General features: G+C 32.8%; 9 protein-coding genes and 1 long non-coding RNA gene across 12 annotated transcripts; 7 read left to right on the top strand and 3 right to left on the bottom strand.

Annotated features, from left to right (window-relative positions):
• Window positions 1-12,543: 12,543 nt before the first annotated feature.
• Window positions 12,544-14,154, bottom strand: LOC148205763 (uncharacterized). The gene has a single exon (XM_088103777.1). It carries the CDS (start codon window positions 14,099-14,101, stop codon window positions 12,683-12,685), a length of 1,419 nt encoding a protein of 472 aa, XP_087959903.1. The 5' UTR covers window positions 14,102-14,154; the 3' UTR covers window positions 12,544-12,682.
• Window positions 14,155-21,119: 6,965 nt separating this feature from the next.
• LOC148205762 (protein trichome birefringence-like 12) lies at window positions 21,120-25,363 on the top strand. Its single transcript, XM_088103776.1, has 4 exons — window positions 21,120-21,697; window positions 23,385-23,522; window positions 23,858-24,107; window positions 24,647-25,363. The coding sequence occupies exons 1-4, from the start codon at window positions 21,165-21,167 to the stop codon at window positions 24,926-24,928; spliced, it is 1,203 nt and encodes a 400-aa protein (XP_087959902.1). The 5' UTR covers window positions 21,120-21,164; the 3' UTR covers window positions 24,929-25,363.
• A 7,683-nt stretch (window positions 25,364-33,046) lies between these two features.
• Window positions 33,047-35,479, bottom strand: LOC124828682 (glutamyl-tRNA reductase 2, chloroplastic-like). Its single transcript, XM_047302037.2, has 3 exons — window positions 35,147-35,479; window positions 34,790-35,031; window positions 33,047-34,451 (listed from the first exon to the last, which is right to left on the bottom strand). The coding sequence occupies exons 1-3, from the start codon at window positions 35,370-35,372 to the stop codon at window positions 33,327-33,329; spliced, it is 1,593 nt and encodes a 530-aa protein (XP_047157993.1). The 5' UTR covers window positions 35,373-35,479; the 3' UTR covers window positions 33,047-33,326.
• A 14,241-nt stretch (window positions 35,480-49,720) lies between these two features.
• On the top strand, window positions 49,721-76,279 carry LOC124828681 (K(+) efflux antiporter 3, chloroplastic). Of its 3 annotated transcripts, none has more exons than XM_088103774.1 (19): window positions 49,729-50,325; window positions 50,799-51,167; window positions 54,231-54,332; window positions 54,841-54,921; window positions 57,113-57,214; window positions 57,940-58,017; window positions 58,872-58,940; window positions 59,093-59,143; window positions 66,499-66,612; window positions 66,711-66,812; window positions 66,911-67,045; window positions 67,449-67,630; window positions 67,726-67,861; window positions 68,228-68,305; window positions 68,385-68,483; window positions 68,714-68,875; window positions 69,263-69,352; window positions 69,427-69,588; window positions 75,743-75,883. In XM_088103774.1, the coding sequence occupies exons 1-19, from the start codon at window positions 50,290-50,292 to the stop codon at window positions 75,758-75,760; spliced, it is 2,166 nt and encodes a 721-aa protein (XP_087959900.1). In that variant the 5' UTR covers window positions 49,729-50,289; the 3' UTR covers window positions 75,761-75,883. The 3 variants fall into 3 exon arrangements, 2 of the variants coding, with proteins under 2 accessions (XP_087959900.1, XP_047157990.2); XM_047302034.2 differs by having other exon boundaries at window positions 49,751-50,325; window positions 75,767-76,279; XR_015783353.1 differs by lacking the exon at window positions 75,743-75,883 and having other exon boundaries at window positions 49,721-50,325; window positions 69,247-69,352; window positions 69,427-69,451.
• LOC148205761 (uncharacterized) lies at window positions 59,174-60,766 on the top strand. Its single transcript, XM_088103775.1, has one exon. It carries the CDS (start codon window positions 59,792-59,794, stop codon window positions 60,764-60,766), a length of 975 nt encoding a protein of 324 aa, XP_087959901.1. The 5' UTR covers window positions 59,174-59,791.
• A 2,708-nt stretch (window positions 76,280-78,987) lies between the features above and the next one.
• Window positions 78,988-88,348, top strand: LOC148205760 (putative sphingolipid transporter spinster homolog 2). Its single transcript, XM_088103773.1, has 16 exons — window positions 78,988-79,488; window positions 79,847-79,975; window positions 80,212-80,313; window positions 81,346-81,450; window positions 81,561-81,636; window positions 82,154-82,228; window positions 82,640-82,742; window positions 82,819-82,881; window positions 84,892-84,973; window positions 85,233-85,330; window positions 85,538-85,614; window positions 85,814-85,927; window positions 86,558-86,677; window positions 86,968-87,096; window positions 87,337-87,415; window positions 87,921-88,348. The coding sequence occupies exons 1-16, from the start codon at window positions 79,358-79,360 to the stop codon at window positions 88,058-88,060; spliced, it is 1,623 nt and encodes a 540-aa protein (XP_087959899.1). The 5' UTR covers window positions 78,988-79,357; the 3' UTR covers window positions 88,061-88,348.
• Window positions 88,349-99,316: 10,968 nt separating this feature from the next.
• On the top strand, window positions 99,317-100,448 carry LOC148205759 (uncharacterized). The gene is made up of 2 exons (XR_015785715.1): window positions 99,317-99,763; window positions 100,112-100,448. It is a non-coding gene; the product is annotated as an uncharacterized LOC148205759 (long non-coding RNA).
• Window positions 100,449-104,703: 4,255 nt separating this feature from the next.
• Window positions 104,704-116,395, top strand: LOC148205758 (putative protein S-acyltransferase 23). The gene is made up of 13 exons (XM_088103772.1): window positions 104,704-105,077; window positions 105,282-105,422; window positions 106,111-106,223; window positions 106,626-106,705; window positions 107,356-107,519; window positions 110,683-110,821; window positions 110,932-111,031; window positions 113,621-113,678; window positions 114,134-114,211; window positions 114,358-114,456; window positions 114,715-114,793; window positions 114,893-115,041; window positions 115,737-116,395. Exons 1-13 carry the CDS (start codon window positions 104,844-104,846, stop codon window positions 115,923-115,925), a joined length of 1,623 nt encoding a protein of 540 aa, XP_087959898.1. The 5' UTR covers window positions 104,704-104,843; the 3' UTR covers window positions 115,926-116,395.
• Window positions 116,396-128,447: 12,052 nt separating this feature from the next.
• On the bottom strand, window positions 128,448-131,107 carry LOC124824695 (L-galactose dehydrogenase). Its single transcript, XM_047297173.2, has 5 exons — window positions 130,878-131,107; window positions 130,572-130,800; window positions 130,175-130,474; window positions 129,412-129,540; window positions 128,448-128,855 (listed from the first exon to the last, which is right to left on the bottom strand). The coding sequence occupies exons 1-5, from the start codon at window positions 131,036-131,038 to the stop codon at window positions 128,724-128,726; spliced, it is 951 nt and encodes a 316-aa protein (XP_047153129.1). The 5' UTR covers window positions 131,039-131,107; the 3' UTR covers window positions 128,448-128,723.
• Window positions 131,108-141,713: 10,606 nt separating this feature from the next.
• LOC124824693 (transcription factor bHLH19-like) lies at window positions 141,714-143,580 on the top strand. The gene is made up of 3 exons (XM_088112019.1): window positions 141,714-142,301; window positions 142,632-143,000; window positions 143,180-143,580. The coding sequence occupies exons 1-3, from the start codon at window positions 141,759-141,761 to the stop codon at window positions 143,252-143,254; spliced, it is 987 nt and encodes a 328-aa protein (XP_087968145.1). The 5' UTR covers window positions 141,714-141,758; the 3' UTR covers window positions 143,255-143,580.
• The last annotated feature ends 599 nt before the right edge of the window (window positions 143,581-144,179 follow it).

The raw sequence follows: 144,179 nt of genomic DNA, 5'->3' as shown, positions 1-144,179 counted from the left end.
AATTTAAATACTCATGACCTAATTATTGTTCAATCGATAATAATCAAACTTTATCTTAAGTTAATCAATATTAATATTAATCTTTTTATTAATTGACAGTTTGATTTTATCTCTTAGCGGTGTGGTCATGAAGGAAACTCATTTCAAGAAGTAAACCCTTATCTATGCCATGGATCAAATAATCATATTGGTCATAAACTAATTTTAACTTATAAAAAGTTAACTTTTATTTTATTCTTCTTCAAAAAGCTTTATAAAAAAAGCTTAAATGATTTCCTTTTATGTGTGAAAGTACTTTTGATGCTTTGTGAGTGCGTAGAAATTTTGGATGATATGGACCATCCCAGCATCAAATTATTGATTTCCTGTTTACACATGTATTTATTTGCTTAGTTTCTTGCTTTTCTTATAAGCTACTTTTGTCTCATTTCACTTGTGTCAATGTTTATCTAAAACAAAGAAAGAGTTAAAGGACTTTGTGATTTATTCGTTTTCACAATTTCAACAGAGAAAGAGACCTTTATAATCACTAACCTATTTCAAAAATTGCATATTTCAAACTTTGAGAAACCAATTTTGAAAGCTCTAAACTTAAAATTTCAATAATATTATAAGATGTTATGAAACATTGAGGATTCTCAAGATATTTGAAAAGTTAAGGGAAGAATCAAAATGATATTTTTGAAGATCACAGAAGAAGGATCATGAATGAACTAACCTAAAGGGGTACTTTTTGACAAAGGCAATACAAAATTCTTCCTAAAGAACTTGATACTTGGATGTTTCTCAATACTCAAGATTATTGTAGATGAAACGCAATATATATATATATATATATATATATATATATATATATATATATATATATAAATGTTTTAGAATTTATTTTGGCATTATAGATGAAAGTATTAATAGTAGAATAAGTGTCGAATTTTATTTTCTGAAAGAATTTCTATAACACATCACAAATCTTAGTGATGTGGGTCAACATGTTTTGAATTTAGTTTGTCAAAAATGAATTGAGATATTAACCCACATAAAAATTATGTCTTAATAGGTTGGACATAATTAGATATTTGTATGTATGTGGATTGACCTACATAAATTCAATTTTTTTTAAATACCAAATTCAAATAGATAATAAAAATAAAATATAATATAAAAACTTAACAATTATTCATTTATTATAAATAAATAAGAAAACATATTAAAAGTATATTATAATAAACTATGAAATAAAATTTAAATTTTTAGTTATAAATATATGAATGAATTAAATAATAAATAAAAATATTTTGTCATATTTAAAACATAAACAGTATTAAATAATAATAAAATATTAAAAAATAGTATGAGTTACATGATAAGGTAAATTAATCTATATTTGATTAATATGAATGCGAGTTATGCATGATGAGTTTATAAGTTAAATATTTTTAACCAATCCTTCACTTTTTCATCATAATATATTATTGATTGATCCATATGACCTGATGTATATTATTATCCCTAATTATATGAAACTTGAGTAAATGTTTTTGGTTTAAATTTATTTTATTTTTCCATTCGTATATTATTTAGCTTTATTCTATTCTCTCTAATTATATAAATAATTATTTATAATATATAATTTGTTTATTCAACATCTATAGTCTCTTATTCGTTTAACTTTGGTTAAACTCTATAAAGTAACCTCGAAAAGAAATCCGATTTGATTTGAAGTTACAGAAATTCATTGATTTTGTATAGTTGTTGTCAGAAAATTATTCACCACTGACAGCCGCACATATTCTAATAAAAAATGTATTGCAAAAGCACCACTCATTTTGTTCCATAACCAAAACAACCTCTTATTCTGTTTACGTATTCTGTGATGAGAGCTGAGATTTTAGAATACCATTTCTTCAATCATTTTTCGTTTCACTGTTTTTATTTGCTGGTTAAATATGTTTTTATTTTAGAAATATACACTTTTTTCTATCCATTTCAAGATTTTAATTGCCAAAAATTCATAAAACGTATTATCCTAAACTCTTCATAAACTAAGCTTAATAGAAATATGACAGATATAATATAAGAAAATAGAAAGCAATCGATGAATCCTTCCTTTTATTTATAAGTCGTTAAACAACACAGAGCGTGAGATTAGACATTTTTAATGGATGGTCCGATAGGAGTCCAATGGCGGGTGAAACAATATGCCCAGCAAACAATAAATTATCGCTAGGATAGGCTCTAACCATAGCTCTGATACCATGTTAGAAGTAAACTTTAAGCTTAATTTAACCCCGCAAAATCGGCTTGTAGGGTGAGGTTTGCACCCACTTATAAACTTTGAATTGACTTTATCTCTAGTCAATGTGAAACTTCCAACAAAAATGTCTACAATCAACTAATATATCAACACAATAATGTTAATGTTCTGAAACATGAAGAATAAAGAAAAAGAAACCTAAAGTAAGAAACAATATGAGACTCAATTTTCTAATCATAGACCTTCAATTGACGATCTCAATGGTCAAAATAAAGAATGATATGTAAAATAGCATCTATAAAAAAATTTCAACTTGATCCAACGATGAACAAAGTAGGAATCATAATTTTTTTGAGATGATTTAGTCAATATGCCAACAAATGTTTTCTCTCTTTTGTCTCTTCCAAAGACTACAACATTTACACACACTATTAACCTAGAATATCCTTCTTCACTTAGGTTAATTGAGACAAAACAAGCTGGAAAAGTTTTAACTTTTTAAACACATATTTGAAACCCAATCCAACTTATCTCCTCCTCACAATTATGTGCAAAAGACTACCATTTTTATATATAAAGTATTTAACCATTAATATGACGTTATTACCTTATAGATGTAGAATTAGCCTTCTGTTTCACCCAAAAAAAATCCACTTATTCTTTAAAGCCATTTTTCGCTTAGACAATTTTACCAAGTCATAAGTGTCATTATCATGCAAAGATTTAATCTTATCTTTCATTAAATCATGCTACTATTGTTTTTCTTCATTTTTCGAAACATCTTTAAAACACTTTGGTTCTCCACCACCAGTCAAGGTTACATATTCATCATAAGGATACTTGGAAGATGGTTTTATTAATTTATTAGACCTTATGGTAGGGACTTCTGATAATTCAGGTGTATCACTAAGAGCATCATCATCCAACATATCATGTTCATCTTAAGCACCATCAATTGAAAGCTCTACTTTATCTCTAACTTGTTGATCATCAATATCATCGTGTTGTTCATTATATTAAGCATCATTCTCAACATTATCCAGATTATGAATAGGAAAAGCATTGAATTACCATAAAAGAGATTACTATCTTTCTAGGGTTTAGTCTTCTCTTCCTTTTCAATGCCTTCAATGGTTTAGTCTTTCATGAATTACATTTCATGGCTTTTGACTAGCTTCTTCTCAACAGGATCATACAACCTATAGCCATATTCATCATAGCCATAACAAATAAAGATACATTGCCTTGTCTTTGCATCTATCTTGGATCTTTCATCTTATGGAACATAAACAAATGCCCTACAACCAAAGACACACAAATAACCACGACTAAAATTCCTGCCAAACCAAACTTTATCTGACATCTTAGTATCCAAATTAACTACAAGACAAAGATTAATAACATGTACAATTGCAAGACATGTCTCTCTCAAAAAATGCCTAGACAACTTTGCTTAAAGAAAGCATATATTTAACTCTTTTAACCAAAGTCATGTTCATCCTCATTTCTAAACCATTCAACCTGGAGTTTTATGAGTAGTATTTTCATCTTTGATACCATGTTACTTGCAATAAAAATCTAATGGTCCATGGTACTCACCATCATTATCAGTAGAAATGCATTTCAACTTATTTCTTGACTCAATCAAAACATGTGAAATTTTCAAGTACTTGATCCTTTCTCTAAAGTGTACCTATAGTTTTCTAGAACAATCCTAAATAAAAGTAACAAAGTAAAGTACATCATTAAACAACTTTACCTCCAATGGGCCACAAACATTTTAATACACCAATTGAAGCAACTCCAACTTCCTTAAAGGAGGATGATTTTTAAAAGATACTTTGGTTTGTTTATTGGCCATACAATAAGAACATTTCTCTAACTCTACATCCTTTATTCCTAAAAGCACATCCTTTTTGGCTAAGCTATTAAGCCCTTTCAAAATTTATATGACCAAGCCTTCAGTGCCACAAAGATGGGCCTCCATATGCATAACATTCACACTGTATTTAACAACCAAAGCTTTAGTCCAATAGAATTTAAAAATTTTCTCCACCTTTGGCCACTACCAAGTTACCTTTAGTGTGGTTCCATTTATAAGAACAAAAGTGATTGTCATAATCATTATCAATAAGAAAATGAACAAAGATAAAATTAAAGCAAACATGTTTGACTTGTCTAAGTAATAATTGCACTTCCGTGTTGGTTAGAAAGAAAACATCACCAATACCAATAACCTTTTACACATCATTATTACCATCTTCAACACTCCAAAATCAACATAAATGTAAGATGTGAATAACTCCTTCCTCGGTGTAACATGCAATATATGTAGTACCACTATCACTTATTCATATGCTTTCATCATATATAATATTAACAAATTTCAAGTCATGAAGAAGAACAAGATCCCTACATATAGTAATAGTTACAAAATTATCATGATCATTATTTTCTGCTTGTTCTTTTGTGTTTGTTCTCTTTTTCTGCTTAATTTGTTTTAATGTGTTCTCTTTTTTTTACAATAATGACACTCTACATTTTTGTACATTGACTTAGACTTGTTCATGCTCTTCTCTCACTAGTGCACATGTTTTCTTTTCATTCCCATGATATGCTTCGATTTTGAAGAAAATGAAGCATATCAAGACTCGATGACAGTTTTGGAATTTTCACGAATTTATAGGCTCCGGTTGCATATGAATCAAAATCATATACCCTTTTGTCTTCAGTTATTTTAGAATCGAAGCTGAAAGCTACACAAAATTTTCAAAATTTTTGCTATTTTTTTAAGTATTTAATTTAAGAGAGGAGATTTGGCTTTGGTTTTCAAATCACCATATATATATATATACATATATATATATATATATATGTACATATATATATATATATATATATGTATGTATATATGTACATATATACATATATATATGTACATATATACATATATATATGTATATATATACATATGTATATATATATACATATATATATAAACTCATCATCACATTGAGAATCTACCAAAACATGTTCTGGGAGATTGTTTAATCCATATAATACTTTTTCCAGTTTGCAGATAGTTCCTAAGGCAATCATTTCCTCATAACTGTTGAGTACAAACAAAGTCTCACATCGAATAAACTAAGAAATGGACATGGGTTTATATACACATAAGATACCTCCACTGGTAAGAGGCCTTTTGGAGTGGTACCAAAAACAAATCCGTGAGGGCTTGACCCAAAGCGGACAATATCTTATCAGTGTGGTATCAGATCTTTATGCTCTGAGTACTGAGAGAGAGGAGAGAGTCAAACATCGTGAGAGAAAAAGTGAGTGCTTGATTTTTTTGTGAGAGAGATGACAAAGGTAGTCAATGGGATGAGTGTGCCACAATTGTCCCCACACTAATATCTTATCAGTGTGGAGATCTGTGTGTATGTTGAACCTCCCTACAAACGATAGACCCAACAGTGTTATTAGAGCCGATGGTTTGTCTTGGTGACCGGCTCAGACGAGTATAATGATTCCTATACCGAAAGTCTTCCTGACAAAGGGTATTCAGGTAAGCAAGTTCCATTAAGATACGACGGTTGGAAAGGGCTACTCGTGGTTGTGGTTAGTTGGGAATGCTTCCGCTGGAGAGAGAGTGTATGTGGAAGGGACTCACCCTTGAGGGTGAGATGTTGGGAATCCAAGTGTGAGTCCAAGTCCCACATTGGATAGAAATGAGAAAGTAGAGCAGTATATAAAGATGAAAGACCCATTAACCCATTGCCTTAAGGTTTTTGGTAAAGAGTGGTGTCGATACCTTATATAGTTGGCTCCAATGTTATTGGTGTTTATGTAACCCATAGGTAACCTCCTCCTCGATGGACCTAATAATAACCTCTAAGGTAACTCCATATAAATTTTCTCTTCAAGATTTTCATGTAGGAATGCATTTTTCACATCAAATTGTTGTAGGTCCCAATCATTATTTGTTGCTAATGATAATATGACTTTAATTGTATTCATTTTTGCAACTGATGCAAAAGTCTCCAAGTAATCAACTCCATAAGTTTGAGTAAATTCTTTAACCACCAACCTGTCTTGTACTATTCAACTATCCCATCTACTTTATACGTCATAGTAAATACTCATTTGCACCCTAATGCCCTTTTTCCTCTAGATAAAAAAACAAGTTTCCAAGTCTTATTTTTGTGTAGCGCCTTCATTTCTACATCCATGACTTGTTTCCATTTTTTTTTTCAGATAATGCTTCAGATAAAAGATGGTGTAAATATGTTGTTCAAATTTGTAAGAAAAATAATTTATGGATAGGAGATAATTGTTTAAAGGATAGAAAATTTAATAAAAGGGTAAATAGGCTTTTTAGTGCATATTGTGGTTTCCTTTCTTAAAGAAATGGGTAGATTAAGATCAATAAATAACTTAAGATTTTATTGATGTACTTCTGAAATTTCTGATATTGCATTCAGTAAACTTATTTACAAGGTTAGGAGATGTTACCTCATGTGTGGTATTGGATTGGATTCTTGAAAATGAATAGAAGCTAGAATAACCCTTTTTTTCTCCTTGAATATACACCAAAGTTTTCTCATATTTGCTACCATAATCAATCAATCTCGGTCTCAGGTTGGGTTCTACTCCTAGGTTGGGTTTCAAAGTAGTTGAATTAATTTTAGGTTTTGTCTTTGTTCATAGTATTGTTGTTGGTACAGTAACAATAACATTTGTTAGAGTCTATCCTAACGAGATTTGTTTGTTGAGCATATTGTTTCACCTACTATTGGACCACCCATTAATGTCTAGTCTTGTACCTCGACGGGAGGGAGGTATGTTGGAAGTCCTACATCGATTAGAGATAATTTAAAGTATATAAGAGTACAAATCTCACTTTATAAATCGATTTTGTAGGGTTGAATTAGGTTTAAATCCAATTTTTAATAATTATGTATACGGTAAAATTAAATATTTATTTCATTACTTTTACTATTTCTTAGTTTGTAAAAAACCAATTATAATCAAATATTTTGTTTACATTTTTTTTTCATATTTATATAGTTAGAAATTAAGTTGATCTTAATTACATCAGCTCACAAGGATTTGGTTTAAATTGTACATTTTTTTAAAAAGTTACATTAATATAAATTAATAAAATTACTTTATTTAAATTTTATTTACTTTGTGATTTAATTCTGCCATCACAAGTTCTTATTGATTAACTTTTATTTTAGGTTTTGTTTTTTTCTTTGTTTCAATTTCTTTGTGGTTACGGTCATTTGTTAGTATTTCTAAAGTTAGATACTATTTCGTTACTTCTCAGTCTCGATCTTTTTTTTACTGTTGTTTCTATTATTTTATGGTGAATTTTTCATATGTGAACCTTGTATACACCCAAATTTCTGCTGGCCCAATCTTTAAGTAGTTTATTAATGCTGAAAAATTTAATAAGTGATTTAATTTTGTAGAGAGTTACTTATTATTTTTTTTATAGTATAATTAATAATAAGTTAAATATATTTTCGTTATTAAATTATGATTTGTTCCTAGACTATATATATATATATATATATATATATATATATATATATATATATATATAAAGTAAGTTTTGATATTAAACTTGAGAGGCATTTAAGGTGAAATAGATATATTTTAATTATTTCTAGATCTATAAATATCTCTCTGTACCATTACTATAAACAAGACACATTAAATAATTATAAATTAACCTTTCTCAACATTTAGAAGAGTGTATATATATATAATATATAAAATGAAACTAGAGTGGATGGAAGTTGCAATGGAAGAGTGGTCGAGTAACTGAATAGAGTAGAAAAGCATATGTAAGTGGTCCACTAGTATATTGCTTTCGTAAAAAGTGTTAAATATGAGAAGTGCAGTTTTCCAAAATAGATTTCGTCCCACGCTACAGCTTTTATTCCGTACATTGGGTGTTAGTGGTCACTCATGAACCATTCACTCCATTTATTATTATTATTAGCGGAAACATGTAATCTTAAATATTTGTTTTATAACATAAAGTTGGCCATGTTTGGTTATCATTATAAACTCATATCTTTTGTAAATTGTACGTAGAATTTTTTTTATTATTATTTTATTGGAAGTCTTAGTTATTTGGACTTTATCATGGTATTTTGTTATGAAAAACATTTGCTTTATGTTTAATGGTTCATTTTTACATAACAATCCTCAAAAGCTTGTATTAGTGAACTTGATAATGGATTTGCAAGTCCTTTTTAGAAAAAAAGTGAGCTTTCTTAGTATTGGATAATAGGGTGTGATGATATTTTACTATCTTTCTTATAAATCACATTTTTACCAAACACAATATGCATATTTCTATTTATTTATTTCCATTATCGAAAACATAACAAAATTCATTACCAATTTATTCTCGTTATAATAAGTACATCAAAATATATGCTTCAACAAGGTTATTACTATTTATTCAATATTTTATACCATTATACACTTATGTCACATGTAAATTACAATATTAAATATTTATTTGTAGTGGTTTAGAATCTAACAACCTATGAACATGAGTTCTAAAAAGAAGTAAGGATATTTTAAAAGATAAATTATATTATTTTTATTTATTACATCTATTTAAACTCAATTGTTACATATTATTTTTATTTGCATATGTTAACCAAAATATTTACTTCTTATATGTTAGGAAAGTTGAAGTATAACCATGGAAACTGAAGTACGACATGAAGATCAATTTTGATTTAATCTTTCGATTTAAGAAAACTTTAACTAAGTAACAAACATGCACGTCCCCATCTACCACACACATGCACATAGTCACACATTCACACATATATTCATAAATACATGCATATATGCATCCATACCTACGTTATCAATTTATAAATATTAATAAGTTATACAAATATTTACAAAAAAGCGGACACATAAGTGTGATACACCTATGTTTTCGTTAGTATGCTATTGTACATTTAGTCATTTAATAAGTATAGAAATACTAGGTTTTGCCCGCTCAACGCCTATATTCGCTCATCTAGATATATTTCTACTCACTCAACGTCTATATTCTCTTAATTAGATTGCAGAGTTATACATAATAAAAATTTTGCAGAATTTAAACCTATCAACCTTAAATTTTCTAACTCTGACACCTCTACATGTACCTACACCTCTCATTTGCTATTTCAGACCTTAATTGAAGTCATTAAAGTGTTTATGACTCAACTTAAACTCCACATGTCTTGTCCTTCCATGAATTTCTAACTCATTCAAACTAAAACACCCCTTTCAAAACTCCTTTCAAAATCGTAAATCAATTATGCTCATTCCTCGTCACAATTTGGTAAACTCAACCTTTAAACAAGTCATAAATAGCCTAAAAACAGACTTTAAATCTCATAATTCTCAATCCAATCCTTATCTCAAAATCTCATCTATCAAAATCACTTATTTAACCTAAAACAAACCTATAATTGAACTCAATGACTACTTATTTATTCAACATCGTCTTTTTTATTAACCTAAAAGAGTTAGTTCTAATTGTCATCAAGCAATACCACATTGACTAAGGATATAAATTTCTCATAATGGAATCCAAGCCTGACAAGTACATTGGTCGGTGCATTCATTATAACCAAGGTTGTCAATGGTGCATCTGAGCATCGTTTAACAAAATTCCTCACACTTGCTTGTCCACCACTCTTAGTACTAACCACATAAATTTCTTCAATTGTGGTCAACTTAGTGGTTGTAAATCCAACTATCCTATTTAAAAGTTTAATAGCTAAAACTAAAAATCAGCACGACTATTCAATCAGCTATAGAAAAACCTGGATAGCTAAACATAAGAATTAGCTTTGAAATTTAGAGATTGGGAAGAATCATATAATGATCTTCCATAGTGGTTTATAGCAGTGCAACAAACTAATTTGGGCATAATTTTGGAATATGCCAGTCACCCTTATGTTGAAGACTATTCTCAACATATATTACAACGTGTGTTCTGGTCTTTCAAGCCTTGCATAAAGGGGTTCAATTCCTACAAGCCTATAACACAAGTTAACGAGACTTTTCTAACTGGAAAAGATTATGGCACTCTACTGACTACCATTGCTCAAGATGGAAATAGAAACATATTTCCATTAGCATTTGCCATTGTTGAAGGAGAAGTCAAGGATGTTATGATATGGCTCTTCCAGCTTTTATAAGCATATGTCACATTAATCAAATTTATGTCTTATAATCAAAAGAGGTATCACCGTATTTCAGCTTTGCAGTCACCAAAAGTTCATTGGAAAGAAGATGGTTGTACCTTAGTGTATTGCATAAGACTTATCGCCTCAAATCTCAATAAGAGATTCAAAAATACTAAGCTTACGCGACAACTAGTAAACATGGTTATGTTAAATCATTTTCTCCATTTATTTTACAAATGACTAAATATGAAAATTCCTAATGGTTTCACAGGGTATGAGATGAAACAACCCACTCTATATGCAAAGTTGATGGTTATGAGATCAAAATTCTTCCAAGCAATGTCTTGAATTAATCAAATACCACTAGAAAAATGGACTCAAGCATATGACGACAGTAAAAAGTATGACCAGACAACAAATCTAGTGGAATGCATGAATTCAGTATTAAAATCTACCTGATCTTTACCAATTTGTGATCTAGTAAAGAAGAAATTTGAAAGAACAATATCCCGATTTGTTGAACGAGAATAATGATTGAGTGCATTCTACGAGAAAGACATCAATATCTTAAAGATATTACTGTTATTTTGTAAAAAAAATGAAATGCAATATGCAATGTGTTATGTGCAAATATTCGATGGTCAAAATTCAGAATTTAATGTGATTACCAATTTTCAGCTAGGCATCATCCTATGTCATACACAGTTAAATTAAAGGAATGATGGTGTGATTATGGTGAGTTCCAAGCTCTTCAGTTGCCTTCTCCTCGTGTGTTTGTGGTTTGTTATTTTTGTCATATACAAATATCAATACTTGTTGTCCTTGTGTACAACCTCTACAATATCTTCAAGGCTTATGAGATTCAATTTTATTTAATTCAAAATAAAGATTATTGGTCTACCTATAACAACGTTTCATATATGATCCTCTTATGAAACGTTATCAATTAAGAAGATTGCCAATTAATCGTATCCCAAATAAAATGGATAACAAACTCCTAACAAACCTAAAAAATGCTTTTATTGTCAAAATAAAAGATACAATAGAAGCAACTATCCAATAGACAATCGTGACGATATATGTTTCCTTTGTAATTTCAATGATGTTAATACATATCTTATTTTTCAATTCAACTTTTCTCTAAATTTTATATAAATATTATCTTCTAACATTCACAATTAACAAACCTAAAATTATTCAAAAGCAAACATAAAAAATTAACAAACTTAATATTACCCAAAAACATGCAGCACTTGTGTCAAAATAACTTATAAAATAAAAAAAATTAAAATAACCTAAACTGAAGTCATCAACCCTCAACACCATCTCAGTTCAAAAATTTATTTATATTACAGTAGTTGTACTAAACTTCATTGTTAAAACTGGGTACAACTTTAATATTGTTAAAAAGTCATCTATACAATCCACTGACTTTTTCATGATGAAGTCGTGGGCACCATATACAATTTAATCCTTGCAATAATAAATTTAAAATATGACCCACGTACGTAAATTAAAAAAAAAACTAAATACGTATAGAAAGCAACCCTAGTGAAAAACAACATTGTACACAATATGCTAAAGCTAATTGAATAGAGTAATTCATTTTAAGATGAAATTATTTACGCGAATTATTTATGTATTTATTTAATAAATATAAAATTCTGTATAGTAATACAAATTATACGATGAAAAGGTTAAAAAAATTAAAAGTTTTTTAAAAAAATATTTCAAATAACTGAAATAACGAAATTTGATATTGACTCAAAATACAAGAAAATTGAAATTTTACAACTGACTACATTTTTTATAATAAATTATATTTAAATTTGATAATAATATTTTTGTAAACTTTAATTTTACATATTTTATGTACCAAAATAAATATTTTTAAGTTTAATAGCTTGTTTGGTTCTTTTATTTGTGTTAGTTTATTCACTTTTAATTTAACATGGTCTTTACTATATTTTTTAAAAAAGATTTGATATGATCAAAATTCAAGTTAAGGGTATATTATAATGAGAAGAAGGGGAGATGCCAAAACACCAAGTTATAAAATTACGAGACGGATTGAAAGAAATTTAAACCTCATCAATTAATTATTAGCTAACAATATTCGTATTATATAAATATATATAAACATAAGAAGGAAAAATGTAAAAAACATATTTAGTGTATTACTTCAAAATTAACATAATCACAATCTTAATCACACAGAACCTTGGTTAACCTTGTTAACAACCTTACCATCCTGGCCCACCGAAACCCCAACAGGCCTAACATCCGACCCCACCGGAACGCCTTGGTACTGCGTCGGCGCGTGCACCACCCCTCCCTGCGCAGTATAGTAAACCTGCCTCCCACTCGCACTATCATACGCCACCTGCGTGTACGCAGCATTATCCGGCACCCCAGCAGGCCTCACAACGCCGTAGCCTTCAGCATACCCGGAAGCCTTAACCGGCTGAGCCGGCCCTGCCGACGAAAACGCAGTCTTCGTCTGAGCAACGCCGCCGAACACAGCCTGCTCACGGAAACCCTCAGACCCCATTCTCTGCACTGCGTAGTAGCCCTGCGCCGCCGGAGGCCTCACCACCGGCGCGTGGTAGAAAGTCCCTGGCGCTGGGATAACATAGACCTGCTGATCAGCACCTCCGGAAGCCGTCGTGACTGTCGTCTGAAAACCCTCGCCGGAAAACTGCTTCTCCTGCCAGTACCCGGCGGGATGGGGCGCATTAGCAGGCGGAACCTTCTCCGGTATCTTCTGCATGTAATAATCACCTCCCGCAGCGGCATAGCCACCGGCGAAACCATCCTCACTCCTCCTCCGATATTCATTCTCAGCAATCTGCAAACGCTGCATCTCCTGCTGCAACTGTCTCTGAATCTCGATCGAGTTCGCACTCGGATCCGATCCAACGACGCGATCAGAAACGGAGATTCCACCGCGAACCTGATACTCCGGCTGCGGCGCGACTGGCTCGGGCGCGGGATCGTGGAACTTGACGGCCGCGAAGGAAGGAGGGAGAGTGGGAGGAGCAACGGCCTTGTCGAGACCGAAGAGGTAATCGACATTGGAAGGAGTAACGGGAGGGGTTTTGATGGGGTCAGGTTGCGGAGGAATTGGAGCAGAGTTAAGAGCATCGACGAAGCGATCACGATCCGAAGAGAACGAGGAATTAGGGTTTGAGGAAAGCGTGAAGAGAAAGAGTCTCATCCTAACAGGTTTGGAGTTAGGGCGATAGAGACGGTCGTACTCGTGCATCATGTGTTCCAGGTCGTCGTCGGTGGTGACGGAGATCAGGGCGTCGAGGTCTTCGCCAGGGAGTTGGTACTTGAAGGTGAGGTCCTGCGGCGTGGCGTCGCAGAGAGCCGCGAGCTTGGAAAGGAAAGCGGGGAACTTGATGGCGCGGTCGACGGCGAGAATCTTGGTGTCGCCGCCGACGTAGGAGAGCTGGTTGTCATGGGTTCGGGGCTGGATCTTGCCGCCGTAGCTGCACATGAACTTGGCCTTGTAGTTCTGGGTCTGCTGGTCGTCCCAGGGCGGCGGATTCTCGAAGTCGATCTCCCTGGAACGCGGCGAGGAGTCGCCGGAGTCAGGGTAGGAGGGGTACTGATAGTTCTCCATGGTGGTGGTGTTGTGTCAGAGATGGAAAATGAGAAATAATTAATAAGTAGGGATTTCTGAAGGGTTTTTTATTTATATTTTTGGGGTTTAATCAGTGGGTGCGTGGAATTTTGGATGGTAGTTATTGTTTTGTTGTGTCACGTGGCTGGAAACAAGGTTGGGTGCGTGTTACGGTGGTGACAATAACATTTGCCTTCTGAGGGACCCACATCGTACTGATTGAAGGAGTGAGCGAGAAGCGATAAGCGATAAGTGAAAGTGAGCCATGGTTTGGTTTGGTTTTGTTTTGTTTTCACGTGTTTTACACCAACATTTTCTTTGCACTCCATCTTTCAGCCTTGGAACTACTGACTTGTGCCTCATGCCACTGCTGCCATATACATACATAATACACGTTCCTATCATCACTTCATTTCATAACTGTTTCACAGTTGACAAAACCATTATAAATAATATAGGAAGCAAATCGGAAACGATCGAAAATTATATAAAATCAAAGAAAAGCAATAAGTTCAGAATTGACGTCCTACCATATACATCCGCTGTCCCAGCATCGTGAGTGGCTCAAATATATTGAAATGACAAGTTAGACCACTGTAACTAACCGGCGCAGATATATTACAATCTCAAAACATTGGTTAACGTTGCGTTGTTTAAAAATAGTAAATTAAGCATGGATATTGTAACGTTCGCTGTATGTCATTTAATTATCTAACGACTAACGTTGCATCTGGTTTGGTTCACGTGATACAGAAATCGTAAGAGATTTTTCTTTTAAATGTAAATGATTTGGTAGTTTTTTTCTTTTTTTTAAATTAACTAAACTTAAGAGCATGGACTTAGTCAATACGATGGGCGGAAAATAGAAAAGGAGATGATATTATAACAATACATCATAAGACCACAGAATCAACAAAGAATTTTGAGTCTAGATATTTTGGATTGAATATTAGTTTTATTAGGTTGAAGGAGTGAACTTCAAAGAGTGAATAAGAAAATATGAAAATGGAATAAAAGAGAGTGAGGAATAAGATAGTTTAGATTAAGAGAAACACAATAAAAAACTAAAAATTAAAAAAATTGTAAAAATTTATGAGTGATTTTTTATGTATAATAATTGAAAGAAAGATTATAGTTCAAATTACTTGTATTATTATAAACTAATTTTAATTCATTATTAAATTATAATTTTATTACTGTAACATTTTATTTTTAGTTGTTTATAGCTAATAAAATAAGATGTTATAAAATTGATAAAACAAAACAAATTTGTCTCAAATTATAGGTACAGTGTTATCTAAAAAAATAATCGTAATAATAAAATATATCTCAGACAATTAAGATGATTGAAAAGAATACTGCAGCATCACTATCTTCCATCAAAGATGTCTCAACACCTACCTCTCATCTACTCACATCAATAAAATGATCACTATAAAATAAACAAACAAACATAAAAGAAACAAACAAATACAAAAGAAACAAGGTAAGCTAATATACAAAAAAATTTCATAAATCAAACATAGAGATATTATGATACATAATTCATTCATAAAAACAACAGTATCACATATGAAGAATCATACTAGACTCAACTATCCGGATAAAACATTGATGTGAAATCTTGAGAGTCTTGCACTTGTGGCAACCTCTATTGCTCTACAAAGTCATTGTCAATGAGTTTCACCCTACCACATAGAAAGTTAGTCCATTAACACCTTTGGCTAAAGTAAAATCCCTAATATAGGACCTCTTGCACCTCTCACAACATACATCATTCTATTCTACCTAAGTTTGAATTGTTATTATAGTGGCAAGATAACCTCCAACATCTAGACTCCCAAATCAATGTGTACATTAATAAAACATCACCATAAAATCTCCCTATGAGATCACAGGAATTATACATGAATAAATACCATGATACTCTTAAACATACATAAACTACATTGTATTCTATCTGAAATAGCAAAAGAAGAAGATAATTTCAAACATACAAACTGACACTCATAGGTGGTGACCAATGCTAGATTTCTCGCAAAAGGTGGTGCTTAACGCCAGCCATGGTGCTCAACACTATTCTTCTTACAAAAAGGGACACTCAACGACACTTTCTGACGCTCAACATCTTGGAGTTAAAATGTTTCAAACTTATAGTATAAGGTTGGCGCTCAACGTCACCCTAGTATCGCTTAACGCTATCCCATTTACAAAATAGGACATTCAATGCTATACCAGATCACTTGTATTTTATGCTTTTGAGGGAACTTATACCTGTTCAATTTATCAAATTGACACTTCTTTCTGAGTGCATGAGTTTCAAAACAATTTTAAACATAAAAGCTCATAACACTTGACCAATTGCTCATATTTAAGCTCTCTTAATCATACAAAACCAAGTTCAAACAACCAAAAATCCAAGAATCAAACTTCAAATCACACATGCCAAAATATTCCAAATTTCATATTACACAATCGTCACTAACTCAAACCATCTACTATATCAATCAAACAACATTTCAAAATCTCATCATACAATCAATTCCTATAATTTAAAAACCTAACCATAATTCAACATATTACACTCATCACACATATCAATCATTTAGTCAATTCACCATGCAATCATAAAATTAGACATTCCAAGCTATCTATAATTAAAAAACAATGTAATTAGTTTTCCTTACCTAAGAGACAGATGAACTTGCTCTAAGGAATCCCAAATCCCAACATAGATTCATATAGATTATTAAAAAGATGTATGCAAATGAAAGATGACTCACATGCAACAGATAATAGAAAAGATCGAAAAAAGAGCTGAAACTCAACTTATGCGAATGAAGAAACTGATCGGTCCAAATTGAAGAGCTTGCCACAAGAATCAATCATTCGGTCAAGGGTTCGCCAACTTTCGAAAATCGGTTAAGGATCTAGTATGATTCAAAATCCCAACTCTCAATGCAGAACACTACGGTTCTTCTCCTGGCCAACAGTAACAGGAACACAATCCTCTTGATTGTAATGTAGACATTGATCCTCAAAGAATACACCAGAAGTGCATATATGACCAACAATGTATCAGCTCAGCTTTCTTGCAAGAATCTTTATGAATAATCCAAATGAGATATTTGATTCTTCAAAACTTATTCTAAGACGCTCTTGCAATCAATACTCAACAAACAAGTTAGTTATGAAAGTGAAAGTCCATGTATTTATATTGCAAAAGCGCGCAAGACGTCTATTTATAGGATTTCAAATCCTAACGCGATATAATTGATTACACAAATAATTTTACTTTAACAGTTTTACATTTGTATCAGATTTAAAAGATTAAACAATGCATGCAATCGATTATGCAAATCATACAAGCCAACAACAAACAAATATGACCGTTACAGGCAGTTATGAATTTAAATGAAAATGATTTTCACAAGATAAACATTTTAACCGATTAGGAAACTTATGGTTAAGTTCCATACTTAAGCAAAATATCCAATTATTTTCCATTCCAAACACATCAATGCACTCAACAAACACATGTTGGCAAAGCAACATGTTTTAATCGATTATACAACTAATTTAATCAATTATTACACAACTATTTTGCCCCTGTTAAGCATGTACTGAAATATGAAGAAATTTAACAGATTATATACACAATTTAATAAATTATTTCTTCTAGATATACAATGTGCAATGTGTTTAAACAATTGATTCATTTTCAATCAATGAATACATATACAATACATTTCAAGCACACAAACACAGTAATGATCAAGCCATTGTTATGCCATTTGTTATGCAAGAAACCATAAAACATTTCTTTTGTTCATCAAAAATACATATGTGAGATGAGTTTTGCCAGATATAGCTCCCCATATCAACAAATATGTTTTGTTATTTTTGATTCATTAGTTAATATTAATTTCTTGTTTAATTGCTTTAATGGTCCCTACTTTCATTGCAGTGTGTTAACTTGATCCCCTCTTTTTAAAAAGTGTCAACTTCTTCCACATTTTTGTGTAATGTGCATCAATTAAGTCTAATTGTATTCACGGTGTTTAAATGGATCATGTTGACTTATTGGTGAAATTGTGTTGTCCATTTTTACTGTCATGGCATTGTCGTAGGATATTATTGTGATGTGTAAGCCATTAACGGGGTAGTGGCATGAAAATTTTGCAATTAGGGTTTAAGTTTAGGAAAAAAATTGAATGTTAATGGAATTAGGTATTTCGAGCAAAGAAAAAGAGTGAACGAATTTGGGAATTTCTAATAGAGAGGAAAAGAAGCTAAGTTCGTGATTTGGAATATAGAAGAAGATAATTTGTGATTGAGATTACGAACAAAGAAGAAGAGAATTTCAATTGGGGATTTGTAACATAGAATTGCATTTGGGGGTTTCCAACAGATTAAAAGAGAAGCACATTTTGGGATTTCAAAGATCGAAAAAGTGAAAGTGAAAAAGCAATCTTTTTTTAACACCGAAGTGGGTTCCATTGAAGGTCCAATGTGCGTTTTTGTTGAATGTGTGTCTATATTTTCCTTTTGGCAATGTTGTCGTGTTGTGGTGTATTGCTTATTTGTTTATGGAATCAGTTCATAGTGGTGGTCCCCTCCCCCATGAAGTTAGATGTTATTTTTTTTGTGGTGTCCCATTATGTGTGTTGTTGTTTTGGTTATGGTGCCTCATTTGAAAATGATATTCAAAGTTTGTGTTTTATAGAATGTGTCTATGGGAATTGCAAAGTTAACACCTAAAGACAGTCCATTCCCTGAAACGCATCAAAATAAGTAAGAATCATTATTTAAACATAATAATAATAATAATCTAGTAGTAGAAATTATTGTAATTAGCTTTGATAACGATTTCCACCAAAACAATAAGCTTAGATAATGGTGGTGAAATTAAAAGGAGCAACAAATTAATTTCTTATTTAGGTTAGAATAGTTGAAATTTAACTAGGCACTAATATGAAATAAAATGTATGGTAAGGGGCAAATTACAGTTTGTTGCTTAGTTAATAGCTACAAAGGGCAATTTTCATATCTTGTAAAACATTTATATGAAAATTTTCTATCTTATTCAGACTAAAAGTATAAGTATGTTATTCCCTCTTTACAGTGTCATGGAAGGATATTCATAAAAGTAATAGTTTGTTATTACCTTTCTTAACATGGCCATACGAGTCAATCAATGGTCCACCTGAATTTCTTGGTCAAATTCGTGCACATGTAAGATTATACATACATAGTCTTGTGAAATAACAACTTAAGAGAATAGTTAACTCCAAAATAATTTGGCTAATCCTAAGAGTTGTAACAAACAATATCATCTAAAACTTGGCACTTCAGTAAACAACAAAGTCATGTCTTAAGACATGGAAACAAGGACCGAAATAGATCTAAGTAAGACATTTTTAACCAAGATTATTTTCAGAACTATATATTTTCTCTCCCATTTAGGCAGAACGAAGTGAATCTTCCAAGTTGATCTCACTCCCCATTTGAAATTATGTGGTATTTTTGATATATGATAGGGTTAAATATATATAGGCATATATTAGCTGAGATGGTTAATTATGATATCGAAGTGGTCTTTCACCATATGGATAAGTTTATCAATAATGGGTAATTGAAATATGTTGGAGAAACCAGTACTTTGGTAATTGACCCAGACATATAGAGCTACTTTGATATTTTTTCCATTCTAAAGGAGATGAGTTACTTAAATGTTAAAGAGTTATGGTATTCATTGAGTGGAGGTTCTATGTTAGAAGGAAGATTGGAACTGTTATCTAATGAAAAAGGTGCATGTTATATGGTCAACATTGCCATATTGAATGGTCAAGTTCACTTGTATATTGTACAAATGGTGTCAAACACTTTTATTTGTAAAAATTGTGCATTCAACCAGATGCAACAGGTACGCACGAGCAGCGCACTCCTAAAGCTCCTGCTCATAACACTCCTCATAGACCTTCTTGATCTAGCTCAGCCTAAATTTTGGACCGCGTGTTCGTGTCATCTCAGTTGTAGCTTTGGCGTTATCCACGCCCAACAGATCCATGATATGAGATCGAGCCTCCTCATACTCTAACTTCTCAATCTTACAAAATTGACTCATAATGGGTAAGTGCAGCAGATTGTTGATGTCATCTAATGTGATGGTAATCTCACCTACCGAGAGATGAAAAATATTTGTCTCTAAGTACCACATCTCCCCAAGGGCTACAATCAACCCATAATCGACGTACTCATTGGATAAGTTCACTAAAGAACTCAACCTAGACATTGTGATAAAAGACTCAATAGCCTCATGATAAAATCCAATTTTTTTTTCTTTTTTCCTATGGGAGATCACATTGATCTCCCCTCAATCCCACATAACAAAAAAAAATATATATATATATATATAACAAAAAAAATTTAACCAATTAAGGATGAATTAACATTTAGGATGTGTACTAACTCAATCTTGCCATATGGCAAATGCAACATGCTCCCTGTAGTGGGTAAGTTGGGAGGTGTCCTATGGACCTCCTGGGAATCCACCTTCTTCATGTTCTTCTTCAGAAACATCATCCTACTTAACATGCTCGTCCTCAATATACTCTTGTTGAATATACTACTCATGTTCCTCAATGACGTCCATATTTCTTTCTTTTAAGCATCTTCTACGAGCTGATGTTGTAGGTTATCTTCTTTATCTTATAATAGTCTTACCACGATAAGTAGATGCACCTCTAATTTTAACCATTTATGTCGACCAAATATATTAAAAATAAATTATATTAAATACTTATATGTAAAAGAAAAAAAATCAAACAATATTTCAATTTTTTAATAATTTAAATTTTCACACATAGATAAGTAAATTTTTTCTTCATATAATTAATTTGTATATTTTTCTTTCTGATTTTATTGTTTGTGACATTGTTGGAATCCAAAGCTTTTCTAAACTTCATAAAGACTATATGAAAGATTTAACGAAATTATAAAGAAAATGGTTGAAAAATGTATCCCCCATATGAGAGGGAGCAGGAATTGGACACGGGCATAGATGAGAATGTCTCCGAAGCTCCCTTCAAATCTCTTACCATGGCTCATCGTACTAACATTTGCAACCTTCTATTTCTTCTCTACATTCCTCTCTCTCCACACTTTCTCTTCTTCTACAACCTCACAATCACTCGCAATCTCCAAATGCAATCTTTTCACCGGCCAATGGGTCTCGGATCCTGATCGCACCCCTCTCTACGACCAAACATGCCCTTTCCACCGTAACGCCTGGAACTGCCTCCGAAACGAGAGGCAAAATATGAGCTTCATCAACTCCTGGAAGTGGGTGCCCCGGAACTGCCACTTGAACCGGATCGACCCATTTCAGTTTCTGGGTCGGATGAGGAACAGGAACATTGGGTTTGTTGGGGACTCCCTCAACGAGAATTTCTTGGCTTCTTTTCTCTGCACTCTCAGGGTCGCCGATGAGGGAGCCAAAAAGTGGAAAAAGAAGGGTGCTTGGAGGGGTGCCTATTTTCCCAAATTCAATGTCACCGTCGCTTATCACCGTGCTGTTTTGCTCTCCAGATACCAGTAATATTCTCATTAACCAATTTTTTTTTTCTTTTTGGTTCAGATAATTGCAAATAGATATGTACTGCTTTGTTTTACATGAAGGGGGTATGTAACTCCTCGCCTGATAGTCTGAATGTGCATTTCACTTGAAGAGGTGGTGGCAAGTATGGTGCTTTATTTCAAGTTTAAAGCTTAATTTTGGATAGATGCTGTAGAGAGTTAGCTTAGATCCTTAGAGATTGGTTGACGTACTGAAATTTGGTGTGAAATTTATATTTGATATCAACCGGGCATTCTAGGTTGTATCGGATAACCAAAAGGTTGATACTTATGTGCTGTTGATTGTTGGTTCAGATTTGGGTGTGTGCCGGTGGAATAAAGTTTGATAGGTGGTGGTTTGAAGGATGTTGAAACAACAAACTTGTTCTTGAATTGAAAGAGTAGCGTTTGAACTTTAAACTACAGGGTTGGTGATAATCTATCCCGGAGATGTATTTAATGACTGGAAATTCTTGTTGAGTTTTCAACATTGAACTTTTCCATAAACAATTGTAGGAGAAGGAGAAAAAAAATAGACTTCTCCATATGTTAAATTTTGTTTCTATTTAAGTCATGCTGAAGTTCTCCAAAAGTTTATTTTTAAATTATGCTTAAACTAATTTTCTTTCTTCTATTAGTGCTTTTGGAGAATTTTATCCAAACAATTCTCTGTCCTACTTGTATGTTGTTGTTGGTTCATAGTTTTGGCTATATTTGTGAATTGGATATTTTCATTTTGTAGTTATTTATCCGACACATACTGCAGCTCGTTTTATGGATTAGAAGAACCTATAGATGTAGACTATAGCACTGTTATGAGAATTGTTTATGATGATGCATTAGTACTTTAGAAACACAAATATAAACGCTGCAGCTGAACAATACTTCTCAGAAATCTAAACATATATATTTTATCCACTTATTGAATATATACAGCACTCCTGTTAAAGTTTCTGCATTGTATTTGTATTAAAAAAATCACTTTTCTGTGGATCATACTAAATTAGTAATTCCTTTATGCATCCCTACCAAAATATGCATCATACTACAATATATGCATGAATCTGATAAAGATACATGAAGGAAGATTCTTACTCTTCACATTTCCTATTTAGGATTTTAGAAGTAGATATGCTTTTATTTTGACTGTTAAAATATGTTTATGAATGTTACATTGTTTCCTTTTGCTTTGGTTTCAATATCAATAGAGTGTTTAATTTTAATAGGGCGTGGGCAAGGACAAAAGGGAACTAAGTGTGAGTGCGTAGGGGCAGCGCTCTTGGTATCAAGTCCATTTGTCATTAGGTTGGGGCAAAACTTTGCTCCCCTAACATTTTTTTTTCTGGTTTTAGCTAGGCAATGATGATTAATGGAGTAAATGTTTCCTAAAACTGAACTTTATATAATTTGGGATTGAAGATCGGCATTCTACAAAGTCAACTAACTTGGTTTCCTTCTTTTATCTTGTTTGGCTACGCTATTTGCAGTTTCAACTTTCAGCTTATTTCTCTGAAATATTTCATCTTTTTATAATTTTCATCCAGTAACTCTATCTTAGTTTTAAGTGGTTCCTGTTTTTTGAGTTCTGATTGCCTTATTTTACTATGTTGCTTTGATGTCAATTTGAAAATGGAAACCTTATGAGCTCATTACTGATTAAACAAAGGTGGCAGCCAAAACAAGCAAAAGGTGGGATGCAAGATGGATCAGAAGGCTTTTATCGAGTTGATGTTGATGTTCCTGCTGATGATTGGGCTAAAATTGCCGGATTCTATGATGTTCTGGTGTTTAATACTGGTCACTGGTAATTCTTGTTTTCTTGAATTCTGTAATTTCCGGATGATGCACTACCACTTTAATAAAATTGAATTTGACTGCCTATATATGCTTTGTTTAAGAGTTGTTGAATGACTCAACTACTCACTCACAACGCATATACAGGAAGTAAAAATGAATGAATTAAATAAGTAATAATATTAATTGTTAAAAAATTGAAAAGAGCTTAAAGAGGATTTCTTGTGTTGCAACATATTTTTTATGAAACTGGTTTGGGTCTAATTTTTTTTGGCTTGTCTCTGTATTTTTATGAACTGTTCCAATGATTGAATGTACATAGTTACTTGATTTGGTGTTTAATAGGTGGAATAATGACAAATTTCCAGAAGAGAAGCCTCTCGTCTTCTATCAAGCAGGACAAGCAATAGTTCCGCCTCTTGGGATGTTAGATGGACTCAAAGTTGTTCTTGCTAATATGATCACATACATTCAGAAAGAATTTCCTAGAAACACCCTTAAATTCTGGAGATTACAATCCCCAAGACACTTTTATGGTGGTGACTGGAATCAAAATGGGAGCTGCTTGTTCAACAGGCCCCTTGAGGAGAATGAGGTGTGTATTTCTGAAACTCGTCTGCATTTTTTTTTCTCCTTGGGGAAGTCTCTCTTTTCCTTTTCTTTCTTGCAATGTTAATCACTTTTATGTGTTGAGAATCCAAGCATGAGTCTAAGTCTCGTATTGATTAGAAATGAGAAAATTGAGCATTGGTGTTGTATCTTTCTGAACCCATTAACCTATTGTTTTTGGGTAGAGAGTGATGACAATTCTTTATATGGTTGGGTCAGATCTTATTGGTATTGGGCTCAGATTTTATTGGTATTGTATTTTTCCCGTGAAACTCCTCTTCAGTAAACCTAACATTATGGTCCTCCCAATTTGTTATGCTATAAATTGCTACATTTTAGAACATGCTTTTCTGAAATTTCTCCCTCATTTAACTGTGTAACACGTCTCACAAAAGAACATCCAACTATGGGTGGCATTTGATAAATGTTTTTATTTTAAACAACTAGAATGCTTCACTTTTTCTGAGGGACCTGTTGCAATGTGTTCCATGCCCCATGTGTTTTGATATACTAATACCTGGACAGCTTGACTCATGGTTTGAACCCAGGAACAACGGAGTTAACAGGGAAGCAAGACTATTGAATTATGTGATTGAAGAAGCATTAGAAGGCACAGACATTCACTTGCTTGACTTAACTCATTTAAGTGAGTTCAGAGCTGATGCTCATCCAGCAATTTGGTTAGGAAGGAAAGATGCAGTTGCAGTATGGGGTCAGGATTGCATGCATTGGTGTCTGCCTGGTGTTCCCGACACATGGGTCGATATATTGTCACAGCTGATCCATGATGGCTTAGAAAAGAGCTGACGGGCCACTGAAAGTAAAGAACCTGTTCCATTGGAATGTTACATAGCATGAACAGAAAACTTCCTCTGGTATGTTGTGTTGGGGGCCATGCAGCCAAGTTCTGTGACCAGGATACGAGAATTTTGGGTTGTGCTTGAAATGTGCAAGGCTGATCTTGCTTGGAAGGAAAGCTTCAATGGAGGAAGGAAGAGACTAATTGGTCGACCATATGCTATACTGAACAGGCCCGATCTAAATGCCATTCATCATAGGCTTTTAACTTGTTAAATTCTAGCGGTAACTCCTTTCATTCAGATTATTTTGTTCATATTATCAGTGATAAAAAAAAAAGAATTCCTGAATCTTCTGTTCAAAATTTCGATATCTTGTAAGATGTTCCATATTTATGTGAGTGAAAATTTATACGCAATGAGTGCGAAACTGCTGCATGTTGCACGGCGATCAATCAAATTTGCAGAAGATGTTAATAAAAGAAATGGGATGATAATATATATATATATAATGTAACTTTTGAAACAGGTGTTTAAAAAGTGAAGAGTCTTACCAAATACCTTCTATGATAAGATGATAATATAAAAAGAAAATTACTCTTTCAATTATTTAATTACTGATTTTATCAAAAACAAATGTTTGAATACTTTGAATTAAAGGATTTTTTTTATAGAACGTGTTATTAATTTATTTACAATCTTAAATATTTTTAACTTAATTTCAATAAAATATATTATTAATTCCTCAATCAACGGCGAGAATGACTTAAGAAAGAAAACATATGGGAAAAATAAAATGCGAGAAGCTTTATTTTTTGTGTTATACTGTTATGTAACAGAAAATCAATTTGTGCCGTCAACGAGCACCTATTGACTTTACCATTCTATCTTTTATGTACTGTAACAAATATTAAAGTCAACTACGGTTGTTTACATTATTATTATTATTATTATTATTTTAAAGTCAACTGACGTTTAGTCTTGCAAAAAAAAGTCAAAATTTTAGGTGTATTTGGTAGTATTTTATATTTAAGATTAAAGGTTTATCTGTAATTTTCATAACAAAAATAATATTAGAAGTTAACACATAATTAAATATGGAAAATTAATTTTAATTATAAAATTTACTTTAAATTTAAATCCAAAAGTGTCTTTAGTTGTTGAAAAATTTTAAATTTTGGTTTTAATTTTTATTTCTAAAATCAATAATTTTGGGTATGATAAATATACGTTGGAAATAAAGAACATCGATGGACAATTTTTATTTTTACATAAACATCGTTGATCGATGTTCAAAGTTTGGTTTCATAGTTGACAAAACTTAAGGTTGGTGAATAACATTATGTTGGCATTGGGAGATGGCTTAGAACACCCAGGTTTTGAAATAAAATTTAATACAAAAGGACTTACCTTCTATCAACATAAGTTTCTTTTTTAATCAAAGGCTTTTTGTTGGAGAATTTATTAAATTATGGTTGAAAATATGACTTTACAATGAAAAGGTTGAGTTTAATTTTTTTTTTTCTTCAAATTCATGTTCTTTAACACATTTTCTTATTTTCGTTTTTTTATTCTTTTTGAAATAGTGCTTTGTTGCAGTTTTTTTTTCTTTGAGATTACACTTAGTAGCATGAATCGTGCCTGGAAGCACGTTTCTCTAATTTCTTTTAAGATTTTGCGAAATCGTGTATAAGTACGCATTTGTAGTTTTGTAGGATTTTCATTTATTTTTTTTCCATGTTAGTAATTTTTATTTTAAATTTTTAAAATATCTTTTACTATTATTTGCAAATTTTTTGTGGTTGGACATTTTTTTAATATTTAAATTTATTCTAGAAAATGCATAAATATAATGTTATAGTTTTTATTTTTTATTTATTTCATAAAAATTTGTTTATTTAAAGGTCATTTGAGAAAATTTAAAACCATTACAATAAGCTTGAGTCTTTATTGAAATAAAATGAATTCAATAAATAGGAGAAATAAATGTTATAATTTTTTTTTTACTTTTATATAAACAATTTGTCTTATTACGAACCTTGTTCAGTGTATATTTCCTCTGCATGAGCATTCATCTTTTCAACCTCACTTTTGAATTCATGAAATACATATAGAGAGTGGGATAAAAATAACTTCAATATACCAAAACTCACGTAGAATTTGGGATAAAATTATTTGTATAAAAATATACATGGTATTCCAGACTAAGTATTCCTAGAAATAAACAATTGTTATTCTACCATAATAAAATATTATTTGTTAAAAACTTCTATTCTACCATACTAAACATTTTCTATTCATTATAAATGGAAATTGTTTAGGGTTTATATAAAAATTAAATTGAAAGTCGTTTTTCAGTTTACGATTTTCATTTAAGCACGTTTTTCTGAAGCACTTTTTGTTAGTGATATTTCTTGTATCTATTTTCCGTATTTTTATTTGATCACCAAAATATAGTTTCAAGACTTTTACATGTTTAAATATTAAAATAAACATTTCATTTTATTGAGAACTGAATTCATAAGAACTTACACATTTGAGGACTATATTAATTATTTATCCATTAATACTTTCTCAATCTTTTAATATGAATTAAGAAACATTGAGTTAATACAAAGTTAGTGAAAAAAAAACTTTAATTTTTTATTTTTTTTATCATTATGTTCATTTTTAATATAAGTATTTTCACCTTAACTATTATGAAAAATAGTTTTTTCATTGGAATCGATATCGTGCAATGAATATTTAAAAACATATTCGGACAAGACTAAAAAGAGGGATGAATTATTTTTAAAAATTGTTTCTCTTTAATAGATTTTTGTTTTTAAAAATTTATTTAATAAATCAGAAAAGTTAATTTTGAATAAAAGTAAATAAACAAAGGAGAGAAGGAAAGAGAAAAATTACACAGGTAATTTTTATACTGGTTCGAACAAAAGATCATATGTCTAGTTGCTAATCTCTTCAAAAGAGGGATTAACCTTTCCACCAAAATAAGTAACAATTTACAATTGAGAAATAAATGATTGAGATTGGAAAACACCTCATAAGAGATGAAAGACACCTCTTTTTGATGCGTAAAAGGATAAACAACTTGATTCTGCTTTGTAGGTATATTTCACCACTTAGACACACTAAGAAAGAACATTTCCTCTTACAAGCACCAAGTTCACAAGTTCACAAAGACTCAATTTCTCTTAGACACACAACTCTAATACTCTTAGTGAAAAGTTCTTTTAAAGTTATGTTTAAATTAATTATTTATAGACTCTTACATTTGAAAATTAGGTCAGAAAACGAAGAGTCAAGTTCATAACTGCCACTAATAATCGATTATCATAAGTGATAATTGATTATCTGCGAACCTTAGTAATTCATGCTTTTGGGGATAATCGATTATCACATAGACTTTATGAAAATAAAAAAAAATTTCTAAGTTTTCTGCTACTTGGGTTCTAGTTATTGACTCTTGAACTACTAAATTAATTATAATACACACATTACAAGACTTTATCAACTAAATTATTGAGTCTTCCAAGTATCATATTACAAGACTTTATCAACTAAATTATTGAATCTTCCAAATATTTCTTGAAACCAAACACTTCTTTTATTCTAAACATCATCGTCAAAATTCTTTATTGAAGCAAAATGTCCATCTTCTTCTGTTTGCTAACATTTTTATCTTTATGTTCATTTTTAATATAAGTATTTTCACGTTAACTATTCTTAATTACTTATAACGATATTATGAAAAATATTCTTTTAAAAAATAAAAATAATTGTCTTTTCAAAAACAAAACTAAAGTGTTATAAAAAAAACACTTATAGGTTTAAGAAGAAAATAAGGATATTTTAAAAAATTATATAAATTTGTGGAGCAAATTCATACTTGATCTAATTGGTCCTTGAAAACAAGTACTTTGAATTATAAATTCTAGTTAAAAAAATTTAAGTAAAAGGATTTCTAAAAAATTCATGTAGATTCTTTGTAAATATATAATATTTGATACACACATAAATACTTTTCTTTATGTTTACATAAAAAACTTATAGGCAAATTAATAGATAAATAATTAAAGTATGTATTTATATCAAAATTCTTATGTACTGATGTAAGTTTTTTATGAGTGGAATGTATCTGTACATAAATTAAGTAAATAAACAAAAAAACAAAAAGTGAAGTCGTTAGAATGGTAACGACTTTAATATAGAAAAAGTGAAGTCATCAAGAGTTATGATTTTAACATCTCTTTGGATTTTTTTTCTAAACTTCTTTTATATTTTCTTTCTAGATTTCTAACCTTACTTTTTATCCTTTTCAAAATCAATGACAGCAGAGTTGTTTATGGTGAAGAGCTTTATGCACTCATATGATCAAAGAATTGAACAAAGTATGTTTTCATTTTGCCTTTTTGAGGTATGTTAGCTCTTTGGGTTACATGCGGACTATAAAGTTATGTATGTGACTTAAAGATGCTCTTGGTAAATATCTTTTGTTCTATGATCTTGAAGATAGGATAAGATGTCTAATTGGGATCTTTATTGTCAGGATTTTATGTGTTAGATAGAACTTTAAGGAACATATTTGAGGGTTGTTTAATTAAGGTAAGAAAAACTAATCTTAATCTTTGCATATTTGAATTTCATTATTAGATTTGGTTTGTTTGGTTTTCTATGTGTTGATGGTTGAATTAGTATATTAGTTTAGATTGATTTGGTTGAATTAGATAAGAAAAATGTATGATTGTATGAACTGTGTTGATTGATGAAATGCTATTTGATGCTATGAAATTGAGATTTATCTATAACAAGATATCCTTAGTTTAAATGGATCATTTTTTTTTATCAAATTGATGTTGTTTATGACTTGTTCATAGAAAGAAAAGTTTCATTTGAGCTAAAGATATCACTAATTACGTAAATTTGTGTGTCTGTATTATGCAGACTCGTTGGGCGAGCCAATTGTTCGTCGAGCGAGTGACAAAAGTGATTATGGAAGAGTCAAGGGAGGCTTTCTCACCAGGAGAGCAATCCTCTCACTAGGAGAGCAATCCTCTCACTAGACGAGTTGTGTTTTCTTGTTGTAAGTCATCTCGAGAAAATTGTTATTTTTGTTTCGTTAACCGTTGGATCGAGTTAAAATTTTAACAATTGGTCCTAGACATATGATTTTTCACTTTGATCGTTTGGATATTTAATTTGGGGTTTGTAGTTAGAAAAATCAGTAGCTCACAATTTCTCTATTTTTAGATTTCTTTTGTGAAGAGCATTACTACTTTGATGTGTTGGCTAGTTGTTAGATACTTATTGTGGTATTAGTTTGATATAGGAGTAAAAGAATGTATATTGTGAATGATATGTGTGTGTGTGTGAATGAAAGGTAAAGCATGCCAATGTGACTAAATAGTTTCATACATATATATGTTGTGGATATTGTATGAGGTATATTTGAATAGAGTATGGTTTAAATGGTTAAATACAAAGAATATATGAGTATGAGGATCTTGTAGATATGCAACATGATTGTGAATAAATTATTGGGAATAAAAGTGGAGGAATGGAATGAAAAGATGGAAATTATGGAATTATTTGTTGTATGATTTTATGAGGTGTGTACTTCTAAAGAAGAAGTGCAAATTCCTTTTAGTTTAGTGTTATGCATTGACTAGTGGTATGTGATGGTCAGAAGTTATCATATACTCTATTGATTTTACAAACTCACAAAGTAATATAGTCTAGGTGGTGAAAGTTGATAAAGATTCTTATGACAATATTAGAGGTGGGATCCTTCATATGACAAAGCCATAAGTTAACTTTGTTAAAAGGAATTAGACAGCTTGTTAGGCTAAGCAGAGTGAGATTTTTTTGCTACAATCCATTAAGAATTTTTATGATAGGTGCAAGACTTCTTGTATCCAAGTCAATGCATAAATTCGAATATTGAGTTTAGAATCATTATATTATGTATGATTGCTTGTTTAGTTGCGAGTTAATAAGGATTGTATTATTATAGAGATTGTAAAATATGTACGTTGAAATTATCATTAGCTTACTCTTTCTTTGTGTGTGTGTGTTATGGTTTATCCACCTACAATGAAGAACTTTCCTTATAATTTAAAGGGTTAAATATGTTTTTAGTCCCTAAACTATTGGCCGTTTCTGGTTTTCGTCCCTCTTCCAAAGTAAGGTACAATTTGGTCCTTATTCTTTAGAAAAACGTTCGTTTTAGTCCTCAAAATTTTGTTTTTAGTCCTCGTTTTAGTCCTCAAAACGTTCGTTTTTTCGACTAAAACGAACGTTTTTTAAAGATTGAGGACTAAATTGTACCTTACTTTGGAAGAGGGACGAAAACCAGAAACGGTCAATAGTTTAGGGACTAAAAACATATTTAACCCTAATTTAAAAAATAATGAAGATAGAAATCATTTAAAATTTTCATCTAATTTTAAAAGTAATGGAGAGTTTTCCTCATAATTTTAAAATTAATGAAGAACTTTCTTCTAATTTTAAAAATAACCGAGAATTTTTCTTCTAATTTTAAAAATAATGAAGAATTTTCTTTCTAAAATTTAAAATTAGAGCTAAATCGAATAAAATTACAAAATTTAAGATTAAATTGAATAAAATTAACAAAAGTTAGGAGTGAATTGAATACAAGACACTTACATGTGACGTTAAGAGTGACATTGATATTGACTTGACATATGACACTAATACTAATTTCACACGTGACATTATTATTGTCATGTGACATAATGTTAACTTGATATGTTGACAACTTTTTAAAATTAAAAAAAAAAAAGCAAAAAATTAATAAAAAATTTTAAAAATATAATCAAGAACTGACACATGACCCACATTGTTCATCTCCTATTAAAAATTTTGACAGTGTTATCAAAAATATCAAATTAAACAAAATTTACCAAAATATAAATCATATTAAAAGTAAAAAAAAAGTAAATCTCACGATAAAAATATGACAAGTATTTAAGTTTTAATTAAATTAAATTGAAGAATCAATACATTGATGTCGTGTTTTACTGTGAAAAGAAAAAAAAAAACCTATGCACAGAAAGTAAAGTAATTTTATAGTTTCCTTTATTACAAAACATAAAGTAAATTTGTCTATATTTAAAATAAACATCTCAAGGAAAGTTAAAGTAACTTTATATTGTCATTTATTACGAAACACTTATAAAGTAAGTTTGTTGATTTTACAATAAATATTTTTAAAGTCAATTAATGTTAATTTTAATGGTTGATAATGTAAAAGAATGTAAACTGCCTTGTTATTCGTGACTATTAAAATCATATTGTAAAGCAATTAACAACTTCTTTTAGCACATTCTTTTGTAAAAATTTGAAAACATTTTAATTACCTTAATTATGTCAGATTAGGAGAAATTAGATAAAAAATTTCTGATGAAAAACTAAAATCAGTTCATTTGTAAAGGAGATATTCTTGTATAAGCATGGGCATAACATATTATTTTTAGGCACAACCAATTACAAATACATTTTATAGAATAAAACAATTTGTAACAAAATAAAAATGTGATTCTCGATTATATTTTGCTTTCAAAAAATTTGTAATAACTTATTTTATTTTTTTTAGTGAAAAATAAAATCTGTCAACCATTAGACATTGGTATCTATAATACATGTCGTATTTCGCGTCCATTAGTTTGAATATATTAAAAAAAACACCATAGATTTCATGTGTAACTGGGATCTCCAAAAACTTTATTCATAACGTGCACAAAATGGAAAGGGAAATTATTGCACTGAATCAACAAGTGCGTACTGTTGGAAAAGTTCCTACAATGGTCTGAAAAAACACGTGCCTAAGGCATGGACGGCAATCATGTACAGACAAAAATCCCTTCACTTTTTTCTATTGGGAGCACAGGCTCTCCATCATGCTCTCTGAACCATGAATTCTAACACAGAATGAACTAAAAGAGTTTGTTCATTATTAAAGAATACTCACACTCATTCAATTATCATGAAAATCTCCTACAACAGTCGTCGATTCTGTAGTATCTAACCGTCCTAATTTGTAACAAAAATCATGACTACAAGATAAACAGAATAAGAGATCAAAACCAAACTTCAAATAAAGACATTTGAACATAACATAGCTTAACATTGACGTTATTAAAATTACAAGAATCATCTGTTCTCATGAGGATCACGACTTTACAATTGTCTCTATATCAAGCTCGTTGAGAAAATTATAACAAGTTGTATTCGGTTGGAGCATCGATGTCTAATTTCTTGTGTATTATGTTAAAAATAATTGAAAGAATTAGCCTCCAAAGGGCCTCAATCTACTACTGTAGTGTACAAAATGGTGGGGTTGCAGTTCCCAAAGTAAACAAATTAAACTAAACCAATTGAAGAGTCTACTTCTTAGCCCGTTCCATCTTGTCTCTGATCTTTTCTTCCAACAATGATACTTCTGTGTCAAGATCATACATTCTGTTAATGGCACGCATATTCTCAAGCACTTCACCCTGACTATTATGATTCTTATGATCACACCTCAGGTGCTGCATGGGACCGTGAAGTACCTTATTCATAATTCCCATACTAAGGGCATAAATTGCATCTTTCTGTTCCTTTGAGACATCATTACCCATCTTCGACAAACACTTCTCCATCTCAGAGGCTCTTATCCTCTCAACGTAGGCTCTGAACTTCTTAATGGTAGGAGCAGTTTCCAGAGAGTCTTTCCATGCTTCAAATTTATTCAACTCCTCCATGATAATTTCCTTGGCCTCAGCAGCTTTCTGAAGTCTGTCCTCTTTGTTAGCTGCAACAACTTCCTTCAGATCATCCACATTGTACACAAGTGCAGTCTCCAGATCTGAGACACCTGCTTCCACATTCCTAGGAATAGATATATCAACAAACAGCCGTCTTCTACCATGACTAGCCAGAGGAAGCTTCTGCACATTCTCTACAGTAAACAACGGCGATTCACATGCCGTGCTGGTGAAGATCACATCAGCTTCAGCAGCACATTCCAGCATTTCTGAAATCGGTCTAAACACTATCTCAACATCCTTCAACTCTCGTTGAATGGCTTTAACTTTCTCTTCACTCCTATTAACAACAACCATCCTTTTGCACCCTTTGGCAGCCAAATGCTTAATCACAAGCTTCCCCATTTTCCCTGACCCAACTACCAACACTCCAGCATCAGAAAGGGAAGAATCTGGAAGCTTCATCTGTGCAAGCTCCACAGCCGCCGAGCTAACAGAAACCGATCCAGATGAAATGTTTGTCTCAGTTCTAACCCGCTTCCCCACGGAGATCGCCTGCTTGAACAAACCACTAATTTTTCTATCAAAACCAGGCACTCCCTGTCCAGCTTTTACAACCTGCTTCACCTGTGCAAGAATTTGGCCTTCCCCAAGAACAAGCGAGTCAAGGCCCGATGCCACTTCAAAGAGATGGTTTGTAGCATCCGCATTATACAGCAAAACTTGGTGCTCACGAAGGTCAGGTATTGAAATTCCACTTACCTAAACAAAAACACAGACCATGAATTTTCTATCCAAACAAAAATAAGAAAACAGGGATAAATCACCTATTTCGTCCCTAACCATTCCCGAAACCAAGAAAATTAATAAAAAAAATCCCAGAATCACAATCCACCAATCAATATATGAAAACTGTCATTCAAGCAATCATGTTAACATATGTTCCGGAAACAAATGGTAAGTGATTAAGTTTAGTAACTAAAGGAAACCACTAGTAGTTTCAAGGATTTGTTTAGACTTTCCGGATTTTCAGATCCATGCAACACAATTAGCCAACAAAACATTCATAACTTTTACGAGTATAATATAATATAATATACCTTAGACATCCAATCAGTAACTTCCTTAACACCACGGTGCTGAGAGAGAGCAACAACATAGATCTCCATGCGGTTGCAGGTGCTGAGAACAGCGGCTTCTTCTATGTGGTTCAAAGCGCAAAGGTCCTCAATAACCTGAGGCCACCGATCCTCTGGGATCGCAAGCTTCTCACGCATCTCAACGGGAGCAGAGTGGATGTTAAGCCCTATGCAAACAATGCAACTCTTTTCCTTCGTATATCCTGACACAAACACAGCAAAACAACCCATCAACTTCATATCCATACCTATAACAATCATTTATCAAATTTAAATTTTGACAAATTTGCGAATGAAGAACGAATGACGACGACTCACTCTCGGCAGCGGAAGTTTTGAGCAACTCGAGGGGCGAGGGCTTGGAAGCGACGACGTTTTGGGGAAGGGAATTGTTGTTGTCGGAAAAGAAGGGGCAGGAGGCTTTGACGGAAAAACGCGAGCGAGTAAATGGGAGTTGGGAGGGTGGAGGGCGGATGAAGCGGCGGAAGCGGGCGGAGGAGGTGGTGGCAGTGGCGGCGGAGGAGGATCCAGCCAAGGCCGCCATTAGAGTTGGTGAAGGATTGAGATATGAAAAACGAAGAGAATGAGAAAAAGAAGAGAGTGTGTTGAAGAAATAGAGCAATTGATAGGTGCGCGTTGTTTGACCAACCAAAAAGTGAGGTTGTGAGGTTTTATATATATAATGGGATTGCCTTCTCCACGCGCCCTCGCCGACCCATTCTTTAACCACTTAGTTGGACCAAGCTCCAATATCTTTTCTATCTTATTATTATATTATCATTATCTTCTTTAACCAATCTTTCACCAAACAAAATTCTTTTCATTTCCAAAAATAAATATAATTACACCCCAAATATTTCTATTCCATTTCTTAATTTTTTAAAATACATCACTTCTAATATTTCAAATTATTTAGATATTATTTTATGTAGTTTGAAAAATGGTTTAGATAATGCTTAAAAGAATAAAAAATTAAAATAAATCAAAAAATTAAAAAATTTAGATACCCAAAATTAACAATTCTAGATACCCAAAACATGTTTTATTTTTTATCTATTTTTTCTGTCTAGGAGATAAACATATTTTATCTTTTGTCTATTTTTTTTCTATCTTTCTTTTAAAGCATTTTACAGAACTAAAACACACTTAATCTTTTATCTATTTTTTATCTTCTACAAGAGATAAAAGAAATAAAAACTTTAGATTTCCAAGATATAGGTTATCTCTTATCTGTTTTTTTAACTTCCGATAAAACAATATACGAAATGTATTTTATCTTTTATCTATTGTTTTTTCTTCCTGTAAAAAGAGATAAAATAAATAAAAGTATTAGACACCCATTTTATCTGTTATCTATTGTTTATATCTTTCTTAAAAGAATATAATAAAATTTAACATTTTACATACCTGAAACATATTAATCTTGTATATATTATTTTTTTTATCTTCCTTCTAAAAGAGATAACAAAATTAAAAATTTAGATATCCAAAATATATTTTATCTATATTTTTTATTTATTTTCGTTACAAAAGAGATAAAACGAATACATATATTAGAATCCAAAATACATTTGATCTTTTTCTTTTATCTTCCTGCTAAAAGTGATAAAGATAAATAAAAATATTAGATCCCTAAAACGTATTTTTATCTTTTGTATATTTTTTTAATCTCTCCTTTAAGAAGATAAAAAAATTAAACATTTTATATATATAAAATTTACTTCATCTTTCATTTTTTTTTCCTTATAAAAGAGATAACAAAATTAAAAAACTTAGATATCCAACAAAATATTATAGGTTATATTTTATCCATATTTTTATCTTCCTTTTAGAGGAGATGAAATTATTACAAATATTAGATACCTAAATATATTAGATCTTTTATCTATTTTTTTTTACCTTCCTGCCAAAAGAGATAAAAATAAAATAAAAATATTAGATAACCAAATCCTATTTTATCTTTTATCTATTTTGTTTTATCTTCCTGTAGAGATAAATTATTAATCTTAAATTATCTTATGTATAATTAACACTAATAACCTTATTATAAGTTGACGAGCACTACTATTTATTTTGATAGTAACTTTAAATAATTATTTATAATTTTCTTATCGTTTAATACTTTTAATGAGTAACTCATATCTAACCATCAAATTAATAAGAAATTAAAGATAAATTAAAAATAAGTCTTTTAAAGCTTTTTTAAGGCTTTAGTTACTTTAAGTTAGTTTTAAAAAAATAAGTTAATTATTTTTAAAATTTTTTATCTAAAATTTATACACAAATTAATATTCTTTTATAAAAATCACTTTTTATATAAATGCTTATAAAATAATTTCTAAGCCACAATTTTGTCCATATAAATAATAAATTTTTGTTTTGATATACAAAGCACGTAAAGGTGGAAAAATGAGCCAATCTGGTCGTTTAAGTCCGACTTAATATTGGTTTGTCAAAAACGGGTTGAGTCGGACTGGACTACCAATTAAAAATGGGTTGAATTTTACAGTCTGTCTTAAACCGTTGTCGGGTTGTCGAGTTATTTGGCTTCTTTGTTTTTCTTGCCATAGAAAGTCTAATATCACATGAAAATGGACTGAAATTTTTTTTATTCTTTACATGAAAACGAGATGATGATGTCCGAGTTGATTCTAGATAGAAAAGGACTAAAACAGGTTGTCGTTTAGGTTGTTTCAAATCTTGGTTGGCCTGTATTAGATTTTTCCCAAGTTGTATCATACCTTGACCAAACTATACCAGATCTTGCCCAAACTGTATCAGAACTTGACCAAGCTATCAGGGTGTGTTAATATGAAATGTCGCAACGTGGGTTCAATTTTATTTTTTTTAATGAAGTTGGGTTGGCCCGCGGAGATGGCCTGCCCAATTACCAGGCTTGACAACGTGTTTGTTTAAGCTCCTAGATTAAAAAGTTGTCCTAGCCCGCCTTTTTTGGTTGGCCTGTTAGGCTTGACCCTTTTTGTCATCCCTACTTATAAGTTCAATTATTGAGTTATTTAAAAAGTCTATGTTTATATATACTAGTCTTCAATCGATAAACTTACAAAATTAATTGGTAAATTTCAATTGGAACTTGAAAAGTTGAGTTTGTTCCTTACAATATTTTTTTGCTACAATCTCATGATCCTCAAAATTGAGGGATTTCACGTTTCTATTACGATACTTTGAAAAAATCTGATAAAATCTGATTTATTCATATTTTTCATGCTTATATTACATGTACCTTCTAATTTGTATTTTATATTAATAATAGTGCATTGGATTATCTAGAAAAATTTATATATCTTAAAGAGTCTATTAAAACAAGTTAACTAACTATGAAATCAACTATGTGTAATATAAGGCCATAATCACAAAAAGATTTTGTAGACCAAACAAAATCAAAGAAATTATAAGTACACTTTATATGTGTTGGTGAATCAAAATATTTTTATAGACAAAAAAAAATCTTTTAATGTTCATATAAAATATATAAAAAGAAACAAAAAGAAACTTGATACAAACAAGATTAATAATCTTCATTTTATATGTTCAAATTATTTCCTTTTATGGGTAGAAGAAAAAAATTTAAACATATCTAAAATTTCCATCCTTTCAATCAATCATACAATGCATGATTAAAGGAATTAACCATATATGATTAAAGGAAGAATCAAAGTAAAAAAAGGATTGAAGCCACAACAATCACATTGAAGATATTGTTTAAACAATTCAAGGTGAAGAAGAATAAGACTCTAATTGCTTACACACTTTATAGTATTCATAGGTTGCTTAGTGTTCTTTCTGTGTGAGTTATAACCTATATAATCCTTCACTCTATGAAGTTAATCTAGTGAGACGAAACTGTCATCTTTTTTAGAGTTCTTAATTTGAGGTCTTAATCTCAAGAGAGATTAAGACAAGATAACTAGGAGTAATTTGTGTACTCATTTGTAATGATCAAGATAGGATAACGAGCCATCATTTGTTAAACCTCTTAAGAAGTTATTTTAAGGGAGAATTGAACATAATTTGTGAGTTTGAGTACAATTGTGTTTTGGTATTGGTTAGTTTGCTAGATGGTATAGTCTAGTTGCTTGCAAAAAGAGTCCAAGTCTATATTCAACTCCCTTTCTAAACCTAGATGTTCCAATAGTTGATATCAAAGTTCACCTTTATGGTTAGTTCTTCATAGAATAAAAGGCCTAAGCATGCAACAAGGCTCTACAAAAAGTGACAGACAAACCAACAACCATCCACCATTGTTCAAATGAGAAGATTATGTATATTGTAGTAAATACACACAAATGTTACCACTTTTTTTTCCTATGAAGTTGTTTTGTTATTAATTATATTTTTCATATTATATATCTCATATATTTAAGAATATGTTACATTATTTTAATCTTTATGAATCTTACTATTCTTGATTCTTGATACTTGATACGAAATTATTCAGGATTCAAAATATGAGTTGTATGATACATAGTTTGTATCTTAATTCAACTATAACAACTATGTTTACTATAAACTAAGAATGATAGCAATATTGGAATACATCCATGTAGATATGTTACAATAATCAATAATAGGATGTCTTTCCCTTATAATGCCAACCACAATCCCACTCCTCGTGAACTCTAGAATGAAGAACATAAATAACAATATTATCTAAATGGCAAGGCAAAACGTATTCTTTTATGTGTTCTATATAAAGAAGAAATTTCAAAGGTATACACTTTCTAACATGTGTCAAGGAAATGTGGAAACCTTGACCAGGTCTTATAAAGGAAGTCATATGAAGAGAGTTATCCAAGTTGTAGGATTGTAGCTCTATCTAATACAAAAGTTGAGTACACAACAACTATTCAATGCAACGAAGCTATATGCATTCAAACTTAACAAAGGATTTTGAACATAAGAAACAAAAGATGTTTGTAAATTATGATACTAAGAATTTCTTACACATTACAAGGTGTTGGTTAAAACAACCGGTATCGTCGAGTCGTGCAACGGAATAAAATTGCGAAAAGTGTGTTCGTTCAATTTAAAATGGTTCCTTTAATTTTCTTACAAGAATATTATCGAACAGTTGATGTGCAGAAAATATAAAGAGTGTATGGAGTAGAAAAATCACAGAAATAATTTTTATCTTGGTTCAAATCAAAAGATTTTACGTCCAGTTAGTGATTAACCTTTTCACTAAAATAATGTTTCACAAATACAACAAGATGAATAGAAATAAGAACAACAAGAAACCTTCCTTCGACAAACGAACCAGAAGCAACAGCTCCGCCAACTTGAAGAGAACCGCTCCGACCTTTGACACACAAAGCGTGAGCTTCTCCTATTCACAAGGCTTGACAAGAGCAAGAACTATCACTTGAGAACTTCCTCAGACGCACTGTATTCTCAAATGGCATAGATTCATTTTCACTTATAGAGAGTTTCCCTTAGGCACAAAGCTCTAATACTCTCAAAATGAAAAGTTATTTTCTAAGAGCTGTGAAGACCTCTATTTAAAGCTCAGGTTCATGCAGGGTCTGAAACTGAAAAGACATATCACAACTGCTAGTGATAATCGATTATTGTAAGTGATAATCGATTATCTACAAGACTTGGAACAATTTGAATATTGACTCTTCAAACCAGTCAGCTTCAGTTCTTCAACTCCTTCTACCGTTCGGTTTGAGCCCTCACAACCTTCTGCCATTCGGCTTCCTTCTTCTTCTTTCTCACATCTTTCCATCATTCGGTGCTCTTCTTCTTCTTTCTTACCGTTGTCCACCGTTCGGCTAAACTTCTCTCCGTCTTCCAATTTCTAACATTTTATTCTACAGTTAACATCATTCGACTTGTGTTCAGCTAATGTTCAGCCTTCATCTGTTAGTGACCGTTCAGTCATAGTCGCGCCTTTGCTCGATTGTCAGGACTCAATTCTTCCTACCACCACTTCACTGTCCAATTGCTTGGTCTCGTTCATGCCTTGCTTGCTCTTGGTCACGCCTTCCACTGCTCGGTCCTAACCGCTCGATCTTGGTCATACCTCACTTGGTCTCGGTCATGCCTTACACTGTTCGGTCCTAACCGCTCGGTCTCGGTCTCTTTTGTTATACAAAAATGCTTTTAAACTTAATGCAACAAGGGTCTTCATATTCTTCACTTTGTAACATCATCAAAATCATTGTCTTCAAGACACCAATGCTCCTCATTGGTAACAATCTCCCCCTTTTGTATGATGATAAAAAATTATTTGTTTAAAATATGCACAGATTTTAAACTAAAAGGCAAAGAACAAGTTAGTAGCAACTACACAAGAGATGTTTCTCCCCTTTTTTTATCATAAGCAAAAAGTAAGTAATAAAATTTCCCCCTCAAGTGTTGCTCCTCCTCAACAAGAGAAAAATGCAATTCAAATATTATAAGGGGAAAAGAGTAATTAATCTAGAGTGGAGATAAATAATAAGATATCAAACAAACTCATATATCTCCCCCTAAATTAGTTAACTTAAAAAGAATTTAGGTCCTTTAAAAATATTACTCCCCCCAAATGTAATATTCCTCTTAAAATCAAAACCAGATTCTTAAAAAAAATTTAATTAATTTTAAAAAAAACTTATGATAATCGATTATCACTTTAAATAATTGATTATTTGCGAGCCAAATTTTCAAAATTCATATTTTGAGACCGAGATAATCGATTATTACACCTTGGTAATTGATTATTTACGTTAATTTCCGAAAAACTCAAATTTGGGTCAATTTTCCATCCTAAGACACATCTAACATTCAAAAATTATTTCAAAGCTCTTAAAAGTTACCAGGATACCATAGAGCTTTCCTTTCCTTTAAAAAATTTAACCTACAAAACAAAACAATAGAGTTTTGGTCCCCATAAACTCATTTGAGTCCTTTGAGGTCAGAGACAAATTACTTTATAACGGGAATCCAAGTATATTTTCATTTGGTACTCCAAAATGTTTAATGTTTCATTTGTTAGAAGTATGACCATGCTTCATGCAATAGAAACAACAAACATCATGCATCTTATTTTTCACAAAAGTTCCTTTTTCAACCCAAACTCTACGAGTTCTTTTGATTTGGTTATTCTTTTTAATTTTGTTTTTATAAATCTTTTTAACAGGTATAGACATTTCAACATTATTATTTCCAGTTTGCAACTTCAAGAAGATTTTCAAGAATGTTAATATCAAGCATATGACTCTTACATGAAAGACATTCAACAGGATGTTCAACATTTGAAGACTCTTTCATCTCTAAGTTGCAAATTTTATTTCTCAAAATTACTTCCTCACTTAATGCCTTCTTATATTTAATTTACAATTCTTTAAATTCCTTTTTCAAATTTTTATGACCAGCATTCAATTTCTCAGATTCATCAAGCAATTCAAGAAAAGCTTTTTGTACATCAAATTCACTAGTTTCAAGGCTAGAGAAACTTACTTGGCTTGCAGTGTCATTAGTATTAGCTGTCAAACACAAGTTTGCTTCTTCAACAGAATCACTTGAACTAGAGGTGCTTGATGCATTATCATTCCAATCAATGTAGGCCTACTTCTTTTTGTATAGACAATCTGCTTTCACATGGCCTTTTTCACCACATCTATAACATTTGAAGCTTGATGAGGAGCCTTGATTTCCCTTCTTTTTCTTCAAGAGTTGGCTTCTAGATGATTCACTTTTGGCCATTAAGCATAGATTTTCTTACTTATTAGAATCGCCTTTGCTTGAGGAGTTTGATGTAGAGCTTGAATTTGAAAATGTCAACTTAGGCATATTTGAGACTTCATCATAAGTGACTTCTAAAAAGTTCCACATTTCCTGAGCACTTTTATAAATAGAAACTTTGAAGAATTCATCAAGGGTTAATGTAGATAAAATTATATTTCTGGCCTTAACATCATATTTGCCATTCTATTTTTATTCACAGTCTAGTTAAAAAATGGTTTTTCCACTTCGACACCATCAACAATACTTTTAGGAATATAAGGACCATTTTTTACAACTTCCTAGATGCCTCTATCAATAGACCCCATGAAAATTTCCATTCTGACTTTCCAGAATGCATAGTTATCACCAGTAAATAGTGGTGGTCTATTGATGGAAACACCCTCGGCATATACTTGATTTTGATGTCCGACCACTTTCAAATAATTTGAAAGAATATAAAAGCAAGCTCTGATACCAATTGTTGGTTAAAACAATCGGTATCGTCGAGTCGAGCAGCGGAATAAAATTGCGGAAAGCGTGTTCGGTCAATTTAAAATGGTTCCTTTAATTTTCTTACGAGAATATTATCGAACAGTTGATGTGCAGAAAATATAAAGAGTATATGGAGTAGAAAAATCACACAAATGATTTTTATCCTGGTTCGAATCAAAAGATTCTACGTCCAGTCGTTAATCACCATAAATAGTGATTAACCTTTTCACTAAAATACTATTTCACAAATACAACAAGATGAATAGAAATTAAGAACACAAGAAACCTTCCTTTGACAAACGAACCGAAAGCAACAACTCTGCCAACTTGAAGAGAACCGCTCCGACCTTTGACACACAAAGTGTGAGCTTCTCCTGTAACACCCAAATAATTTAAAGGGTATTACTAGTTGTAGAGACTAAATTAGTCTGATATAAACAAACAAACTTTATTTCAATTCCTTCAAAGTACAATACCAAACTTACAAACTTTAAACAATATAGTCTTCACCACTTAACATAAATTTGAAATTTAACTTATAAGTCTTACACAACATATTTTTCCAATACAATTTATTCTTTTTACAAAAATCCCTGAAAGTTTTTCCCCGCATCTCTCTCATCATTTCTAAGCTTTTTCAACCGTATCTGCAACATTATCTATTCACATATAACATGAGTTATATGATCATAGCACAAACAAATAAGGGTAAGCCAACCATATCATACAATCATTAAACTTATAATATAAATGTTTCAATCATGTATTTCTGCAATTGATAAATACCATTATCCCGATGTCATTAATTCATCATTTTTTTTTAATCACCTTTCTCATTTTCATAAACCTTACAAGTATACCATGCTTACTCACGAAGCCTTATGGTCAGACCGCTCTCTGCCTGCTTCCTTAAGCCTCACCTGTATACTATGTCTTACTTTCTGAAGCCTTATGGTCAGACCTCTCTCTGCCTGCTTCTATAAAACTTACGAATCATATGTTTATGCCAAAGCCTTATGGTCATACCACTTTCTGCCTGCTTTCATAAACCTCGAGTGTTACTTTGTTCATATCCAGCTCTCATGGTATAAACTGAACATACTACTCCCAGTAGTAAACATCATTTCATAGTAATGATTTCTCATATCCAATCTGATGGGGAAGTGCATATCACAATCCAACATTTCATAAAATCAACAAATCATACCCTCTTATCCACCTAACTCAATCATGTTCATTCTTTAATTATAAATTGACAATAACCCGTTTTGATGTCAATACCCAAAATAAAGTAAACATATTGCCAGATGTCATACTTCATATTATAAACTCATTTTTTTTAACAAGTATAACTCAACATATTTTTACCAATCAAAGGTCATAGATCAGCCAAAATACATCAACATGTCTTAGGAACTACATATTAAAGTTTGGGCTCAATGTAGCGGTAAATGAAATATATATATGAAGTTTTTACCATGATAACTTTATGCATCTACAATCAACTTGTTTTATTTTATTTTCATCCTAGTAGAGATCTTTCTTTACCCCAATTGGTCACTGGAGAGGACCCAGATGTCTGAACGCATCAAACTCACCTTCGACGCCAACACATATGACTAGTCACAACTGACTGGACCAGGCCAGGGCTGCTCTATGATCAGGGATGTGCCAACTTAGGTTTTTAAGGTTCCTCTATCCTACCAACAGAGAAAGGCCCTCAATAATTAACAATTGATTTATTTAAATTATCTACCATGTTCTCTTATGCTCTAAATCTGAAATGCCTAATTTTAATATTTTCACTTCCTCTCACAGCAACCTCAAACAGTATCTGTACATCTATTTAATACCCATATACAAGCTATTACAGAACCTTTACTCCAGACCTTCCAACAAGATCAATTTCAGCCAACAAACTCATTCAAAATAGATTAAATTCATCACATCACAACATGTACAATTTCACAGTTTCAGTTATAACACCTAATATAATAAAAGTCATAAAACAGTTTCACAAGAGCACACCAGTTCAACATTCATATGCATATATTTTTATAAAATAAATTTATACAAAAATAATTAGCTCCCCTTACCATCAAAATAATATTAATATAAAAATTTCAGGGGAAACAAGAAGTTGAATCTGGCAGAGCCGGTTAGACAACTTCTCATCCTTCCAGAAAGATGCAATAAAAAAATAGATAAAACAATAAAATTTCTGGGGAAACAAGAAGTTGAATCTGGCAGAGCCGGTTAGACAACTTCTCATCCTTCCAAAAATATAATATAAATAAGAAATAAAAGGTATGGGGAAACAAGAAGTTGAATCTAGCAGAGCCGGTTAGACAACTTCTCGTCCTTCCAAAAATAAAGATAAAAGAAACAACAAAAGCTTTGGGGAAACAAGAAGTTGAATCTGGCAGAGCTGGTTAGACAACTTCTAATCCATCCAAAAATACAAAAATAAACAACTAATAATATACAAATGACATAACATAATCAACATCACATTTTACAACTATCACACTTGGATATAAACACAAAAGCATGTTCTCATTCAAATTTTAAGGTCATACAGAAACAAAATACTTCATATTCAAAATTTAAAATCAGACAAAAGCAAAATATTGCATATCCAAGACTCAAGATAATACGAAACGAAATGCTCAAGGTTAGCTCCCCTTACCTCTATTACAGACTTAATCTCCTCGTTCTCTGAAGACTTCCAGAATATCCCCTTTGCAACTAGAAATTCTTCCAACTCTCTTCTCTCAAAATTTTTCTAAGTTTTTTGGTGTAAATTTTCAGCCTCCCCCTTGGCTATTTATAGCAAAAAAATTTACTATTCATTTTAACTATTCATTTTTTTATTCATTTTACTATTACAAAAATAATTTTTTACTTACAATTTGATGAATTTTGATCTCTTATGACTCAAGGCAACGTGGAATACTTATCCCTTCCAAAAATATTTTTTTTTTACTATTCACAATTTACTATTCACTTTTTACTTTTTTTTAATCTAGTATCTGAATTACAAATATTTTCAGGGATCTTACATCTCCTATTCACAAGGTTTGACAAAAGCAAAAACTATCACTTGAGAACTTCCTCAGACGCACTGTAGTCTCAAATTGGATAGATTCCTTTTCACTCACAGAGAGCTTCCCTTAGGCACACAACTCTAATACTTTCAAAATGAAAAATTGTTTTCTAAGAGCTGTGAAGACCTCTATTTATAAGCCCGGGTTCGTGTAGGGTCAGAAACTGAAAAGACATATCACAACTGCTAGTGATAATCGATTATCTATGAGACTTGGAACAATTTGAATATTGACTCTTCAAACCAGTAGGCTTTAGTTCTTCAACTCCTTCTACCGTTCGGTTTTAGCCGTCACAGCCTTCTGCTGTTCGACTTCCTTCTTCTTCTTTCTCACAACTTTCCACCATTCGGTGCTCTTCTTCTTCTTTCTTACCATTGTCCATCGTTCGGCTAAACTTCTCTCTGTCTTCCAATTTCTAACATTTTATTCTACACTTAACATCATTCGGCTTGTGTTCAGCCTTCATCTGTTAGTGACTGTTAAGTCACAGTCATGCCTTTGCTGGGTTGCTAGAACTCAATTCTTCCTACCACTACTTCATTGTTCAACCGCTCGGTCTCGTTCATGTCTTGGTTGCTCTTGGTCACGCCTTCCACTGCTCGATCCTAACCGCTCGGTCTTGGTCATACCTCATTTGGTCTCGGTCATGTCTTCCACTGCTAAGTCCTAACCGCTCGGTCTTGGTCTCTTCTGTTATACAGAAATGCTTTTAAACTTAATGCAACAAGGGTCTTCATATTCTTCACTTTGTAACATCATCAAAATCATTGTCTTCAAGACACCAATGCACCTCATTGGTAACACAAGGAACATTGTCTTTATTTCTGAACAAATAATGAGGAAGGAGGTATGAATATTCAAAAAGATTAACATCAATAGAAACGTAATGAATGTTATGACAAAGTTAGTTAACATTGTCAATGCGATAAAGTTGGTCCATGAGATAATCTTACAATGGATTAGACATCACCACTATTTTACTAACATAGCTTGTGTCATTCTAAAGCTAAGATCTCATTCCTTCTTCATGCAATGCATTTTCCTACCACCTATGAGTCCTCTCTTAAAGAATATAATTTTCACATTTTTAATGTGATTGTGGTAGTTTGAAGCACCCCATTGTTATTCTGGGATACACTGCATTATAACTATGATCAATACTTCTCTTTCATGACCTTAAGCATTTTTCCTTCCATCCCTTCATCTTTTCATCACCCTTTCTTTCACAAAATTGAAGATTGAAGTCTTTAGTATACTAATTGTAGTAGTAAGACCCAATTATTTGGCTCCTGATTGCCTTAACACGTAAAATCTATGCAAGTTGACTAGAAAAAGTATCTTCTATTTATTTCACTATAAAGTTTGCCAAATAACAATTTTGTTCAATTATTTTTTTCATTTGTAATCATGATTATCTCGTTAAAAAAAATATGAAATTTTGGTCTAATTTTCTTACATATATAATGTACACTTTCTTCTTACTACTCCGTAAGTTTCTTCTTGTACTTTTATATAAATACATTTTCCATTTTACCTTTCTTGGATTGAACAATATTGGAATCATTTATTGACTTTCATATTCTACAAGAAGACTATTTTTTCCTTAAAAAGAGAATTTGGGATTTGTTCTAGCTAACCGATAAAATCCACTCAACCAAAACATTTAAACAACGATTTTGCCTTTTTTTCTTTAAGTAACCTAGAAAAGGAAATTTTAACCTTGATAAACGTCACTCTAATTCATAGTTATCAAACTCATAAGTTTACGTTTTTAGTCATGGCTTTCGAGTCAACACGGAAGCAAAGTCATTTCTCAAGTGAACTCGATAGAATTGAATGTAGACTCAGTTCACACGGTCAAACTTGCGAGTTTGAACAATTTGGCAAGTTCTATGAGAAATAAAAAACATTTAAGCAAAAACAATCATTTGGGACACATTTGTGGAGAAAAATCTCTACGATTAGGGTTTGAGTGTTTTTTTTATTCAACCCCGTCTTCATTCCTTCAGTAGCACTCTTCATTATGTTTTTGATTGACCCTTTCTTGTTGTGATACTTGTCGTTGTAATCGCTTACTATTATTCGGTCTTCGCACATGGGAGCTTGTATTTGTGGCTGCTCGTGTTCATGGATGCTCATATTTGTAGTGGTATTTGTGGTCTCCCACCTTCCTCTCTTGCCTTCCTTCTGCGCCTTCCTTCTGCGCCTGTAAGGCATAAGGTTGCTCCATTGATAACTTAAAAGAGTCCTGAAAAATAAAATTCGTAAGATATGACTTTTGTTAGTTAGTAGACTTAAAAGTCTTTGGACTCAAAATCTTTACATATAAAAATTCATACACTTTATATATTATGCTAAATATTAAATATTATATGTAAAATTAATAAAATTTATTATAAAAATATAATATGATCAACTAATAATAATGTTAATGTTATTTCAATAAAAAATATAAAAAAATTATAATATCATATAATAATATATTATTATATTATTTATAAATACTTTAATAATTTTTTTTTTATCTAAAATAAAGTCTAAAGAGTTAACCAATTTACAAGACCCTATAAATTTACATAAACTCTCAAATTTATCGACCTTAGTCCGTTAAATGGTGTCCAAATAGTTGGGCGTTTGCTGAGGCATTCCAGATCCTCTGTGCCTATTTTGGCATTGCCCCTTCCAGAAAGGTGTTCTTTTGCTTTTTTTCTTGAAACCAAAAAACCCTCTCGATCATAAGCTTATGTAAATGAAGGTGGTGGACGATGAATTTTATATTTATACCAGTTTTCATTTAAATACTTTAAAGGAAAGTTTTTGAAAATCCGGTGTCCGACAAATTGCCCCAATCTTATAAGGTTTCTTTTTTACTCGACGAAATTCCTCGTAACCAACCACCTCGCCAACTGGAAGATTTGGACGAAATCGAGTTGGCTCATTCTGAACAGCGGCTGATGCAACTTGAAACGATCTTCAATACCTCAAGCTGGGAAGAACAACTGCGAGAAGAAAGAATAATCAACCAGGACATCCAAAGATATGTCTTCTTCCTAGTATCTGTAGGCCATTTATCATCTTTTTTTTCCCTCATCTCTGCCTTCCCTCTTCTTTTTTATTATTTTCTAACCTCTTATTCAATTTCATCACATATATTTACTATTCAACCCTTTATCATTTTTATATAACCTTCCATAGATGTCTATCTGGTCGGTGTTTTACCGATCTATGACCTAAGTGAAATTGTTCCTAACATCACAGGATTATATAATTTGGAAGCCAAAAATAGTTTTTAAATTATTTAATCCAGAAGCTAATACTTCTTAATTTTACAATTTAGAAGTTATTTTCACTTTTGAAATGTATAATCCGAAAGTCATATTTTAGTTATGGATTATGTATTTTGAAAAATATTTTCTTAAAGAGAAAGAACTTCTAAAAATTTCAATTAAAAGTTATTTTAATTTTAAGAATGCACAATTCAAAAGTTTTTTTTTTTCTTATGATGCTTAAAGGAATAGGTGAATACAAGTTTCAATTGAAATAAAACAGAAAAGATATATTAATGTAAATATGTAAATTGGATCAAAATTTTGTATTTTATTAAATAGAAGTATTAAATGTTTCTATTTTAAAACAAGAAATTATTTATGAAGCAAAATACACCAAAATTAAATTTCAGCATGTAATATGCACTTTGGGATAATGACATGGAAAATAAAGCCACATGGAAATTGCGTGTTGTCTGACTTTAAAAATCTGAACAGCGTTTGTGATCCACGAAAACCACATCGGACATCAGTGAAACTGAAATTCTTGTGGATGTGGTGCTCACCCATTCACACAAACTTACTCTTATCCCATTAATGATACTCCAACATTTGCAAGATCATGCAAATTCTTTCTACGACCCTTCCATTTCCTGCAGAGTTTTCTACCTTTCACAGCTTCCTACGTGCACGTGTGCCTTTTTCCACCTCTATTTTCTGAGGCAGCGAATGACAGCACACTCAAAAGATCATTTTTTTTTCTTTCACCATATTTCGAATTCTTTGTTCGTGTCTATAAGCGGAACAAACAAACGCAAGTGAGCTTTCCCAAGTTGGGTTTCATTGCTTTGTAAGCACTGCCACTATGTTAGAGTCTTTAGCTTGGTGCCAAAGCTTTAAGGTAACATCTCTTTCTATGCATTTTTTTTATGATTTCGTCGGTTATCATTGTTGGTTTAGTTGGGTATGGAGGGTCATGCTATTTGAGTTGTTCATATATCAAGCTGCAAGAAAATTTCTTTTCCATCTTGGACATTTCTCTGCAATAATGTAGTAATAGAGAAATTGAAGATGTTTAGACTTTGAAGTTCAATCGAATCCAGTGCATATTCAAATAATAGAGTCAGTTCCTACCATTGAGAAGACAGGAACTGAGAATTGACTGTTAAACTTTAATTCTTGAGAAAAACCCTAGTCTTTCTTAGAGATTGTGTATGACAAGAGCTAATAAAGATTTGGAAACTCTTACCTCAAAAGGCCGTTTAGAGGGAGGAGTTAGGATCAAAATTTTAGAGTAAATTAATCTTGTTGCATAATCTAATTCATATTGTTGCTTGTTGCATAAGTTCTTTTTGGAATATTGTTTCTCTGCAGGGATATGACCTTACCAAACAGAAGAGTCCGGGTTGCTCTCATGCTATTTCACGAGTTTATAGAAATTCTATTTTTATGCTTTATTCTGTCAACAAGAAAGTGCCGGTACTGCCACATGGTGCTAGTCATTGGATATTTCATGGGAGTTCTGTGTCAGAAAATTTCTTTAAAAAGCCTCCTCTCTATGCTCCTTTAAGTTCTGGTTGGAAAGGTTTGTATAGGCCGCGTTGGGAAAGGCTGCAAACAAATGTAGCCTATGATGTTGCTGGAGCTGTTGATGTAATCAATGATTTAGGATTGGACACTCTTACTTTCTTGGCTGTGACCGTCATTATTGTGCCTATGTTCAAGTCACTGAAAGCCAGTCCTGTAAGAAGTTCTTGGAGTTTAGCTTTTTCTCTTTTTCTTATTGAAGTTTTGCTCTTGAAATTATGTTGTCTATCATCTCAATGATCGTAAGCATTATTCATTGTCATTTAATGCTCAACATTATTAGTTTAGTTAAATTCCTTCATTAGTTTGGTAAGCTAAAATAAACTAAGGCATAAGCTAAAATAAACTAAGGCATAAGCTAAAATAAACTAAGGCATTCTCTAACTAAATGAGACAAACACAAGCATCACGAGATGAGAAGGATGCACAACTTAAGGTTTGATGATGATTTGAATAACTATAGATTGGAGATACTAAGATCTACCTCAACTCAATATCTATTTCCATTCAGATGTATTTGTTATGTACCAAAATAACTACTTGGAAATCTGTTAGGATTTAGGATGTTAGGATAGATTGGGTTGAGGACTGAGCGGTTAAGGGTGTGAGGGTGTCGGTTGTAAAGGGGGAGCAAGTCAAAGCTACTATAAATAGAGCTCTTGTAACTCTGTAGAGGGTATTGAGTGTATTTTGTGTAAAGTCAGGTCTTTAGCCTGTAGAGAGAGGTTATGCTCCCAACCCATTCTTTGTAAAGAGGATTATTTTACGGTGAATAATAGAAAAACCCCATTCTTCCATTACTGTTTCTACCTACTGTTAGTGTTCTTAGTTAGGTTCCAAACCCAGGAACCTAACAAATTGGTCCGACCTGCCGTTTCGGGAAGCAGTCGGATCATCTAGAGCGTTGTCGTATCAAATGGAGAACTTGCGGTGATCCTTAGGAGAGGGGTGCCAGATCAAGAAAGGATCAAGATGTTATCAAGAAACTGCCGGATCGAGAAGCTGCCGGATATCCTTAGGAGAGCGATGTTGGATCAAGATTGGGTCAAGAACGGATCAAGAAGTGATCAAGAAAGGGGGGAAGCATGGAAGGAAGAGACAATTCTTGGGAAAGGAGGATCAGCGAACAAAAAAGGGAGCTAGCAGAATGGAGAAGAAATATGCAAGAAATGCGGCAGGAAACTAGAGAACTCTTGCGAGTTCTTGGAGGAAGGGTGTGGAACCAGGAAAAGGGATTAGAAGGCAGTCCAAGGTCTGTAGATGAAGATCAACATTTTGTTAACGAGAATCAGAGAAGGAGAAGGGAATGCTCGGAGGAGGAACTGGATGAAGACCGAAGAGACGCCCAACCTAATTGGGGAAAAAGGGTAGAACTACCCACTTTCGAAGGGTTTGATATGTTGGGGTGGGTCTCTAAGGCAGAGAAGTTCTTCGAGTTGCAAGGTGTGATAGAGGAGGAAAAGGTGCGCCTAGCTGACATCAATATGGAGGGGAACACTGGCTACTGGTTCAGAGCCTGGAAGGAGAAAGCCAAGAATCGTTCTTGGGAAGGTCTGAAGGGGGCAGTGGTGGTGCGATTTGGAGAACGGAACGAGGGTACCATCTTTGAAAGGGTGGCGGCCAGTAAGTAGTCGAGAACCGCGGAAGAATACGTCCCAGCATCGAACGTGAGAGAATTGCTAGAACCGAACGGGCTAGGACTACAAGAGACGAACCTGAGAGGACTACAGGAACCGAACGACAGAGGACTGTTGGATCCGAACGTGAGAGGACGACCGGAACCGAACATGAGGGAACTGTCGGAACCGACGGTCGAGGACTGCTGGATCCGATTGTGAAAGGATGGTCGGAACCTAACGGAGAGGACTGCCCGAGCCGAACGTAAGAGGACGGCCGGAACCAAACAGACTAGGACTACCGGATGCGAACCCGAGAGGATTGCAGGAACCGAACGGTCGAGAACTGCCAGGACCGAACGAGAGAGGACTGCCGGATCCGCACTGGAGAGGACTGCCGGACCCAAACGGAAGAGGATGCCAGGAACCGAACGGTCTAGGAGGGATGAATCAGTGGGAGAGAAGCGTGATGGAAGAAGGAATGAAGGCTTCGGAGGGAAGAGTGGATGGAAGAATCAATGCCCGGGAGAGAAGAATGGATTATGTGAGGAGGTGGGCCAGCGAACAAAAAAGGGGACTTGCAGTTTTTGATACACCGGCAGAGGGGAGAGAGCGGCTTAAAGCAACGAAAGACCTCGAAGACCATTCTCTCAGGGCCTGTGATTCTAGAAAAAAGGTGACCAGAATGCTGGAAGCTAATAGAATCCAGGAAGAAGGGAAGTTATTGGAGGAGGAATTGCCACCACCCAAGCCTCCAGACCTGAATTGGAGGGCAGTAGCCAGTGGGTTCACTTCATATGATAACAAGATGATGAAGAGGAGCCAAGAGACCAAGCTTTTCGGTTCCAACCTTGAGGACAAGGTTGTTCTGCAGCGGGGTGTAATGTTAGGATTTAGGATGTTAGGATAGATTGGGTTGAGGACTGAGCGGTTAAGGGTGTGAGGGTGTCGGTTGTAAAGGGGGAGATGGTCAGAGTTACTATAAATAGAGCTCTTGTAACTCTGTAGAGGGTATCAAGTGTATTTTGTGTAAAGTCAGGTCTTTAGCCTGTAGAGAGAGGTTATGCTCTCAACCAGGGAGGTTATGCTCCCAACCCATTCTTTGTAAAGAGGATTCTTTTACGGTGAATAATAGAAAGCCCCCATTCTTCCATTAGTGTTTCTACCTACTGTTAGTGTTCTTAGTTAGGTTCCAAACCCAGGAACCTAACAAAATCTTAGTCTTCAAGTTATTTTTACAAATATTGCTTTGGAGGTTGTGTACGAATTGATTCCCATCAGTTATCAATATTATGTGTTCTCATGAACATGATAGTATTTAACAAACAAATTTTGAATGTTGCTTTTCTTTTCTATGAATTTGAGATTACAGTTCTAATCGCTGTCAAGATCTAGATTCGTAGTTCAGTTTCAATAATTGTTGTACTCAGAAATTAGTTTGCAATTAATTGTTGTGCTTAGAAATTAGTTTGAATTTATTTAAATTTTGAAAACAATGTGAACATACATGTTGAATCTCACACATAATAGTGGAATAGGCTTAGTTATCTATTTACTTTCTTATATTAATAATTGAAATCAATTTAATGGTTGTTATTTTCAGATACTTGGCTTCTTTTGTGCTGGTGTGGTACTCAATCAGTTTGGTTTAATTAGAAACCTTACAGATGTTAAAGTTTTATCCGAATGGGGGATTCTTTTCTTGGTAAGATACGTTACTGCAGCTTCTCTAGTTATTGCTTTTCCCCCAATGTGTCTGTCTCCCTCAAATGAAGCTTTAAAATTCTAATATTTAAACAAGTTTTAGCCATGTTATTACTCTATTTTGTAAAAACTAGAAATCTAAAACACCTAGATATTAGCCTGTTTTTTCATTGCTCCATATCATTAAAGCTAGTAATCCAAGAAACAACTCCTAGTACTTACTGCATTGATTGCTTTTATTTTCAACATCGTTCTTGAAACTCATAGGTTACCTATTAGTTTTTTTGTTTTTTTTTTTAAATTTCGACAATAGCATTGGTTGATCCAAACCACTTTTCTGTTCATATTTGTTTTATGGTGTGGTGTCATGCACATTAAACTATGATTGGTGGCTATGGAAGAACCTTTTAAAAGTCTCACCGGCATCAATTTCATGGTGATAATCCTCAGGAAAATTTCTGATAAACATACTGTATATTTTCTCTAAAGAAATGTTTGTTTCTTTTCAGCTGTTTGAGATGGGTTTAGAGCTTTCACTTGCACGTCTAAAAGCTCTTGCAAAGTATGCTTTTGGAATGGGATTGGCTCAGGTATGATGCTTTGGGAGTGATAATGGGCACGGAAAGAAAAATTTCCTAAGCCATTTTCATTTCGTTATTCATCATTTAGCTTCACGTATAGAGGTGTCATTTGAGCCCCTAGCCCATGGGTTGACCCTAACCCCTTCTAAAATGAAGCCCCAATTTTCTAGCCCCCTTAATAGGGGGCTTTTTAAAAGCCCCAACCCCTAAAGCCCCACATAAAGTGGGCTGGGGTAGGGTTAGGACGGGGCTAGCCCCCAAACTAAATTAATTCACTTTTAATGTTTTTTTAGCTATTTCTTTTATTTACTTTACAAGCTCAATAATTTTCAAAATTTACATGATATTTAATATCTTTTTAATTAAATATAAATGTATAAATATTGATTTTATAAAAACTTATTTAAAATAATTTTTTAATTATAAGTATATTTTAAATATATAATTTTATTATTTTGGAAAGTTAAAAAAGAAAATTTTTATTATTATTTTTATTTAAAAGAAAATGAAAAAAATTTCAAAAAATAAATTATAAAAGTAACACAGTTGAAAATTCGATTTTTCAATAATCGAATTCCGATATCTATATAAATATTTGAAATATTAATTATGGATAGATTTTAAATTCAAATCTATTGATTGGATAAATTTTAATATCCGTGTAAAATTTTTATTTTTTATAGTTTGTCATATAAAATTCTTTTGTTGAATGTTTTGTATAGATATATATACATTAAAAAATTAAACCACAAACTTTGTAAAGTTTAAAATTAATTTCACGTAATAAAAGAACTAACTTTTTAGTGAAAATCCTTGTTAGACAAAATTCTTATAAATATCATATATGTTAGTATACAAGATCTAGATGTAATCCTAGTGGTTATAAAATCATATTTTTTTTCTAACCTTTTAAATTAAATTAATATTTTAAAATCATACTTATCTTTATCCAACAAAGATTGTTTTTATTGAATTATTTATCATAATTGAGCCGATTGTAATAAAAAATAATTAAATAATAGATACAATATTTTTAAATAAATATAATGTTATAATTTATAATACTAAAATTAAAATTATTATTGTATTTAATTATTAACATATAAAATAAATAAAAATTATAATAATTATAATAATAAATAAATTACATCAATGTCTCTTAATAAGAAACTAATAAAAAAGACAAATGAATATAATATAAAATATATGAAAAAGACATAAAAATATATAAATTGATGTAAATGACTAAATAATACGTTTCATAAAAATTTTTTTAAAAGAATTATATAACTTTGTAAATAATAAATATTAATTTTATTAAATTTGGAAAATTAAAAAAGTTAAAAAGTTATTAAGTCAAAATTTTAACATGTTCACACCAATTAAAAATAATGTAATTTTGATCATAAATCTTAATCGAATGATATTGATTTAAACTAGTGACAAAATAGATTACCATCTATAAATAAATTCGTTAGTCCATCAAAATTTTACACATTAAATTAAATTTTTTAACTTTTAAACCTATTTTATGTGGATATCTCTGAACCGTCAAATTTACAAACCAAAATTAAGAAACCAAAATTAAGATGAAAAAATTATCAAAACAAAATTTGGAAATTAAGAAATAATTGTATAAAAGCATTATTATTAAACTAATTAATATAGAAACAGTTATGAAGTAGAAAATTAATTTTATTGGTAAAAAAATATAATTATACATGAATCAATTATGTTTATAAGTTATTACTAACAAAGATAAAATGAAAGCTGGATAAAAAATACATATGATTTGTGATTACTTGTATGATGATATTATGTTTCTATACGTTAAATTTTGTAAAAAGGAAAGCCCATGGGCTAGCCCTGGCCTATAGGGCTTTAGGGGTTTTTAGCCCTGTGGGCTTTTTTAATAAAGAGTTTTTTTTGGCCCTGTGGGCTTTTTTGGCCCCAACCCACATGGGCTAGGGCCAACTCTTATTAAAGGGGCTCATTTGACAGCTCTATTCACGTATATTAGAGAATACATATTTCTCGTAGATGATCATTTTTTTAGCATTGATTAATTTTTTTAGTTATTCATTCTTTATAATTGTTCTAGTACTTTTTTTGGAACATTCTGATTTCTTTTGCAAAATTTATAAAATTTGATTTGTGGTTTTTCTGTCCTTGTTTTAATATTTATTTAAACACTTTGTAGGTTTTACTGTCTACTTTAGCATTTACTGCTTTTGAGCTTCCTCCAAATGGAGCTGTTGGAACAAAAATTTTGGAATTCCTTTTCCACTCTAGGCCTGATCTGGTAAGGTTCCTATATCTAACAATTTTTCCTAGTTTTTTGTTTGTACCCTTTAGTTGATCATAAATTACAGTCATTCTGGTGAGACACAGAGACTGATAGAATGCACACATACAGAGTACATAAACTTTCCCGTAAGAAATTTAATAGTAAAGATTCTAAATTTTGAGAGAATTCTGGTGAGTGATAGATAGACAGAATGCATCTACATGCATTTACACTAGAAACACTGTCAAAGGAGGAAGTACTATAGGCTCTTGTCTAAAACTTGATCCTTTAGGAAGTGGCTCCCACCTCCTACACATTCTTAAAGATCCTAGTTGACCAGATACAGGATGGTCCTTTAGTTTTTAAGTTTGTTATTAGAATCCCTATGTGGCTTTCTTTTGTTCTTTTGTTAGCAATGGCTTGGCTTATCCATGTAACCTATCTCATCTTGTCGGACATGGACTATGAAGTTCCTTCCTCACTGCCCCTATTTCATTAAATTAAATTTTCTGCTCAAAGTCAAGTGTGGTGTGTTTTCTCTGCCTTAAATGTCTTTTGCATTTGGGAGCATGTTTCACATATAACTCTCTTTAGACCTACATCTAACAGCTTAATATTTTAAGATGATTGTTTACTTATAAAGATAATTAATTATGTCTGGATATGAAAAAGTATAATGTCAATAAAACTTGAAGAGGCTTCATTGTTTTATCTAATTAATTTTAAAATCGTATTCATAGGTGAACATAAGGAGTGTCGATGAAGCTGTAGTGATTGGTGCTGCTTTGTCTTTGTCATCTTCTGCATTTGTTCTACAGGTATTTGTTTGTATAATTTGTTCACCTTGTTTGCATGAAAGACATGATGCTGATGTAACAATAGCACCATGTTTTGACTTATGCACATTTTTCACTAATACTTTTACTTTTAATATTTACAATAAATAGGAAACGTTGTATGCATTCAATAAAATAAATATAATTTCATGACTTTTGAAAGATCCAAGGAAGTTCTGAAGAGTTTTAATTTGATACTAACAAACACTTTCTTGCTTTTAAAAATATTTATGAAGGTATTCGCATTCCAACATAGTTTGTAAGTTTTGGAGAAAACACTGAATGGAAGAGCTTGTGGTAATTACTTTTTGTAGTGAATACAATTTATACGTAAACACAGACACAGAGCTTGTGGTAATTATTTTTTGTAGTTGTTGGAAGTCCCACATCGACTAGAGATAAGGCCAATTTATAATATATAAGTGAGGTGCAAACCTCACCTTAAAAGCCGGTTTTGTGGGGTTGAGTTAGGCTTAAAAAACCCACTTCTAATAGTAGTGAATACAATGTATACGTAAACACAGACACAGGTACACACACACAGACACACACACACACACACACACAGAGAGAGAGATGGTTTCTTTTGTAGCTGACCATGCCATTTTCATCCTTTAGTCTTGCCCCATCATGTTTCTCCTCCTCTAGTATGCAATCTCTTGGTTTGTAAACTTCTTTGTCCAGCCTTGTTCATCAGTCTGCTATTACCTTGTCTTGTTTACTGCATTCAAAAGAAATCAAGGTTTAATTTTAAGTGTTCCCCATGCATGAATCCACTGTCATGTGTGACATTAAATATGGATAATTCAACTTATCAATCATGAATGTATTTGTAGCTTTTAGCAGAGAAAGGTGAGCTTCCAACAAGATTTGGTTCAGCAACTCTTGGAATACTTCTTCTGCAGGTTTTTGTCCTAAACTCTTGCATGTTACAGTCTCATTCTCCAAGTATGATTTTTATTTTTATTTTTTATAAAAAAAAGGAGATGTGGTTGTTAGGACTCATCTTGTATGCTTGATATAATTAACTTTGTTCCTTTTCTGCTTGTTATACCAGGACTTAGCAGTTGTTCCTCTTTTAGTCATACTTCCTATACTAGAGAGCCAGGTGAGATGTAATTTAACATATTGCCTTTCCGCTTTCTTCTTTTTATAAACTGATGGAGTTATCAAATGAGATTTACTAGTGTTCTTTATGATTAACATTGCCTAGCTACCAACTATGTGAGATTTGACACCAATCAGTTGTGAGAAAACTCACAAGATATCATGGTACCACATTTAAGAAGTTCGTAGGTTTTTTCTTCTTAACACTGTCAGAAACCGTGATTGGCGTGATAGAGATTGGCATGGTGTATTTTAGGAAGTTTTATATTTGATGTGCTGTATTTTTTGTAACAGTTATGTGCTGTCTTTATTAGGTTCAATTATGTTTGATTGATCCCGTAATCACAAGGATCTATCCCTTAGAATTAGCAGTCCATATTTCCTAAAATATGCTGCAGACTTATGTATTTATATAGGGGTTAATAACCTCTTAATTAAATAAGAAAGAATTCTATTCCTTCTAAATTTGAGATGGTATCAGAGCTCCCAATCCTTGGGAGTCTCTGACCGTGCCATTAAACCTAAACCGCAGCCTTCATTGCTGCGCAACCTTTACCCTAAATTGCAGCCTTCATTGCTGCGCAACCTTTAGACCTTGTTATAAGCCTTCATTGCAGCACAACCCTCTCTACCTTGATCGCACCTAGGTATGGCTGAAGTCGTGAATCTGGAGACGGGGGACAGACCCCAGACTGCTGGAGAACTGCAGAATGTTCATTCCGCTTATCGGTTAAATGGGAAGAACTACCTCAAATGGTCTCAAATCATTAAGACCATCTTGAAAGGGAAAGGGAAGATCAGTCACCTGACGGGTGATGCACCTGATGAGACTGATCCCAAATTCAAATCATGGGATGAAGAAGACTCCATGATCATGGTGTGGCTGTGGAATTCAATGGTCCCAGAAATCAGTGATACCTGCATGTTTCTGAAATCAGCAAAGGAAATTTGGGAGGCACTCGAACAAACTTACTCTAAGGCCAAGGATGCTGCCCAAATTTATGATGTAAAAGTGAAAACCGTGGCTACCAAACAGGGAAACAAATCCATTACAGAATATGCCAATCAACTCAAGTCTCTATGGATGGAATTGGATCACTATCGAGTTATAAAAGCAAAGTGTTCAGAAGACTCAGCAATTCTAAAAGAGTATATTGAACAAGATAGGGTCTATGATTTTTTGGTAGGCCTAAATCCTGAGTATGACCAGGTCCGAATTCAAATCCTGGGAAAAGAGAAAGTCCCAGGGCTTAATGAAGTGGTAGCCATTATCCGGAGTGAAGAAAGCAGAAGAGGGCTGATGCTGGAGACTTCAACCACCGAAAGCTCTGCAATGATAGCTGAAGGAGGAACAATCATGGTTGCCAACCAGAGGAAAAACTGGGTTCCCAGTATGGAGAAAAAACATGAAGAGATTTGGTGTACACATTGTAACAAGCCGTGCCACACAAGGGAAAAGTGCTGGAAATTACATGGAAAGCCCCCAAGCCGAGAATGGGGGCTGAAAGATGGAAAGACCTCAAGTAGAGAATGGGGCTCGAGAGGAGAAGATAGGAAAACCCCAAGCCGAAAATGGGGCCCGAAAAACCCAAGCCGAGAATGGGGACCGAAAGGAGGTCCATAGAAAAAAGGAGGGCAAGTGAAAGCATACATTGCTAATGGACAAGGTGAAGAAGTTGTCCAGTTGAATCATGAAGAGATAGAACGAGTAAGATCCATACTTAGTAAATTGGAGAAGCCCACAGGTACGTGCTCCTTGACATATTCTGGTAAGTTTCCACTTTTGTTTGGGCTCAATGTTTCAGATACACCATTTACACATTACTGGATATTAGACTCTGGAGCCACTGACCATATGACCCCCCTACCCAAATACTTCTCCACATATTCCCCATGTCCTAGCAACAAGAAAATTTCCACAGCAGATGGAACCCTCATAACTGCAGCCGGACAAGGAGACGTCCAAATAAGTCCATCTATGACTTTAAAAAATGTCCTTCATGTCCCTAAACTATCTACCAACCTGATTTCTATACAAAAACTCACCAAAGATCTTTCATGTAATGTTGTTTTTTATAGCAACACTTGTATATTGTAGGACAAGAACTCGGGGCGGACGATTGGACATGCTAGAGAATGGAATGGCCTATATTACATGGAGGATCCTAATCTGCCTAACAAGAGTCTCATCTCTAAATCCACCATGACCAACAAAGAGAAAGCTCAACTTTATCATTGTCGGCTAGGACATCCGTCATTTCGAGTTATAAAATTGCTTTTCCCTTCCTTGTTTAAATATTTAAATGTTGAGAGTCTCCATTGTGAGGTGTGTGAGTTTGCGAAACACAAACGTGTACCTTTTCCCATTAGCAACAAGATGAGTCCTTTCCCGTTTTCCCTTGTTCATACTGATGTATGGGGTCCTGCATATGTTCCTAATATTTCAGGTGCAAAATGGTTTTTAACATTCATTGATGATTGTACTCGGGTGACTTGGGTTTTTCTATTGAAACAAAAATCTGAAGTTAGTTCTGTGTTTGTCCAGTTTGTCTCAATGATTAAAAATCAATTTGGGGTTAGTATCAAAAGAATTAGGTCCGACAATGCCAAGGACTACTTTAATCTTGTACTAAACTCTTTTTGCCAAAAGGAAGGGATAATCCATGAGTCCTCATGTGTGAACACACCCCAACAGAATGGGATTGCAGAAAGGAAAAATGGTCACCTTTTAGATCAAACTAGAGCTCTACTTTTTCAAAATCATGTTCCTAAGAGATTTTGGGGGGAAGCCCTTCTTACTGCCACCTACCTAATCAATAGGTTACCTACTAAAGTTTTAAACTCAAAAAGTCCCATGGAAGTTTTATCCTCATTCTATCCACACTTAGACCCTACAAATAAACTCCAACCTAGAATATTTGGGTGTGTATCCTTTGTACATGTTCATAGTAATGAAAGGGGAAAATTGGATCCTAGGGCTGTCAAATGTGTTTTCTTAGGGTATTCTACCACACAAAAGGGGTACAAATGTTTTCAACCCCTTTCCAAAAAATTCTATGTGTCAAGAGATGTCACCTTCAACGAACAAGAGAGCTACTTCAAACAGCCTCATCTTCAGGGGGAGAATGTAAGAGAGGAAGATGAGACTCTCATGTTCCCAAACATGACGTTTGGACCTGAAATTGGGACAAATGGCATTGTTGTTCCTAAAATTGAGGGAAGAATTGAACCTGCACCTGAACCAGCGAGACCTGCACCTGATGGCGGCGGAAAATTTGGGAAAAATCTAGTATATTCAAGGAGAGAAAAGGCCATTCTAGAACCTGGCAATGTCCAAGAATCCAACCCACCATCACTGCACGAGGTAACACCTTCAAATCCTATAAATTCCAATGATTCTAATGAATTTGTTTCTGGAAATCTAGAAGCGCAGGTGGACCACTCTGGACCTACCCATTGCCCTTAGAAAGGGAACTAGAACATGCACTCAACAACCACGTTACCCATTATCAAATTTCTTATCCTTTGAAAAATTCTCACCTACTCATAAAACTTTTCTCACTAACCTCAACTCCACACACACACCTTCCTCTGTATCTGAAACATTGTCTGACAGGAAATGGAAACATGCCATGGATGTGGAAATGGAGGCGTTAAACAAAAATAGGACCTGGGAACTTGTCACCCTACCTCCTGGAAAAAATCCAGTAGGGTGTAAGTGGGTATATGCAATAAAGTATAGGGCAGATGGGACCATCGAACGTTACAAGGCAAGGTTGGTGGCCAAAGGCTTCACTCAAACCTATGAAGTTGATTACTTGGAGACTTTTGCCTCGGTTGCTAAGATGAACACGGTCAGAGTAATATTGTCACTAGCAGCAAATAATGATTGGGATCTGCAGCAGTTTGATGTGAATAATGCTTTTCGACATGGAGACCTTGAAGAAGAAATATACATGGAGTTGCCCCCTGGTTACAATGGACAGGTTGCTGCTAGAACTGTTTGCAAATTAAGAAAGGCTATATATGGAATGAAACAATCCCCAAGAGCATGGTTTGGAAGATTTACCAAAGTTATGACAGGTCTGGGCTACAAATAAAGCCAAGGGGATCACACATTATTTATCAAACATTCAATTTTAGGGGGAGTAACAATTCTATTAGTATATGTAGATGACATTATAGTAAGTGGAGATGACAAAAAGGAACAGCAAATGTTAAGCGAATGCCTTGCCACTGAATTTGAGATCAAGACACTAGGGAGGCTTAAATATTTTTTAGGAATTGAAGTGGGTCATTCCAAGAAAGGAATCTTCATATCTCAACAAAAGTATATTACTAACTTGCTTAAAGAAACAGGGAAGACAGGCTGTAGACCAGCAAGCACCCCAGTTGATCCAAATATAAATTGGGAAGTATGGAAGAGGATATTGCTGTGGACAAGGAAATGTATCAAAGACTTGTGGGCAGGCTTATTTACTTATCTCACACTAGACCAGACATTGCGTTTGCTGTGAGTCTAGTTAGCCAGTTATGCACCAACCAAAGGAAGCACATTTACAAGCTGCCCTTAGAATTGTCCAGTACTTGAAAGGGACCTTCGGAAGAGGGATTTTGTTCAAACGAAACAGGAGTGTAAGTCTTGAAGCATATACAGATGCGAACTATGCGGGGTCAGTGGTAGATAGGAGATCAACCACGGGATACTGCACCTTCCTTGGTGGAAACTTAGTGACTTGGAAGAGTAAAAAACAGAGTGTAGTGGCTAGATCAAGTGCTGAAGCAGAATTTCGAGCAATGGCTCACGGAATATGTGAACTTCTATGGCTGAAGATTATATTAGAAGACTTGAGGATAAAGTGGGATGAACCTATGACGTTATATTGTGACAATAAATCTGCAATTAGCATAGCCCACAACCCGGTGCAGCATGATAGAACTAAACATATTGAAGTTGATAGACACTTTATCAAGGAAAAACTAGACAGTGGCATGATTTGCACACCATATGTATCCACCCAGAACCAACTTGCAGACATATTCACCAAGGGGCTGAACTGCATTAACTTTGAAGGAATCATATCCAAGCTGGGAATGGAAAACACCTATTCACTAGCTTGAGGGGGAGTGTCAGAAACTGTGATTGGCGTGATAGAGATTGGCATGGTGTATTTTAGGAAGTTTTATATTTGATGTGCTGTATTTTTTGTAACAGTTATGTGCTGCCTTTATTAGGTTCATTTATGTTTGATTGATCCCGTAATCACAGGGATCTATCCCTTAGAATTAGCCATCCATATTTCCTAAAATATGATGCAGACTTATTTATTTATATAGGGGTTAATAACCTCTTAATTAAATAAGAAAGAATTCTATTCCATCTAAATTTGAGAAACACCAATGATCCAATGTTTCATTGAAAAGCTAAACATTTTAAATAATGCTTTTTCTTTTATGAGAATTTTAAAGAGAAGGAGAAGTGAAGTTACTATAATGTAAATTGACTTTATCAAAGTGCTAAAACTTTTACCAAGGCACTTCCAAAAGTTAGATTTGAATACTTGATACAAAAGCTTGGAGTTTGTAGTTTCCAAGTCAGCTTGACATTTTTTACGGGTCGACTCGGCTCGACTTGGTTCAACCTTTAGCCTAGCCCGACATTGATTGATCTTTGGCCTAGGCCGACTTGGCCTAAACTTCAACTTTGGCCGACTCAGTTTGACCTTTGGCCTTGATCGACTTGGCTCGACTTTTGGCTTTGGCCAACTCAGCTCGACCTTTGGCTAGAGTTGACTCAACACAACCTTAGCTTAAGTTGACTCATAATGAACTTCAACCCAGGCTGACTTGGCAAGACCTTTGACCTGGGCTGACTTTGCTCACCCGTCAGTCTGGGTAGACTTGGCTGGACCTTCGGCCGAGCCAACTCAACTCGATGTTTGGCCCGAGCCAACTCGTCTTGACTTTCGGCCCGAGCTGACTCGATTTGATTCTTGGCCCAGACCGACTCGACTTGATCCTTCGACTCAAGTTGACTCAGTTTGACCTTTTGGTTTGAGTCAACTTAGCTCAACCTTCGACCCAGGCTAGCTCTACTCGACCTTAGACCTAGATTGATTTGGCTCGATCTTGTCCTCGTTTGCCTTGAGTTGACTTAGACAGAGAAACCTTTGTTTTGGATTTTCAAAATCCAAATAATGGTCCAAATCCAATTAAGTGGATTGGATTTAAAATCTAAAATATGGATTTGGATTTCGGAAAAATTCATTTAAATAGACTTAAAGTTATATGTATTTGGATTATTATAGATTGGATTTCACAATTTGGATCTTTTGCCCACCCCTTTTTGACCTCGAACACTAATGTTCTTTCATCTCCTTAATGGCTGCTGCATTATGAGTAGCTTCCGCCATTAATACAATACTCTGAATGGATTTCCCAAGCTGATACCAATTGTTGTAAAACTAACTAGTTCTTGGAAATACTCAAAGAACTAATAGGGAACCTTAGGAAACGGTTCTGAAAAGAAGAAAAAATTACAATGAACATAAAAACTGAAAAAACTTATGCAACAGCAATAGTTGCATTTATAACCCACTAACTTAATTGTTTTCTAACAGCTTACCAAGAAACAGTAAGTTCACAAACAAATTTCGTAACACATTGGTGGTGCACTGTTTGATATCAAAATGTTGAGGAGCCTCTACCTAACAACTTAAAACGAGTTGATTCCTTATGTTGTGTTAGTATGACCAAGTGATCAGAAGAACTGGTATCATAAAAGTGGCAAAGAAAGGGTTTTTTTATTGAATGAAGGCAGGGTATACACCACTCCAGATCTTTATTGGCAGCCACTGGTCTGCTAATATAAACCTATCCTCAATGGACCTAATCAGTTATAGGTGCATTCTCCTTCTTTCTAACATAATTAACTAGTTATCCACTTTTTCCATTTGTGGTCCTTGACATATATAAAGGGTTACTTTTTCCCAGATAAATAGAAAATCTATGCTAAACTCTTAGCTTGCAAATCTTGTAACATGTTGTCAAAGATATGGACCTCTTCACTTTCCTAAAAAAATTTGTATATAGATTGTTTTAATACTTATCTGGTAAAAACATTTTTTTATGTATGTCAGCATGCTTGTGTTTGTCTGTGTGCACACCTTGTTACAGGAATGTGCTAGTTATGTTTGTCCTTTTCAATTCTTTTTCACCTACTGTAAATTTGAGGTTAGCAATTCTGTATGTTGCATGATTGTTATATTTTCTTCAATTAACTATTTTTTTTCATAGTCATATGCATAGACCTTTGCATTCATTCTTCATCCTGTGCTTTCTTATTTTTCATTATAGAATATAACCGAGGGGAGTATTTGGCCTACACTTGCTCAAGAAAGTTTAAAAGCTTTAGGTGGATTGGGTCTTCTTTCTCTTGGGGCAAAGTACATTCTCAGAAGAGTTTTTGAGGTCAGTATCAAATATATTTCAAGATTTTTATCCAAAGAAATAAAATTCCAAACTCATTTTTTATATGTTCTAGGCAGTAAACTCTTGGTCAAATTCAGGTTGTTGCAGATACAAGGAGCTCAGAGGCTTTTGTTGCTCTTTGCTTGCTGACAATTGCTGGGACTTCTCTAGGCACACAGAATTTGGGCTTTAGTGACACGGTTCTGTATTCTTCAATGCTTTGGGTTTTAGTTAGAGATTTTGAAGAATCATAAAATTAAATATTAACTTGAAAATTTTATGTAACATCACAATACAGCTTGGGGCTTTTTTAGCTGGGGCTATTTTGGCAGAGACAAACTTCAGGACCCAGATTGAAGCTGACATAAGACCATTTAGAGGCTTGCTCCTTGGATTGTTTTTCCTAACTACGGGAACTTCAATTGACATGCAGGTTATATGATTATTATTTATAATGTGTGGCATGGTTTTTTGTATTTCTCAACATGGTTGTTATGTTAATTTGACCATTGTGTCTGCATAAATGCAAACTGAGTATCAGGTTCATCAAACTAGTAAATTACAGAGGCCCAAGATTTTGTTCACCTGTGATCTAACATTCTAGTAACATGAATATATGTACATATACATATATATATATATATATATATATATATATATGTGTGTATATATATATATATATGTATATATATATATATATATATATATATATATATTATATGTGTGTGTGTATCCTTGACAGCTTGCTTTTTTGCGTGAAATTATAATATTTACACACCCCTACTGTTAAACTAAAGATGTATTTTTACCCTTCATAATTATTATTTTTGTTGCAGCTCCTTTTACGAGAGTGGCCAAATGTACTTTCACTCTTGGGAGGTTTAATTGTTATAAAGACATTGATCATAACTGCAATTGGTCCTCGTGTTGGGCTTACTTTACAAGAAAGTGTAAGAATAGGATTGCTTCTATCCCAAGGAGGCGAATTTGGATTTGTTGTTTTCTCTTTAGCAAATAGGTACTTAATTATCTGATATAATGCACTGATGTTATTTGAGTGAGAACACTGGGATTGTTTTTAATTATCAAAATTGGTGTGGCTTCTTATAACAGGCTCGGGGTGCTTCCTCTTGAGCTCAACAAACTGCTCATAATTGTTGTTGTATTGTCGATGGCATTAACCCCATTTCTGAACGAAGCTGGAAGAAGGGCTGCTAGTTTTATAGAAGAAAAATCTGATACTGAGAATGTAGGTTTTTTTTTCAAGATTTATAATTTTGGCAGTTATGTGCACTCGGACACAAACACACATGTGCATGCTTATAAGTATTAAAAGTAGCTATGAGGAATATTGGTGTATTTGAAAAAAAAATGTCATACATAACACATGTAATTAAAAAAATACAAGAAAATTCGCTTGCTGTACTAAAGTAGGTCCTTATGGCACAAAATTCATTCTCTGTGGATTTTTTCTTCAAAACCATCAATTTCTTTTCAATTATTTTTCTTTTGATTACTTAATGTGTTATAGGACAAAATACAACTTTTTCTTCAATCTTATGCCAGTGATTTCATGTTTACTGCAAATGTACATTAAGTAATAAATTATTTTCAGAACGAGAAAGCTTTGGAGACTGTTAACTTCGATGCTCGTGAACCTGTTGTTATCCTTGGATTTGGACAAATGGGCCAGGTAGATCATCAATACATTGTAAAACCTGTCATTTCTACCACTCATTTCTAAAATTTCTCCTTCTGTTCTATATGTAAAGGTCCTTGCCAATTTCCTGTCCAATCCATTAGCTTCAGGAGAAGGTGATGAAGTAGGATGGCCTTATGTAGCATTTGATGTGGACCCCAATGTAGTAAAGGTTAGGGTATTTTGAGCATTGTGCATGGCTATTGTCTATCAGTACCTTCATGAGACCCTTTCCTTTTCATTTTCTGAGGAATAATTTGAAACTCTTGGGTTATCTTCTCCTTTTCTTTATTTTATTAAGAGGATGAAAGCATTATATTTGTCATTTCTTACCCTTCTTATTGCAATCTCTTCTATCCACCTTTCTTTTAATTTATTCTCCCATCTTTAACTGCTGGACAGACAGCTAGAAAAATTGGCTTTCCTATAGTCTATGGGGATGGATCACGTCCTGATGTTCTTCAATCTGCTGGTGTCTCTTCCCCAAAAGCTTTTATGATTATGTACACTGGAAAGAAGAAGACAATTGATGCTGTTCAGAGGCTAAGATTGACATTTCCCACGGTAATAATCTCTTACACCCCCTACCCTCACTACTGCCCCCTTTCTTTTTTTCTCAATTGGTTCAGAGAGAGTGCATGTTTATGTGAACAAGAGGGGGGAAGTAACCTGTTCTATAACTGAAAGCTATGGTAGTATGATGTCATTAGCTTAGTTTTAGTTTGTTTATAAAATGAATGGTGATAATCTCCAATATGTATCATAAGAATCTCTTACCAAGTTATAAACAAAACCAAAGGGTATCTGATGCACTAGGACATGTACTACTTGTTAGGTTTTTATTAAGTGTAACTTGGCTGATAAAAATTTGAAACAGTGTTTCATATCTTCCTTTAATCCTGCTGTCTTTTCTCTTGGTTTAATTGTATACTTAGTGATGAAATTCCTCAGATTCCAATCTATGCCAGAGCTCGTGATCTAAAGCATCTATTAGATCTGAAAAAATCAGGTGCAACAGATGCCATTTTGGAAAATGCAGAGGTAGTGCCAAAAAGGTTTTTTCCCTCCCCTAATATTTGGAAAGGAAACTGGTGTTAAATATTTTATTCTTGCAGACTAGCTTGCACCTGGGTTCTAAGCTGCTGAAAGGCCTTGGTGTGATGTCTGATGATGTAGCATTTTTGAGTCAACTTATAAGAGATTCCATGGAGCTCCAAGCACAAGAAGCGGTCAGCCAACCTGAAAATCGTGGATTGGATATTATGCAACCCCTGCAGGTACTTCAAAACAATTATTTGTCTTTGATTAAATGCTAAAATATGGTTGTCTAGGAGCTGTCTTATGGATTTATCTGAATTTAATAGGATATCTAAAAAAAAGTGGGAGGAAAGAATGTAATGAGTAATAAGCAAAAACATTAGTACTTAATTGATTGTGCTGATGTTGCTTTGTTGGTTTCCTCATCCTTTGACCATAATATGGCCTTAAACTTCTGATTTTTCATTTTGAATGTTATTCCCCTTACCCCCGGCATGTTTCTCCATTGCATCATAAGGATGTTTGAAAGCATTGGGAGGAAGATCCTTCTGTTGTTTGTCTTTGATTACATTGTTCTTGTCATTGTGCATCTTGAGGGGAGTCCATAAAACAAAAATGAATATAGGAAAAACTTGTGCACTGATAAAAGCCAGCTTTGGAAAAGGGCCTTTCACGTTTATTAATCAATCATACATCTATACACACATACATATATATATATATATATATATATATATATATATATATATATATATATATATAGTAATATATATATATATATATATAGTAATTTAGTTTATTAAATATTGCTTGTATTTCAGTGTTGGATATTGCGCACACACACGGTATTCTTATTTATAATGAAGAAGAGAAACAATAACAATGAACAAAATCAATATTTAATAATGGAAAGTATTTGGTAAGATATTCCCTATCAAATCATATCTCTCTTTTTAATGTAATATTTAAACTATGTCTAACATAATGATGTTATTATATCTAACACTCTCCCTGCATATGTATCGTATGAGACAAACTTTTTATTAAAGTCATTAACACAATCCCCTAGAGAATCATATCAGTTGTTTGTTGGAGCTGATAAAGTAAATAAGTGACATATTTAACATTCTCTCTCTAGTTAGAGCATATGTATCATATTAGTCAAGTTTGTTACAAATATTGGGGGCCATGGTAGTTGCCAAAAAGCAAAAAAATGCTTGGAGATCACGACAATCTTGAGTAGAAAAAATTAGTCAGAGCATGGTGGTTATCGGGGAGTAGAAATGCTCAGAGGGTGTGGAGCCTACTGACCACCAAAAATGCTTGAAGTTCACAACGAATTTAGATGAGGGAAAAAAATGCTCAAAGAGCATGGTAGCTACTTTTGATGAACAAAATAAAACTACTTGAGGAGCACAAGGGTTGCCAGGGAGCACAAGGGTTGCCAGGGAGCAAAAAGGTTCAGAGGCGTGGCAATTGCTGGAGGGTAAATAGTCACTAGAGAGGAAAAAAAATGCTTATAATATCTTTTTTATTTAAATTAGTTTTTAGGAAATATTTCAGTTTTAAAAATATCTTTCAGTTTTAGAAATTACTTATTATTTTAGATTAAGATTGAGATATTGTAAATATTTGCTCTCTCTCTCTCTCTCTCTCTATATATATATATATATATATATATAGGTACAACAATAAAATACAACAAGTTCCTCCATACAATATATCTCTTATATCTATCATATATCTCATACCTCTCATATTTTCATAACCCCTAAAAATTCCCAATAGTGGTATAAGAGTCTTCCTTCTTAGAATGGAAGGAAATTTCTCAGAAGAAGTCGCTATTCCACTCTTTGTTGGTGAAAGACATGATCTATGGACAATTAGAATGCAAACTTATCCACGTGAGCTAGATTTATGTGAAGTCGTGGAGGAAGATGATGTTACATTGCCTAAAGACAAAGTCATACTTGTTTACAGGTGTTTTACAAATGATCCTTTTGAGGATCATGACTGTTAGGCTTCTTTAGTCAAGAAGTCTAACTATCACTCAAAACAACACACTCACTCACCAAATTACTGGAAACAGAACTGGATTACTATTGTAACCAAAGAATACAATAATAGGAGAGCACTCTCTCCTCCAAGGGTTTCCCCTTCACAAAGAGCAAAAGCTCAATCTACAAGATTATCCAAAAAGTACCCTCACACAAGACCTCCCTGTCTTCTTATAAAGCCCCCCCTAACCAACTAACAACTAATTCCTAATCTATTTCCTTTTATTTTGCACACATTATATCCTAACATTACACCCCGCTGCAAAACAACCTTGTCCTCAAGGTTGGAACCCTAAACTGTTTCCTTTGAACGTTATATTGCAGCCCTACAAAGAAATATTCCTGCCATTGGTCTTTTGGTGTTTTATATGTTTGTGACAACCATATCTTGAATTTTTGGATGAAATTTTTCCCACTCCCAGACCCTATTATTACTGTCAAACCATCCAATACAACTGCTACTATTTGCAATTTTAAATCTGGAGGCTTGGGTGGTGGTCGATATGAGAGATCCTCCTCCAATGACTTTCACACTTCCTGGATTCTTTTAGCCCAATTTTGTGAAATCCTCAAATTCACATCTCTGACATCATTAGTTCTTGTAGCAACAACACTTTTGGCAATTGTTGCTCCCTTATTTCCAACAAAACTAGATTTAACAATATAACTAGAGAATGGCTGAAAGCGAAAAACTTTCTTCAACCACATATCATTACTAAATCCTGTTCCAGGAAAATTAAATGAAGATCCAACCAGATTTGAATGATTGGGTTACCTCCATCTACTTTCAAATTCTCACTTGAGATTGCCACACTCCCAATCTGTGTTACTGCTGCCCAACTCTCACATAGCATGCTTCTCTTGTTCCCTTCAACTATCCTTAGTAGAGTTGTTGCCAGATTTTTCCAAGAAAGGTTCTTGGATTTTTGTTGCCAGGTCTTGAACCCTTAGACTGCATTTTCTTCCATATTATTGACTGTTGGGTGAACCTTTGTTGATCCTTTGATGTTCTGAACTTCAAAAACATATGTTGCCCTTGTTGTTTGACCCTGGGTGCCATTCCCTTCAATTGTGGACAACTCCACTCCTTCAACCCACGGGACAAGTGAATCTTCGTTTGGTTTACTGCCCTGTGGACCTCTTTCTTCCTTCTTCTCTTCATCATTAGCCAAGTACTCTCCTTCTTTAGAGAATTTCTTGCCTTTCTTGATGTCTTGCAGAAGTTCCTCTCTTGATCTGTAAACAGCCTCAACTGGGTTGCTCCTTGACACCATTGTTTTAACCCCAGGCCTCAACAATTCTTCCCCCTTCTTCACTGTTTTGACAAACACACCACAACCTACCACATTATCTCCACTAAAAATAGCAGCTTTTGCAACATTCTCAGCAGCAGCCACACCAATGTCTCCATCACAGTTTTTGTCATTGCCTTCCTCTTTACATATATTTTCTTCTCTCCTATCCTGACCTCTAATTCTTGTAAAACCATCCACATTCAAAACTGCAGCTTTTGTTTCTCTTTTCTTCTCAAAAACAGAACCTCTATCTCTTCCTACAAACCCCCTTATCAATGCCTCTTTCATCCCTTTCTAAGAATGGTTCTTGGTTTTATTTTCCCAGGCCCTGAACTAGTATATTGTGCCTCCCTCCATGCAGTTGTAAGCCAACTGGAGCCTCTCCTTTTTTGTGACATTCTGAATGTCAAAGAACTTCTCTACCTTAGAGATCCACCCCAACGGGTCCAGCTCCTCAAACCTGGGCAATTCTACCCGTTTTCTCCAATTCTGTTCACCCTTGTCTTCCTCCAGCTCTTCTTCTGAACCCTCTTTCTATCCTTCCATGACAAATTTCTCACTTCTTTCTAAGTTCTTTATGTGAATCTTGATTTCTTGCAGCATTTCTCTCATTTCTTGCATATTCCTTTTGCATTCTGCCATGTCCATTTTCAGTTCGCTGGTCCTCCTCTCCAAGGTATTGTCTCTTCCTTCCATGCCTCCACCCTTTCTTGATCACTTCTTGATCCCTTCTTGATCTGGCAATCCCCTTCCGTTCGAATCTAGCAGGTCGGACCAATTTGTTAGGCTTCTTTAGTCAAGAAGTCTAATTATCACTCAAAACAACACACACTCAATCACCAGATTACTGGAAAAAAAACTGGATTATTATTGTAACCAAAGAATACAAGAATAGGAGAGCATGTCTCCTCCAAGGGTTTCCCCTTCACAACGAGCCAAAGCTCAATCTACAAGATTATCCAAAAAATACCCTCACACAAGACCTCCATGCCTTCTTATAAAGCCCCCCCGTAACCAACTAACAACTAATTCCTAATCTATTTCCTTTTATTCTGATCACATTATATCCTAACAATGACCCTAAAGTCTTCCAAAGAAATTTGGGATTATTTGAAACAAGAATATGAAGGGAACAAGAAGATTCAAGGCATGAAAGTTTTAATCTTGATAAGGGAGTTCAAGATTCAAAGGATAAAAGAGACAGAAACAATCAAGGGATACTGAAACAAATTGTTGGGTATTGCTAACAAAGTAAACTTACTGGGAAAAGAGTTTCCAGATTCCATACTCATTGAGGAAAGATATGAAGCATCTATTGCTTCCTTAGAAAACACAAAAGATTTATCTACAATTACTTTAACAGATGATACATGGCTTGCAAGAACAAGAGCAACTATTTCATGGGGAATAGAATGCTCTCATAGTTAAGAACAACTGAAGGAACAAATACAACACGAGTTTTCCCATCTTGTCCCTATTGCAAGAAAAAAAATCACGAACCCAATTGGTGTTGGTGGAGGCCAAATGTAAAATGTCAGAAATGCTATCAATTGGGACATGTGGAGAGATATGCAAATCCCAAGATCCTCTAGAAAATGTCAAGATTGTAGAGCACAAATCAGAGGAGAAACTACTTCTTACAACATCATGTGTTACAACCAACAAATCTACAAAAGATTGGATTATAGATAGTGGTTTACAAACCACATGACTCATGATAGAGAACTTTTCAAAGAGCTCAACAAATCAGATATTTTCAAAGTAAGAATTGGGAATGGAGAACAACTTGGTGTGAAAGGTACAAGAACAATTTCAATTAAAATTCATTCAAGTACCAAATTAATTTTTTGTCTTATATGTTCCTGAGATTAGTCAAAATTTATGTGTTACTCAAACCTTATGAAAATTCTATAAGGGAAGATGAATATCTCTTGGAGAGGTTTGACTTCCAAGTGAAGAAAGAAGATGAAGGCCCACGTTCTAATATTCATCAAAGGTTTAGATATTAATAAAGGAGGCATGCGGAGAATATTTACTTAAGATCTTTTTTATTTAAATTAATTTTTAGGAAATATTTTAGTTTTAAAAATATCTTTCTGTCTTAGAAATTAGTTATTATTTTAGATTAAGATTGAGATATTGTAAATATTTTATATTTGATATTATGTTATATTTGATATTATGTTATATTTTGCTCTCTATATATATAGGGTATATCAATGAAATAAAACAAGTTCCTCCTTACAATATATCTCTTATATATCTCGTACCTCTCATTTTCATAACCTCTAAATATTCCCAACACTTGAAGCATGGGAAGATCCAATAACAATACCACTACTTGCTAGTTGCTTTCTTTTGTTGTTTTCTTTTCTCCATGTACAAATTATTGGTTGTTGTTAGAGATTCTATAGGAAGAATACGAGAGTACACAGCAAAGAATCGTTCATCAAGTCCTTTGAGAAAGTGGACGATGAAGATTTTATTGTGAGATGTTCTAGCTAGCTGCACAGGTAGGTAATTATATTCTTTTTTTCATATTGATTTCAGCTTGGTATAGTATTCGGTCACCGGGTGTGACCCTCGTGCAGTATGAATAGAGCTCCGAGTACGAGCTTTGATACCATAAAATAAACACGAATATTGGAAAAGGCCTTTCACATTTCTTGATCATTAGCAACATACTGGGGATATATATAGTCTAGTTATTGCAGCTCGTCTAAAGGATAAGATGGAATCTAAGAGACAACAATTCAAAGAAACCCAAATATGAAAAATACACTAAAGATTACAACTATAACAACAGTGAAAGAATACCTCAAATTCCGTTGGGCTTGATCTTCTGTGTGAGCAGATCTTGCTTGGTGCGTTGTTGTTTTTCAATGGATTTGTCTCTTCTAAACTTACAAAGTTTAAAGTAAGAAATTTTAGTTGTTAATTAAGAAAATTAACTATTGATATTTCAACACATCCATAAAACTAGATTTCAACATTATATCCCCTTTACTGATTTGTTCTTTGTAATAAACTTGCATGACAAGAAACTGTTGTGTCTGTAATGTAAGGTGAAAGCTTCTGACTTGAGGGAAGCACGTGTTCCTGCGGCAATAACTTCACCAGAATCTGAATTATCAGAAATGAATCAGAAAGATCAAGCTTCATCAGTTAGAAATCAAAGGGAAGAAGATCTTGAAGAACAAGAACATGAACTTAGTGAAGCTGTGAAATTAGAAGGAAATGGTGTTTTACTTAGCAAACAAATTAGTGAAGAAAGCGCTGAGGAGCCCTGAACAGGGCTTCTTCAAAGTTATTTTTCTCCTCTAACCCCAATAAATTCTGAAAGATTCAGGAAGTTTTCATTTTCATTGCAGAGCTAACGATATATGTATAGGAAATATCCCAATGCCTTGTAGAACAGCATCATTCCAACTCTGATGCTCACTTCAATTCTTTTGAGAGCCACAAAATGTATAGTGATTTAACACCTTTAAAATAGTTTTTATTTATTGTGGGAAATCATAAACAGTTTAAGGTGGTATAAACTTCTGAAAATAATACGGTCCTACTTGTTAAAATTATTTTGCAATGCTCATAGTATGCAGATAGATTCACTGTTTAAAAATGATGATGAAAAAAGGTTTGCAAATTGATTCGTTGTTGAAAAATGAGAATGAAAATAAGTGGAATGTCAGTTCTTCCCTTTGTAGAGAATCTTTTGACAGAGCATATCCAAATTGCGTGTCACATGCCAAGTTCCAATTCAGTATCAGACAAACCAGTTGATGTGAAATTTTGCAAAATCAGATGTACAATGCACAGACTCCTTTTGCGACTGTGGCTTTCATGACATAGAATCAAGCACCAAAATGTTTTAAATTAATTTGTACTCTGTAATTTATATCTATATCATTATTAAAAAAAATTCTTTTTTTTCTTACATTTAGTTTTTTATTTTATCCTTTATATAACAGTTTTTTAAATTAAATTAATTATTTTACTATTTTACCCTTTAACAGACATTTTTAAAAATTAAATGTTCTTTTTTCTCTATTGGATATTTTTTTAAAAAAAATTATGTGACCGACCCAATTTTTCCTACTATAAAAATATTTAGCAATTTCCTTCATTTTTTATATCAAAATATATAAATATTAAAAGCTAAAAGATATAAAGATTCTCGTAACAAAAGGGAATTTTTAAAATATTTTAAACATATAAGATTAATACAAAATATTTCTTTGATATATGTGTTTATATCTATGATGTTCATCTGGCAGTCTCAATGTTGCTCTCTATTACCTATAACATTCTTTTCTTCACGTGACTAATGCGATCGTAACATGAAGACAAACACATAAAAGATCCAAAAATAAGGATATGCTAGAATTTCAAAATTAGAACAAAAATTCTTTATTACTTTTAAAATTAGAACGAATATTTTTCATTATTTTTAAAACTAAAAAAAATTATTAATTATTTTTAAAGTTAAAAGAAAAAAATCTTTATTATTTTTAAAATTGGAAAGAAAATTCTTTATTATTTTTAAAATTAGAAAAAAAATTATTCATTATTTTAAAAATTTGAACGAAAATCATTCATTATTTTTAAAATTAAAATAAAAAATTTTCATTATTTTTAAAATTAATTCTCCATTGTTTTTAAAATTAGAAGAAAAAAACTTCATTATTTTTAAATTTAGAAGGAAATTTCTTCATTAGTTTTAAAATTATAAGAAAATTCTTGGTTATTTTTAAACCAACTCTAACCTAATTTTTTACATGTAAAAAAAAATCAAGTATAAATCCACTAATTATATTAAATGGTTTAAAAATAATGATAAAAATATTTAATAAAAATGTAAATTTTAATAAATATTAAATTTAGTCTCAATTTAAAGATGAAAAAAATTGGAACTGAATTAAACAAAATTAATAAAAGAAACTAAACTAAAAAAAATTAACAAAAATTGGGACTAAATTAAATATAGAATAATAATATTTTGACAACATTTTTTTGACAACATTTTAACATCATTTATGTGTCATTCTGTGATTGGTTCAAAATTACTCCACAATCAATAATAATAATCATAAACATCTAACATGGACCAATCACAGAATGACACGTAGATGATATTAAAATGTTGTAGAAAAATGTTGTCAAAAGTATCATTATCCTTAAATATAAGATACATAACATTAATACTAACTTGACACATGACATTCACATTGCCATGTAACACATACATTGCCATATAACACTTACATTGTCTCTTGACATAATGTTGACTTGACATGTCTCCATTTTTTTTTAAATTTAAAAAATTAAAAACAAGTTTAAAAAGTTAAATAAAATAAAAAACTAACATGTAACACGTGTTGTTCATCTTTAATTAATGATTTAGAGAGAGTCATAAGAAGGATTGAATTGAATATAAGTTACCAAAATTTAAATCACATAAAAATAAACGAGTCTTACACAAGATACAAACAGGGACAAAAAATAGTATTAAGTCTAGTTTTTATTTTTAAATTAAATTAAATTATTTTTATTTTACCTTTTAACTAACACATTTTAAAATTTAATTATTTATTTTTCAATTTTACAATTTAATTTAACTATTTTCTTAGTCTAAAATAATTATCTATAACAGAAGCATTTCTACAAAATAAATAAAATTTATTTGCCATAAAAATATAAATTTTATTTACATATACTTTTATAATAATAATAATAATATTTTTCTTAGTAACCACTATACACATCTCATTATTCATACTACACCTATTTAATCATTTTTTAAATTTAATATTTTTAAAATTACATAATTAAAATCTATATTTATTTAAATTATAAAAATTATTTATATTTACAAATAAATAAGATTATTTACCAAATGAATAAAAATATAATTAATTAAATAATGATGATTATTTTCTTTTATTTTTATAATTATTTATTACTTTTTTATTATTATAAAAAAATAAACCGGATATATTTTTACTAATAATTTTAATCAAAATTTGAAATAATAATAAATTTTAATTTTACATTCAAATTTAAAAAGGAAAAATATATTTAATCATTTAGTCCTGACTTAAGTATACAGAGCAAATATTATGCTAGAATACATACTTTTATTTTTATACATATTTTTTTTAATTGAGTGTTGTTAAAAATTAAAAATATTTAAAAAAATGAGCTTCAAAATCTTGAGTTATCAGATAAGCCTGTGTGCAGAAATCATCTCTTGAACCTTAAAATTCTGAAAATTTTAAGAAAAATAACAGAAAAAGAAGACATAGCGAGTGAGTGAATAGGATGAGGATTCGGAATCTCATAAGGGATTCGTTGTTAACACTAAACACCACCTGTCTTGAAATTCTATTTTCGTAACCAATGAAAAACCGAATCCGCACTTGTGCGCAATTCTGTTTTTTTGTGATAACAAACAACAGTGTGACCTGGTCTTGGTGATTCTTCAAACTAGGAAGAAGATATGAGAGTTTGAGTGGTGTAAAGAAATAAGTGCAAGGCTTCTCTTTGACCATTGCTCTCATTCCTTCAACTACCTTTCAATTTCAAAGTTTCAATAAAAGGGTCATCGTATAACTATATAATATACTACTGTGGTAGATATTGTATATTAAATTGGTATGGGACCACCACAGGAACAACATGAAGGACAGTCTGCGTCGTCTTCTTCTCAGCCTCAACCTTCTTTGGAGCCAGGGGTGGACACCAAGTCCACCATGATTCTCTCAACTTCATGGTTTACGCCAAAGAGGTGATTTTTCAATTTTTAGTTTATAGTTAATAGATCTGTGCTGAAAAAACACAGTGGGTAAAGGGAGGGAATTTTGAATTTTTTTTATGTGGGTATGTCATAGGGAGGAGGACTAAGACTTGGGTTTTCTTTTTCTCTCATCATTTTTTGTTGATTAAACGAAAGGGACTTTTTTCATTCCTTGATGAGTATTTGAGGTGTTGCTACTTTTCTTTTTTTAATGTTGGTCATGGATTTGAGTTGTTGGGTGTCGTATTATTCATGCTTGATCAGTGGAGGTGTATATTAAATTGAAATTTGAAAATTCAATGCTTTTGTGTGTTTGAAAAATTCTTGATCTCTTAATCTTGTCCTGTAGGTTGTTGGCTATATTTTGTGTGATTAACTTGTTAAACTATTTGGATCGAGGAGCAATAGCAAGTAATGGTGTTAATGGAAGTCAAGGAACTTGTAAAGGTGGGACCTGCAAATCTGGAACCGGAATACAGTAAGTGTAGGATATAGTAGGATCTTTGATATAAATAGTGAAAACATTTAAACATAAACTTTGGTATTACATATAGATGGAAAATGAAATTTCTACCCAGCAAGTTAACTGTTGCCTCTAACAGCTTTTCTTTAGTTTTGTGCCGTGACATATTGTACAGTTTATGGAGCATTAGATTAGATTTTCATAGCTTAGTAGTAGTAGTCTTGGCTACATCGTTTTCTCCTTCTATGCAGGGGGGACTTTAAATTGAGCAATTTTGAGGATGGAGTTCTATCCTCCGCGTTTATGGTTGGACTTCTTGTGGCTTCTCCAATATTTGCTTCTTTAGCAAAGAGGTAATGGATGTTTGTATTGAAATAGTTGTTTCATATTTCTGCTCGATACCTTTAATAAGTTTGGTCCATAGTTTGGTGGTTAACTCTTATTATTAATATCTCCTTATACTTGATAGGCTTTGTCTTTGTCTTGTTGACGGGCCACATGGAGAGTGAAATGCAGTAAAATGATCATTTTATGATAACTGATTTTATATGTATATCTGGGATTCCCCATGTAACCATATCCCATTTAGATGCCGCAAAGTGAAGGGGATAGGGGGCCACAAAAAAGTCTTGTACAGCACTTTTTGTACTTCACTTCCTATTTGGCGTGATGTATGTCAAGGTCCCATGGCATTTTGGGATCAAAGTACATAATTTACTTGAGACATAGTGACTTAAGTTCTTCCCACTCAATTTTCAAGCTTGGGCACATCCTACTTTAGACTCAGTGATGCGAACATTCTCTGGTTTTTCCTCGTCTATATAACTACAGATTTGTTATGGTTAGAGGATTAGCGTACCAAAAACCAATTTATGATGTACACATTTAAGTCCTAGAATAAAGGCTGCTATTATTTTTCGTTTAGTTTTCGTGAAATGTACATGAGCAACTACTTGTTCATTTGTTGGATTCTTTATGTTTATTTAACTTAAATATTCAACCTTTAATGCTTCAGAAGATATTTTGCCAACTCATGACATTATGAAACCTCTGAAAACTGAAGAAGCTTTTGAACAACAACTGACTTGTTATATTGAAGTGTAGAATGTCCCCTTAGTTTGACTTTTTATCCTTTAAAATTAATGACTGCAAGATGACTATAATGTTTTGCAGCATATAATTAGCCGCACATGTAAAATTAAGCCACCCATGGTTTAGACCTATTTTCCGTTAAATTTAGGTTTCCTATGTTTGTTAGACATAATCATCTAATAATGAAAACTTCTTATATCTGTTACACAAACTGACTATTGTTTATGTGATTCGTAATTGCTATTATTGGCTTAGATAAATGTTTAATCATTATATAATTCTACTATTTGCAGTGTAAACCCATTTAGACTTATTGGAGTTGGATTATCTGTTTGGACTCTTGCAACCTTGTGTTGTGGTTTCTCTTTCAATTTTTGGTCCATTTCAGCATGCCGCATGTAAGTGTCTTCCATTATATTTTGAACTCCATTGCTTTTGTATACACAATATAGTACACGATGCAAGAGTAATCTTATTTTGTTTCTTATATATTTGTATTTCTCTACAGGCTAGTTGGTGTAGGTGAGGCGTCATTTATAAGTCTTGCAGCACCTTTCATTGATGACAATGCCCCAGTTTCACAGGTTTGTTTCTGTCCCTGGTAATTATCTTAGAATGTTTCTATTGTCTATTATGCTCTTGTGTAGCCATCTTGTACACTTCAGTTATTGAACTCTGAAGCAATTTTATGGGATCTTGGTTCAATTATTAGCTCCATGTACAAATACGATATGAATATACGTTAATTTTAGTATAAATGCCTTTCAAATCGTGAATCTACATGCTTTGTGCAATTATATTTTGGATTCAATTATTAAAATTATATATTAAAGATTTAGAATATTTGTTTAACAAGTTGTCATTGGTGGTCTATTTGGGGTAAACCAGTGGAATATTTGCTTTAATTATTCTGGAGAGTTGATCTACATTAGTTGTGTGCTTGCTTCCTTTCAACATTTTTATAGTTTATATATATATAATATCTTATAAAACTGACTGATGTTTTCCCTTCCCTTGTTGGTAGTTGAAATGTTATATGGCATTGTGACTATCATGTGTTTTCTTTATGGTGGAAACCTATCTTACATTGGTGTGTCTCAGAAAACGGCATGGCTCGGTACATTTTACATGTGTATACCAGCAGGATATGCAGTTGGCTATATCTATGGTGGTTTGGTAAGATTTTGATTTTGTTTGGCATTATCAAATTGTAGTTGTAAAACCTGTAAATTAGGTAAAGAGGAAATATTTAGTTTCAATAATATATATAGATAGATTGACAGCATAGTTCTCTATAAATTTGAAAACTGAATGAAAAGTATAATGTTTTAGATAGGAAAAATCTTAAACCGGAAAGTCCTTAAGGTAGAAAGGGTGTACAAGTAGTCCATTGATAATAAATCTGGAATGACAACTGTCTCCTCCCCTTTCACTTACAATAGAAACCAAATTTGGACCTGTATGTAGGTAAAGGAAATATTGTCATGTATCAGTACTTATACTTTAGCATCAATCATGTATATCTCTTTTTATTAATTGCTTTTAATGTGGTTTTTATTATTTTATCCTTTCATTGTCTATAAACAGGTTGGAAGCCATTTTGGTTGGCGATGGGCATTTTGGGTGGAAGCTGTGTTGATGTCTCCGTTTGCTATTTTCGGATTTTTTATGAAGCCATTGCAGTTGAAAGGTGCACATTTTTCCTGCATTTGTTTCACATAGTGCCCTAACATTGTTTCCCATCACTAAACTACTTGTGCATACAGGTTTTGCCCCTGCAGATTCAGAAAAGAAACTGAAACTTGAGACAGCTGAGTCAGAAACTCAAGGTAGCATTATGTTTTATAGTGGTGCTACAAAGCCAAATAAATTTCTCCATTTTGGAAAGAGTATTTACTGGAATTGCGTCTGATACAAATATATGTGGATGGAAGTTCTATAAAGAAAGAGTAATGTGAATATAGACTCGCGCTCATGCTTAGTACTATATACATGACAGCATATCTACCATTGAACATATAATTTAAAATTTAAAACTATAAGTTCTCTATGGAATTTAATAATAGATAGATATGAACATGATGAGTCCCTACGCTCTTTGGAAACCTGCCCTCAGACCTTAGCTATTAAGGGAAAGCTATCAAACACTTCAATGCTTCATTGATTATCCCATATTACTCAATGTGGGCTTAGGTACCCCCATAACAGTACCTAAGTCTTATATCATAGTACCACTTCTAAGAATCAACATCTTGGCGGGGATTTCACTCTAGGGTTTTCAGAGACATAGACAACTTGTTGTGATACTATTTGATGAGAACCCTGACACTTGGGGAACCCACAGCTAGCTATTAAAGGGGAGAACTAAACACTTAAATATTCCACCAAGCATTCCAAGTTACTCAACGCGAGACTTAGACACCCCATAATACCCAAGTCCCTAGCAACATACTACTAAGCATAGGAATAAATGTAAAATGTTAGAAACCATGTGCAATTATTGGTTTCTGTTCTTCCGGGTTCATTGTTCACCAAAAGTGACTTTCCGACAAGCTTTCTCTAGCTGACAACTCCCACCACTGACATCACCTTGTGTGAAAACCGACTCCATTAAACATTTTTTCTCTCTAGTAGCTGTCCAGCTCTTCTACAATTGTCATTTTGCTCAGCATTTTTTTCTGTTCAGCTGTCACCGGCTCTCCAAGTATTTTTGCTCTCTAGTAAACGCCATGACCAATTTAGTTCTCTACTAGCCACTGCAATCTCCAAGCAGTTTTTTACTCTCCAGCGCCTGTCTTGCAACACCCGTCATGCCCTCAAATCAATAGTGAACCTTTGTTATTGTATACTTTGTTAACTCCAGCAACTAATTGACTAACATGTTCATTTCTCAAGGAGTCTTGTGTTGATGACATTTGTAACAAGTTTGACTTATATGATAGATGCCTGAGCTTGAGAAGGACTGTTAGAATCTTGTAGATATATAAAAATCCTATAGATATAGTAACCGTTGATACTAGGATCAACTAGATTGATTTTATCTTTGTGTTATCACCCTAATATAGAGTATTGAATATTTTGTTGCTACAAAATTGAATAGCTCTATTGTGGTCTATGCACAGAAATTTATCATTTATCTTCTCGGTTTTTGTCTTTTCAACAAAATTAAATGATAGATATTCTATGCTAAGTCAACTCTATTCAGTTTCACACAAAATTAATAAATTATACTTTTTTAGCTGTAGATTCTAACCAGCTTATCTCTCGTAGGATGTGCCCATGCTATTTTCCTTCATTGCTTCTTTAAACTTATTTTTTCCGTAGTTATTTCTCCTGTACTATGAAATAGCATTTCTTCTCCCTTTATTGTAGGACTCCCGACCCTTCTTTTTTATAATTCAGTGGTATTATTGTGACTTATCTGAAGAAAAGGTTAAAATCTATTCCTCTCCTAAGATGCCGTCGTAGTTGAGCAGACTTTCAGATAAACAACTATGGGTTTACATGTGTTCTTCAGTTTTCTCTTGCCCTTCCTTTGAAGACTAGTAGGGAGAATAGACATTTTGCTTTATAAACTACAAAGTTGTAGACGTGTACTAATCAAAATTTTGAACTACACTTTTTCTTGGAAGGCTCAAAATTGTCTGTGTTTGAAGTTCTTGTAACCATTCCACCGTTTCATGATTGTTTAGAAATCAATATGCATTTTCTCTGGGACAGGCTCAGCTCTGACTAAATTTTTTCAGCTCACTAAAGTTTACATTTCGGTTTTATTGGTCAGCTTCTGTTTCACGAGATCTTTTGTTGAATTTAACAAAATTCACTTATTTTATGAAAAGATGTGAATGCTTCAAATGGAAAAGATGAAACGTTGTCCTTGAAGGCAGAGTTCAGAGACAAAAGCGCACATGAACCTTCCAGGTAAGAACAATAATAAATCATTCTTGGTTTATTGAGTGCTGTTTTACAGAATATATGACCCATTGGCCATTATTGCCGATGGAAGCATTTTTCTCATCTTTATTAAGGATAAAATTATCTCCCTCCACCTGAGGATGATTACCCCCACTATCCTTATTTACTAATTTCTTTTTCCCTCTATTGATTGACTGAATGTGTCTGATATAACTCACTGAATAATGTTCATAATTATATTTTTTTAATGTCTGTCTTATCTTAGGTCTAAATGTGCAACCACAATATTCGGTCAGTTCTCAAGATTTCTGCAAGACGTGAAAGAACTGCTTCTTGACAAGGTTTTTGTCGTCAATGTTCTAGGTACTTTGTCTTCCTGCTAATCTACTATGTGCATCTACTTGTTTTTTGTGATCTAATTTGTGTTGTTAAATTCATCTTAGAACCTGCATATACCTTACTTCTTTAGGAACTTCATATATCAATAAGCTCTACCTATATTTTACCATGTTGAACAATCATATTGTTTTTTTCATAATTTAATTACGTCGCATGAATGTCCATTTGCAGGGTACATAGTATACAACTTTGTAATAGGTGCTTACTCGTATTGGGGCCCCAAAGCTGGTTATAGTATATATAACATGGTGAGATTTTATTTGGTCATATGACCACAACTATACATGAGATTTCATTAACACGGTTGTTCCTTCTATCTCTAATTCTTTTTACTTTCTTAATATAAGTATACTTCCAGTAATTTTATAATTTGAAGGTGATATGCAATATTATTGCTGTACTATTATTATATTAAATAATTGTATTGAGAACAATTTACTTTGGCAGGCTAATGCAGATATGATGTTTGGAGGAATTACAGTTGTATGTGGAATATTGGGCAGCTTAGGAGGAGGCTTTCTTCTTGATTACGTGAATAGCACAATATCAAACGCATTTAAGGTTGGTATTTGAATTCAGAGAGTGAATTCTAGAATTTCTTTTGTAGAAGTTTATGCATTGCCTAAACTGCTCTGCCTGAATCATTGTCCCTAACACAAACTGCAGTCATCTATATACATGAAGTGACCTCGGTTTAATTGACCAAAAAGAGTGGCTTTTTGCCTCATTAAAACCTTCTGTACTATATTGCAGTAAGAGCTTAGGAGTGTATGTTGTTGTATCTGGATAGGAAAATTTGTTTTCAGTCACATTATCTGATTCTTAATTGATCAAAGTATGTCTAATATGTTTTTAACATCATGGTTTCAGAATTGAAATTATTTGCCTGTGTAGAAAAATAACTTTTTCACAAAATAAGGGAACCCTTTTATCAAAGTCTGCTGTGAGTAAATTTCATTAATCAATTTTTCAAAATGTTTTTTAAGAAAGATTTCAGTGTTTATCAACTCTGTTTTCCTCTAATAAGTCCATCTAAAGTGTACATGTGTAATGATTCAAGCTGTAATGGATAATTAAGTGAACTTTTAGGCCATGCATACTGACTTAATTTGTGATCTCCATGAAACAGTCCTAAAATTCGCATAGAAACTCCATTGCTCTTTCATGAATATTTTCAACTCTTTTTGGCAGCTTCTATCATTAGCAACTCTTACTGGTGGCGCATGTTGTCTTGGTGCCTTCTTATTTAGAAGCGAGTATGGCTTCTTGGCTCTTTTTGCTGTTGGTGAACTACTTGTTTTTGCCACTCAGGTACTTCCCTTCTCTTTGAGAATTTCTTCGTGTTTTTGCCACTCAGCAGGCACTTCTTTCCATTGTAACCATTTTTCTCTTTTCTGTATTGGATACATTTCCTGTTTCTAATCCAACCTAAAAGATCATTTTTTTAATGGAAATGGAATAGAGTTAGTACACTACGTCTACCATGATAGTTTTCTGTTACATTATTTTATGTATAAGCTATAGTTTGTGATCATTAGAACTCATGGTCCAATAGCTTAACACTTTTTTTTTTATAATTTTGCCTCATGTTTTTGTTTTAGGCTCCTGTGAATTATGTGTGTCTCCATTGTGTTAAACCAAGTTTGAGGCCGCTGTCTATGGCTTTGTCTACTGTTGCTATTCATCTCTTTGGAGATGTACCTTCCTCACCTCTTGTTGGAAAAGTCCAGGTTAGTCTTTTTTAAGTTGTATTCATTACAAATTTTTAAGGGAAAATAGTTACCTTTACTTTTCCACAAAATGACAAATCAGTTGACGCCTTTGTGGCTTTACTTTTGGTAAAATTTTAACTGTACATTATTTACCAGAGGGGTGGATATTGGCTAACCAAATAGACAGAAAAACCAATGTATTATATCATGATCATTGTACAATGCTAAATTGTTGATTCATACACATTGATAATGCAGGACAAAATCAATAACTGGAGGACGACTGCTTTGATTCTTACAAGTATATTTTTTCCAGCAGCTGCAATATGGTTTATAGGTTAGTCATTATGCAACATCTATTGGTTTTCTACAATCATATCACATTACTAATTTCTTAATCATATATCATTATCGTAATCTATAAGAGCAACGTTGCATCATAAGAAAAAGGAAAGTTGCTGGACTAGAGCAACATTGATGGTTGTAGAAATCATGTCCAATCCAACCTAAAAGTAAATGAGAACAAGTCACATCTATCATATCATGGATGTGCAAGATTGATCTAGTTGGTAAGAATAAGATTCATATCTTACAAGAATGTGAGCATACAAAGTCTTTGTTGCCGTAAGACTTCTTTGAATCTTGAAATATATTATCAACCCTAGTGAACTCCCGATGCCTACCTCACCTATACTTCTTCACACCAAAGCCAAAACACCGTGATGGATGGCCATTAGAACTGCTTAAAATACCATACTCATGATAAAAAATGTGTGGAAAATATGGAAATGGAAAAGCTTTCTGAAGCGTATGTGTTCTGATATCACTGTGCATTACTGCAGGAATATTTTTGCACAGTGTGGATAGATATAATGAAGCTAGTGAGCATGAAGGATCTAGCGTGGAAAGGACAAACACAGCACCATTGGTCGAAGAGAACACTGCTAAAACACCAATATCTGGTCAAACCCAACAATGCTGATTTTTTTATATTTTGATTCAGTTTGCCTAGAATTTGTTTCATAGCACATTGAAATGTTAATAGATTCTTTTCTCTATTATTTTCTCGAAATTTTGCTTTATTTCTTTTTTTAGTGTAAATAACTTTTTGCTTTGGGTGAAATTAGAGGCTATTTTGGTAGCGTTTACCCTCTTTTCTGGCAAAGATTATTAGAACTGTGTTGGTTAAGTTATGTTTCACTATCTTGGGCATAACCTTGTAAATATATATGATCAATTTCTCCAAAATTTACTTTGTTTTCTAGTGCAACTGCTTACCCTTCCTTCTGGTTCTGTTATCGTTTTACTAGCATAGTGATAAGACCAATTCATTGGGTTGAATAAAAGAATTAGGGTTGAAAGGTTCTTTACTAAAATGGGTCAAAACCATTTTAGATTACATAATCTGAATTTATTTTGAATCGCACAATCTAAAATTTAAAATTGTATTTTAGATTATACTATATAATTTGAAAATATATTTTGAATTGTATACTTCAAAAATATATTATAAATTATAGAGTCTCAAATATCCCAAAACATTTCTACATTACATAATCTAAAATCTGAAAATGTACTGTTAATAGCTTAATACAAAAATTTGAAATATAATTTCAAATGGAAAATACATGTTTAGATTATATAATCCAAAATGTTTTCACATTCTAAAATGTGTTAGATTATACAATTTCAAACATGTTTTTATATTTTACAGTCCGAAAATATAAGACATGAGTAATTTGGATTTTTTCCAGCACCTCATGGATGTGTATGAGGAAATCATGAGGTGGAAGAAGAAATAATCTCTACCAAGTTTCTTATATTTTGTACCTTTGATTAGGTCATTTTATTAAGAGCACATTAAGATTGAAAATAAATGAGAAATCATTCTAGAATGATGAGCTTGCATATGAAAAAAATATCAAATTTGTTGTTAACTCTTTCTTCAGCCTTTAAAATATCCTAAATTTAATATTTTAAAATATATTAAAAACTTTTTTATCATATCAAAATTAATTTGGAAGACAAAAAAAAGACAATATCATAAAAAATCTAGACATAAAAATTTATAGGCTTAATACCAATTTTGGTCCCAATTTTTGTCAACAGTCAGATTTCTAGCTATGCAATCAGTGAATAACATGTCCTTTAACTACTAGAGTGGACAATTTAAGGCGTAGCGAGGTAGGTGTGACCAATGAGGCCTTCCCACGTGTCATCCCCTTACCCACCCAAAATTAGGGTTTTAGATTGGGGAAAGGGATCTCATGCGCCTCTTCTCTCTTCTTCTTGTGGTGCAAATTAGGGATGGATTTGCAGGTATGTGAAGAAACTTGGTGTTGCTGTGGCTGGCTAAATGGTGGAGAGGTTGATTATGGTAATCCTTGCGGCTGCACATGGTGTCGCGACATGGTTGCGATCGAACGGAGAAGACGAAGATGTTTTGATGCACGATGATTGGAGGTGCAATGTTGATGCTTCTCGCTTGGTCGCAATTCTGTGTGCAGGTTTTGAACTGGTTTCGCGAAGGAGATTGCAACTCTGCAATTTTAGGGTTTGCATGGTGGCGGCGACACTAAGGTCTTCCGATGTTGATGGCGGCGTTGACTTGAGGCATTGGTGGCAAGTTAGGCACTGCTTGTGTTGCGAAGAAGAAGTGGCTTATCACTATTGTTGTTGGGTCGCGTTTCTGGGTTCCTCTCTACAGGTACGTGTTGATGGTGGTTAGGTAGTGTCGTGGTGGCGGTCTGCAATGAAGGGAGAGTGGTGGCGTATTTGGGCTTCACAGCGGCGGGTCGGGTGGGGTTTGATGGTGGTGAGGTGTTGTCCACGTCAGCAGATAAATGACATGTCATTAACTGATTGCAGAACTGGACATTTGGTCGTTAACTATTTAAACGATGTTTGCAAAAAAGACTAAATTGAACACAAATTACGATATTTAGGACTACATTTAACGTAAAACAAAATTAGGACCATTTCGAATAAAGCTGACCAAAATTGGGACTAAGAGTGATATTAAGCCAAATTTATAAATATATCCTTTCAAGAATTTAATCTTATAAATGGATAATTGACACAAAAATTATCAATATTATAAACTTATTTATTGGTATTTTGAGTTTGCTTTTAGATTACATTTGAGTTATATGTTACTTTTTTTTTATTTTGAATTTTCTTACGAGTTTAACATCATTTTAGAGTAAAATTTATTTAAATTTGAAATACAAAAATATTGTAATTTTTTTTAATTTAAAAAAAATTAAAATTAAATGAATCAGTAAACCGAGTTAGGTTGGCTCACTAAGTGACCAACCCGTAATGGGTCGGGTTGAATAACCTGTTTTGACAACACTAACTTTGGTTATTTGATTTTGTGTTATGAGTAAAAATTTAGTAGATTTACACTAAAAATTGGATAATTCAATTTAGATATTAATTTATAAATAAAAGGTAAAAATATAATATGTATTTATAATCCTCTTTTAAACTCAAGAAAATTTTCAAAATATATAACTTTTTTCCTGAGGAGTTAGATACACAAAATATATATACCTACACAAACGATTATACTTTAATGGGCCATTAGTAATTTCACTACTTCTCAATCATTCTACCTGCAGATTCATTTACTCATGTATAATATTTACTCATGTATAATATACAAGCATTGCAAGCTGACAAACCACAAACAAATAAATAGAGGTAATTTAAAACTTATAAGCTTTAAATAAGAAAATGATATATTATAAATTCATAAAATAACTACATAGGTTTCAAAAATCATACAATCAATAATCAACAAGGCTCACATAATACAACATATACTAATAACAATAAATACAACCTCCAAAGGATTGGTATATTGACTAGGGCTATGAGATTTTGCACTTATATATGCTCAATCACTATTATCATTTAGGAGTTATAACTATGACATGTCTGGACCTCTTCCGATCCATAAAGCATGACAAGGTAATTCAATATCTCTCCTGAGTTTGACTACTATCGATACTCTCTATATAAACCTCCATCGACTCTAGTTATTGTCATCTACATGACTCCAATTACTAGCAGAGTTAGGATGATCTCATATTTGCCTTCATCGTCAATACACCTCACACTAAATCAATTCATGGTAGAACTCCCTCCCTAAGAATAACTACTTTATCATTACATTCAAATACATCTTAATTTATAATAACATTATAAGGATAGAAAACACAATCACGAGAAAAATAGCAAAACACAATATATGACACATGACTTATTCATCACATTCTCATAAAATCTTAAATCATCACACTATGTCATACATATGTATTTTATCTCAATCCAAACTCATCTCACTGCATCACGTTTTCATGTTCCAATTGAACACTTTCCTTTTTATTATTCTCAAAGAAGAATATTTTTTCTTTCTTTTTACCAAACATATGTGGATCCAATCACGATCTTCTAATTCTAATAAGAACAAGAAATCTTTCGCGATCAATCCTTTTGCCCCATTCTTCAATAATCAGAAAGATCCTTTTCAATCAAATTTGAATTTTTTTCGTTTGGAATCAGGACTCTTCTACTGCATTTTTCTTTACTTTCTTTTTTTCTTTTCTTTCATCATTCCTTAACTCCCACAAGGTTTGGTCCTATAGAATCTGACCCATTTCATCATTGAGCGAAAAGTACGAAAAAAAATCATATCTCACTTATTGTTTATTTCAAATTACATGTTAATAATTCATCATTTATTTTCTATTACATTAGCATAACATTCAATTACCGTGTTTTCATTAAATACATCAAAACTACAAGATGCATCACTTTATACACAAACCTCAAATCAAAGATCACAATTTTCAAAGTGAAGAATCATGTGTCTAGAATCAACTGTCAAAACTTTAGCTTAATCCAATAATTAACAAAACGAGAATCTCAATTTTCCCATTATGACTCAAAACATAAAATAGAGGGACATCAAATGCTACAAACCCCTAGGACTCACTAATTTGAGAGCGTCTAGCAAAATGAAAGTTAGAAAATTTGTTGATATTAGCAAACCATAATCAATTGCACGTTTATATTGTAGTTATTTAGGTCATGCATCAAATTCTTGTTATTATAGAAATGTTAGTGCTCCTAAAGGTAAATACAAATGGATTCCTAAGGAACCATTGAAACCTCCTAACATAAAAGGACCTAAATTTAATTGGGTACCTGCCACCAACCTCTAATTTATGATGCAGGACAATAAAAAGGGATAGGAGTCAATGTGGTATCTTGATAGCGGTTGTTCAAGACACATAACTGGAGATGCAAGGAAGTTCGATTGTATATCCTACAAAACCAGTAGGCATGTCACCTATGGAGACAACAACAAGGGTAAAATTCTAGGCACTGGTAAAGTAAAGACTTCCTCCTCTTTTAAATTGAAAATGTGTTTTTAGTTGAAGGTCTTAAGCATAACCTGTTAAGCATTAGCCAACTATGTGACAAGGGTTTAAAAGTCACCTTTGAGGCAAATCACTTTTTAATTTGTTGTGCATCGTCTAATAAACTAGTATTAGTAGGTAAAAGATATCACAACATTTACATGGTTGATTTTGAGAATACCTCTTAAGTTTGTTGTGTGCTTGCTAGCAAAAGAAGATGAATCATGGCTATGGCATAAAAGGCTTGCACATATACATATGTCTCACCTAAACAAACTTGTAACAAAGGGTCTTATGATAGGTTTGCCTAAAATTAAATTTGAACCTGACAGGTTGTGTGATGCATGTCAAAAAGGAAAATAGATAAAAACATCTTGGTTTAATGTCTCGGTAGGTCCCTATTTTCGGCGTGAATTTCAAATAGGTCCCTTTTCTTTTCGGCGTCTCAATTGGGTTCTTTTTTGTGTAAAATTGGAGCAATTAGGGGTCTGCCGTCAAATTACACAAACGGCCGTTTAAGTTTGCCTACGTGTTATTAAAAATGATTTTGAATTAATTTTTGTATTAAAAAATGGATTTGTTCTTCAAGGGCAAAAAAGGCAAAATGGGGCAAACCCTTTTCATATAATCCTCTTCATATCATCTTCTCTTTGCCATTCCTCTGATAACCTCCAATCGCACCTCACCGGCGTTAGCCACGACAAACAGTGGAAGGAGCAGCCTTACGCACCTGCAGCAGCGCGACGAATCGAACATCTACCACACAGATTTGCGTCTCACAACACCTCCATTACAGATCTTGCGTTTGTGATAGATAGTGATATCACTTTCAAGAGTAAAGAATGGGTGACAAGAAGAAAAAGGCTCAGATGTTTGTGAAACTAGTGTCTGCTGCCGGCACTGGATTTTGTTGATTTACCTTGATTTATGTAGTTCTGGGTTAGATTTGTTCGGTTTAGATTAGGAAATTACCTAAATAAGAGAGGATTGTGGCAGCTTTGTGTTAGAGTTTTGTAATGATTGTTTCAGAGAGGAAATTACCTTGATTTATGTAATGATTTTTGGGTAGAAATTACTTGTACCCATTTTCAGGTCAATCTGGAATCAACACTCTAACTGCTCAACTTCAATACAACCTTTAATATTGTCGTTTTTGGTCAAGCATTGGTTACCACTAAGTGGCATTGTTGTTGGAATAGAATGTCTAACTTCTGTTCATATTCTCACTGGCCCTCTGTTTGTTTGCTTCGTTTATTCTTGGATTATGCCAGCTCAAGTAAGGCACTTAAAAGTTAGTTTGCAATTACGGTTGAGCTCAATTATGTAGAGATTTTTTTCCCAGTCTCTGCCTACTGCAACCATACAAACTCCAACCATACAAACTCCAACCTTTGACTCCTCTCATCCGTAACCACCTCAACGCCTTCATCATCTATCATACACTTCTCACACTACTCTCCACCCGTCACACTACTCACCTGTATTCACTAGGAACCATCAAGAACCACTCGGGCACAAACAAAACAAATTTTGAGTTTCTGTTCATGTCTCCAACAGTCAAAAAACAGGAACAGTGAGAAGCACGGTGAAGTTAGGTTGTTGGAGAAGAGCGAAGAAGGAGAAGGTCGCGTTGACGCTGGTAAATCTTCCTCCTATGGTGACCGTCATCGCCGGTGGCTGTCCTAGCTTGACGGAGCGTGGTCGCGCAACGGTCGCCTGACTGGAGATCTCGAGGGGTCGCGACGGTTGTGGACGCTGGTGCAGGAGTGCTTTGCCCGAAGTGAAGCGGGGCGCTGGGAGAAGCCCTGGTGGTGACCGGCGTCGTCGCCGGCGGTCCTGATAGCGAATAGCATCGTGACCTCTTGTAAGTTCTTCATTCGGAAGGGATTTCCCCTCCGCGCTTCCAATCGAAGAAGAAAAGAAGAACCGCGCTTCCAATCGAAGAAGAAAAGAAGAAAAGGGTTTGCCCCAGTTTGCCTTTTTTGCCCTTGAAGAACAAATCCATTTTTTAATACAAAAATTAATTCAAAATCATTTTTAATAACACGTAGGCAAACTTAAACGGCCGTTTGTCTAATTTGACGACAGACCCCTAATTGTTCCAATTTTACACAAAAAAGAACCCAATTGAGACGCCGAAAAGAAAAGGGACCTATTTGAAATTCACGCCGAAAATAGGGACCTACCGAGACATTAAACCAAACATCTTTTAAACCTAAACAAGTCATATCAACTTCTATACCACTAGAGTTATCCACATGAATCTATTTGGTCCATCAAGAATAAAAAGTCTAGGAGGAAACTACTATGGATTTGTTGTTTTTTATGACTACTCTAAATTCACATGCACATTTTTCATTGCATCTAAGAGTGACACTTTAAAGGTCTTTAAGAAGTTTGCTTCCATAATTCAAAATGAGAAAGAGCTAGAATAAAGTATTTTATAAGTAACCATGGGAGGGAATTCCAAAGTGAAAACTTTGAGATCTTTTGTGAAGACCATGACATTTCACATAATTTCTCTACACCTAGAACACCACAATAGAATTGTGTAGTTGAAAGAAAGAATATGTCTAGAAGAATTAGTTATAACCATGCTCAATGAAAAATCACTACTTAAATATATTTGGACTGATGTTGCTAATACATGATGTTATATGCTAAATAGAACCCTTATGAGACCAATATTAAAACTCACTCCATATGAACTGTTTAAAGGAAGAAAATCAAACATAACACACTTAAGACTATTTGGTTGTAAATGTTTTGTGTTAAATAATGGTAAAAGAAATATGGGTAAGTTTGATTCTAAAGCAGATGAAGGAACTTTTCTGGGTTATTCTTTAACAAGAAAACCCAGTCGAATATACAATAAACGTACTTTAACTGTAGAAGAATCTGTTCATGTTGCTTTTGATGAATGTCTTGATAGTTTAACTAACTCTCTTCAACCAAGAGAAAGTTTAAATGTAAATGAAACAAGTATAGATGTAACAAGAGATGTGGAGGAGGTCCAAGAAGAACATACATCAGACAAGCCTGAAAAAGAATAAGCAAATGATCTTCCTAAGGACTGGACAATACTAAGGGATATGTTATTAGAGAATGTGATAGGAGATGTTTCCAAAGGGATATCCAAAAGAAGACAACTTGGACAATTCTGCATGAATGTAGCATTTATGTAACAAGTGGAACCAAAAAGTGTAACTAAAGATTATAGGATGAAATTTGGTACCTAGAAATGCAAGAGGAACTCAATCAGTTCAAAAGAAACAATGTTTGGGAGCTTGTTCCAAGAAGTAGTGTCCATCAGGTAATTGAAACTAAATGAGTGTTTATAAACAAGATGGATTATTCTGGAGCTACTGTAAAGAATAAGGCAATACTTGTGGCTAAGGGATATAATCAAGAAAAAGGAATTGGCTATGATGAAACATATGCACCAGTTGCTAGGCATGAAGTTATTTGAATCCTACTAGCTATTGCATCAATGCTTAACTTTAAATTGTTCCAAATTGATGTGAAAAGCGCATTCTTAAATGGATATATGAAATAAGAGGTCTTTGTATAACAACCCCCTGATTTCCACGACTTTGAGCTTCCTGACCATATCTTCAAGCTAAAGAAAGCACATTATGGGCTAAAACAAGCCCCTCACTCATGCTATGAAAGGTTAAGTGAATTTCTACTTAAGAATAGCTTTCAAAGGGGTAAAGTTGATTTTACACTTTTCATCAAAAATCTGGAAATAACCTGTTATTCCTACAAATCTATGTAATGATATTATCTTTAGTTCTACTAGCCCTCACTTGTGCCAAGAATTTTCTGAGTGTATGTAGGAGGAGTTTGAAATGTCCATGATGGGGGAGTTAAATGTTTTCCTTAGATTACAAGTGAAACAATGCTCTACGGGAATATTCATCCATCAATCCCAGTACTGCACTAAAATTCTAAAAAAGTACAAAATGGATGGCTCCAAAGAATCATTAACCCCAATGGTTATAAATTGCTATCTGGACAAGGATGAAGTAGGTAAGAGTGTGGAACATAAACTATATAGAGATATGATTGGATCCTTGCTCTACTTAACCGTCAATCGCCTTGACATTATGCATAGTGTATAAGTTTGTGCTAGGTTTCAATCTTGTTCTAAAGAGTCTCATTTAACAACTGTAAAAAGAATAATGAAGTACTTAAAAGGGAATAAGGCAATAAGCTTATGGTACCCAAGAGGTGCAAACATCTCACTAACAGGTATAGTGATTCTAACTTTGGGGGGTTTAAGCTTGATAGAAAAAGTACTAGTGGTATTTGTCATTTGCTAGGATGTTAACTAATCACTTGACACTCAAACAAGCAAGCTTGTGTGGCTTTATCCATCATAGAAGCTTAGAATATTGCAACTAGGGGTTGTTGTGCTCAATCACTCTAGATTAAGAGTCAATTAGAGGATTATGGAATTCATTTAGATAGAATCCCTCTTAGGTGTGATAACACTAGCGCCATAAATCTCACCAAAAATCCAATCATACATTCCAAAACCAAGCATATAAAGATAAGATACCATGTCATAAGATATCATGTTGCTAAAGAAGAATGTAAAATTGAATTTGTTGACACATTACATCAATGGACTGATATTCTCACAAAATCACTATCAAAGGATAAGTTCTATACAATTTGAAATGAATTAGACATTCTAGAATTTGGTTGTAAATCTTAGGAGCTAGAAACGTCTCAATATTACATAAAATTAACTCTTCATTACATACATTAAAGTAAAGTATATTAAATCTCTTAAAAAATGAAGTTTCTCAGTATTAATTGATTAGAGTAAAATCTTAATCGATTAAGGTATTCTTTCTATTTTAATCAATTAGATTAAAACTTTAATTGGTTAAAACAATATCAGTTTTTCTAAAACACTATGCCACTAGGGTTCACTTTGCACCTTAATCCATTACGTAGACAATTTAATCGATCCTTGTTACTCCCATTCTCATCAGTTTACCAAACCCTAAGAATCAAGGGAAATTTTTCTCCTAAATCTTCAAAATTGGTAACTCCCTTCAACCTCTAAAATCAGTTTCCTCCTTCTCATAACTTCCATTCTCAAACGCTAACCCTAGAAATCAGTTTCTTTGGTATTAGTTTCTACCCCTCTTTTCCAATTTCTTAAACCCTAATCCATGTTTACCTGTTCAAACTCAAAGGGCTTCATCCTTACGTCCAAAGAGAATGAAAAGAGTTGCAAAGAAAATGAGGTCTGCTGATCCAAAAGGATAGATAAATGATGAGGAGACCCAAACAAACTTCATTTGTTTTTGGAGGATCCACAACATCATTCCTCACAAGTATCTCAATCTCAACTATTTTCGCAATGAAGGATTTGTATTCCAAGACTACATTTGTACAAATGATAGGTGATTGGTATCCTGACCTTATTAAGGTGATTAGTCCCACCTTGGTATTCTTGGGTTAAACAAACTTGTTATCTACAAGGCTTGCCTCATATATCCTGATGAGCCTTGTGACTACACATTATATCGTGTTGAGGGTATGAAGAGAGATGATAAATTATGTGCATTCGTATTGGCATGGATTATTCTCCCCAAGGGGGGAGCAATCTCCCCATAGGGGAGCAATCATGCTCAACTTATCAATGAAGACATTTGTTTGATTCATACCTTGAAAGGGAAAATTCACAATTAGGCATATGTTGTTAGTGATAATATGATCAAGGCAGCTCAACTTCTAATGGCTAGCCTGCCCTATTCCGTGTTTCTATCAAAAGTTTTTGAATGTCATTGTTGATATGGTGGACAAGGTGGACAAGGTGACCAAGGGATACAATAGGTCAAACATGATTGCTAAACCAACGTTACACCACATGGGCCTGAGGAAGAGTGAAATTGGTTGGGCTTTTAAGGATGAACACCAGGTCGATGAAGGAGAATATGTAAATCCTCTCAATGTGGACATGTCTACTACTGCCCATGTTGTCTACCCAAAGAACAATTTTGAGAAACACGTGTTGAAGCAGTTGCAGATTTTGGTTGCCAATCATTCAACTTATCTGACCAGATTTGACACGTTGAACAAGGAGATTACTGCTTTCTAAATGCAAATGAGAAATCAGGACTTTGGTAAAGAAGAAGAGGAAGAGGAAGATGCAAAAGAAGAAGAGGACTAAGAAGAGAAACTGGAAACATATGATTTTGATTAGTTTATATGTTTTCATTTCTATGTTTTTAGCATCTTGTGGTGTTAGTTTCCATGTCTTGAGATTTTTATGTTTTCAGTTATTTTCTTGCTTTATTTTTAATTGTCTAAGTATCTAAACAATTTATGGTAAATTTAGATTTTGGACAACCGTAAGCATAATTCTGTAATATCTTTTATGTTTACATAATTATGACTTGCATATATGATGTGATCACTCTTTCTTCATTGTTTTTTATCTATTTCTAACAACACGCATACACACTACACACGCACACCTACAATACACACGCTTCAGATGCATACACACATAAATTCTATTAATATTTTAAACTTTATATTTTAAATTATCTCTTTCTAAATTTGTTTCTATTTTACGTTTTCTATTCTTTCTTTTTTTCCTTTTATTTAAAAGAAATAAGAAAAAATAATATATAAACCGTGGCTGGTTGGGCAGCCTGCATCCAGATTTAAATTTAGCTTTTTGTGGAATCCAGTTCTGAAAGTGAACCTTGAATTACTACATATATAAACAATGGGAATTATTGTTATTGGTGGATACTGATAAGGGTTTTTAAAAAGCTTCCTCTGTTCCTGTTTCTTTTGCATTCTTTCAATGGGAAAGTTTCCAAAACCAGTCAATGGTTTTGATCTTCCATGGTTTTAAACCCCCAGCATTTGCACCCTTTCCTAAACGATAAGATTCGCCCACAGATCCTCTCACCAATCACTCTATAAATAAATACCAAGTTCACAACTTTAGCCCAATTAGGCTTCATTTCAAATTTAACTGTTTCACTTTTATCTAAATCTATGGCACCTACTGCTGCAATGCTCATGCTCTCCCACAATGGCAACCCACATGCCCCATCATCATCATCGTCATCTCTCACAACCACAACTCTTTCTACGTTGAAAGACTCTGCACTCAAATGGGTTGTCAAACACAACCCTTTAGCCCAACCAGGATCAGAGAAAAACATCATTCAAACTCAAAAGTATTGCATGTTTCATCCTTCTGCTGTAGAAAAGAGGTTCGAAGAAGCCCTTCAACTCTGTAGCTGCTAGTCCTATTCCTTAAACTTTTATTGTTTCCGTTGCTCTTTTCTCTTTCCTTGTTTCATTTCATGTAAATTCGTATCAGCTTGTAAGTACCCTTTATTCACAGAAACAGCAACATGTACGTACATCTATCTGTCATAATCACTTCTTCTTGGTTCAATTGCTTGCACAAAACTAAACTACCTTATTCTTCGTTAAAAACAATACCTGGGATACCTTTTCAGACCCATTTTAATTTTTTTTAACTAAAGTTTGTTTGTGTTCTTCTAGTATGCTGAATCTGATTCCTTCTGTTGTTCGACTTGAAATTTATTAAGCAGGAACTAGAATTCTGCTGCCTCTGTTATTTGTACAGTGCGGGCAAAATGATTTTCTTCAGAGTTTCATATTTGAACGCGGAAAAGATTGGTAATAGTTGATGAATTCCAAGTTTGCGTGATTCTTTTTTTATTTTTTGCATTAAACTGCATCTGTGAAGATGGTATTATAGACTAAACCAGAATTTTGTTTTGTCATCCACAATCGAGAATGTCGTTCGTTGTGTTCATATTTGAGTTGTAGTTGTAATCTAAGTTCCAGGATCCTTGTGACTTGAAATTATAAAGTTATCCTTAATTTTATTATCTATAGTTGTTGAATTCAAGGGGATTTTCTGCTGCTTCTTTTTTTTTTGGTAGAGTTCTTTTTCTGAGAATTGTATATTATTTAATATTCTTTCAATGAATATTATTTAATATTTTTTAATGAATATTATTTAATATTTTTTCCATTAACAATAACTTTGTTTTTTGTTTAATGTTAGACATGTTTTTTATTTCAATTTATGTCAAGTAATGTTACTTCCACCGATGTTAATAAGAATATTATTCAATTAATATCAAATAAAGTTATTATTATTTGGACAATGTAAGTTAAAAAAATTCTTGATCAATATTAATTAGGATTCTATTGATTAATTTTGGAAGCACTATTTTTTGGTTGATAAAAATTCAGGTTTTTTTTATTGATATTAATCGAATTTATTTTTTTCTATTTATATTGGAAGAATTTATTTTGTGGGGCACTATTATCATTAGTTGAAGTTTTCTTAGCTTGTGAATTCTTTTTTTATATAAATCTGAACGATATTTTTTTTAATTGAAATTTGTCGTAGTTATCATTATGTAGAATTATTAGATTTTTTTATCAATACCATGATGTTATTCTTTATTAATAATTATGATTTTTTTAATATTGAAACAAACATTTTGTAATATTAATGAAATTTATTTCACCAATGTTATTTGAAGGATTTTTCAATTGACATCAATCATAAAGTCATCAAAAGAAAATTCAAATTAGCAATGTCATAAAATAGCTTGAATTCATGTCAACTTAAATATGTGATTGACATCAATCGAAAATAATCGGAGTTACAATCAATTGAAAAAACATTTTACAATCATCAATTAAAAAACTTGATAAGTTTTGATTAAAAAAAGTAATAATAAAAATTAAACAAAAATGAGTGCTTGAAATCCCATTTGAATAATGTCATGAGATTGTCTACTGTGCTGTGCATGATAATAATTCTTGTCAATAACACTCCTTTTGTAATAAATATTATTTTCGCATAATGGCAAATAGAAATTTAAAATTAAAATTTAATTAATTAGAACTTTTTATAATAATATTATTTCCCTAATGGCATCTTTTTAAAATATTATTTTACTGGTAAAAAATAGACTTGTAATACATTTCTTAATTCACAAACCTATTATAAATGGATTCTAAACGTGATACACTACAAGAATAATTGATATTACCGATAGTCCTATTTCATCGGTAATGTATCAAATCCGTCGGTAATTATCGTTTATCGGTGGCTTACTGACGGTCAAAATACCGTTGGTACAAACGTTGTCAGTAACCTTTACCGACGAATATTTCAATCGTCGGTAATTATCGAAGACCTTTTACCTTCGGTAAAGCCGTCAGTAATTACCGCGATCTGGTTCATCTCTTCTTCTTCCTTCCTCCCTCTGTGTCATTTTTTTTCGTTTTCATGAACTCCGCCACCAAAAAAGCATCACGCCAGTAACAAACTAATTTCTAAAGAATCAAACAACCAATTTATTTTCAATTGTTAAAATCATAGGGAATCATGGAGAGTTTCTCTGCAATTCTCAGTGGAGAGCAGCGGTGGATTGCAACAAAGCAGCGGTGTTGGAGAGCAGCGGTGGTGGAGAGCAGCGATGGTGGAGAGCAGCGACGGTGGATAGCAACGATAGGGAGAAGTATTACACTGAGATGGAGAGAAATGAGAGCAGCGGCGGTCGTTGCCACATATATTGGCACTGGATGCGAAACTGGGGTCGCAAATTTCTGTTTTTTTACCGACGGTCAGAAGCCTTTGGTAAATCTGTCGGTAATGTCATCAAGCGAAATAATGGGCGGGAAAATTCTCGCTATTTTTATCGACGACCAAAAGCCTTCTGTAAATTCGTCAGTAATGTGCATTTCACTTACCGATGGCCTTATCGAAGGCTTTTGACCGTCGGTAAAAAAGATAAAAAGACCGTCGGTAATTCCGTCGAAAATTAAAATATATCGACAAATATTTATCCGTCGGTAAAAATCCGTCGGTAATATTAATATTTTTTATAGTGATATACAATCAAACTTAGACCTAATATATGACATATTTACTAAATAAAAAGCATACATTTAAAATAAAAAACAAAATTTCACTTAAAAGAAAAATCATATTTATTGATCACATATTCATTCAACACAAAAATATATATACAATTACAAAAATATTTATACAATTGCTTTAACATTTTCTGGTAACATGCAACTTCTATACATATTCAAAATCCTTAAACAAATGCTGAAAGTAGATTAAAATGCAACTGTTGGGCTAGGCGGACTGACTTGCTAGACTAGATGATGATAAGTTCTTTATATTTAGTTTTTTTATAATAATGTCGAGCTTTCATATTAACTTTTCAAAAAGGTGATGATGAGTTTCTTATATTTAGTTTTTTAATGATATCAAATTGAATATAGAATTTGTGTCAAATTGTCAGAGTTAAAGAAAGAGTGTTACTCTCTCCACTACCATCAAATGCTCCTTGCATCACCCCATACCTAATTTGCCCTTGCTATAAAACGGATGTCAACATCCGTTTCACCTTCAACAAATGTTGACATCCGTTTATATATTTTATATTTTAGTTTATTGTTTTTATTTAAAAAAAAGAAAACCTTAACGGATGTGGCCACATCCGTTAACAGATGTGACACATCTGTTTAAGTAATTTTATAAAACATATTTAAATAGTTTATTAAATAATAATACATAAATTAAGTTAATAATAATTATTTTATTAAATAAAATAAAATTAATTTATATATAATTACGTAATAAATTTTAAAAAAATTAAATAGTATTTATATATTAATTTAAAATACAATAAATTAATAAACTAAAAACTAAAAAAAGAAAAAAATCTCAACAGATGTCGCCACATCCGTTTAAGTAGATTTATAAAAAATATTTAAATAGTTATTTAAATAATAATACATAAATTAAATTAATAATAATTATTTTATTAAATAAAATAAAATTAATTTATATATAGTTACATAATAAATTTTCAAAGAAATTAAATAATATTTATATATTAATTTAAGATACAATAAATTAATAAACTAAAAACTAAAAAAAAGAAAAACCTCAACAGATGTCGTCGTCACAATGGCACATCCATTTAAATAGATTTATAAAAATATTTAAATAGTTATTTAAATAATAATATATAAATTAAATTAATAATAATTATTTTATTAAATAAAATAAAATTAATTAATATATAATTACGTAATAAATTTTAGAAAATTAAATAATAATTTTATATTAATTTAAAATACAATAAATTAATAAACTAAAAACTAAAAAAAAAAAGAAAAAGAAATCCTCAACGGATGTGACCACATCATCACATCTGTTAAAGAATTTTTTTTGCAACGGATGTCGACATCCGTTAAAGAAAAAAAGTGAGGTGTAGGATATTTTAAAATATAAAGGATAATTTTGGAATTTTAGAAAAGTGTGGTAGTGCAGGAAATAATGTGGAGTGGTGTAGGGAGAAAAAAAAATTAGCCCATAAAATTTAATCCTTTTTGTCACCTCTACCTACGAAAACCTGAATAAAATAACACTAATAGAAAGATGGATCCCAGTAATAACCAAGTCTTTGTACCAAAAATCAAAACTTAAAAGATAAAAAAACAAAAACAATTCCCACATAAATTTGTTCGTAAATAAAGCTTCCAACTTTACTAAAGTAAATTAAGTCCAACCAAACCCTATGGCCATGGAGTGTACAAAGAATTATACACAGTGTATAATTGTATAACCGTAATGACATGAAAACTTAATTAATTGATTGAAGTTATAAAGAAGTATAATTGTAATCACATGAAACCTATCTGACAATCCATTAATCACATAAGAAAAAAAAACTAACAAAAATATTATATAGGAGATAGTGAAATATAAATATTTGATATTTGAGAAACCAAAAAGACTTAAATACTTTTTAGGGAGTTAGTGCAATATAAAAAATTTGATATTTGAGAAACCCAAAACACAAATACTTTTTAGGAAAAAAACTAATAAATGAGTATATTATTAGAGCGACGGAGGATAGCATAGACGGTATAATGTTGTGAAGTAAAGTCCAAATTAAGAATTTTAAAATAAAAAAGATCAAAATGAAATAGTAGAAAGAAAGCACAAAAATAATATTTTAGCCTTTAAAAAGTTAATACTTATGTATTATAATTTAAAAAATAAAAATAAACGAGAAAGAGACATCTTCTTTTGTTGTCGTGTATAGTAAGGGACTATTGTTAATGTTGAAGAATCAGGAAATAGAAGGAAAAGACGAAGAGAGGGAGGGAGGAACACGAATTCATTCGTTCTCTCTTTCTCAATTACAACCTATTAACCCATTTATTCTTCACCTTTTCCAACCCTAACAGTCAATTTCCTTCACCCTATCCATGGCTTCCTCGGAGATCGAGGTGGTATCATCATCATCGTCGGTCTCCAAACCCAACGACCAGCCTCTTATCCTCGACGTCTTCACCGCCTCTGCTCACGGCGACTTCAACAAACTGAGAACCTTCGTCGAACAACACGGTGCCTCCGTCTCGGTTCCCGATGTTAGTGGCTATTACGCTCTTCAATGGGCCTCGCTTAACAACTTTCATGACATTGCGCACTATCTCATTCAGGTACATTCGATATTATTCCCCTTATTTTATTTGAATGGAAAATTGGGCGTTTCATTTTTACTTTTTGAATTTAAGTTGGTTTCGGCTTCATTGCAGCAAGTTTCGATTTTTCTTCTTAGAGTGGTTATGTGTCGTTCAAGAAATTAATCGTTTTCAGAACACTTAGTTGAGCGTGTTTTAAATTGAACTGTACTTGTTATGAAGCATGGAGCGGATGTGAATGCTAAAGACAGCATGCAACAAACAGCATTGCATTGGGCAGCAGTTCGTGGTTCAACTGCGGCTGCTGATGTGCTTGTGGAGAATGGTGCTCAGATTGGAGCTGCTGACATAAATGGATACCGGGTATTGTCTTCCCTTGGTTGTGTACTCTTGCATAGTTGTCAATATTTGTATCAATGAATAGTTTCAGCAGAATTTACATGTTTTCAGTAATCTGGGAGGCGTGGATTGGGTATTTTAACATTTTAAATTATTGCATCCAAATTCATCTTCTAATTTGAATTATTGACCTTTTTTCAACTCTCGGTCTCTGTTTTCTAATGTTAACTTTCCATATCCAAATCTAAAGGGCTGAATAGCAACTCTATAAAGAATTTTATACTTTATTATTTCATATTCGAATTTCTAAGTATCAGTATTTCATCCAATTAACTGATTGAAGTTATAATTTTTTTTTTAAAACATAAGCTTTGGTGTTTTAGTTATTAAACAATATATATTTAGGTAAAAAAAAGAAAGCCGAGTTTAGCCTATGAAATTGACTTATATTTTGCCAATAAGAATAAAATCAATTATTAAAAAGTTACTTTTAATGATTACTAAAAGCTATCTATATTTTAATTATCGTCTAATAATTGGTGTCCATAAACTCTATTGGTAGACCGGTACATAATAGGTAAGCCCATGGGTTACTGTGTGAGATTGATTGGCACCTCTTCCTGTATAAGGAAAACCCTGGACTTATTCTGCCTACTACCTGTTTAAATGTTTCTACTGTTGCACTATTTTCATAATTAAATGGTTTCTGCAGGCAGTTCATGTTGCTGCACAATATGGTCAGACATCTTTCTTAAATCACATTGTAGTAAAGTACCATGCGGATTTTGATGTGCCTGATAATGATGGAAGGAGTCCTCTTCACTGGTACGCCTTGAAGCTTTTGATTGCTATGTACAATGAAGAAACCGTATTTTGACAATGACTTGGTTGTCAATGTCATGGTCCAAAATTTGCATCTTTCTTTTGCTTTTAATGCACTCATAAAATTGGTTAAAATCTACATAATGCAGATTATGCTTTGGGATAAACTGTATATTTTCCTGTAAACTAATTATTTTTATGGAGTATTTTGACCTATGAAATGTTTCCTTGCACTTTGAAGAGTTTTGAAGTACCTTAGGTATGTAATATGTTGTGTCCAATTTGTTGAAGCTCACCCTAAATGATTTGATTTTTTCTAATAATTATGGTTGCATATTCAGCAAATCCATAGAAGAAGTTGAGTTTTTTCCTTCGTTTTTTTTACTTCTTAATTCTCTTGTCCAGGGCCGCATATAAGGGATTTGCTGACACAATAAGATTGCTTCTATTTAGAGATGCATGCCAAGGAAGACAAGATAAAGATGGTATGGCTAGTCAGCACTTAATTTCCTAACAATTTTTATAAGTTCTCCAATTATGTATTCCTTATACCATGGGGTATCTCGTCCCTCTAGTTTTAAGTATGGTAAAAAACAGTTCAACATAGACTCTCATACTAAGCATAAACATACTTGAAGTCATTCTATAATATGCTGTGATGAGCCATCACTTAGGTGGGTCTGCATGTTATATGTGATTATGTTTTTGGTAATGAGTACTAAACAAGTTTGCATGATTCATGAATAATACTATATTTGATTGAAAAAGCTTTAATTATTATTATTATTATTATGTATTACTATGCATACAATGTACACAATGATTTCATGGTCTTGATGTTACTGTTTCATTGGGTTTGGATGCTGGACTAGTCTATTTGAAATCTAAGAGGCTTGAGACCTGCCTATAGTTTCAAGACTTTGTTTGGGGTATATATTTTAGTTCTTTTGTTGATATCTTAGACTTTGTTTGACATTTGACAAATAAGTCATAGAAGTTGACTACTATTTTTCATTATTACAATAGATTAAATCTTTTTGGTAATACTTTCTAAACAGGTTGATTTTTTCATTTTGTTATAGTTGTGTTGATATTTTTTCTTTTTCGTGATGATACTCAATAAAACTGGTTTTAGGCTGTACACCGTTGCACTGGGCTGCATTAAGAGGACATGCAGAGGCATGCGCTGTGCTTGTACATGCAGGCACAAAGGAAGAATTGACGGTGAAGGACAATGCTGGACACACCCCTGTACAACTTGCATATGATAAAGGTCATCGACATGTCGCTCCTTTCCTTGTACGTAACATTATATTAATGAGGCTGTTGGTTGTGCAACATGTTACTAACATTCTTGACGGGACTTGTAGTAATTAATAAGCATTTTCAAATTTAGTTTTGCGAGGTGCTTGAAAGTGCTGCAATTAACAGTTTTATTTTAAAATTAATTAGGGGAAAACTAGATAGCATGCTGATGATGACTTCAATACCATTTCATTAGCCAACTGTTCCAAATTCTTAAGCTGTTTTTTCAAAATACTGGAATAGCTTTTTGTAGTTAATTAACAAACCTGTTTTATGTTTTTGTAAACTCAAGTGACACAATTAATTCTTCAAAATATTTTCTCTGTGTTTTCTAAAACATGGATAAGCAATCAAGGGAAAAAAGAAGAGGTTATTTTACATGAAGGTAACATCCAAAATTTGACAAAGAATGTGGTAATTGTTTAAACTGAATAACAATCTCTAATATTTATGGTAATATTGAATTGCTTTCCAATTAAGTATTGTTGAGACATTTGTTTTTGTTAAAAGCTCACCTACTAATTATTAGATATTAGGTGGTTTTAATATTTAGGGTGTCTTTGTTAGAGTTTATTTGTAATTTATTTGGATTTATCTTTTAATAAGTGCTTGCATAAGTATTTGAGAGGACTTATTCTTAGAATTTGGGCTTAGGATTAATTCTACAAAGCTGGTAAGCCGAGGACATCCTAGCCTATGAAGGACTAATAGAGGCTATATTTTAGTCTATGTAGATTTTGGGATGACACCCCCACATGCCTGAGACTAGACATCCAGAGCATGGACAAATGTGGGTTACCCAAGGACAATACCCCTGCATGTGTAGGAATAGACATCTAGAGGATGTACAAATTTTACTATTTGGACTTTGGGGCCTGTCTCAAGTATACAGAATTGGATTGTAAGTGAAGACGGCTTAAACCTTCTAAGTAAGGATTATATTGTCATATCTCTATTCAAAATCTAAATAGCTGTGAAAATAGATTATGATACGCTGATACAACTTATTTTAATATGCATTCTAGGACAGCTTATGAAAACAATATATCCAAATTTCCTCTTAATATACACATGAGTGCTTATACAACTAATTCAATGAGCATTAAGTCAAATCACTATACCGATCAGGGTACTAGTTATTTTTTTAATATTCAGGTTCTTTTGAATCTTAAAAAAGGAATGTTTTGTAAGTTATATTGAAAGTATGCATTTAGTAGTCTTATAGACTTGTAAGTCATGTAGAAGTAATGGTAATGTTAATGCACAATCCTGTGTATGATTTCTGCTGCTTCTCCTATTCCATGCTTGAGTCCAAGCAGGATAAAGTCACAATTCACTTATGAAATCATGTAATCCTATGTGCCACACATCCTTCTGTTTGCCTAATTGTTGCTTATATTGTTCACAAGTACGATTGCAATTTTCAATGTGCAATCATGGATCATTGATCTCCAGCAAGTTAGAAGCTGGGCCAAAACACCCATTTTGAAAACCCTAAAATCAGTTCATTTCAGTTTTGTTTCACATCCATTTCCTTTCCGACTTGCCCTTATTGTTGGCAGGCTTCTTCTCCTTCAGTTGGTGTGTTGGAGCTTCACCCTGCACTGCTATTGCTGCCTATGCCCTAGGCCACTGCTGATTGGGCCTCTGTTGGCAAACTTTGTTTTGCAAACTAAGTTGTATAAAGTGAGACTTTGCCACTGCTTCTCATGCTTCTCTGATTTGTTTCTCCCTATGCTGGTTTTTGAATCAAATTGCGTTTTCTGTTCATCTGTCCTCTTATCTCTTCTCTGATTTACCTTTTTTGGAATGGAGATAACTGTATTTATTTTGTTACAAATGGGCCTAAGCATATCATATATAATTATAATTATTCTTGGAATCAGACTATGACATTTAAAATGGTTATATTTATATTATATAATTATTCTCTTTCGAATGGTCCTAAGTGTTTCTCTTTATCTTTTATTATTAATGATCATCATATTATATTATAGTTATTGCTGAATGTATATTACTGCGGTTACTGTTGGAGATTCCATATCGACTAAAGATATTATCAAGTTATAGCGTATAAGTAGGTTGAGATAGTTTTAAAGTCCACTTTCTAAGATGCTATTAGAACCTATTCTACTTTATTGGGCCATTATTGGACAATCCATAAATATCTATTTCCATGCTTGAGATGTCGATCGAGTGTGTGTTAGAATTCTACATTAACTAAAGATATGATCAAATTATAGTATAGGTGGATACAAATTTCACCTTACAAATCGGTTTTGTGAAGTTGAGTTAAGTTTAAAATCCACTTTATATGAATATGAATTTTAGATTTAAGTTTGTTTAATGTTGTAATTTAGAAGAGGTTATTGTTTTTATATTTGTTGTTTCTTTATGCATATATGGTACATATGTATATAATTAACGTAAGATCTTACCATCTTGGTTACATCTTTTCATCCCCATCCCCATCCCAAGTTGTATCTTAAGTTAACAACATTGCTGTCTAGTAGGATAAGATTGGGATCATCCAGAAAACTGATAAACATGTGGGATCGGCCCTCCCCAGCTAATTTGGGCCGGAAGTTCCATGTTGGACTTTTGCAACCTGGTTTAGAAAAAAGGTTTTTGTTGCTTTTACCCCTTTTTGAGTTGCAGACCCACAACTTTGCGAGTTGAGCCTAGATGAGGAAAAGCCCAATTTGGTTTTTCTTTAAGCTCCCAAATCTCTTTTCTCTTCATGTGACAGCATTTATCTCTCATTTATGTCAACATTTGAAGTTTTGAACCCCTCTCTCTGCATTCTCAATTTTGTTGACTTCTATATTTTTTTTGTTCCTTTTTCTTTTGGTTGTAAGTTCTATGATTCCTTTTTCTTTTTTCTTATTTAATACTTTTGTATACACTTGACTGACAGAGCATTTAACCATAGTGGCACTTTGAGTTTCTTTACACATCTGAAGTTAGTTTTGTGAACGATAGGAGTATGTTTTATATATTTGAAATCGACAAATTAATTTGAGAGCAACTATGCTCTTACCTTAAACCGTCAAATTTTACTTCTTAAAAGTGCACCTGCACCGGTGACTTGTTGCACTTTATTTATGCAGTTATACATTTATTGGCTTTATAACTGATTAGTGTTACACTTTTGCAGTCAAATCAACAACGGGCTCATAGCAACAACTGGAAAGGGAAACTTTGCCGTGGGGTGGTGACAGATATTGGTTATGCTCCCATCTTATTGTGTATTATGATCTTTCTCCTGATCCTCTTCATCAACTCAGTTATCGCTGGTACTCAACTTGTACACCAATTTGCAACATCCACACATTTGCACTCATTAATTGTTACTTGAGCTTTTTGTGATGACTCAACTTCAATGAATCTTTTCCACTAATGCCAGCTCCTAACCTTGGAAAGATTACTGCTACTGCTGGACTTTGGGCATGGACAGCACTTTCCCTAGAAGCTGCTGCCCTGATTATGTTTTATAGGTGTAGTAGGTAGGTAATCTTGTTTTCATGTATTCTTTCTGTTTGGGTTTTTGATATGGTGATATAAACACATGTACTTTCTTTGTATTTGTGTCATGTTGTATGCCTTCTACTGTGACTTTAGGACCAAAAATTGACCAATAAAATTCTATAGGAACTCAGCTGAGACTTTAGGACCAAAAATTGACCAGTGTTTCATTTTCTTGTGTTCAAGTCATGTTGAAAGCAGTCGCTGAAGAAGAATTGTAGAATAACCATTTCTGTTTGTCAGTCTGCTTATTAAATTTACCAAGAAATCACAGATAGCACTGGACCAGACAAACTGTAAGAAAAAAAATATGAATTTATTGATTGGAACCCTCCTGAAATCCTTGTAAAGATCAATCTGATTCTTGTATGATGTAGAATGAACAGACAGTAGATACCTTAAAGACCTGAAACATTCTCCTCCAATGAATTCCAAAAATACTTGATATCCCCACCTCTACTGGTTTCCCTCACTCCTTTCTATAACAATCGTCCCTCTAGTGGTAACTAAATGTGGTAAATGTTTTGTTACATTGAGTAATGCCTTTAAGGCATTGATTCCCCCTGATGTTCAACAAAGTCCTCTTACTATAGACCTTATTCATTTGAGGTTTTCTATCATATAATTGATTACTTTTATTTGAACTCTTATTTTTCTGTCTGGTTATTGATTTGTGGCTTGCATCATGTAGGGATTTTTAGGGTGACTATTTGACATCTGATGACATAGCAAAGTACTCAGTGATGAGCAATGAGTGCTGTGGGAATATAAACATGTTTACTTCCAATAGTTGAACTCAAAGCCAAACAACCAAGAAAGACAACAAACAACAAAACAGTTACATAAATACAAACGCAACATATAGTCCAAAAATATCATGCACGGAGTCAGGGGTACTTGGCTTGAAGATGGTGAGGAGGGTGCAATAGCTAGGAGGGTATGATGACGAGGAAAAGAATGTGATGAAATAGAAGAGGAGGACTGGGTGCTATGTTGTGAGGAAGGAGTGGGTGGGGAAGAAGAAAGAGGTGTGGTGTGCTCTTGCAATGTGAGGAAGATGAAAAATAATAGTTTAGGGTTTTCTTTTCCTAAAAGCAGCATGGCACATACCTACAACAAGCAACTTAAAATAGAAAAGTAAAATTATTATAACATGTGCCAAGCGATTAGTGGGCCAACCCAACCTTGGCCTGTATGGGCTATCAGGTCAAACGAGCTAGACAATGCTTTTGTCTGTTTAGGCCACCTTTTTTGAAGCCTAACCTTGCCTTTTTTGAATTGTTTAGTTTAATCGAAGTATCCGAGTTAATGGGAGACAGAAGAGAGGAGAAACAAAGCCATTAATATGCAAACCTTGACCATTTGCAATAAAAATGTGGTCTGGGCCATCAAATTGACTTAATTGATGTAAAATTTTAGGCTCACTAGTAACATGGAAATATGCACCTGAGTTAGGGATTCATGTAGAGTTAGTGGCACCTTGAAGAATCCTTAGGAAGCATAACACTAGGAGTAGTTGAGTTGGCATTAGTATCTCAATTTGGGTTCTTGATAATTTCCATTAGTTCTATAAAAGCAAATATTGGAAATGTGACGATACTTGAAGCAAATTTCATTTTGGAAGTTCACAAAAATGTCTTGTACAACCTCTTCCAGAACCATCATGGCAGCCACCATTACTGCCACCTCGATCTCCATATCCACCATGACTACCACCATCGCCAGCATATCCACCATTAGAGCCACCACATTGTCCAACAACATCACCTGAATTGGATGAGTTAGAGAGTTCATAACCTTGATTGTAGTTGAAAAAGGAAGAGAACTATTTTTTCGGAACCTATTGGAATTCACGCTCAACTCAACTTCAACAGCTGGAGGTGTCTTGAACTGGCTTTCAATAACTTAAATTACTAGTGCATAATCTTGCACTAGTCCTTCCATAATCACATCAACATGTTTTTCGTTTGGCACTAATTTCCTACACTAGTGAGCTCGTTAACAATGTTCTTGAATTGAGACAAGAACGCACACATTGTTTTCCTACTAGAGAGGTAACACGAAGATGAATGAGAAGTTGGCAAGCACACACCTTTGTGAGCATGTGATGCTACTCATGTATTTTATTCTATACTTGATACGAGTGAATTGAGCCAATGACTTGAGAGGACCGATTTTGACAATGTTGACTGAAGCCAGGTTAGCAACATAAGAATTGATGGAAATTAGGAGTCAGTATGTAAAAAAATGAACATAAGAATATGGAAATTCTATTGAATGCAAAATCGCTAAATGTTCATTGATAGTATACATTCTTTTATAACTTTGACCGGGTCTGAATTTCGGAAATGCTTCTACAGTTTTGTTGTCATATATTGTGTTATTTTTTTTATCTTGTATTTGCTGTTCATATTCATGATACCAAAATATATGTTTGCTATATATGTATTATTAAACATGATAACGTGTCCTGACTACTGAATTCTCAAAAAAGAAAATAAGATTTTGGAGTTCAATTCTAAAATTTCATTCAACACTACTTTATTTAATGTTACTTCAATCTTATGCAGCAAAGATCCTGGTTATATAAAACGGCTGGGAGACTTGGGTACTCAAAGTGATACTGAGGTATGCAGTCCATTTGTAGCTTTTGTTTCATTCAATATTGCTTTTGAGTGATGATTGTTTTGAGGAAAAGACTTGTACCTGCAAAACAGATTGTATAAATGGAAACTATCATTTCATGGGTCCTCCTTTTTTATTAATGGCATCGTGGTAGTAAGTGGGGAACATAAACATATGCGTATTGCTATTGCTATTATACTACATTTATTGTAACTTTGGTATCATGTGTTTCATAGAAATTACTTGGTTTTATTTCAGCAGACAATGTACGTGTCACTTGAATTGTGTTGCATGTGAGGGAACACACTCGACTTCATGCAACTTCCTTAGATTTCACTAGAGCACTGGCTAGAAAAATATGATTTTATGTTTAATATGAATCATGCCTTACTTTAATATAGGCTCATTTACTTTTCTTTATGTTGTAAAATCTTAGTTTTATGTTTTATATTTTGCAGGATCCTTTATTGAATATTGATCTGAATAGTTCCTCTGTTTGGACAGGAAATTGGTCTCAACTTTGCCCTACCTGCAAGGTTTACATGATATTCTTTGTAGTATATTTTTTCTTTGTAGCATTTAAAGTGTCTAATTTTGACATTTCACATGCATTTATGTTTTACTTTATTATATTCTCAGAATAAGTTATCACTTATCAGGGTTTCTCAAATTGTATCATCAGATAATAAGACCTGTACGATCTAAGCATTGCCCTACTTGTAAGCGATGTGTGGAACAGTTCGACCACCATTGTCCATGGATATCTAACTGTGTTGGAAAGGTAGGGGGTTTTGTGCTATCTGAATTGTTACCCACGAAATCAAAAGTGCATTTTTATGATGAATTTCTTTTATTTTCAGTTCTAATCACAATATATGGCAATGTGATAAATCAACAAAATTCTTTCATTCATCAATACATTTGATTTGGAAATAAGATGTCCTTCTTGACTTTCTGGTCAAATCAAGAGCTGTTTTTCTTCTTTTCCTCAGTCTATATTCTTCAAGCTTTATTTTCATACTTGGTATGGATCTTGCAGAGGAACAAAAGGGATTTCTTTATTTTAATCTGTCTGGGAACTTTGACTTCTTCCGTTTCTGGTGCCGTTGCAGTTCAAAGTATGTCTTGAAGAACTCTTATGCACTATTCTACATACTTAAAACTGCATAATTTATATTTTCACTTGAAATATATAACAGCCTTGTTTTCTATGTCAGGAATTTGGACATCTACACCAACATTACTGGCAGGAGAAACATGGATCCATTATATATTAGTACAACATCCAGGTTTAGTTGTGTTTTTGGTGATGGACGCAGTTGTTTTCATTGCGGCTACAACATTAACAATAACGCAGACTTCCATGGTGATTGCTCATTCCCTCTCCGCAAATAATAATTTAGATCTGTATGTGCAAATATATTAGGGAAAATTACTGGGAAGAATTATTTATAAATATATATTAATAAACATCTTCCAAGAAGGCAAAATAACCTCCTTTTGTTAGAATGACAATACTTTCTGATCAAACCTGGTAGCTTACCACAAATAATAGGAAAAACCTCCACAGGCTCAATTCTCCCAGAAACGACTATATTTCTCTGCCTCAGCTTCTTTGATTATTTATTTATTGCCAGCATGCGTTGCTTCTGTTAGACTAGGGCAGAGAGAAACATTGAGCTGAAACAGTCTGTTTTTGACATAGCATGGGGGCTTTGTTTATATTGAGAAAAGGGAATCAATATAATAAATAGAGGAGATTTGATATCCTCTAATATTATATATATGATACAGGAATAAATAAAAAAGTTCCTAATAATACATATATAATCTATATATTTCTGATTATATAGGATCATCTCCTTAGTTCTATTATTATAACACTCCTCAATCTAGAGCATAAGGATATACGCTAATGGTATTTTTTCTTATTAGTTTTCATCATTCCTTCAGTTGAGCAACTTATCTCAACTTATCTCTAATATTCAGCTTCTTACTTTCTGTACTCTAACACCTTTAAGATAACTGGAAAGTTTTTCGTGTTTATATATTGTAATGCAGATTGCTCGAAATGTGACCACAAATGAACTAGCAAATTCTTCCCGCTATGATTATCTTCGTGGACCTGATGGGCGATTCAGAAACCCATATAACCATGGTTGTTGGAAGAATTGTGCTGACTTCCTTTCTCTGGGATATACAAATGATGATGAAATTGCTTGGCCTCGATTACAGCAGGTGGCAACTTGAACGTTCTCCCATGCCGTGTCTATGCATCCTCTGTTATATTGTCACATAGTTTTAATTCGTAGATATGTAGATGATAGTAATTTTCGGCTAGGGTGTTCATTCACTGACACATGTACATTTTATTAGAGAGCACAAAGAAATAAAACATTTTTTTTTTCATTTGGGGTATCAGAAGATAACATTACATGATACCCTCAAGTGACAGTTGTACTATTGTTTGGTGGGATATCCACTACTTTAGAGGGAAGTGCATTTAAAGGACTGAAACAAATGTCTTTTAACTAATACTATGCTTTGGCATGGATGAAAAATTGGTTGGTGTAAGATGTGGAAATGGCACTGAATTGACAGTGCTGGTCTTGAGCATTGGAACAACACTATTTAGCCTTTCCTTTGACAGGTGGGATTTATTTTAATGGTAGGCGATGGGGACTTATCTTCTGATAAGGTTTTTCGTCCCTTTTTGTCTCTGCTATGACCAAATTCTCCCTTGGTGATTCATATACGTGAGTGTGTGTGTGTTTATATATATACAATGTATGTATGTATGACATCATAGTGTTTTCCAAACAAAGCATGTATTAGATGTACCAATTTTTGTGCTAATAACGGACACTTTGGTTTAATTTATTGGTATGAAAACGACAGAACGGAAAAGCTATTCATATTCTTGGGAAATTTCTCAAATGTGGTTGAATGAAAACAACAAAGGCAAACCACTAATTTATTGATGTCAGACAAAAGAGTTAGTAAAGAGTGGTTTAAGAAATTATATTATTTTTCTATGTTTTGCTGCTGAAAAATATAAGAATTCAATTAAACAAGTACCTTATAGAAAATTATAATAATTTCTATGATGTACCCAAATAACTAAAATTAGGCTTACATCTGTTTTAGGGTACTTTAAATTTAGGTTGAGCTACGCATTTTTTTTATCTTTCAGGTGTGAAGGATTGTCTATCTTGCTTACATTATATAAAATAGTATTTTAAAACCTCCAACTGTACATGGTAAATATATTTTTTATATGCTATCGTTAAATTTTGTAAATTAAAACAATTGACTCAATTCACATTTTATCACTAAATTATCATTAGTCTTACGAATTTTATTGTTTAAGTGTTTTTCTTCATATATCGTCATTACGTTCTTCAATTTTTGCACATTTTACCATTATAGATTTTTTTATACATTTAACCAATGTATAAATTACAAAATGACCGTTTGTTTTATAAAAATCGCTAATAAATTGAAGTCATATTTTAGAAAAACGTTAACATTTTGTTCACAATTAACATTTTGATAAAATGTGCGAAATGTAAAAAAAAATTGTAAATGTGAGAAAGGAAGACTTATATTGTAAAATTTGTAAATTGATGATAGTGGAGAAAAGATGTGAAATTAAGTCTAAATTATTTCATTGTGATTATTAATGAATCAAATTAATATAAAAATAACATTTAATTCAATTTAAATTAAAAGATAATAGTATAATTATAAAGTACTTTGTAGCATAAAGGATAAGATGTATTTTTAAATAAAAGTAGCACGATTACAATTGTCACAACCTAAAATATCCAATCTTGTCGAACAAGTAAACATTAACACAGGATAATATTTGTCTTCCACTTGTATTAATGATCATAAAATCAAATGAAAGTGAGGGTGTTGGACTTTTGAACAATAAACAATATACTAAATTCATTTGGGGTCATTTGATGCGAGTGATAAATTGACCAATTTGTATTTAATGACATGTATTTAAACTATTCATTCCTTCTTCTTCTTTCTTGTAGAGAAACTATGCTCGTCACTGGTACTCTTTCATTGGTTGTTTCAGACCCCCTGTCTGGACCATTTGTTGCTGTCAACAACCGCCATGGTCACTCATTGCCTCCACTGCATTGGTTATCCTCAAAGAGGTTCATTTCCAAAAACATTTTCTTTCGTTGCTACCGTGTAATCTGGATGGGCTATTCTGGAAAATTTATGGACAGCATAACGTTGACAAAAATCTTTCTAAGAAATACTCAATGTATTATGACTTACGTTGAGTAATACAAAGAATTATATACACATTAATTATAATTATTACAATTAATGAATTATATTATATACTTTAATTTTAGAAGCATTCCTAATATTTACCATCTTCGTAAAGATAATTAATATAATAACATGTAACCATGTACATTTAAGTTTATCCAATAATTTTTTTCATACACTTAAAATGTTTTTGTTTTGTTTTTTATCATTTTTTTCGGACTTTGTCACGTGTATCTCACACCGAAGTTGGGTTCTTTACTTTCTTTATGATTAATTTTGCTTTCATTGTGACTGACTTGTTTTTTGCTTTTATTGACTTCTTCTTAGCCTCAATCAACATGTTTCTAATTAGGTTCTTTATTGTCTTTGTGGCCGACTTGTCATTAAGTGAGTTCCTCTCAATAGGTCGAGCTCTTTTTAAGAGATCGGACAATTCCCATGCCTTCTTCACACCAAACTCATCATCCATTTTAAGTCGTCACTTCTATTTTACACCTCCAGTGTAACTCTAAGATCATTCTCATCATGCAACTGTTCTTGCAAACTTAACACTTCTTGTTCAAGTTCGAGGCATCGCTTATGTAAAATCTACTTTCTTCTCTCTAAGCTTGCTCATAACTCTACATTGCCTCTAATTTCCTTGTCATTTCTTTGTTGCAAAATGCTTCTTGCAAGCTCTAACCTTTGGATAATGAGCTCATCTTTGTACATGTTCAAGCTATTCAAGCTTTCCACTTTCTTCACCAACTTATCTAAGCTATCTATATGCTCTATCGAGCTATCTAAGATCCCTAACAAGTTGCCCGAGTTGGCCACATGCTCCACCGAGCTTTCCACGTGCTTTGCCAAGCTCTCCATGTTTCTTTTCGAGCTATCCAAGATCTCCATACTCTCTGCCAAGCTTTCTAAGCTTTCCAAGCATCTCCTAGGGTTATTTGAGCTTTCGATGCCCCTTTCTAAGCTACTAAGTTGTCTAGCCAACCTATCCACGTTACTCAGCTATCTTGCCCTCTTGTCGACATTACTCGCTTGTCTTGTCAAGTTCTCTGGGTGCTTGTAAGCAGCCTCTAAGTTATGTGCCATCAACATTATCCCCTCTTCTTCGTTAGTTTCTTTAAAAAGGTAGTTTATTTCCTTCTTTCTCTCAAACCGACAATCCTTCGCAAAATGATTGACTTTTCCATAACTAAAACACTTGCTTGAGTAACAATTGTTTGCATAATGGTCATGCTTACCACACTTAAAGCACTCAACATTTGAGTTACTTGACCGACCTCCTTTCTATAGATCTCGTGTTAATTTTTGTTGACCAAATTGTTCTTTCTCTTCTTCTTGTCCTCAACTTCTACCACCAAGACTTCTACCTTGAGTGTTATGAGTATTGTTGCCTTTGGTTGAAGTGCTTGATCAAGTGGCTCCCACTTCTTCCTTTTTTGCTACTCATTCGTCTCAAACGACCTGACAAGCTCTTTAATCAAGAGCATTAACAAGTCTTTGGACTCCTCAATGACGCATACTATATTCTCAAAGTCGTCAGTCAACGAATTTAATATTTTCTCCATTATTTAGTTAGTGGGTAGCGTTTCTCCATTTCTTTCTACCCGAGAGATGTACTCGGCTACTCTCTTAGTCTCTTTCATCCTCATGCTCTCCAAATCTTCCCTGAGAGTTTCACATTGAACCTGCTTCACACAATCATCTCCCTTATATGCTTTCTCTAGAATGTCTCACACTTCTTTTGAAGATTTTGCACTTGCAATTTTCTCAAAGTCGGACTCATCCATAGCTTGGTACAAGATGTACATGGCTGCCTTGTCCTTTACACACAATTCTTTCAACGCTTTCAACTGGGCATTCAACCAAGTCATGACTGGTTCTTCGTGTAGGAACAATCGGTACCGTTATAGAGTCGCGCAGCGGAATAAAATATAGATAGCGGAAAGCGTGTAACGATCACAACACAAGTTAAAATATGTGCTAAGAGTTTAGGGATCAAGAAAATCAACACAGAATTTTTATCCTGGTTCGAATCAAAAGATTCTACGTCCAGTCGTTAATCACTATAAATAGTGATTAACCTTTTTCACTAAAAATATAGTTTGCAGATTACAATCAGATAATCAAAATAAGCAAAGAATAGAAAACACCTTCCTTCGACAAACGAACGGAAGAACCTGCTCAGCCAACTTGAAGAGAACTGCTCCGACCTTTGACACACAAAACGCGAGCTTCTTCTATTCACAAGACCAGGCAAGAGCACTCTATCACTTTGAGAACTTCCTCAGACAAACTGTATTCTCAAAATGGCATAGATCCTTTTCACTCACAGAGAGCTTCCCTTAGGCACAAAGCTCTAATACTCTCAATTGAAAAGTTATTTCTAAGAGCTGTGAAGACCTCTATTTATAAGCCTAGTTTCGTGCAAGGTCAAAAACTAAAAAAACATCTCCCAACTGCCACTGATAATCGATTATCATAAGTGATAATCGATTATTTGTGTCCCTTATGGGGTTTTCAAAATGGTGATAATCGATTATCCTGAGCAATAATCGATTATTCCAGAGACTTGGACAGAATTAAATAAAACAGTGATAATCGATTATTCTGTGTAATAATCGATTATTTGCGCAAGCAACTCTCTTCTAAACTGGCTTGTGATAATCGATTATTGCTCTTGATAATCGATTATTTGTGCAATGACTCACTAAATATGAAAACTTCTAAGAGTTTTTACATCATTACATTTTATCCTATACATTTGTTTCTACAAAATGCGTTTAACAAAGATGCATTTAGAGTCTTCAATTCTTCAGCTTTTATCATCATCAAAATTTCACTGTAGCTTCAAGATACCAATGCTCCTCATTGGTAAAACTTCGAAACCATCTTCAACCACTTCCCAATTTTTTGAGAGCCAAGAAGAACCTTCATCTTCAGACTCCAATTACCATAATTTACCGCTTTTGTCAACTTGAGCAAGGACATACTGTTTTCAAGGTTGGCCATCTCACTCAAACTTTCCCAATCTCTTTCTAACTCTTTTTTTTAATACTCAAACACGCAAGCTCATAAGCTTTGATGCCAATTTGTTGACAACAAATCTTTATGAAAAATACTCATGTATTATGACCTGTATTTTTACATTGAGTAGTACAAGGGCTATGTATAGACATTAATTATAACTATTACGATTAATGAACTTTATTGCATGTCTTAATCATTACTAGAAGCACTTCTAACCTTTGCAATCTCCTAAGACAATTAATATAATAACTTGCAACTACCTACATTTAAGTTTATCCAATGCATAATATGAAATGTATTTATCAATTAGACTAAACAATTTGAAAGTCATTTCTAATCTATAATTGTATTATGGATTGCATAATCTGAAATGTTTTGTTACTTAAAAATACCTTTTAGATTCAATAATATGAAATGTAATTTTAATTTCGAAAGATATTTTGGACTTTACAATCTAAAATATACTTTTCAAAGACATAATACATTATGAATTATGCAATCTAGATTTTTTTAGGAAACAATTATTAAATGTTTTTCTATTAATATATGAATTATTTTACTACGTAATTATGATAGAACAAGAGGTATATTAGTCCAAAGGCGATGGTAGGTAGAGATCCATGACATCAATTCGTGGAAGAGATCATGAATGAGTTGATCAAGGTAATGATATTAATATGATGGATGCACTTGTAGGTGGATAGATTCCCTAAAGAATCTGATGATACTTATGTACTAGTCTTTTTTTGTTGACCATATTGTCTTAAGACTATGGAAGGGTGAGGTAAGAAACAAACACTCACTTAATTGTGGTATTTGGTCATGTAGTATTACTTATACTTACAAATATCCATGTTTTTGTGTTAGGATGGATGGAAACCAAAGTTGGTCTATCATAGTTGAAAGTTAAGTAAACTTGGGATTCTGCATTGACAAATTAAGGTTGCAATGCTTAATTGTGAGTTATTGTTATTATACAACATTAGTTATGAGACAATTAGTAAGACATTGATTTCTGCCTTTGTTGATAGGTGACATGTGACAACAACACTTTCTACCTTCGTATTCGTCAACAATGATCCATATCCCTATGGGACAATTATGCACATAAGTCACGTTAGATTTCAGTGCAATTAGCAACTACAACAATGTTAATTGACTTGTTTAGGTTGGACTTATGTGATACCACGTCAAAGACGAGGCACTATCGTGGTGCACACGTGAGACTTAGTTGGCTACGCAATATTTATATATATATATATATATATATATATATATATATATATATATATATATTTATATATATATATATAAAAGAGTGTTACATACACCAAATATGAACGTGAGCTTAAATATTTGTTGACAAAAATGGAACATCAATTACTCTGTTGTACTTGTAAGCTTTTAGTGATTTACGAATATATGGCGGATGTTTATGAGGAGTTACCATGTGTCACATGTATGACCAAAGGAAAGTTGAATAGTTATGTCACACTTTTACAAATAAATAATATACACAATTTTTAGAAATTAAATTTGTTTTCATATGAATAATGTTTTGAAATTGTAATAGACATATTAATATATGAACAATTATTTTGATGGACAAAAGGGACTTGAATCTCAGTTATGAAGAGGTTCATTTACAGGCAGAATAATGTGTCACTAGATGAAAAATATGCATGGTTGGTTTTGTGCAGTTGCAACTAGATAATTTGATCCATGTTGGAGATTTCACGAAGACAATCATCCTAGTAGGCAGTTTAAGTCAATATTCATGTTCTCTATATTCATCTGTCTAGGTGCGTGTAAGCATCACCATAGAAAAATGTGTCTTGCACCCAAATAAGTACAATGCAATCCAAATTCTTCAATTTAGAATGCATTTATGAGATTATACATGTTTTATGGATTGAAAAATATGAAATGTATTTTCAAATTTGGAAATACGTTTGGATTTAGAAAATGGATTTATGATTGAACAATTTGAAATACATATTTATGTTATATTCAAATGCATTTTTTACTTTTGGCATATATGGCTAGGATAAGGATGATGCCTCTTAGTCTAGTGAACATCATAGGCTTACAACCTCCATTTGTAGGAAAGATACCGGTGAACCCTCTAATATGGGTCATGTTACACATAATATACTTGTAGAAGATCCATCAATGATAAAAAACAAGGGAGACTATTCTGATATTTAGTTTGGGAAGGACATTGATACCACACTCAAGAAAGATGAGATGGTGAGTGATAAGTCACATGATTGATCACTACAAGTTAGCCTGACAACATCGAAATAAGGGTTCTGATAACTCTATAAATTCTCATAAAGAGAAAACTCAATTTTTTGATAGAATTCATATATCTCTCACTCGAATTAAAGTGTATCTTTTTTTTCTCTTTTCTTCTATTTTTTTCTTAATTTTTTTTCTCAACTTCTCCTCTTTATTTTTTTCTCTCTTAACTCTCCTTTTTTAAATTTATTTCTCTCTTAATTCCTCCTCTTTTATTTCTTTTTCTCCAAACCTCCTCTCTTTTATTTCTTCTTCTTCACTAATTTTTTTTCTCCATCTCTCTTTCTTTCATCACAATTTGAACATGTCTTTTTCCAATATTCATCAAACATTTTCTCTTTATCTTTATACCTTTGCTCTTTCTTTTTTCTCTCCTCAAAATTCACCTTCAATTTCCTTTTCATTTGTGAAACAAACTCATCAACAAACCATTTGTGATAGGTATTGAGTTGAGGGACACTTTTAATACCAAAATCTATTGTAAGTCTAAAATACAAACAAAAATTGAAAGTATATATATATATATATATATATATATATATATATATATATATATATATATATATATATATATATATATATATATATATATATAACTTATTAAGTATTACGAGTTGAAGCTCTGGTACCAACCGATAAGAAACCAATGAGGACCATTATGTTTGGAAAAATAAATTGACACCACACAGAGAAATGAAAAAGTGAGTGATAACTAATGGGGTTGATCGCTACAAGTTATCCCGATAAAATCTAAATTGAGATCCTTATAACTTAGTCGCACAAAGAGAAATCTCATTTTTTTTTGTCAGAATTCATATATACATTTGTATTAAAGTCTATTGTTTTATAGGATGAATTATACAGTACTCTTTACATTCAACAATTATTCCTAATAACTAATATTTAATACCCACCAATACTACATTTAATTCCCATTATATAAATAATTATTTTCTATATTGAATTAAAAGATAAAAATTAGAAAAGAAAACTCAAAAACTCCTCAATATCATATCATTTTCACCTTCAAATACATTCATTTTGCATGTCATAGTACACTTCTTCCAAGGAAAATATAAAACCAGGATCAAAGATCATCCTTTTAATAGTTTTCCAATTCAAAACTTGAATCCATTCACACACTATTTGAGATCAAATAAGAGGTTGTTGCAATAATAATATCATTCTATCTTCCTCAAATTGATTAATGGACATACAATAATATCTACATAAAAAGACACTTTGATCTTTATCATTGTATTTTTCTTCGTTTTTGCTTGTGAGTTCTTTTTTGTTTTTCTCTTTCTTTTATTTTTTTTTCTTGAATTTCTTTTTCTCTCAATTCCTTTTGTTTTATTTTTTTTTCTCTCAACTCCTTCTCTTTGATTTCTTTCTCTTCCCTAATATTCTTTTATGTGTTTTTTCTTTTTCCTCCATCTCTCTCTTTTATCACAATTTAAGCATGTCTTTTTCGACATTCATCAAATATTTTCTATTTATCTCCATGCTTTCTTTTCTTTCCTTTTTTATCTTCTAAAAAATCTCTTTCAATTTCCTCTTCATTTGTGAAATAAACTCATCAACAAATAATTTGTGATAGGTATTGAGTTGAAGGACAATTTTAATACCAATACTTGCCATAAGTCTAGAAATACAAATAAAAATGGAAAGTATATATATATATTAAAAAAAGTCACTAAATAACTAGAGTAGAAACTCTTATACCAACTTATGAGAAATCAAGGGGCGAGAGGACCGTTTTGATATTTAGTTTAGAGAAGGATATTGACGGTACACTCAAGAAAGATGAAAAAAATGAGAGATAAGTCATAGGGTCGATCCACATAGATCCCTATGACAAGATCAAAATTAGGGTTCTTATAACTCGAAACCAAAAAAAAGGTTTGCACACAAAGAAATCTCATTTTCATTATATATATTAGAGCTTTTAAAATGGGTTACAATCCGCGGGCCAACCTGGCTCACCCCGGGGTTGAGTCGGGTTGGGTTTGAAAAAATGTATTTTTTTATGCAGCTCAATTTTCAACCCGACTCATTCGGGTTGAACCCGTGGTGAACCGGGTTGACTCACCAACCCAGCTAATTTTATTTTATTAATTTATTATCTTATGAAACTAAAAAATACAATCCAGCTCATTATATGTGGATTGTATTGTACTCTTTTTTATTGTTTTGAATTGTCTTGAGTTTATCAAAATTATGGAGTGAAATTTATTTAGATTTGAATTACAAAAAGTTTATAATTTTTTTTATTTTAAAAAAATTGTAATTAAGTAAGCCAATGAACTCACCAGTTTAACCCACCAACCCGTGCTAGGTCGAGCTGAGTTCAAATTTTTCTGGCTCACTAATAAATAAACCGGGTTGGATTGACTCACAAGTGAATCACCCGTTCTGGACCGAACTAAGTCGGGTCGGATGACTCGTTTTGACAACACTAATATATTTTATTTGTATTACAAATATATCCTTTTATAGATGAATTAGACAACGCCCTTTATATTTCACATTCTCAATAACTAATATTTAATATCTACTAATGTTGAATTTATTTCCCATGAATCATTATTCAATATATTTAATTAAAAAGATAAAAATTATAAAAATAAAATAAAATTATATTGACAGCCCAAGATCATATCAGCTGACACTGAAAATGCATGGAAAATGATTTCCTAGAGGATCACTAGATACATCCTTATGAACAAGCTATCGTGATCATGTTGCCAGGAATTTTTATGATGCAGTAAAAAAAATGAAATTTATTTAATTAACATGTTAATAGTGAGGTATGAAATGAGTTTTTTTTTTAATAAAATGTTGAATTTTTTTAGTAAGACCATTAGAAGTTAAAGTTGGTGTCCCATGTGTGAAAGTTAAATAAATTTGGGTCTCACATGAGTGAATTAAGGTTGTGATGCAAAATGTTAGCTTATTACCCCTTTGCAACACTAGTATGATACGATAAACTAAGAGGTATATAAGGAATCTTATGTACATCGTAAATGAAAAATTACCATCAAATATATTTGTTGCATATTGTGAGATCCATGATATTTATAAAGAGTGTAATAATAATGAGTGTTTCGTACTTGAAACTCTTCCAAACAATTGGTTGAGGATTTGACACTTTTACAAGTAAAAGACTTAAACACTTTCACGTCCATTTTATATTATGTTGTTGTGCTTTATTGTTTTGATACATTGGTCTGGTTGATATGGTAACAAACATGGATATATTGATAATTACCCGACATCAATCTCAAGGATAGCAATCCAACTTATGTTAAGGACAATCCATGTACACATATATCTTATGAGGTGGGAAATTTCTACGGTTGGAGGAGTAATGTTCCATTTTCATGATTTGATCATAATATACAAAGGATAAAAATATATATTTACATAATTATAAATATTAGAAAAGTAACCTTAAAAAATGATATAAAATATTAATTTATTTTTTTAAACCTTTAAAAAAATATATTAAATATTTTCATAGTAAAATTATGTCTTTCAAATTACTAATAAAACTCATTTTTATTAATAATTCGACACACATCATTTTACATAAAAATATTTAATATATTGCTTTTGAATGGTTTAAAAAAACAAATTAATATTTTATATAATTTTACGATAAAAATATTTAATATATTGTTTTGAAAGGTTTAAAAAAACAAATTAATATTTTATATCATTTTTAAGGTTACTTTTCTATCATGTAAATAAATATTTTTATCCCTTTGTATATTATGATCAAATATGCAATCTTCAATGTCATTTTTTTTATCATGTTACCTATGCACGTAAGTATCTTAATTTATTATGCTTTAAAACGGAAAATAATAAAAAATATATTACATTTTAAGTTCAAAAACCACAATCAATAAAAAGAAATAGAGAAGTTACGTGAAAATTTTCCCAAATTCATATCAATCTTTCTTTTGTGGGAATAAAGAAAAAAAATCAGTTTCTGCTGTTCAATATTTCATTAATACTTCAGCGATGAATATTTTGAAGCAAAAGTTGGTAACTGTACAAGAGCCAACGTCACTCCTGAGGTATAACCAGACCATATAATGAAATATTAAGAATGGAAGGAAAGTGTTAAACAGCTGTTGAAATTCGGATGAATAATATATATATATATATATATATATATATATATATATATATATATATATATATATATATATATAATTTTTAATAGCAGTAGCAAGATTATAATCATCACAAATTAAAATATTTAGTTTTAGTAGAATTATTGCCTTGCTACCAACAATTGGCTGACCATGTGCAAAGACTATTTTAACAAGTAAACTCCAAAAGCACTGATATATATGAAGTTTGTAATGTTAAAAAGCTGAAAAGCAATTATCTCTGTTTGTTTGTAGATAATTGTAAATAACGGCTAGCACATGAGATTGAAACACCTGTCATGCATTGCTATATCAACATCTTAAAATCACTATTCTTCTTGAATTTTAACCGAAACTGAACCTTAACTTTTCCAAAACTGAACCTTAGCTGGACTTTCTTTATTGAGTTAAAGGACGCCCCCTTATCTATCTACACTTCTTCATAATACCACTTTTAAAGAATTTCCCTTCCTTTATCACATTGTAAATCTTTTGATTATCATTCTCAAAAAATTACTTCAAAATCTGTTATACTTGATATTTTCACAGATTTTACCAACAATATTTACAATGAATGAGCAGATTTGAATTTAAGTTGGTTTTAAACTATTAGATTTGGCCAAACCCATTTTTGAACAAGTTTAATATAAAAGTCTAAGTGTATCCTTTCGAATACATTAAAAAGGGGAGAAATAGGAAATGTATACTTAGAAGTCCTTTAGCCTCATTATTATTTTTTGTGAATTGTGTCTAAAATCTTAAGATTATCCTAAACTATCACTAGATAATTGAATAAAATTAAACACTTAATAACATTATCAACAGTCTGTTGAAGCTATCTTTAGTTTCTTTGGCTTGATGTGTTGTTGCATCATCATATTCTAGATGATGTGTCAATAATATGTATTGGCTTGCAATGATACGACAATGCAAAATTGCTTCAAAAAACTTTCTGCATTGTAAACACTATCTATAAATTAAAAAAATATACAAGAGAACAAAATACTGCCTTTCTTTTCATTGTAGTTTTGCAAACCAGTTCAATCAGCGACTCTAACTTTCCAACCAAGGATGAAGGGCATTAAATAACGACGTAGTGAGAAATGTATTATTGGACGCACTCTAGACTATAAAACAAAAGTTATCTAGACAGTGGATCTTATTAGCTGTCAAAGCAATTTCTATTATTGAATAGGGTTATAGCAGTAAAGTAAACAGCAGGAGTGGATATCTCCATAAGCAATACCAGGCAGTAGAATAAACATCAGCTCTGCTGGATTCCACTGGGCCATGACTGATTTTTAGCAGGCTTCAGAATAGCTTCAACTTCTGATAGAGCCTCTTCATCAATGCCACTATTTGCTAGTTCTCGTGCAGCAGCAACATTTTCCTCCACCTATTTTGTTATATTGTCCCAGTTAGAACAAGCTTGGATAGCTTAGCAAGACATCAACTCTTCTAAGACATTCTTTGAATTCCATCAATACACCAAGATAAAAGATGTATTATACGCCAAAAGATGTATTATCAAATAACAAACCGCGACAGTTTGCGGTACCGCAATCAATTAGAGCCAGGAAATTTCCTTAGTATGTACTTTACTCATGCAATACTGACCATTAACTTACAGTATCAGATAATAAGACATTGCATTAGCATATACCTTTATGCTCAATATCGGTTTTTTATTTATTATTTAGTTGGTGGATGTGAAAAGGACAGATGAACAAACCGTAGTTATTTTACAGAGGAAGATTCTCACATGTTTCACTGAACACAACAAGGAGAAAGGTAAGTAATTTATAGACCAAACCATACAAAAGCTCTAGAGCAATATACACAAAATTCAATAGATGTTTCAGCTTTCACGCATTATACACAAAATTCAATAGATGTTGACAGTAAAGATATATACAATTAAACATGGCAATTCAGGAAGACTGAAACCGAACCTGTTCAACGGATTTCATGCCTACAAGCACTGATGAGATTTCCTTATTCAACAAGCTGTACTGCAACGCTAACTTTGAAATGTTTTTTCCCTTTTCTTTACAATGAGCGGCAGCAGCTTCGCATGCAGACTGCAAAGTTCCAAATTAAAATACAAATATGGCAAAAGAAAGACCATACTAATAGAATGCAGAGCAGTAGTAGCCTATAGTTGGATCCGTTCATAAAGATATTGCAAAAGAATGACGCAAGTAAAGATTTTTCTTCCAACAGATGACTACTTCATCTTCTTTTTATGTTGTTTTTTTCATCTCTAAATTTGTAATGCTTTACTTCTTTTCAGCCGAACTGGGTCACTTTCTATCTCAAGAGATTCAATCACAAAACCGAACTTTAGGCAAATAATGGGATGGGAACAAATATTATGCAGTTTCGTAATCAAACTCAACAATGACTTTGGTTTAAGAGAACACTGGGTCATGATCACTGACTCATTTATTTCCTTTCCTCTCTCATTTGAGGTTCTTCCGTTACTGAAAATAGTATTATTATTTCATTTTCACCAAATGCGTCTATTTAAGCTAATTTAACATCAGTGAGAGTGAAAACTAGGGGTATAATTGAAAAGAAAAAACATTAACATAGTCTTTCGAACCTTGAAAAGGAGAATTAAATTGAAACAAAAGGAGTAGTGTGTGATGTGAATTGAATTAGGGTTGAATGAGTATTTGAGAGTGAGAAAACACGCAGAATGAAAGTGCAGACCTTGAGTTGGGGCGAAGCCGGATGCCATGGAGGTGGGCCAGCATGAGTGAGAAGGCCCATGGAGAGAGGAGAAGCATTGATGATGCCAACCCCTTTGGCCTTCAAATAGGGTATCAAATCCCCCAAGCTGGAGTCATTCACAGAGTAATGGCAATACGAAAGCACCACATCAAGCGTCCCAGGCGGAACCCTATCAAGCACGTAACTGAAAATCCCCAGAGGAAGCCCCGTTATGCCGATCAAACGCGTCTTCCCCGCCTCCTTCAATTTCACCAGCGCCGGAATCGTCTCGTTCACGATCTACCAAACAACAACAACAACAACGAATCAATCAATCCTTCGCTTCCATGAAACACAAGAAGCTGAACGAGAAACGACAGAGGCAGAGGTAATTAACCTGGTCTAGGGAACCGAACTCGATGTCGTGGCACTGGAGAATGTCAACGTAGTCAAGCTGCAACCTCTCCAAGCTCTCTTCCACGCTCCTCGTGACTCTCTCCGCGCTGAAATCAAAACCGTCCACGTACCGTCCGCACTTCGTCGCCACAACGTAGGAGCTCCGAGGAGCTTCAAGAGCCTTGAGTGCCTTCCCCAGCACTTTCTCCGACAATGTCCCTCCGTAATACCTTAAAATTTTCAGAGAAAATCAATATATGTATGTATGTATGCATGCAATGTAATTGGAGCGTGGGTGGCGGCGTACGGAGAAGTGTCGAAGAAATTGATGCCGGATTGAAAGGCCAGGCGAACGGAAGCGTTGGCCTGCTCCTCGGAAACTGTGCCGAAGACATTGCCCAGTGGAGAAGCTCCGAAACCGATGCTGCTCACTTTCAGTCCGGTTCTACCAAGCTCACGTAACTCCATTCTCTCACTCTCTCACTCTCTCACTCTCTCAAACACACACTCTTCTTTCTTTCTTCCATCATACAGCAATGGATGATTACCATTTATGAATTTGAAAGAAACTTGCAAAGTGGACCCACCCAGCCACTGTTTTTCTGGCTGGACTGATTATTTCCTATTAAATAAATAGTGGATTTCGTATAATTATTATATTTTCTATGGGTTGTTTCTCTTACGCTTTTCCACATTTCTCCTTCACTCCATTTTAAAAATAACTTTCTTAGTTCAAAATATGCAGAAGTTTTTGAAATTTCTTTTAACGATTTGTTAACAAAAAAATCTTTTAACAAATTTTAAAATTTATGGAAGAAAAAATTGTTCAAGAATTTTAAAATATGTTAAAAGATTTTTTAAAAACTTTTACATATTTTAAAATTTATTAAAAATTTGGAAATTTTTTTAATAGACTTTAAAATTTGTGGAATAAATTTTCTTTAATAAATTTCAAAATCTGTTTTAAAAAAAATGGAACATAGAATTTTTTTTTAAATGTAAAAGATAATTTTAGAATTTTTAAAAAATATGAAAACATAATAAAATAAAAAGAAATATGGAGTGGTGTAGGAAGAAGTACATTTATGCAGAAAGTATCTAATAGTTTTAAGGATCCAAACTAAACTACCTTTCAACTCTTTCTTTTTGCGCCGTGGAATTCTCATATGCACCTTCTACAAAATATATAAAATTTCTTTGCACTCTCACAACAAATTTATCTTTTCTAGAAAAATATGAAATAAATTTAATACCTTTGTAAATTTATTGAAAACTATTTGGACAATTATAAGTTTTGTCCAAATATCGTTTTATAAAAATTATTAAAAAGTGGTAATCTTTTATAGAGGCTTAGTGAATTGGTAAATGTATTTGTTGATAAGGTATGATGGTGGTTGAGAATTGGTAAATATTTACATTAAATTTTTTATTTAAGGGTTGTCTCCATTATTTTGGAAAAATTTGAATATTTACTCATGAAATCAAAATTCTTTTTCAAATTTTAAAAGAATTGTGATAAATTATGACATGAAGAATGTTACTAGTATAACTCTTTAAATAAGCTATTTATTTTAACTTCAATTTATTACAAAGTTAAAACTAAATTATGAATTTTACTTCTTTATCTAAGGATTTATGACTCGTTTAATATTTATTTTATTATCGAAAATTTATTGGAACATTTTACTTCCATGGGAAAGTTTATACAAAAACTTTATAGGATTACCACTACAGAGAGTTATCACTCCAAAATATACAATATTTTCTTTAATGACTAGATTTTAATCCAAGGAAGTTTTCATTCAAAATTCAAAATTCTCCTAACAATATTCAACTATTCTCATACACATGTTTTAATTTTCTTAAAAAGAAATAAAAGAAAGTAGTCATTCATCTTTCAACATATAATTTAACACACATGAGTGTCATATAAAATAATATATATATATATATATATTCATTATACAAATTATTTAATAATACATGACAGAAATATGTTCTCACAAAAATAGTTGAATTATGATAATAGCAAAACAATCTTAAATTAGAAAAATAATTTTAAGGAATATGATCGAAGAGACACAAATACCACTGACATTTGAACCCAACCGCATAAAGGATTGACATCACTCTCTATCCAAAACCCTGAGACAATGAGTTAATGAGTCGTTCACTTTTATATAATGCTCTACTTTCTCAATTCTATCCAATGTAGGACTTTGACTCACTTAGATTTCCAACAATTTACACTATCACTCAACAATGTAGACACCACATTATCACATACATTTTTTTTTTCAATATACATAACATCCAAATTGTGGTGTAATAAGTTGTCTATCCAATAAGAAAGTTAAAACATATACTTTTTTTGCCATTGTTGAGTGCATAACTTAGCATTATTAACTCCTTGATGTCTTTTGGCTCATTCTTCAAGTAATGGTTCTTTCCCAAAATCAACATTAAGATTTTGAACTTGTTGTAACACACCATATTCCGAGACTGACAAAGGTGAATTTCTATTTTCTATATTTTCATCAAATCTCATTAGAGTCAATTTAAATTTATGTCTTCCATTCAACTAACGACAATGACTCATGAAACAAAATTTACCATCTTTAATAAGTTTTTTAAGAGTTGTGTTTTAATTACATCTATGACATGCCAACCCAATGTGTGTTCCATCTAGATAAGGTTCTAAGACCTAGTAAATCACTAATAGTCCACAATATGTGCATGAATATCAAACATTTCATTTCCATATGAAACAAAATTTTTGATACTAATGTTCCATAACTCTTTCAACTCTTCCATTAGTGGTTGTAATTATATTGTTTCAAATATAGAAAGCTAAGGAATAAAACAAAGGCTTTCATATCAAAGTAGACACATCTAGCTTGTTATTCACAATGGCCATGAGGATTCACTTTGCTATAATTCCCATGGTTATTTTGGCTTTACAGAGTTCTGCAGATTATTGTAAAATTTCCTTTATCATTGACTTCAACTAGCTTTGATTTGCTTCACTCAAAGTAATTTTTCTCTTAAACTGATGTAGTTTGGTTATTTTGAAAAGCATAAGTAATTAAAACAAGTACTTTGGTTATTTCGAAAAGTAGAAGTAATTAAAACTTTGTTATAATAATTTCTAGCATGAGTTTTTATTTGTTTTCCTCCTGCATCAGTTATGACTAATTTTAGTTATACTAGTCCAAATGGCCTGTGAATTGGGAAGCTTGAGCCCATCTTATGCATCAAATGAGAAAGTATAGAGTCTTGCGAACCTTATCAAGATTGATAATGTCCTGAATAATGAGTTGAAGAATATTGCAAGAAACTATCTTCTTACTAATGCCACATTACTTAAAAACAAATTCAACATCGAGGTTTGTTATTAAACTACCATATCACTCTATGCTGCCTTGTAGCAATCCTAAGAGTCCTAATTGTCCACTAATTGGCCTACCAAAATGACAAGCTCATAAAAAAAAATAGTGATGCTTTTAACAAAAGGCTCCAAAATGAAAGGGCAATTGAGCCTAACACTTCTAACTAATTATTAAGGCGCAATATATAAAGCACTAAAATACACACATGTTTATGAATTAACTGAAGGAGATTCAATCAAATGTGCAGAGCATGAAATAAACACTAGTAAAAAAGTAATTTTTTAAGTCTCTCAATTTAAGTCAGTTCCAAAAATACTAAACTTAATAAATGTTCAGTGACATTTTTGTAAATAATTTGTTAAGCTCATATCAGACTTAAATTTATATTTCAAGTCTATTAGAATACAAACAAACTTAATTTTATATCTTGAGTTTTCCAACAGACCTTAACTTATATTTTAAGTTTCTTAAAATACAACAAGACTTAAATTTTGTATATGTTAGTTTTTCAACATACCTAAATTTATTTCTAACCTAAATCACAACTTTTTCTTCATCAAATCTCAAAACACAACACTAACTCTTTCTCCATTTTCTTTCACTATGAGAAATTTCTTCCTCCTCTCCATTATTGCACCATCCATCTTCATCTTTGTGTGGGATCTCCTCGCCTCTACGTCCAAGGGCACATGTGTCGTAGCTACCTCGCAGGCCATGCTGCCTTAATGCACTGTGCGTTGATGTAAGTTTCGCCGTCTAGGGTAGCCTCTTCTCCACCTTCGACTGCACTATGGTTTACCTGCAAGAAGAAGGACCCCTAGAACTCCATTATCGTCGGTGCCACTATCGGTGACTTCCTCTCCATGCCCTAGGGTCTCCTTGTTGCCTTCGGCGCTACCACATTCGGCGGCGCCCTCCTCACTCTCATCAAGGGTGCTGACATCATGTTGAAAAGGTTCCTTAGCAAGCAACAGTAGATGCCCATCATCATCGATGACGGTTCCCCTCCCAATGAGCTACCGAACTAGACAACTTCAATTTCTCTTTTCTCTTTTTTGTTGTATTCTATAAAGAAAATGATTGAATTTGTGGATTCTTGTGTTGTATTTGTTTGGTTGTGAAGATGTATTTGTGTTGTATTATATTCAAATTTCATCTTTATTGTGTATTGGAAATTTGACATATAACACTACAATAAAATCGCGTATTACCGAGGGCCTTTTGCCCTTCGGTAATGCCTCTGATGCCTCTTCATATCCGAACCACATCTTCATTTAGCCATTCTCTGGAGAGATCCACCCGCACACATTTCTTTTTCTCTCGAACCTTCGCTTGTCTCCGATCCATATTTCGAGCTCCTCCGCCTCAAATCTTAATCCGCCAGCCATGGTTAGTCTCTAGATCTTCATTCTCCTGTACATTTCTCCCTTACCTCAGCCTAATCCACCAAAGAATCCATTTTTCACCGATTAAACCTATCCTCACCGTTCTATCTTCACTTTTGCCCGATTAAAACCTCTGTTCGTTCCATTCCATCAATTCAATCGTTGAATCCTTTCTCTCCACCGATCAAAATGTCCCAAATCACCAACCGTAGAACGTACACCGATCAAACCATTCAATCTAGGGTTTGCCTCTGTTTTCTATCATCCGCTATTCTTCTTCTTCGATTAGCTCGATCTGTGCCAATTTCCATGGTTCCTCGTCGATCCACCTCGACCTGGAGCTATCAAGTGGTACTCAGAGCCTAGGTTAGGCGCGTCTACACGGAGCTAAGTATTTTCTTTGCCTTTCCATGTTGTCTTCGATTAATTGTCTTGATCTGTTTTGGTCTTGTATTGAAACTTTAGCACATGGATTGAAAAATACAATTTTTTTTCTTATTATTGTTAATACCCTATATGAACTGTCTGTTGTGCTCATGTGAAAAGAATAAGTTTCTGTCATAGATTGCTTTACATTATTTTATGATTTTTGATATTTATGTTCAATTCTAGCAGTGGCCGTGGAAAGGCTTTTGATATGAAAAATGATAGAGAAAAAACAAGAGGGCGTCGTGGTGGGAGTGGCTCAAGAAAGGACAAAATTGACGCTCTTGGTAGGCTCCTGTAAGCATTACTTCTCTCTAATGATTTTATTTTTCATAAACATTGCCTTTATTTCCTTCCTTCATGGCGGCCAAATATTAGTTGTTGTGTTTTGTTTTTTGTATGAAATATCTAGTGGCATTGTTATTCTTTTTCTGTGTGGAAAGAAGTTTGGGAAAAATACGCTCAATTTACTATTTGAGAATCCCTGCATGACAAATATGATACATCAGCTTCCCTGTCTATTTGAATACAAAATAAAAATCCTTACATATATATTCATGAACAAAAATATAACAAACTTTAATTGTTCAAATATAAAAAATCCTAGGAAGCAATTGGGATTTAACCTCTGTTATTAGATAGTCTAAAGATATAGACCTCTGTTATTATGCATCTAATTTCCAGTTAAATTTTTCTTTTACCATTGTCATGTTAAGATGTCAATGAAAAACTCAACAATGCTTACTGTCTTATGTTGTACTCTCTTTCCTTTCTCAACTTCCTGAGTTTTTTGTTTGCATAATATCTTATTAACATGTTTTAGTAATTACCTTAATTAATCACCATTTACCAAGTGTGAATATGTCTTGACTGTAATAAGATAATGTTGTCTGTGTATATGTAAATCAAGATTATTTTAGTCAGGGGATCAAGATGATTTGGGTGTACATAATACAAATTGAATGCATCGAATCTTGAATGTTTGTAAATTCTAGATATTGCTTCCTTCATTGTTTTCCAATTCAATATTTCATACTTTTATATTTCAATTTCCATTTTCTGAAATTTTTCCCCAATCCTCTAGTTCTATTAATTTTCATATTACTTTTAGATGACGTGTATATTATCCCTAGTTTCAATTGCACTTTAGTGTTCCATTTTTCGTTAATGTCCAGTTTTAGTAATTACTAGGATTTTTGGTTTTCTGTCATTTCAAGCAATTCCATTTAGTTTACTTATTAATTGTATTATATTTCATTGAAAATACTCAACTATAGTATAGAAAATGGATTCTACTGTTATACTGAAAAGTCAATATTTAAAAAATCGAATTCTTTTTTTTTATGCATCACTTAGTTTCAGGTTCTTTGCAAATGATGAAATTTGGAGGAAGGCTTGGTGTCAATACTTGGATGTTGGTTCTTGGTCAACTACTGCAGTAGCATTAATTCATGCATTTTTTAGCTAGATTGAGGTTCACCTGAATTCATCAGCTTGATTAGAAGTTGTTGGACCAACTTTAGGTGTTAGGAATTGGCAGATTTTGGAGTCCGGTGCAGCAACTTGTTTATGGAAGGAGGCTGGTGTGTACCACTTTTATCGAAGTCTGCTTCATGATGTCGCCTGAACTTGGATAGTCTTTATATTTATAGTTTTAGTATTAGTTCTTGTTTACATTTTCTCTTCCATTGTCTGAGTTGTTATCTTATTTAGAAGTAGAATTTAGATGTTTTTCCTATGTACTGAGGTGTAAGAATTTGTAGTGTTGTGGCAGCAAGTATCTTATGTAAAAGACTACAAACATATTATGCAATATCATTTAATATTTCCTTTTCAACTGTTCTTATCCAATAGAAATATTAGTGGTTAGTTTGACTTGATGTCATGAAAAATTTCATAATTTAAATTAGTGGAATGAAACTAGGGCCTCTGCCCTTCATAGAAATAGTGGGATTATCGAAGGCCTTTGTCCTTCGGTAATTACCGAAGGCCTTTACCCTTCGGTAATTACCGAAGGCCTTTGCCCTTTGGTAATTACCGAAGGCTTTTGCCCTTCGGTAATTACCAAAGGCCTTTGGCCCTCGGTAAATGTTAGCGACAAGGGATTTACCGAGGGCTCTTTGACCGTCGATAAGTCGTCTGTAATTATCTTTTACCGACGGTTTTGGGCTGTTTCCGAGGGCTCCTGGCCTTCGGTAATGCCCTTCTTTTTTGTAGTGTAAGAAAGATTTATTTTGTGGTGGTTGATTACGATAACTTGTTACTACCAAGGTACCAATGAAATATATGGTTAGATTTGTAATTTTAGACAAAAAAATCTAAGTCTGTTGATTTATAATAGAGTCAAAATTTAAATATGTTGTTTAATAACAAATTTAAAATTTAAGTCTGTCAAATCTAAGTCTAGTATAAAATATATTTAAAAAGCTCAAAATAATAGACTTAAAAAACTTTTTTATACTAGTGAAAGTCCAAATATCAAATCCCAAATGAACACTCCACCATCGCTTTTTATATGTCTAAAGTAATAAAAAGCACACTTAAGAATTAAGCAAAGAAGTGAGTTAGGCATGACAAAGTGGGAAAGTGAAAATAAATTCTGGAAATTGAAAAAGTACATATGCTTTAGACTATTCAGTCTCTCTTTAGACGATATTGTCTGAACAACTAATCCTTCCTCACAATCACCTCTTGTGAATCCTTCTTCATTTGATAACACCGATAAATATGTTATTATCAGTAACTTTCTCAAATGATATGAGGATCAATAGCCTTCTAGTTCCAATGCCTATGTAGCATGCACAAGTTTCTTTTATTGATTTGACTCAATCTTCTGCTCTTGGTCCTTGGGTTCTTGACTCAAGAGCCACAAATCACATTATTGATTACAAATCTTTGTTTTCCTCTTTATCCTCTTTGAATAATTTACCTTCTATTACATGGCCGATGGATCTAGGGCTTTAACTCGTGGTATTAGGATTGTTAACATTTTTCTTTTTTTATATCCATTGATAATGTTATTTATGTCCTTGGGTTCCTTTTAACTTATTATCCATAAATTGTCTAACTCATACTCTTAATTGTGTTATTTCTTTTACCAAAGATTTTATTTGTTTATAGGATCGAAGTTTGAGACAAATAATTGAAACCAGATGTGAGTCTCATGATCTTTATCATCTTTGTTCCTCTACACATGTTGGCACAATTGTGGAATCTTTTTCTCCTCTTCATGCTCAGTTATGTCATCCAAGTCTTGCTAAACTACAACAACTTGTTCCTAGCTTATTCAGGTTATCTAGTTTGGTATGTGTCAGTTAGGCAAGCATTGACATTGTTCCTTTCCTCATAGTGTCTCACAACTTTCTTCGTTCCCTTTTGCTTTGTTCACTTAACATTTAGGGACTTAGTTGTATTAAGTCTAATTTAGGTTTTCAATATTTTATTAATTTTATTGATGATTATTCAAGGTGTATTTGGTTGTTTGAAAAATCGTTATAAATTATTTTATATATTTCAATTTTTTAAAATTAAAACTCAATTTGGTGTTTCTATTTAAACTTTGGGAAGTGATAATGACCATGAATATTTTTCTCATTCTTTTAAACAAATTATGAGTTCTCATGACATTCTCCTTCAAAGTTCATGTGTTTATAAACCTTAACAAAATGGGGTGACTAAGTGAAAAAATAAACATCTTATTAAAACAACTTGCATTCTTATAATTCATGGTGAGGTTCATGAATATTTTTGGTGTGATGTTACTTCATGTTATCTCATCAATCGCATGCCCCATTTGGTTTTAGAAAATAAAATGTCACATTCTATTTTATTTCCTCATGAACTGCATCCTTTATCTCTAAAAGTTTTTGGTTCTATATGTTTTATTCATAATTTTAGTGATGTTGTTGCTTTAAAATTGTACATGTAAGGTTGTTGCTTCAAAATTTCCTTCATCCATTATTTCTTGGCCAACAACATTTCTTTATGTGTCCTATGTCATATTGTAGCATCTGGAATATTTATTTTCTTCGAATTTGATTTACCTGTTTGAAATTACATTTCTTGAATCTATCTTTAGTTATTATTGAAACATTCACTTACTTCAACTTCCCACTCTTTCTTATGTATTTTTATGTTTCGATTTTTTGTTTTCAAGAACAACACATCCTTAAGAAATACATTTTGTTAAATATGATGGAGATGCTTTTAGAATTTTGAACTATGTTCCATGATACATTTCTATTCTCCAAAAAAAAAGTCAAATTTCTGAATAACGTTATTAATGGTTATTAGATAATTCAGACATAACAACCGTGAGAGTTATAAGACGACTTAGTAATAAGATTAAAAAAAAAGAAGATAACGTGAGAGTTATAAAACGACTTAGTAATAAGATTAAAAAAAAAGGATAAGAAAGGTTGTGGGGATTCAAATCTATATTAGTTCTCGACAATTACAAAAATTAGTTTGATGAGCTTGTCGAAAGATTTTTGATATACATGTTTTCCATACATATGAATTGATAGATATATCCAACCCTAACCTCCTATTAAGGTATCTTAAGGGACATTACTTGTCAAAATACAATTTTCCTATAGTATATGTTGTTGGTGTCAGTGATTTCTTAACGTCACTTTTCTTTCTTCCTTTCGAACGACAAAGTATAATCATTTCAACACTGAACACCGTTTGATTTATGCTCGTTCCAATGAGCCAGACTGTACTTGGGAAGACAAGTTTTTCACCCCACACATGCCACTAGGGAATTGGCTAAAACCTTCTCAAGTCAATGGAAACTGTTGCATTTCACAAAAATTGGGAAACTGTGCTGTATGAATCATTAGGCTTATAATTCATGATCAACATCTTACCACGTTATCACATAGGCTTTCGTTATTTTGTTATTTAATAGCTGATGATGGTGTCACTGCCCTTTGCAAATGATCTTTGACCAAGAAAATGAGAGACTCGGAAAGAGCCAAGGAAGTGACTTAACAAAAGAAAGAAAATAAACACGTACCTTGAGGCTTTGGACACGATGACAGGGACCACATGATGATTCTTGTTTTAAGCTCTTGATCAGGATTTCAATGACTAGTTGGTGAAGAACACCCCAAAGTCCACAAAAACAACAGAAGTTGGGACACTGATTTGTCATTTTGAAGGCAACAACTTGATATAAAATGAGTTGTATCTATGTTCCTTGATTGAAAATGTTAGCTTCCATGGTTGTCCAAGACAATCCACCCCATAAAACCCGTGAGTATGATAGTGCAACTGTTCTATAAGTTGAGATACAGTAACGTCAAGTAGGACAAAGATTATCACAATAACCAAATATATAAGCTGCTGTTTCTGGGACATAGTCCTCATTCTATAGTACACTGCATATACTGCAATATCTGTTTGAGTAAGTTTCTTATCTTCACCAACTTTCTCATAAAGATCTTTAATTACAGTCGACAATGTACATGTACATAGAATCATGGAGTCTCTGTGGTCTGATGATATGGGGATTTTTTTTTCTTACATGTATTGGGTTAGGGATCACTTATAACCCAAATCTGCATCAACTAGTTGAAAATTAAAGTACCAAAGCTTATCAACTTTAAACTGACTATTGACTTTTCTTCCCTAGCTCTTTTTATTGCAGAATTGGCTTTCTTATGGAGATCACATCTATCAGAGAATTACCTGATATGGTAAGAATTATGAATAGCTCTTGTAAATAATGATATTTGAATCTAGGGTAACTTTTACCCTATACTTAGTTGATAGAGAATCGTTTTTCTAAAAGTTGGAAGGATTTAACACTGGTGAGTTAAAATCTGGCTTTTCGTTGTTAAATAAGAGATATCTACTATAGGAATCAGTAGCAGATGAAAATACTTGAATCTTTTCCTTGCTAGAGCTTGGTTGTTGAAATGTCTTTCATGAAAGGTTTTTATGGTAAATATATGATGTTTTCTGATCTAGAAGGAACAGGAAATGATGGAGGACCCTAATTTGCTCCGTCAGTGGCACCTGAGTTCTATTGATGACCCTAACTTACTGCCAATAGCTGCTGCTTTTGGAGAGACTTTTCAACAACACGCATTTACGTATCCAGACTTCAATCCCAAAGCATCCATGGAAACTACACTTATGGACATTGAAAGACCAACAAAACATCATAAAAACATCGGCTGGAATCCCATCAAAAGTTCTGCTCAGACATCAGATGCACAATATGTATCTTTCCCAAATCTTCTTTCGTTTATGGATTCCAATCACATAAGTCCATTGGGATTAGTGAAGGCCAATGAGGAGGCTTGTCCTATAACCAATAGCACAACTTCTCTGGACACTTTCTCTCAGGGAATCTTGGGGAATCATAACTATCTCTTTAAGGCATGCCAAGAGACCAAAAAGAATGGAAGACGTTCAAAAATTTCTCATCCTCAAGACCACATCATAGCTGAAAGAAAGCGAAGAGAGAAGCTCAGCCAGCGCTTCATTGCCTTATCTGCCCTTGTTCCTGGACTACAGAAGGTATACAATATATCAATGTAAATGCTTTTATGTGGTTCTCCTTTTCCTGTATATGATGTACACTGATCACTATATTATAGTCCTTCAAATTATGTAACTCTTGTTATCATTTTAGTTCTTAGGTAACTTGATAGAAAATTTAAAGATCAATTAGCACACAAATTCAAAGATTAAAATACAAGTGGAAGGTAATTTTAAGGATAAAACTGTTGATTAATTAGCTCCTACTAGTTGTGTAGTTGTTAAACAAGTAGGTATTCCTAGCGTTACCATTTTTTGTGTCCATTCTGTGTGCTTTTATCACATGCATCGGTCACATTTTTGAATCAGACGGACAAAGCTTCTATTCTTGGAGATGCTATCAGCCACTTGAAGCAATTGCAGGAGAAAGTAAAGGCTCTCGAGGAGGCACAAAACATGAAGAAAACTGTGGAGTCTGTGGTAATTGTGAAGAAATCTCAACTGTCCTATGATGTTAACAATTCTTCAGAATATGATGGCCCGTTATTTGAAGAAACAATTCCCGAAATTGAAGCAAGATTTTGTGGGAGAAATGTCCTCATAAGAGTTCACTGTGAGAAGACCAAAGGTGTGGTGGAAAAAACAATCCATGAAATTGAGAATCTCCACCTGAAAGTCACCAACAGCAATGCCATGGCATTTGGGAGATGCGCCATTGATATGACAATTATTGCTCAGGTATAATCTTTGTACAACAGTAGCATGTATAAGTAATATTGAAACTTTTTGTTGACACTGCAGAACTGAATGAGACAATAAACATGTTTAGTTGATATCTATGCATCGTTTTTCATAATTATTTCCACTAAACTGCAATTTTCTTTCAATATGGTGAATTATATTTGTGCTGCATACAGATGGATATGGAATTTTGCATGGGAGTGAAGGATGTAGTGAGAAATCTCCGCTCAACTTTTACATCTTCCATGTGAGGACGTTCTGTTAGTTCACATCAATCAAACCAACTTCAAAAAGCATAAGAAGAATAGGAGTTATACGGTCAACAATATATGTATCAGTTTAAAGTTTAAGTTCCTTGGTAATATTTGTTCATGGTCTTGTGCAATGTCTGTGATCTACTTCAACCATATTCTCCTTTTTGCATGGTCAACTCGTTGACCATGTTAATGCTACCCACCTGTTTCGAGTTTCAACTGTTACTATACATGGTTAGCCATTTCTTTTTGGCAGGAGGTTGAAAAGTTCAACCTCTCTGTTTTATGTACCCAAATCTGATATTTCCTTTGGTTTTAAACAAAAATGTGATTGATAAAAGTTGTGAAGAGTTTGAATATGGTCTTGCAGGATACATATTGGATGAAAAGAAATTAGTTTCATAGTTACGATAACGAACAAATGCCCTACTTGTTATGTACCTACACTCTTATATATTACCTTAAAATAATATATACTTGTAAATATATATATATACATACATATATATATATATATATATATATATATATATAATTGAGATTGGTTTAAAAAAAAGATGTGGTAGAGAAGTACATAACTTATCTTTGATCATATTTATGCATTCTATGAAGAAGTTATTTTTATTTCTTAAAAGATAAAATTATTTAATTAAAAATGATAGAGTTACAAAAATATCTATTTTGTATGATAGTATAATTAAATATTTTATAAATCTGTCCTAGTAACTACTATAGTTATCTTAAAAATATATAAGAAAAGTTCTCTTATTTTATATTCATATTTCATACTTTCATTTTATCCTTAATTATATCTTTATAATTTAATTAATACAATTATCTCCACTATACAACAAAATAATAATAAATATAAATTGACCATCCATTAAAAAATACTGCATATTAAATCAGCAATACAATATTT

The sequence above is a fragment of the Vigna umbellata genome, chromosome 1 (assembly GCF_029865625.1).
Source record: "Vigna umbellata cultivar VRB3 chromosome 1, Vumbellata_1.0, whole genome shotgun sequence".
NCBI lineage: Eukaryota > Viridiplantae > Streptophyta > Magnoliopsida > Fabales > Fabaceae > Vigna > Vigna umbellata.
This window is presented reverse-complemented; position numbering and strand designations above follow the sequence as displayed.

Bases quoted from the DNA above. Each gene is read 5' to 3' on its own strand.
- LOC148205763 (XM_088103777.1), bottom strand. From the start codon at position 14,101: ATGGAGAACTATCAGTACCCCTCCTACCCTGACTCCGGCGACTCCTCG.
- LOC148205762 (XM_088103776.1), top strand. From the start codon at position 21,165: ATGAGAATGTCTCCGAAGCTCCCTTCAAATCTCTTACCATGGCTCATC. The intron at 21,698-23,384 runs GTAATATTCTCA...GATTAAACAAAG, and splicing joins GTTTTGCTCTCCAGATACCA to GTGGCAGCCAAAACAAGCAA. The intron at 24,108-24,646 runs GTGTGTATTTCT...ATACCTGGACAG, and splicing joins GGCCCCTTGAGGAGAATGAG to CTTGACTCATGGTTTGAACC.
- LOC124828682 (XM_047302037.2), bottom strand. From the start codon at position 35,372: ATGGCGGCCTTGGCTGGATCCTCCTCCGCCGCCACTGCCACCACCTCC. The intron at 35,032-35,146 runs GTGAGTCGTCGT...TGTTTGTGTCAG, and splicing joins CAAAACTTCCGCTGCCGAGA to GATATACGAAGGAAAAGAGT. The intron at 34,452-34,789 runs GTATATTATATT...GTTTTTGTTTAG, and splicing joins TTACTGATTGGATGTCTAAG to GTAAGTGGAATTTCAATACC.
- LOC124828681 (XM_047302034.2), top strand. From the start codon at position 50,290: ATGTTAGAGTCTTTAGCTTGGTGCCAAAGCTTTAAG. The intron at 54,333-54,840 runs GTAAGATACGTT...GTTTCTTTTCAG, and splicing joins AATGGGGGATTCTTTTCTTG to CTGTTTGAGATGGGTTTAGA. The intron at 59,144-66,498 runs GTGAGATGTAAT...TTTTCATTATAG, and splicing joins TTCCTATACTAGAGAGCCAG to AATATAACCGAGGGGAGTAT.
- LOC148205761 (XM_088103775.1), top strand. From the start codon at position 59,792: ATGGCTGAAGTCGTGAATCTGGAGACGGGGGACAGACCCCAGACTGCT.
- LOC148205760 (XM_088103773.1), top strand. From the start codon at position 79,358: ATGGGACCACCACAGGAACAACATGAAGGACAGTCTGCGTCGTCTTCT. The intron at 85,928-86,557 runs GTTGGTATTTGA...TCTTTTTGGCAG, and splicing joins CAATATCAAACGCATTTAAG to CTTCTATCATTAGCAACTCT. The intron at 86,678-86,967 runs GTACTTCCCTTC...TTTTTGTTTTAG, and splicing joins TACTTGTTTTTGCCACTCAG to GCTCCTGTGAATTATGTGTG.
- LOC148205758 (XM_088103772.1), top strand. From the start codon at position 104,844: ATGGCTTCCTCGGAGATCGAGGTGGTATCATCATCATCGTCGGTCTCC. The intron at 105,423-106,110 runs GTATTGTCTTCC...TGGTTTCTGCAG, and splicing joins CTGACATAAATGGATACCGG to GCAGTTCATGTTGCTGCACA. The intron at 114,457-114,714 runs GTAGGGGGTTTT...TGGATCTTGCAG, and splicing joins TATCTAACTGTGTTGGAAAG to AGGAACAAAAGGGATTTCTT.
- LOC124824695 (XM_047297173.2), bottom strand. From the start codon at position 131,038: ATGGAGTTACGTGAGCTTGGTAGAACCGGACTGAAAGTGAGCAGCATC. The intron at 130,801-130,877 runs GTACGCCGCCAC...GAAAATTTTAAG, and splicing joins AATTTCTTCGACACTTCTCC to GTATTACGGAGGGACATTGT. The intron at 129,541-130,174 runs GTCTGCACTTTC...GGAACTTTGCAG, and splicing joins CGGCTTCGCCCCAACTCAAG to TCTGCATGCGAAGCTGCTGC.
- LOC124824693 (XM_088112019.1), top strand. From the start codon at position 141,759: ATGATGGAGGACCCTAATTTGCTCCGTCAGTGGCACCTGAGTTCTATT. The intron at 142,302-142,631 runs GTATACAATATA...TTTTTGAATCAG, and splicing joins TTGTTCCTGGACTACAGAAG to ACGGACAAAGCTTCTATTCT. The intron at 143,001-143,179 runs GTATAATCTTTG...TGCTGCATACAG, and splicing joins ATATGACAATTATTGCTCAG to ATGGATATGGAATTTTGCAT.